The sequence below is a fragment of the Conger conger genome, chromosome 2 (assembly GCF_963514075.1).
Source record: "Conger conger chromosome 2, fConCon1.1, whole genome shotgun sequence".
Lineage (NCBI taxonomy): Eukaryota > Metazoa > Chordata > Actinopteri > Anguilliformes > Congridae > Conger > Conger conger.
This window is the reverse complement of record NC_083761.1, coordinates 60,498,164-60,642,342: the sequence shown is the minus strand read 5'-3', so window position 1 is coordinate 60,642,342 and position 144,179 is coordinate 60,498,164. Positions and strand designations below refer to the sequence as shown.

At 42.2% G+C, this 144,179-nt stretch overlaps 6 protein-coding genes across 6 annotated transcripts; 2 read left to right on the top strand and 4 right to left on the bottom strand.

The window, feature by feature from the left end:
* Positions 1–59,327: 59,327 nt before the first annotated feature.
* On the bottom strand, positions 59,328–75,936 carry nomo (nodal modulator). The gene is made up of 31 exons (XM_061229843.1): positions 75,697–75,936; positions 74,907–74,996; positions 74,708–74,753; positions 74,519–74,619; positions 74,092–74,198; positions 73,711–73,783; positions 73,084–73,236; positions 72,738–72,875; positions 72,410–72,499; positions 71,585–71,690; positions 71,278–71,428; positions 71,007–71,184; positions 70,346–70,487; positions 70,105–70,236; positions 69,850–69,986; positions 69,622–69,709; positions 69,482–69,545; positions 69,238–69,333; positions 67,657–67,866; positions 67,179–67,261; positions 66,930–67,089; positions 66,452–66,578; positions 65,611–65,724; positions 65,344–65,471; positions 63,895–64,036; positions 63,362–63,445; positions 63,153–63,263; positions 62,448–62,549; positions 61,694–61,813; positions 60,932–61,024; positions 59,328–60,399 (listed from the first exon to the last, which is right to left on the bottom strand). The coding sequence occupies exons 1-31, from the start codon at positions 75,823–75,825 to the stop codon at positions 60,268–60,270; spliced, it is 3,627 nt and encodes a 1,208-aa protein (XP_061085827.1). The 5' UTR covers positions 75,826–75,936; the 3' UTR covers positions 59,328–60,267.
* A 4,669-nt stretch (positions 75,937–80,605) lies between these two features.
* Positions 80,606–92,907, bottom strand: LOC133119317 (transmembrane channel-like protein 7). Its single transcript, XM_061229854.1, has 16 exons — positions 92,757–92,907; positions 90,552–90,816; positions 89,592–89,740; positions 88,559–88,714; positions 87,572–87,657; positions 86,934–87,079; positions 85,922–86,069; positions 85,669–85,836; positions 85,329–85,486; positions 84,825–84,939; positions 84,590–84,687; positions 84,275–84,458; positions 84,049–84,179; positions 83,154–83,309; positions 82,578–82,656; positions 80,606–82,338 (listed from the first exon to the last, which is right to left on the bottom strand). Exons 1-16 carry the CDS (start codon positions 92,773–92,775, stop codon positions 82,201–82,203), a joined length of 2,196 nt encoding a protein of 731 aa, XP_061085838.1. The 5' UTR covers positions 92,776–92,907; the 3' UTR covers positions 80,606–82,200.
* Positions 92,908–95,579: 2,672 nt separating this feature from the next.
* Positions 95,580–107,752, top strand: tmc5 (transmembrane channel like 5). Its single transcript, XM_061230479.1, has 20 exons — positions 95,580–95,653; positions 96,693–96,796; positions 99,207–99,320; positions 99,804–99,906; positions 100,288–100,369; positions 100,710–100,964; positions 102,038–102,180; positions 102,330–102,468; positions 102,590–102,754; positions 103,235–103,383; positions 103,934–104,009; positions 104,181–104,278; positions 104,393–104,488; positions 104,610–104,685; positions 104,972–105,105; positions 105,575–105,754; positions 106,082–106,160; positions 106,329–106,430; positions 107,074–107,116; positions 107,363–107,752. The coding sequence occupies exons 1-20, from the start codon at positions 95,580–95,582 to the stop codon at positions 107,494–107,496; spliced, it is 2,346 nt and encodes a 781-aa protein (XP_061086463.1). The 3' UTR covers positions 107,497–107,752.
* Positions 107,753–113,492: 5,740 nt separating this feature from the next.
* On the top strand, positions 113,493–116,923 carry mettl26 (methyltransferase like 26). Its single transcript, XM_061231708.1, has 6 exons — positions 113,493–113,880; positions 114,220–114,382; positions 114,490–114,549; positions 114,840–114,907; positions 115,246–115,324; positions 115,482–116,923. Exons 1-6 carry the CDS (start codon positions 113,687–113,689, stop codon positions 115,536–115,538), a joined length of 621 nt encoding a protein of 206 aa, XP_061087692.1. The 5' UTR covers positions 113,493–113,686; the 3' UTR covers positions 115,539–116,923.
* Positions 116,924–117,439: 516 nt separating this feature from the next.
* Positions 117,440–119,999, bottom strand: wfikkn1 (WAP, follistatin/kazal, immunoglobulin, kunitz and netrin domain containing 1). Its single transcript, XM_061232619.1, has 2 exons — positions 119,507–119,999; positions 117,440–119,130 (listed from the first exon to the last, which is right to left on the bottom strand). The coding sequence occupies exons 1-2, from the start codon at positions 119,780–119,782 to the stop codon at positions 117,595–117,597; spliced, it is 1,812 nt and encodes a 603-aa protein (XP_061088603.1). The 5' UTR covers positions 119,783–119,999; the 3' UTR covers positions 117,440–117,594.
* Positions 120,000–121,351: 1,352 nt separating this feature from the next.
* Positions 121,352–141,021, bottom strand: LOC133122502 (ras-related protein Rab-40C-like). The gene is made up of 6 exons (XM_061232496.1): positions 139,197–141,021; positions 132,141–132,201; positions 128,574–128,634; positions 128,159–128,236; positions 127,233–127,455; positions 121,352–124,509 (listed from the first exon to the last, which is right to left on the bottom strand). The coding sequence occupies exons 1-6, from the start codon at positions 139,348–139,350 to the stop codon at positions 124,235–124,237; spliced, it is 852 nt and encodes a 283-aa protein (XP_061088480.1). The 5' UTR covers positions 139,351–141,021; the 3' UTR covers positions 121,352–124,234.
* Positions 141,022–144,179: the final 3,158 nt, after the last annotated feature.

Below are 144,179 nucleotides of genomic sequence, written 5' to 3'. Positions count from 1 at the left end.
GCTGGTGGATTTCCCAGCAGGACAATCACCCCAAACATACATCAAAATTCACACAGGAATGGTTAAATAAAAACAACATCCATGTTATGCAATGGCCATCTCAGCCTCCAGACTTAAATCCCATCACAAATCTGTGGTCTGAATCGAAGAGGGTAGTCCGTAAGTGCAAACCCAAGGATATCAATGATCTTGAAAACTTCAGGACCTGATTGTACCTCCACACCTTGCATCAACTGTATTTTCTTTTAATAACAAAACCAATAACAATTCATTTTATCACACAATTCTTTTTTTCATGCTGACAAGAACAATGACATGAGTTGTGTGCATAAATGAAGATGCTGAATGTTTGTTACATCCTCATTGTAAGGTAATGCATTTTGAAATGCATAGCTTTCATGAAGACACTAAACTGAAGCATCTATAAGCCAGATGGCAACACAAGTGATTTGGTTGGACATGCAACTCTCAGAGAGGAAAGCTCATTAATACATTGATATTGTCCCTTTCTACTGAATCAAAGCATTTAAACACCCAGTGGATCACTGATATTCAATAATTAAGTGTGCCCACAGGCTAAATGACCACTCATCAAAGCTAAAGCCACATACATGTAGATGCAAATTGGGGGATGTTCCAAGTCACTGCAGTATTCATTTCTTGTCAAATATCGTATCAGTGAGCTGGGTTACTGTGGAACAGCAATGGGATCCCTGAAAGCTCATATACTTTTAGTGTGACAGGTGCGTTACATATTGACATTGACATACAGGAGTCTACACAGTAAAATGTTCAGTGATAAATCAACTCTTAAAGAGAACATACGGTCCCTACTGGAGTCATATAAACTATGTTTGAGTTGAAGTAACACTGGGAATATTACTGCATGGCATTGCATCAGAGCTTGCAATAGAGGCGGCTGAAACTTCACCATTAAGCTGATCATTTCTCTCATCCTGATTTTGTTTGCTTTGTGATCAACAATGAAGCGAGTAATTAGTTGATTTATCTGCACCAGTGGACAGTAATTCCCTTTCTCTTGGTGCATCTTACAGCAGCATTCGCTTTCTGTATCCCAATGAATTGTGGCCCAATTTGCTTCTCAGTTTCCATGCCCACAACTAGGCCAGATTGACACTGTAGAGAGAAGTTAATCTCTGATTACTCTGTGGTTTAAATGGCATTTAAAATTCAGTGACTGTCTGAATGGAGTTGATTTGCTAGCATTTGCCTTTGCTCTCAAATCGTGTGGGATTTGCAGTTTCAAAAAAATTTATCATGTGAAGTGTTGTCTTTGAAATGTCCTTGTATTTATTCTATAAACCGCTTTGCTTATGGCTAAAATGAACTTTACTAGAATTGAATAATGTCTTCTTGTTTAAATTGTATTATTTTACATGAAACACAACCATGCGAGATACTATTTTGGAAAAGGGAATTACCTATGAGTGGGTAGAGATTTCTCAGCATGACTATAATTCAAACAGAACAAAAACAGGCCGAGAGCAATGATTGGTTAAATGGTACAATTTCCTCTTCTATTTCAAGCTCCGTTGCTACTGGATTCATATTATAGCATACTTAATAGCAGAAAGAAAACTAAAACCATTGGTCCACAGATATTCAGCTATAGTAGCTGTCTGAGCGAATACCATTTGTCAGATTCTTCTGTTGTCAATTTTCTATTTACTTGTTGTAAATTTTCATGGTAGGATACCATCACTCTTGGTATCAACCAGAACATCAATTTAATTTACATTAATTATTCATTATTATTATTAGATCATAAAGTTGAGTGTTTGTAAAAAGTACACTTGCCACCAAAACACAAAACCTTTTTTCTGTATTACACAACCAACAGTAAACTATTGTGCTCGTGAAAAGAAAAATTATTCATAATCCAAATGCAGTCGCATAAACTGAAAGTTTGTAAGCATCTGATGCCAAGGAAAGCGGGAATGTGACTCGCTTGATGAATCTGTTAAAAAAGGAGGGAGGGCAAAAAAAGCCCAGGAGATGAAAGTTGAGAAGTTTGAAAGCAAGCGCTGACACCTACACAATGAAGATATCACAGAGAAGAGAAAGTGGATGGAAGCATAATTAGACAGAGCAAGTCGTCTTTCACAGCTGACTGCATCCTGATCAAACAGCTGCCTTGACAAGAAAGTGGCCTACTTTGTGAACTCTGTATGAGGGAGCTGCTAAACTCCTCAATCGATGGTGACTGAGCTGGACGTGGTACACAAACATGATGATCTAACGCACTCTCTAGGTGTGCCATGGGAACGTAAGCGTAGCAGCAGGCGGGTTTTTGTAGAAAGTCATTATAATGATGGGGCAGCATGGTTGTTCTTGAAAAGCGGTTCTACTCTGGTTAAGGCATATGCCTCCACCACATCCTACTCAATGACGAGCCAAACCTAGCTGTACAACAACAAACTGTTCTTTTTTTAGAACAGAAGCCTGTCAGTAGCTGTAGGAGTTCTGGTTTGACAGGAATACTTCAGCATCTTATGCCAGGTGGTGTGACACTGCTGCGGCTCCAGCCGGCTTCCATTTCCTGGACGCACGGCGAGAGAAAGGGTCTGTAATCTCACCTCATTTCCAGCACCTCTGGCTGAGCTCCAACTCAAAGTGGCTGAAAGCCAACACAGGGGTGAGATCCTAAAAAACCCAACCCTAAGGGTTATCATGCTGTCTCACAATGCTAGAATAAAACCACGGCAATTACAGGAACCACAGACATACTGTGCATCACAAAGAGACAAAGAGGTGGTGTGGGTGGAATACATGTCTCCTGCAGACAGACCATGTTCACTTGAAAGCAGAGCCTTCGTTCAGCCAGTTGTGCATGACCAAAGCAGGGGGCGCACTGTGATGGCTCCTTTACAGTAATTATACCTTAGCAATAATTACCGGTTCAACTGCCTTTTCACTCATGTCAGCGAAAGCCGCCATCCAACATGCAAAGCTCCAGGCAGACATTCAGGTTAAAAATACCATGAAACAACTGGATAAATTATGGCATTCCAATAAAAGTGATATTGTTTCCCACACATTTTCTTTAAAACTTTTTGAAGGAAAGAACAACAATGGCATCCAACACAGACAGAAACAAAATAATTGGCAGGAATCAGAGATTAAATCAAACAAAATTCATAAAGGAAACTCAAACAAAACTTAAATTGGAAACTACAACCACAGGACAAAGGTTCACTGAACCATGCACATATTAATGAACACCCCATGCATTGTAACAGCAGACCACACTTAAAAGCACCGCAAAAGGCCAAGCGTAGTTGACCACAAATCGTTCAGAAATGCATTCACACAAATAATGTGGGGTTTATCAAAGTTTTCGGATGTCAGTTTTTTAGTATGATCCGGATGGAGTTCTCTTAGCTGTTCGTACTGTGTGCGGAAATTACAAGGTTGTAAAGCTCGTTTTCTGCTTTCATTATTCCATTCATTCATATTCTATTTTCATAAGCCAATTAAATTCTGATTCAAGCTAATTGAGAGTTGTCATTTACAAACAACATACAAATAACTGTTAACTCCACCACAAGCTTTAATATACATCTTAATGTTCACAAAGACAACATGTTACAAAGTAGCTGTACAGTCATATAATGCTCAAATCTGATCATGTGTAGGCTACAAAGCATTTTAAAGCGAAGCTCTTTCATCTTTTCCTGGTCATCTCTTCAAGGTATTGTAGTGGCGTAAAATTCTGAAAATCATTCTGTGCACACGTTTTTTTGTTTATGATTGATGGGTATTTGTCAACATACACGTGAATATGAACGCCGAGTTGACGCGCGTTTGATAAATGCAACAGAATTTGTTAGTTCGGTTCCGATCACACATACATTTACACAGGGATTTATCAAAAGATTAATAAATGAGGCCCATTAAGTGGATAAATTTGTCAGCTGATCACGATACATCTGGGAACAGGAAATACTATATCAATAACCAAGTAGTGGTGTACAAGCAAACAAGCAGAAAATGATCAAAAACTATGGAAAACAGCAGCCACCATTTTCCTACAACAGATCAGATGTTTAGTACTGCTGTCAAAGCGACAGGAAACAGATTCACATTTGACGTGTAAAACGAGAACCCAAAGTTGGCACCTGCAACGCAGGATGACAGGCGAGCTACAGGGCAACACACAATGAGGAACAGCACTACTAAACACACACAGGAGGAACAGCACTACTAAACCAACACAGGAGGAACAGCACTACTAAACCAACACAGGAGGAACAGCACTAATAAACCAACACAGGAGGAACAGCACTACTAAACCAACACAGGAGGAACAGAGCTGGCTTACCCAGTCATGAGGCAGCTGACTATATATAAACTACCTACTAATTGACTGAACACGCCCCCCTCAAATTTAATAGATGGAGGGTAATTATTCAATAATGGAGGCGAGCTGGGTCAACTAGGAGGAAGGGAGTCTACGAACCAAAAGATAATGGTGGTCTTAAGAGATCCGGAGACCAAGGGATATAAAGACTGTAATAACATTTACAGTTGTAAGAAATATTGATACAAATTTACAGGAAACAGATCTGTAATTCCGTGTGCTCATTCCATTTCAGCCCATTGTTTTGTTCTAATTAGTATTTTGAAATGTAATCTAAATGAGACACAGTTAAAGGTACAATAGGTACTTTCGGACTTCTGACGGTCAAGAGAGGAATTGCAACAATAAATACGCTCAAACTACAACACTGTTTATCCCACCCCTTCTCTGTGAATGCGCTGAAGTTGAAACGCCATCGGCTGTGGCAATTGGAACCAATTTTCAACCAATGAGCTTTAATTATTATACAGCTGTATGATGTTTTGGTATAGAGTCAACTGGCCTGTCAACTGCATATTTTGAAACCCAAATTTAACGACTAGAAACACAGGTAGAGGGTGAGTGAACATGTCAGTGAGCCTTTTTCAATGATACGAAGGGATTTACAAAGGTCTTGTAACAATATTTTAACACAATGGGTGTGGTCCAAATTGGCAGCATGCCGTGCCACTATGGGCTCAGGCCAATCACTTTTCTCCACTTTTTTCTCTTCCTTGCTCTCGACCCAGTAATCATTCAAGGTCCGCCATCTTTAAGGACATTCCTACCCCTTAAATGTTCTAGGAGCTCGAAGTATGAGTTAAGAAGTAAAAGATTTTTCGGAAAGCCTGACATATCAACAATCAACCTATGAATCCACCTCTCCCCATCTGCCATGCCTCTGCCACGTCTGTAACTGATGTGGCTTTGAACTCAAGTTCGAAGGAGCAAGGGCATTCCATTTTCCCGATTCACGTTTTCTCAACTTCCCCGCCTTTACTTCTTTTTCTTTCATCTTTCCCTAGCCTCTCCCGACGGGCGGAGCTAGGGGCAAGAAAAGGAGAAAAGAAAAACAAGTGATTGGAATGAGCCCCGTGTCTTGTCGATGTTGCTTCCATACATTGCTCTGAACTGTAGCCCCTACTAATGGACATGTAGCAGATATCTGGCGCTTAAGAGCTCCTCTCCGGGTCTGTTATTTTTCAGCTTGAGGAGGCATTAGCTTGAGTGTCAGAGGACCAGCTCTCTCCTGAGAGTCTACAAGCAAGTCAATGCAAAAAACATGCAGACTGATTGGTTTCACAATTACAAAAGCAAGCAAAGCAAGAAAAGTTTTTGTTTTTTTAACAGTTCAATGTGGAACATGCAGAATTCCAGAGCAGTATTCCAACGGAAAGAAAGGAGGGGCTGTGAGCAGTCACAGGGGACGGAGTTGGTGAGTTTCACCGGACATTTTTTTAAATGTGACAAATAGTTGGTTCCACTCTCAGATCAACGACTTGTAAATCGTTGCAGCACACAAAATGTAATATTATTGCATTTTCAAATATGTAAAAAAAAATTAAATAAACAAAACGAAACAAGTCCAGTAAATGGAAAAGCAATTGTAAAATAATCAAAAAGCAGAGAAAAAACCTGATAGGACATGTGGCAATTAACTTCTAAAAATGGAACAAGAAATAAAGTAGGGAGGCATAATAGAAAAAAAACACATTGAATTCATTTACAGCTGTTTCCATGGCAGCCAAAAAAATGATTCCAATAAAACGAGTGATGAGACAAAATCATAGAGGAGAAGAAAAACAAAAGTTAACATTCAATCGTTAAAAAACAGAGTAATATTTAAAGCGATGACAGGGAAGGGTGAAGGAGTACAGTAAATTCAGGGAGATGGTAACATTTTACACTTTCATTTCAAAATAAATTGTATGTGGGGGTCACTTTTGCTTATAGATGGACATATTCAGACAGCAGACTTCAGACAGAGAATAGGAGGACTCCATTGCACCAGTAGAAATAAATCAATGTAAAGAGTTTACATTCTCTCTTAAACAGCATATTTTTCAGCTAATGAGTGCAACTACGCACTGCTAACATGACCTCCAAGAACTGACCAGACTCGAAACATACTCATCTGCCCAGCACTGAAATAAGAAATTTTCCACAGCAGCGAACTCTTTGACATCTGCTCTCCTCACTCTTCTGAACCAAAATCCAATTTAAGCCTTAGAGCCACTGATGGGTGCAGGTCTCTGAAATATCCTAGCAACGGCAGAGCCCTGATATTTGAAGTTAATTTCATATCTCCATCCCCGTTTCTGCCTCCTCTATAATCGCCGTCGAGCAGTGGCACACCGTGGCTCTCGTACTGTACATCTCCCGACGTGCGTGCCGGCACATCCTCCCGCCATAAATCTCTGCAGTCCTGGGCCGTCGGCCTGTGCTCCAGACGCTAGGAGGCTGTAGCTCATGGTGCCCCCACCCATCACCGCTGACAACAGGAGTCTGTGACTGTCTGCGAATGGGGTTCCTCATAATAGAGTTGTGCAGTGAATCGTAGCGAGGGTGACCCATTGCTCGACACAACAGCCACCAAGCACCTTCACTGCGGGGTTTGTGTTGGTGTGCCAGTGACAGCCTTCTCAAACACTTCTCACCTCTTCATCTCTCATCAGTGCATGCGGTAAATCTGATCGGCAAATATGAAAAAAATCCCCCCTTCTTCTTCATTTGTCATCAAGACCCCACGTGCACGTGCACTCAATGAAGCACAATGGGACTCATGCAAGAACCACTCGTGCAGATTTGTTCTTAAATCACTTAAATCTCTTAAAATGAGCGATTTAAGAGAACTTGGCACATTCACCAATTTTCTCTTAAGTAGGAACAACATTTACGAGTGGTCCCAACCTGTCTTCTGAGTCATGTAAACAAGACTTGCCCAGCACACCAAACTCAGATCAATCTTTGAAACTAAGAGCTGCAAATCAAATATGAATCAAGATTCAGGATTATGAAAAGCACTCAATTCACAAGATCTTTCAACAATATGTTGTATGAGACAAAGGGAACCTACGTAAACGCAACACATTTTTTTAATCACTATTTTGTTTCATGAAAAAATGTATCAAACACCCAAACCCCTGTGAAAATGTAATTACCGCCTTAAACTTCTTAACTGGTTGCACCACCTTTAACACCAATAAAGGCAACCAAATGCTTCCTACAATATCAATATTTCACTTCGCTGTGGAGGAATTTTAGCCCACAGAAACTCTATCGAGCTTCAGCATGCTGTATTTGCTGTATTTACTTCATGCAAGACATGATGGGACTTGTGTCATCCAAAAAGTTCCACTTTTGACTCATCTGTCCATAGAACATGATCCCAAAAGGCATGGTGTATCCATCCAGGTGTATGCAAAAACACTGACGTAAGTAGTGGTTTCTGTCTTGCTACTCTCCCATGAACCCTATCTTTGCCCACTCTTTCTAATTTTAGAATCATGTACTCTGACCTTAGCTGAGATTAGCGAGGCTTGCCGGTCTTTGGATGGTCTTCAAGGATCTTCTGCGACTTCCAAGTTTTTGCTGTGCCCTTGGAGAAATTTTGGCAGGCTGAATACTCCAGTGCAGACTCACTACTGGTCCAAGTGTTCTCTATTTGGAAATAATGGTTGCCACTGCAGTTCGATGGAGTCCCAGAGTCTTAGAGCCTTAAAGGCTTCGGAGTGGCCTAGTTAGCCTTTCCTTGAACCCAACAGAGATGCTGCATCAGGACCTGAAAGTGCTTGAAAACCTGTCAATTTGTCTGAATTAAAGCAGTCCTGCTAAGAAGGGTGGGCTAAACTCTCTCCACAGTGATGTGTGTATGACTGATATCAAGGGTTTGATAGCAATGATTGCAGCTAAAGGTGTAACCAATTATTACGTTTAAGGGGGGAATTACACTTTCACAGAGGTGATTTGGGTGTTTGATTATTCTTTTCAATGAAATAACTAAAATATGGATTTTTAAGAATGTGTTTTTTGTTTATCCAGGTTCACAAGATCTGAAACCATTCAGGGTAACAAATACAGTACGCAATAATAGAGTAAATCTAAACAGTGCCTAAAATATAAACAGGCACTGTTCATAAAGGAAGTTATGTTGCTTATATTTCCCATATTGATTTAGTTTGAGGTAGACTGACCCTGTGATGCTGCAAGGAGAAAGATATACTGTTTAGGTATTTATTTGATGTGCTACAAGCTCTTATTTCTGTCTACACAGCTGCCAGTGGTGGCCTCTGTTTGCACAACATTTGTAATTTGTGTTGGGGCAGGATGACCCCTGACCTTCCTCGGCCTCTCGGTGATTGAACAGCAGCTATACCGGGCACCTTGGCTTTGCCCTCGGCCTCACCATCCCATCCACCTGGGCTGGTTCCTTTAATCACATAACCACACACCAGTACATGAACACACACACATCCATGTACACGCACGCAGGCACACACGTGCATAAACACACATGTACAGGAATACACGTGCATAAACACACATGTACAGGCACACACGTGCATAAACACACATGCACAGGCATACACATGCATGCATGCACATACTGTACAGACACACTGCTGGATCCCTCCAGTCGTAAAATTCAAAACTAAAACCCAAAAGTCTTCCTGTCCTTATTTCATTCTATAGGGTCTGTTGAACAGAAGAGAGCATTTGACTGCAGGTATTATAAGGGCCAGATGTACATCCATAGAACTTGTTGCACAAAATGCAGTCTGACTAGGGCTTATTGATGCATACACAGTCTGAGTGAAATTAATGTCTTATTTACTAAGGCTACAGCTAATTACACAATTAGCAAATGGGACTGCCTACGAATCACATTTTGGATGATAACTTGGATCTATTTTTTGGACAGTTTTTAGTGCTTTCTAGGGGTGTGAATCTTTAGCTTCACAGCAATTTGATTAATGATTCAGTAGTCGCTGATTCGATTAGATTTTTTTTGGAACAATTGGATTTGATTATGCAAACCACGATTCCATTCAGTAACTTTTAACCAAAATTCCATATGCATGAAATAAACGCGCTGTAATGCAAGTGAGACTATCTGTATTCTTCTGAAAGGTGAAAAAATAATAAAACAGACAACATAATTACTTATTAAACATATTTATTTTATAAAAAAGTAGGCCTGCATAATATTTAATGCTGAATACAAAAATGTAATTAAACATTGCTGAGCCCTATAACAAAGTTATTTCGGAAAATGTTCAATTGACTACATGCTGGCAGGGAAGAGAGTGGGTAGGTGAGTGAGGCGGTGAGTGAAGCATATATATCTACTGTTTTTCTTCAGTAATATGAACCGATCAGCATGTCCAGCTTCACTTCCTTGCAAGCTGACTAGCTGATGTCTTAAAACATGAATAATGAAGAATAGTGAATCATTCGATTTAAAGCATCTATCTTGATTATTGGTGAAAGCAAAGCGATTCATACTATTTCTTTATTTTAGGAGATCGATTCAGTTCAATCGGTAGGATTTACGATCGATTCATCGATGCATCGCATGAATCATTACATTACAGTGCTTTCCATGATTTTTGGGAAGTTTTGTATGTAACTTTTAAAGCCTGCAGTCAGTTGTAATGACATATTTGATGGCTCCTTTCAACTGTGTCCTCCTCCTCCTGTAGCTCCTGTCAGTGACAATATCAAACTCTCAAACTCCCCAATGAAGGCTGCAATATGTGCCAAATCTAATATCAAATAAATAAAAACAAACATTACAAAATTTGAATTTTGAACATGACATGCTGTTTCTAACTGTCCTGTTCAAGGCAATAAGCATACTTTTTACATAATGGACAAAAGCAATTCAATACAACAGCCTACATCTTACATGAGACTTGCCATGAAAACTCAGCAACTGTCCGAGCTTCTCAAAAATAATGTAGAATACAATGAAATATGTGGCATTTTGTCTTCAGTGCTCTCGCAACAGCAGAAATTATGTGCCAACTTCCTTGAAAAAATAGATTGTTAATTCTAAAGATGAGCTGCTATAACTAGAAATAACCTGCTATTCCAGCACACATGTCACAGATACAGCAGTGCTGCTTGGAGATTTAGAAAAATATATTCAAGACAGAGGTGTGAAAGGACAAAACGTCAAATAAATCCTGTAGTTCCTGTAAGTGTTGGGAGGCCAGCATCAAAAGCGAATTTATTGATTCCTTGGTTATGCTATTTATGTATTTATTTACATACACAATAAGGTTTATGTTTAAATTTCTATGTGAAGAGCATTGCAATAGATCTTGTTTATGTTAGAACCCCAATCCTCTAAAGGCCTGCAGTTCTTGCTTTTTGACTGAGGTCCATGCTGTAGTCTCCGTTAAAAAAACATTCAGTGCTCATAGCATAGCAACAGAAGGAATGCCATGAAAGTGGTAGTTACATGACTAACATGATGCACACAAGTGATGAGTTTGGGCATTCACGAGGGCCTTCCCAGGATTCATTAGCATTACAGCCAATTTAAGTCTCACAAAATAAATCAAGCAAAATAAAATGGCCAACAGTATGGAATGAACATCTAGTCTGGTAATCATAAATAAACCATCTGTTACTTTGACTAGGACAGTTTTAGTTCTGCGTCCAGAATTAGAATTTGAATTCCAAGATTTAAAGGATTGTTGAATTTAAGTGGGACTAGAGCTATGTAGCCATATTGTTTGTAAAAAACGTTTTAATGAAGGTAGAGATGAGAAATATCCCTGTGGGCAGCATAAGCTACATGAACTGGGTTGTGATGACAACTGTTCTGCATGTTGGTTTCACGATTGCAAGAAAGGAGGAGGGGGGACGTTTTGAAATGTGTAAAGGCCAGTTTATAGTTAGGCAATGTGTGATCAGTCGATGGCTATCACTACATTGTCACTAACATTATATTGTCGCTCAAGCTCTTAAATAGTATAAAAACCTAAACAATAAGAATGCATCTCCGAAGTGAAGTAAGTTACAAGCTCAAGACATTGAAACGAGTACACTGTGCAAAGAATAATTACAGGAGATGAGAACATTGGATAAATAATCTCATGACAATTGAGCCAGCAATGGGGTCAGTTCAATCTAAGTCTCAAGGATGGGCACGATGATGATAGCAATGATGACAAACCATCCAACGCTCTAATAAAAACCAAAAGTCTTTACAGCCAACCATCAAATGCGGTAATCCCCGGTGGCAAAGATCATCCATCACTGATCAATAGACTGGCCTTAATGGAAGACGTAAGGTAGGTGGATAATTTCCATTTGTTTCAGCAAGTGCACACAGAGATTATATAAAGTTTGTAGCAAAGGGTGCAAAGAGTAGCAAAGGTCAAAGGTTCAGAAAGAAATAGCTACTGAAGCAAATGTGTGGGATGATTACCTTAAAATATCTTCTATTGTGTGGCAGCTGCTGTAGGAGACAATGAGGTTACTGCTTTACAAAATGGCTGAAGGCTGTGAATGTGTTCCTGAAATAAAAAATTCACTTTAAGAAACGGAAGCATGAAAGTTGGACAATATATTGGCTGAACGCCATCCAGGCCTACTTTATACATCAAAGCACAACATAGCGTTTCATATTTAAAATTCAAAAGGAGGTGCTTGAAAATAGAAGAGTGAAAAAAGAAACAGTGTTAATGGGGTGTATATACACTCGGTGACCATTTTATTAGGTAGACCTGTATACCAGCTTGATAATGCAAATATTTAATCAGCAAATCATGTGGCAGCAATTAAAATGCATAAAAGCATGCAACCATGGTCAAGAGGTTCAGCTGTCTTTCAGACCAAATGTCAGAATGTTGAAGAAATGTGATCCAAGTCACTGTGGAATGATTGTTGGTGCCAGACAGGGTGGTTTGAGTATCTCAGAAGCTGTTGACCCCCTGGGATTTTCACACACAACAAGTCTAGAGTTTGCAGAGAATGGTGCGAAAAAAATCCAGTGAGCAGCGGTTCTGCGGACAAAAATGCCAATTAAACGTTAATGAGAGGTCAGAGAAGGGCCAGACTAGTCAAAGCTGACAGGAAGGTGACAGTAACACAAATAACCGCACCTTACAACAGTGGTATTCAGAAGAGCAGCTCTGAACACACAACGCGTCAAAACTTTAAGCGGATAGGCTACAGCAAGACCAATATGTCTAAAAAAAATCAGTCGAATACATACCTAATGAAGTTCTCAGAATATATGTATATATGTATTTGTGGCGGCTGGGCTTGGTGTGAGGAAAGGAAGCAGGGCAATCCGAGGACCACACCTACTGTTTAAGTAGCACACACACCTGGGCGGCCTTACGAATCAGTCCAGTATTCATGTGTGCTGCTGTCCACAGCAGGGGGCCGGGGGACACGCAGGAGAATTTAATTATTTTTAGCCCGGAGCATCTTTAATAAATACCTAGTATTTGTCCTCACAGCATGTATATACCACAGGATTTAGCGAAATGACATAAAGGAAAACAAATTAACAGATGCACTGCATGAAAACCTCAGAGTCGATGTACTGTGATAACAATTTCACAGGGAGAATTTCTAAAAGTAAACTGCTTGAGTATTATTTTGATCATTAATTTCTATATAAACATTTGTATGCAGTCACCCACCGCACCATTGGTCGCTGTAAAAAATGAAGAGAGCAAAGAGAGATTCAATGCTGTCTTTTACAGTGAAAATAAATAGTTAAATAAACAGTCACTCAAAATTAGATGAGGTATGTTCCTCAATTCAACCAGTTAATTAAAGTACAGATTTTAACATTTTTAATTGATCGGCATAAACTGAGAGCAAGCAAGACTTCAGCCAATTTATTAATGCAATTTATTTCTTCTTTTTCATAATTCTCATTCAACATGCATTCAGCTAGACATATTTTAGTAAATTCTACTGTATGCCAATTAGGGCTACATTGTGGGAACGATGGGAGGGTACTGAGAACATGTACATGAGACTGCAAATCATAGTACACTTGAGTAATCTTCAAATTCGAATTACTTAGGGCAGCGATTGAGTGCACACCAGCTTTGGGGGTGAGTTCTATATGGAAGTTTATATAATAAACGACTGCCTTTTGAATAGAGCAAAAACAGAACAATCACTACAGTAAAAAATCTATAGTGAGAGTACCCAATTATAGTCATGTCAAAATCAACCATAAAATGCCAAATCGATACCGACACTCCTTTGAAGCGTTTCACAAAGAAGGCCCATACTGTCTGGCCATGTACTTGTCATCATGTTTGGCGTCAATACAGCGAGGCATACAAGAAAAAGCACCTCATATGTACCATCAAATGTAGTGGCAGATGATTGATACTTTGGGGCCATTTTGTTGCCAATGGTCCAGGGGTTCTTTTTAAGATCAACACAGAATTAAAAACAAATCGATGTTTTGCGATAGCCATCTCCCTATCAAAACCTGTAGTCTGAATTGAAGAGGAAAGTCCATACTCCATACTGTAAGTGCAAACCTATGGATGCCAAAGCTCTTGAGATCCCTTCATCCATGATTGATTCAAGATCCCTCCAAATGTGCTGGCCAATAAGGAGGGCACATTTGGAGGGACCTTGATTAATAAAGTAATCATTAATTAAGTCCCATTATTCTTGCCAAAGAATCATTGATCAATTCCAATGTATTATTAATAAAGTGCTGTTTTCCACAAGAGAGAAAATGACTATTTATCTCAGTTTTAAAGAGTTATTTGGTTTTGTGCATCTTTCTCAAGGGTCCCAATAAATACTGAATCTATGACCATTTACAGTGTATGGAAATGACTGCTCACATGTGCAATGCACTTCACAGAACTCTGCGCTACACTCTTTACCAAGGAATAGACATCAATACTCAGCTTCTGCACTCTTCAACTGTGACATTGTTTCAAATTGCAGCTTTTAAAATAAATGTACTGGACCTATTTGTAGTAACAGACTGTAACAGTCGGTGGATACACATTTCATTTTATCATTATTAAACAGTTAATATAATTACTTCACAGATTAACCAAGTCTTTGTGTCTGTATGTTTATTTTTAGCAGGGATTCAATGGCAGGCATCTTTTGTTGGCTCTACAATTAATTATTACCATCTGGAATTGTAGATTGTTTCCGGTGATTTTGTCATGACATAAATATGTTAGAAAAAGAGGTTTACCTACACTTAGCAGAATATAATCAGAACATTGCATCAATATCATGCTAAGAACTAACAACATCAATTTTCTGTATTTTACCCACTTCGTTCTTCATAATTAACCTAATTATTTAACTCATGATTTATGAAAGGATAAATGTCAGTGAATAACTTTGTTTCATGCTAATACATATTTTTAAATGTGTGTATTATTTTTATGATCTAGGAAAACCAAAATTATTTTCTATGTACAAAGGGAATAGGGAACCATTTATCCAGCGTTTTTGTTATGTGATGAATAAGTATGGTAATCTAGAGAACTGGCAACAATGATGGTAGCAATTTAAATGTACCAGAGAGGGGTAAAGTCATCAGCAAATGAACAGGTAAGAAATGAAATCTCAAGAAGGTTGAAAACATCACATGAGAGTCTCTGTATCTGGGGAGAGAGAGAGGGTATTTTTCAATTTGCAATGTTATTTCATTCATGCATCTGTCAATATGTCATTAAACTGCATTAAAATTCCTGTTCTGTTGAGCACAACAAATAAGCACTGTTTCATTTAATTCTCACTTCATCATTAATATCATTAATCTTCAGGAGAAAAATAAAACATCTGCACATAATCATTTATGAATAGGGTGTTCAAGTTCAGATACACCCCTAGACTAACATATTGTTCACTCTGTGTATAGCTATAAGCTGACAGGCAGACAGTGCATCAGCAAAGGAAACAATATTGATTTTTACACCACTATTAAATAATAATTTAAGTATACAGAGTGCATCACAACAAAGGACAGTCTTGCACTTGGTGACACAAGACTTCAAAGGTAATTTCTGTGTATTTTCAGTGACAAATTCCACTGCAGAGTGCTTGGGCATCTTCTGTACAGGTGGTGAACTCTGTGCTGTCCGGTGTCAGCACTGAATAGATCAGACATTACACCGAAATTAAAACCAGGGCAAAAACCAGGTCATTTCAAGTAACCGGTATGGTTACTTGAAATGACAAAAGAGTATACAAAAGTCAGCTCTGTAACAGGGAGTTAAGACTTCAGTTTTGATATGAACTATGTAAATGCACATACGGCAGCAGGAAATGGAGAAACAGCTATTCTCATTTCTCTCAGGACCCCTACCAATCTCCTTCAGCTGGGTGGAAGTTCAGACACAAAGTGCGGGGAGAAAAGGAAAATGCTGGTGTGCAGAATGGCTGCTTCCAGAGGCAGCACTGTTGATGAAAGCTGCTTTTAGGGTTTAAGTTGCTTTTAGGGTTCTCACTAAATCTTCCTTTCAGCATTTTCCCATCCCCAGATGACCCCCCAGAACGGAGAGCCAATTAAACAAAACAACCAAACAAATAGTACGTCAGATCCTTTTGTCCTTTTGACAAACGTTATTCATTTCCAACCAATTAGCTGCAGTTGAGGGAAAAAAAGGAAAGGCAAAATGATCTGGTTGTCCGCTGCGCTTTGTGTTGCTGAGGTTTGGTTGCCCAAGACTAAAATCTAGTTGTCCCTGGGCCCAGACAACCAATGTGTCTTCATTCAGGGTGGGGCTGATCCACATCTCTGGACCTCTACTCCTGGCATGATGCATTGTCAATATTACCATTATTTTTAATCTACACTCATCAGCAAAAGCACAGTGGCCATTACGAGAGGTATTGTAGTAGAACCTCACAGGTGTAAACTCCAGAGATACTGACTGACTTGTCAACCAAAAAGGGTATTCATTTGAAAGTGTTTCAGTGGTCACAGCCAAGAGAGACAGCACAGAAGCAGTACAGCCACAGCCCTCTCTTATAAGCCAATCTAAACTTTTCTGAACAGTTATCAGCGTTCATTTTTCTTGTTTTTTTTTTTGTTTTTTTTTTGTTTTTTTTTATCAAGCCACTCGGCTAGGGTTTTTAACCTAAATTATGCCCAATACACTTGAAAATCAATTTAACTTCATTTAAGCTTATTGTACCACTACAAATGTATGCACACACTGTTGACCAAGCTTTGAGAATAATCCTGTATAAAATAAATCATACAGTCAATGACCTATGTTGTATGCTCAAAAATGGAGTGAAATATATTATTATATACAAATAAAATTGCTCAGAGAAAAAAAGCAACAGTAAGTGGATGTCTGTTTTTGTGTAATCATTATTAAGCAATACACATACAATATTACAACATATAATAAACAGCACAACATACTGTATAAGAAATATTTAAGCAATATAAGTAATATTTCCAAAAATATGTTTTTCATACCCCTGTGTTCAGTACTATGTGCACTCTCCCTTTGTAAGGATGAGTCATCTTGGACTTGGTTTTGTGAAATTGTTGAACATTACAGAGGTCTTTGATCATTCCACCATACAGAATATTTCAGATCCTTAGGTCTGTGCTTGTGGACTGCCCTCTTCAATTCAAACCACTAATTTTTGAACAGTTGGAAGTCCAGGGAGTGAGGTGCCCATTGCAAAACAGTAATTTTGTGGTTAACCATTTCTAGGTTGAGTTTAAAGCACAGTACGCTTGGTATCATTGGGTCTCATGCAAGAACCACTCGTACGAACAGATTTGTTGTTAAATCGCTAAATCTCTTAAAACGACAGGCTTGCAATTTTTTTTTTTGTTTAGAATAGTTTTTTAGGTAGGAACCACATTTACAAGTGGTCCCAACCTGTTGTATGGGTCATGTAAACAAGAGCCAAACAGCGCACGGGACTCAGGACTTTCAAAAAAGGCATTGCAGAATATGAATCAAGATTCAGCAACTGCATTGCTTATTTCTCACCTATAATGTTTTCAGAAACGTATTTTAGTGGACAGTTTAGGAGATTATGTTTCAAGGATATTCCATTTGCCCAATTTATTTTCTCAATTTCCCTGTCCTTACGTCTTTTTCGTTCATCATTCCCTAGCCTCTCCCGATGAGTGGAGGTAGGGGTAAGAAACGGAGAAAGAAAGAAAAAGAGGAGAAAAATAAGGCCAACGGTCCACCATATTATGCCATATTATGCTTACCCAATCAGGTATCAGTCGTTCTTTGTTCTTGTTAATCCCATCTATCCAACAGAACCCACCTACAGTTTCATTTGCCTTTCTGCCTCTGCAGCAAGAATGCCGTCGGTCAGGAAAATAATTACCCAGTTGAAAATTCCAGCTTCCAATCTCCAAGCATTCCAGGTGAACGACACAAAAAACAAACAACGTGGCAAGTGCATAACCACTTGAACTGTTCGCATTCTGCACTCACCCAACAACAGAAATATACCAGTAACATTACTTAACAGTGCTCCTGTCCAGTTCTTAAGTATAATATAGATCTAGCCAAATCAGTAGCTAATCTCAAAAGCCAGTGGTCAGCTATATTTCAGAATGATTTCACATGTTTTTTAGTATATTTAATAATCCCAAATAAAATTGTTTAAACATCCATTGAAATGCAGAACACATTTTACTATAAAATAGGTCCCTGTATCATTAGTTCATTTGTTATTTCTGTTGCGCCGGTAAAAAAAACAAAAAACAGGCCCATCACTGCATTTCTCAAAAGCTGGTACATTTTTCCCGTTGCAGTAGATAGTCTGGTAACCAGAAAAACACAGGCGATCCACATTTCATTTTAATGTATACCTTGATCACCTAGAAGAAGGGCCACGCTACTTTAATAACTTTTCCTAAATACAGTAGGGGAGACCAGACACTTTTAAGATTTCGCTTTAAAATATTAAAAAATATATGCACTAGTGCAACTATTTTTAATCCAAAAAAATGATACATGTCTTCGTACTTGCTATAATTCATGATTCTATTAACCTTAACAAGCAACCCCGGAAACAACCCCATAGCACAAGAGATTCAGCAGTATGTTTTAGCGTAGGAATGACTTCCTTTTCAACATACAGCAAGCATCCTTCTTCCACTGCAGCACCCAGTTCCAGTCAAAGCTAAGCAAATTAACTTTGATTACCCAGTGCAGTTATTCATCCAACTAAGTGATCCTGCTTTGTGGAACAGGCTTCAGGACAGAAAATACTTTGAGTATATGAGTATACAAATAGTCGGGTGGCCTGTAGCGTAGTGGTTAACGTGCATGACTAGGACACGCAAGGTCAGCGGTTCGATCCCTGGTGTAGCCACAATAAGATCCGCACAGCCGTTGGGCCCTTGAGCAAGGCCCTTAATCCTGCATTGCTCCAGGGGAGGATTGTCTATCAACTGTACATCGCTCTGGATAAGAGCATCTGCCAAAATACCATTAACATAATGTAATGTAATGTATACATGTACAAATGAAAATGCAGTTTCCATAAAACATGCAGCATTTACAGTATGCAACCACACATAGATACAGTATGTTACTATTTATTTTCAGAAGACCCAAGGTTCTTTAAAATGTTTCCGTTTTGTGTTTGGCAGGCACGTTTGCTATCATAAGCTAACAGTTTAAGAATATTTTGTTCTCCGGACAAAACTGTGCCATGATTGATCACTCTAGCTATGTGTCTAGATTGGAGATGGGGATCATGTCAGTTTAAATTATGTATACTGTATGTCTTTGTGTTGCAATCAAATGTATGCATATAGAAATAACAGTCTTGTTGTGGAACAAATTTTTTTTCGAAAGAGTAATAAAGTGAAAGAATTGTTGAACCGACTCAGGGCCTGATTCAAACAAATTGCGAAATAGCTGAAAAACAAATTTCAGCATATGTGATATTGTTTTCATTATTCATGCAATATTCTATGGCTGACCATCTTAGAATATGAAACCAAATATGTCTGAAAATTCCACTACACAATATCCATACTCGCCAGCCTAGGCCCACGCTAATTTCTTACATAAGAAACATGTTTGTCTTTTTCTGTATGGTAATTGCATGTTATTCCAGAGGAGCTGCGAGTGTACGTGTCAGAAGATGGGATCAGCCAGGCTGATAGTGTGATTTATAGCCCCACTGCGCATTTACTTCAAAACGAGGCAGAAAGGAAAAGCGATTAAGTCAAACCATTGCTTTTCCATCAGTGCACATCTTTTACACACCACATATACTGTACCAATTCCACCTCCAGCCATTCACTCAGACATGAGCCCAGCATTTTCAATTTCGCTTGTAACTTGAAACAAAAACACAGATTAAAAAAGAAGTGTTGTGTCAATTGTAGCGCCCAGGGAAAGGAAACACGCCGGCCTGGGGAAGGAGGGATGGAGTGAGGGAGTGTGGGGGTGGTGGGGGGGGGGGAGCAGAGAGAGGCAATCCAGCGAGAGCCCTTGAACGCGGCCGTGCCGCTGATGGAGCCTCACGCCGGCTGCGATGCAGTATGTGTTGCCGTGGCAGCCGGCTGAGTGCTATGATTTATTATCCCATTGCTGCCTTATCTGCATATCCCTGACATTCGTCCAGCCTACTCTAACGACCTCGCATCTACTAATTAGCAGCCTGGGCATACTGTGTCTGCTCCAGGGCCAGTCTCCGGGGAGGCTGCCACCATAGTCCCCATAAATCCGCAGGGCACAGGGCCTGGCAGCTAATGGCGAGGTAATTAGGGAACACGTGGCACTGACCTACCCGGGAACACCTCAGAAATACACAAAATGGAGGCAGTGAAGGATTCTTCTGCAGCATGTTGCCTTGGCCACAACCTGACGATACTGCATCAAGCGGCCAAATAGTGTCCCCTGTTATTACTCCTATCCTGATATCATATTGTATGGGAATAGGAATGATTTGGTCGAGAGCAGAGCACAATCACTGTGTATAGTATTGTATGTGAACAGGTGCCAGTGGAAAAGCGGAATAGATCATTAAAAGCTACATTTTCCACCTCAAACCACATTTGAACTAAATATGATTTCGAGAAAAAGCACTCTAACACATCTAACACCTGGGCACTTGTTAAAGTTTGGACAAAAATAAAGAGCTGGTCAATAGCTGATGTGTAATGGCAGCTTCATGGACGCTCAATCCTTGAATGCGAGATAACGATCTGAGAAACTGTTGACTTCAGCGCTGGAAAACCTTGGGGCAGTACCTTGAGGAGTGACAGAAATTAAGAGCCCATCGAACTGAACCCAGGAGTCAAGAGCAGCTGAGAAAAGCAGTGGCCACAAGCACGCTTTAAGGAAGAGCCAAGGAGCAGCAGCACCAGAGACCCTGGCTGTATGTACTAGAGCAAGATATGAGGGCAGGCTGTGAGGATGTTATGGTACAGTGGTACAGAGTAGGTATGTGTGAGGAAAAAGAGAGATCCAACCTGCAGGGCTGAGATGAACAGACTCATGTATAATAGTGCATTAATCAGTTTTTATATGAATATATGAATTACAGAAAGATGAATATGTATTTCCCCACAAAATAATATATTTTTTTGTTTTTTGTTTTTTGTTTACCTAGTTTCACAGTTTCTTATTCTCCAAGGTTTTAAATGTACATTTTAGAGGACCACTGTTCTCTGTACACACTTGGGAGTGTGAGAATTGCTCTTTTTGGTTGTGCTGTGTGACTTCTTGCCGCCCTGTCACATTTCCCACGATCACGAAATGGATGCAAACAACAGATGGTCGCGCCCTTTCTCATTCCCACCTCCCCGATCTCCCTTCATCAGCTTTCCTTAATTCCTCCACACCTACATGTCGGTCAGCTCGCTAACCTCTGTTCCTTTCTCTTTCTGCCACCCGGTCAGCCATCTCGCACCGACGCCGTAAAGCGCACCGCGGTTACATCATGATGTATGCCGTTCTGAAAGCGTGCGGGTGCGGAGGGGGCCGGGCCGTCTCTCTCTCCCTCCCTCCACCTGCAGTCGCTAATGGCTCGTCTAATCCTCGCCGCACCCCGCCCGCCGCGTCCCGGCTGCTCCGAGCAGACGCGATTACAGCGGCCAACACGGCGGGTCAATACCGTCACGGCCTGCGGCCCCTCCAGCGGGAAGCCCCCCCCCCCTCGGGCCCACGCCTCCGTGCCGCGCGCGTCTTTATCGATGCCAATTAAGGTACGGCGTCGGCCCATTGTCTGTGTGTCTCCTGCCATTATTCAAGCCTCATTTGCGCAAACTCGCACCGATGGGCCGTATTGACTCGAGATGGCTGTCAGTCAAAGGAGTCTTTGCTTTGTTTTACATGAGCAACACAAACTTAAAAACAAAGACAAACTTAAAAACAAAGGCTTTTCAGTCATTTTACTTTATGGGGAGAATTACACACAGGGACTTATTACACGTCTCCTCTCTCATACGCTTGCATTTTGTTCACCGAATACCACCACAGCATAAATATTACCCTTTATACAACTCCCTCTTTATTAGTCTTCACTGGCCTATATATAGACATAATGAACACTCATGCATTGATAATGGTTACACAAGTGTCAGTGAAATGTCGGTTTCTGCCACGAGATCTGCTCGATTGTCAGACTCGGTGACAGGTGGCGCTGTTCCCACCGCGATTCGGGGTGCTCAGAGGGACGCGGTGACATCACAGGAGGCCATCTGTCCGTCCCAGTTAAAGCCCGCTACAGGCGGAGGGGAGGAGGAACACACCCAGTGTGAAGGGATCCCTTCTGTCCCCAGGCATTAGGGCAGAGTGAAAGCAGCGTGCTAAATCAAAGATTTAATTTTGTCTCTTCCCACACCGCACAGCTCGTGTCTGACAAATCCAATTAGTGCGCGCTCCCACCAGCCCGCCCCGTGCCAGGCATCTGTCAGCAGCCCCCGAATCTGGAGCCGCTCCTGAGGAAGGAGCCCGCCGCGGTCTGGACGAGCCAGGTCGCCCCCCCCCTGTCCGGCCCACTCCCGGACCGCGCGGCGATGCGCGCCGTGGGCGTCAGTGCGATCTCAGGGTGCGAAAGGAGTGGGACACGTTCCCGTGGAGCGGCGCCCAGCCTGCGTAACCATCCTGCTGCTCGGTGATTCAGACCAGAAACTTCCACCGTCTGGTGGAAGGAGAGGCGCGCTTCGCACTCCGATGTAGGGCAGTGTTAAAGGAACGAGCAGCCCGGGGGCCCAGAGGGAAGGCGCGGTGGCTCGCTCCGGGGCGACGAGCCCGGCGCTTCTCATTAGGGGTGACCTCTGAATCAGGAGCCGGCGCTGTCACCGGCCGACGCCCCGGAGGAGCGGGAAGGCACAGCTTCCTGCCCGTGGAGTGGGACCTTCGGCTCACTACACCCACGATGTATTGTTTGAAAAAACGAACAAATCACTTTCTACAGCGCTGAAATTCGCCCAATTTATTTCCAGCCTAACAGGCTTCACTTAATGAGCTGGAGCTAAGCATCTTCTCCGTTCCGCCAGTAACCACCGACCACACCAATTACCCCCCTCCCCCTTTTTTCCCTCTCTCTCTCTCTTTATCTAACTGGCTTACAACGGACACCAGGCGGCATTGCTAATAATGAAAAGTTTGGTTCTGACAAGTCAGAACGAAAGGCAATTAAATCCAGTCCAGATGTTATTGCCCTAAAAGTTAACTCCCTGGCTAACTTCCTGTGACACGAGGCCACTACCTGTTCTCTAGGCCTCTCCTCTGATATGTTCCAGAATGTTCTCTGGCAATTTCGACACACAGTTTTCAATAATGTTTTGCATTTGTGCATCTCTGGCACCTACATGAACAGGTGTAACAACAGTTTTTTGCCTAACAGTGACACACAACCCTGCGCATTCTTGAGATATTTTCCAATAGTCTTTCACAAGAACTGAAAAGACTTGAACTGCATGTTCTTCAAAGCAGAACTGATGAAAAATGAATGTCCTGGCCCATTCTTACATAATCATATGACTGGACTGTCTCACAATAAGGAGCCAGCCTCAGGAAAACGGGCTTGTTGTGGCTTTAAGTCAGGAGATTGAGTGATAAGCGTTACAGAGTCTCTGACCCCTCAATAATTGCCTTTGTGACCTCTCCCACGTCAGAAACGCTTTGGCTACATTTTGTAATTCCGAGTGTGTTTGCACTTGGAAAGGTGCTTCGACCTGATCTGTGGAGAAGTGTAGCCAACAGCCTATGGAGATTGAAGACGAAGCGTCAAGTGACACGTAATGAACCATTTTTGGTCTTCTGGCAGGCAACACTTCAGTTTATGGAAACTGTTCAGTCAACATTGTAAAATAATACAACTAATAATACAACTTTAAGAATAGAAGTCTCTTTCTCTGTCCCTCACTCACATGTGTGTGTGTGTGTGTGTGCTGTATGTACTTTATTCAGGCTAGTCTAGATTGACTCAACACTGAGCACCTACTTTTAGAGCACCTACTTAGCACTTCACTTCTCTCTTGTCATTTTTCATGAATATGTTTGTCAGTTAGTGAAACATACTATCAACAGTACAGATTTAATTAACATTAAATTAAATCAACATTTTCTTATATTCATACCCCAAACTAGCACTATACATGAACATTCACATAAGGGAATAAAAAAAAATTCAAAGGACACCTTAAAAGGTGTTTGCTGTGGACAAGATACAGGAACAGTGCCAACCTAATTAAAACACGTACACTGGGCTCTAGAATGATTGGCACCGTTACGAATCAGAAAGTGTGCTTCTTTCCACAGTAGGTGGCTGAGATCAAGGAACCCCTGTCCAAGAGACTGGTGTTCACGGAGAAACAGAGCATGCTACAGAGCTGAAAAGCTACAGTTTAGTTTGATGCATCTTGTCTTTGTTATTTTGCCTTTATTATTTTTACCTGGAAAGCTCCCGTTCTCCCCTGTCCTCCCAGGGGTATGTCACGGCATGTTCCACAATTGTTGCCAATTGTTTGTGCCATTGATCTTAAAACCCTGGTCCACTGGCAACAAAACATCTCCAAAACATCAATGAGCCACCACCATATTTGACAGTGATTCTCCTTGTATGCATTCCATTTTGCCACTAAAATTGTCGATGGTGTGTATGGCCAAAATGTTCAATTTTGGTCTCACCTGACCAGGGCGCTCTTTTCCAGGCATAATTCCAAAGACTTTGCTGGTATGGAGATATGCTTAGCCCTATTATGCTTTTTGTTTCGACTTAGGTGACCCCAAGACACAACCAATCACTGAAATTCTTAAACTGTGATCCTTGGGTTACTTGTGGTCTCCCTCACTATCTTCCTTACAGTCCGTGGGGATAATATACGCTTGTGTCCTCTTCCCGCCAAGTTTACATCCATTCCATGTCACAATATAGTTAGTTTAGACTGGGATTAAGTAAATTAAAGTCGAATTGTATTGCCAATTTCACTTTCTTTGATTTTATTTACAATAAGCCTAATTGTAAGGGGTGGCAGTCATTTTGACACTAGTGGTTTTCAGAACAAATGAGATTACTAAATAAAAAATATTGAAATGTATAAATGTATTGAAATAAAAGTATATAGTTGTCCTGTATGTTTTAACATAACATATAGATCATTATCCATGTTCTTTATTATATGCAGCCTTTTTTCTCAAGTCTTTTTTCTCAAATATTAAGGGTCAATCATTCCGGAGCCCACTGTATCCCTTGATCTTCCCATCTTCAGCACCAGGCAGACTCTAATAGTCCTGAGTGGCACAAAGCTTCCCCCACAACCCCAGGGAGTACGACCTTACTAAACGCAAGTTCTGTCCCCTCTCCCCAAAGCTCACTTTTTCAGTGCATCAGCACATCAAAAATAATTAGTCCAGCAGGCAGGAACAATATTCCATATAACGTGCAAGATCACTCACATGCTGATTACATTGTCCATTACAAATGTAACCTATGAGAACTTCCAAGTAAATTCTTGACAATATTTAATGATTGGACATGGACAGAGAGTATCATGTTGACTTGTTATGAACTCATTCTCAGACAAACATTTCAGCAAGCAGCACTAGGACTTGGAAAATGAATCAGAACTATAAATACACTTCTTCTTCTACACTTCTATTTACACCTTAAGTCACACCAGCCTATATTTCAGGCAGGAGTGGGTTTATTTGCATGAACTCCTTTTTTTATTGAGAGTTTGGTCACAGGTAACGCTAATGGTTCTGTCATTATAACTATTTTACGATGCACACACAGGAATAGAGACCTGTATGAATTATGCCAAATGCAAATCATAATTAAGTAGTTACATCTTTGTTGTGTGCAAACAAAGTCCTTTGTATACGTCCATAACCGGATATGCCTTTGGTCTTTTGCAACTAAACACACAGTGAAAATGATGTAGTGGGCACTGGGTACCCAGAATTGCCTACACTGTACTCTCTTCCTTTACTGGTAGAGCTTATTTGACTTACAGTCATTTCTGTTGAGCTTCTAGGCCTGGGAAAAATGCACCCATGACAGATGAGGGAAGTATTATGGCTGTGTGTAATGGATTTGCACTTGAATGAAAGAGTGAAAAGAGAAAGAGGTGGCAGAAGGTTGGAGGTGGCAGTCCCCAGGTGCTGGCAGCAGCTGGATTTGCTGAGCGGTGACAGGAGCGGGGCGCTCGCTGTGTGACACCCCGCTGGCCCCGTGCATTCACGCGCATCACCGGTGGCAGGGGGGCCCGCTACTGGAGCCACGCGAACAGCAAAGGGATCTGATGAGTTTCTCTGACCTGGCAGGTTAGCAGGCCACCGCACACATTTCACACGAGCGCTAACTAGCATCTGAGCTCCCGCAGGGCACAGGCTTTTAAGGCCTAACCACAGCCCTGCCATCGCAGCTGGTGGGCCCAAGAGTGTCGGTAACTAAACACCAACTAGGTTGGTGCCTTGCACGGCAGCCAACCGCCATTGGTGTGTGAGTGTCTGTATGAATGGGTGAATGAGAAGCATCAATTGTACAGCGCTTTGGATAAAGGCCCTATATAAATGCCAATACCATTTACCATAGACATAATCAATGGATTGTTACAGTGTATTATTACATCTGTATAAGACTAATTTTGATGTTGTTTGCGCCGTTTCCATTAACTTATTTAGACAGCTCTGAAAAGTAATCAAGTCTCAATAGGGCGGCCTGTAGCGTAGTGGTTAAGGTACATAACTGGGACCCGCAAGGTCGGTGGTTCGATCCCCAGTGTAGCCACAATCCGCACAGCCCTTAACCCTGCATTGCTTCAGGGGAGGTTTTGTCTCCTGCTTAGTCTCATCAACTGTATGTCGCTGTGGATAAGAGCGTCTGTTAAATGCCATTAATGTCAATATTGGCAAATTCCTGGTAAAAACAAACTACTGGATGCAGTTATTCATAATTCAGTTATAAAGATGCAAGCAAACAAACAACAAACTGTAGCATATTTTGGCTTTAAGCATTTGTTTGTGACAACACTGACTCTAACCAGTAAAGTAAGCAGTACCTAGGATGTGCTTGCTTATACATTATGTCCGATGTGAAACCAGGGTACAATTTTCAGTAGTATTTAACAGGATCCTGAGTTCCCAGCAGTTGTTGCTGAGTTGTGTTGGACTTCCTGTCTACCAATAGTGAATAGTAAATGAGTAAATAGTGTGATGCTTCCACTGAGGAAATACTACACTAAATGTATTTCCACAGAATGAACTACAGTTATCCCTACTTTCAGCATTATGTTAACCATAACCAAATAAAATATGCAGGGCAACAATGTGTGTAGACTTAAACAAAATACACATATGTCTAATGCACCCAGTATGCTAACTTGACACTTAATAATTCATGCTTTCTTTATAATCTTCTCACTCCAATTAGGATGGACAATATAAGGCTCAATAATACTGATTTGTTGTATGCAACACCAATATTTTTACATAAATGATTTGACCCCTATAGTATTCCACAAGCATCTACAATATCCAAACAATTGTTTGACCTATAAATCCCATCAATATTTGGCTATGGAATTTAATTTATGTTGAATAAACACTCAACTTCATTAATGCTCCTGCATTATTAGAATTCTTACTATACCCAACACGATTTAGAATTGCTGCAGGCAGATACCTAGCTTGAGAATATAATTGTGTATTTACAAGCCGTGTATTTACTAGCTCAATTTGTCATGGTGGGAGGTAATTCTCACTGGTGCCACTAGTTGGCCGAGGATATTGTTTCCACCTGTTCCTCGTTTACGCCAGGGGAATTACCTCCCGGGAGAGTATTTAAGACCAGCAGGGACTAGTTTCTGTGCTTTTGTGTTCAACCGTTCGCCCTTGGCACAAAGCCGGTAAAGCGCCCGGTAGACTCTAACCCTATACGAGTCAGGTACGGTGCTGGTGGATAATTCTCTCATTGCTAAAAAGGAGAAATATCTAAAAGGTAAGGAAGGCGTACAGCTGGAAGTGTTGTGTGTGCTGGCGCCTTCCTCAAGGGTTTTGTTTTTCTTTTTGACTCGTGTGAGTCGATGGTAGAGGGACGTTGTCCCCGGTGTGTATTTTGGTTTGCATTTTTGTCCCGAGCTGCGCCTCGAGGTTTTTATTTTCGTGCCTAGCTTTTCTCGCTAGGTTGTATTTTCTTTTGGTTTTCACTCAGTGCCCAGCTATTTGGCACGGTACCAAAGTATTGGTTCGCCCTAGTTACTTAAGGGTTGTTTTACGTTCTCTAGCCGTTTTTGAGCTACTTCTCTGTTTACCATTTCTAAGTTTGGTTTGTTTAATTTCCTTTCCTCCCATTGTTCCGGGAGAAGTCCTGTTCCTAGCTGGGTATCCCTATTTCGGTTCTCCCTGGGATTTAGTGACTGACACGTTCGCGTGTCGGTTAAAAAAGGTTCTACCTTTGGTCGCCCCTGGCTCTCCGCTTAGCTTCCAACGCTACACAATTTCTCCAAGCAGGTAGTCCTCTAGCCAGCTAAGAGAGGTGCACTTGTAAGAAACAAAACCGTTTCGTTAGTTATTCCAAAATAGATAGATTAGCAACATAAATATAACTCGGGTTTCCCTTTACACAGTCTCAATGGTCCTAATGCAAGAACATTTTCATATTATCATTAATTGCTCACATTTCTAGTATGAAGGGCTCGTACAAGCGTGCCACGTCGGATTAAAAAACGCCAGAAAACTGCCTTAAATGAAGACGCCCCCTGTTTAACAAAAACAAGGGACACCTCACATAGTAGGTACCTTATTGTGTAGACTGCGATTGTTTTTTTTAAATTATTTTTTTAAACATAATATGGCGGACCGTTGATCAACTTCATCTTATTCTTTGTAACCGTCCACTAAAATAGGTTTCTGAAAACAAGCTATGACAACATATGTTATTTAACTGACGCTTTTATCCAACGCGACTTACAGTTGATTAGAAAAAAAATCTAAATACGAAAACTGGTGAATGTGCCAAGTTCTCTTAAATCAGTCGTTTTAAAACGGGGTCGGCTTGTGCAGGAGTGATGATTTGCCGAGCAGCGGTCCAGGCGTGCAGAATGGGTTGTGTGCACCAAGCAGCAGACGGTGTTGTTACCTAGCTGGCTAAGGAAAACCGCGAACGTGTTAATCAGCCTGTTTGACTGAAAAGACGGAGAAAATTAACAAACAAAGCAGCTAAATATAAAGTGGAATTAAAGTTGCCAAGCAGCTGTATATATAAAAAGTATATTCAATTTTCAAACATATTAAATATATACTATATACAGTGATGTGTTTTTTGCATGTTTGTCACACTTAAATGTTTCAAATTTTTAACAAATTTAAATATTAGTCAAAGACAACACAAGTAAACACAAAATGCAGTTTTTAAATGAAGGTTTTTATTATTAAGGGAGAAAAAAAATCCAAACCTACATGGCCCTGTGTGAAAAAGTGATTGCCCCCTAAACCTAATAACTGGTTGGGCCACCCTTAGCAGCAACAACTGCAATCAAGCATTTGCGATAGCTTGCAATGAGTCTCTTACAGCGCTGTGGAGGAATTTTGTCACACTCATCTTTGCAGAATTGTTGTAATTCAGCCCCATTGGAGGGTTTTCGAGCATGAACCGCCTTTTTAAGGTCATGCCACAGCATCTCAATAGGATTCAGGTCAGGACTTTGACTAGGCCACTCCTAAGTCTTCATTTTGTTTTTCTTCAGCCATTCAGAGGTGGACTTGCTGGTGTGTTTTGGATCATTGTCCTGCTGCAGAACCCAAGTTCGTTTCAGCTTGAGGTCACGAACAGATGGCTGGACATTCTCCTTCAGGATTTTTTGGTAGACAGCAGAATTCATGGTTCCATTTATCAGAGCAGGTCTTCCAGGTCCCGAAGCAACAAAACAGCCCCAGACCATCACACTACCACCACCATATTTTACTGTTGGTATGATGTTCTTTTTCTGAAATGCGGTGTTACTTTTACGCCAGATGTAACGGGACACACACCTTCCAAAAAGTTCAACTTTTGTCTCTTTTGGATCATCAAGATGTTTTCTGGCAAAATTGAGACAAGCCTTAATGTTATTTTTGCTCAGCAGTGGTTTTCGTCTTGGAACTCTGCCATGCAGGCCATTTTTGCCCAGTCTCTTTCTTATGATGGAGTCATGAACACTGACCTTAACTGAGGCAAGTGAGGCCTGCAGTTCTTTGGATGTTGTTGTGGGGTCTTTTGTGACCTCTTGGATGAGTCGTCGCTGCGCTCTTGGGGTAATTTTGGTCGGCCGGCCACTCCTGGGAAGGTTCACCACTGTTCCAAGTTTTCACCATTTGTGGATAATGGCTCTCACTGTGGTTCGCTGGAGTCCCAAAGCTTTAGAAATGGCTTTATAACCTTTTCCAGACTGATAGATCTCAATTACTTTCTTTCTCATTTGTTCCTAAATTTCTTTAGATCTCAGCATTATGTCTAGCTTTTGAGGATCATTTGGTCTACTTCACTTTGTCAGGCAGGTCCTATTTAAGTGATTTCTTGATTGAGAACAGGTATGGCAGTAATCAGGCCTGGGTGTGGCCTGAGAAATTGAACTCAGGTTTGATAAACCACAGTTAAGTTATGTTTTAACGGGGGGCAATCACTTTTTCACACAGGGCCATGTAGGTTTGGATTTTTTTTCTCCCTTAATAATAAAAACCTTCATTTCAAACTGCATTTTGTGTTTACTTGTGTTTTCTTTGACTAATATTTAAGTTAGTTTGATGATCTGAAACATTTAAGTGTGACAAACATGCAAAAAAATAAGAAATCAGGAAGGGGGCAAACACTTTTTCACACCACTGTATAGTCTATAGCTATATATACTCTATATCAAAGTTCATTGTACATACAGTACATACGTACTATATACACAACACACACAGAAATACTGTATGTAGAGCCCTGTAAAAAATATTTATACGTATGTACTGTATATACAATGAACTTTGATATAAAGTATATATAGCTACAGTATACACTCAGCAATCACTTAAGCTGTACACCAGCTTGTTAATGCACATATTTAATTTAAATTCAACAATCAGCAGCAACTAAATGCATTAAAGCATGAAGACGTGGTGAAGAGGTTCAGCTGTTTTTCAGACCAAATGTCAGAATGGGGAAGAAATGTGAACTAAGTGATTTTGACTGTGGAATGATTGTTGATGCCAGACAGGGTGGATTGAGTATGCCAGAAACTGATCTCCTGGGATTCACGCACAACTGTTTGCAGAGAATGGTGCAAAAAACAAAAAACATCCAGTGAGCAGCAGTTCTGAGGGCAAAATGCATTGTTAAAAAGAAAAGACAGAGGAGAAGGGCCAGACTGGTCGAAGCTGACAGGAAGGTGACAGTAACACAAATAACCATGCATTACGACAGTGGTAAGCAGCAGAGCATCTGAACACACAACGTGTCAAACCAAAGTGGATAGGTTACAGCAGCAGAAGACTTAAAAAGAATAAAAGTCTAATAAATGCCTAATAAAGTGCTCGCTGAGTGTATCCAACTAAGTTCAATATACGGTGCACTTTGACATACTATATACTGTATATTTGCACATACAGTATGTGTGCGCACTGTGCAGAATAATTATATTAAATGCTATCAGAGTTTGTTCCTGCTAAAACCACTTAATAAAAAAGACATAATGAATCAGGTATTTATTTTAAATGAGGCTGTTGGAAATCCACATATTTCTCAGACCCATTTTGCAATTAGCATGGACATTTACATTTTAATGAGCAAAGCATTAAGCCAAGTGTAAATCCATTACAATATACAGGAGGGCAACAATCCTGCCATTTTGGGTTTCCTCACACTAGCTGAACACAAGAAACAGAAGCATTTTAAACCCTATGCAGTTGTCGAAAGATCAATCTACATTGTGACATATTTCAGCAGCAAAGAATTAAGCTTGTACAACATCCCCTCATCGTTTTTGAAAATAAGCGCTCACTGAATTGAGCATTCTTAGTGCCTCTGCAAATTGACTCAAATCAGGAGCAGCCAATAAATCCAGTGAACTTGATTTTTTTAACCGGAGGGCCAAAGCTTCTTCAAGCATACTCTAAAAACGATAGACAGAAGAATCGTGTTCCTCAAGGGAAAGACAAACAGTAGACAGAGAGACAGAGAGAGAGCTGGGGGGAGTGAGAGTGAGAAAGAGAGAGAGAGAGAGAGTCATGTGCAGCAGCCCTATATGCTAGCCACCACCACTCCTCTTCACCAATCAGGCTGTCGGCTCAGATACACAGCACAGGCCAGGTGGCATGTAATCACCACAGTGCATATTGTACAGAATGCAGTAAAGGGTAGTAAAGGTTTTAATGTTCCATCAACAATAACGTTGACGGGACACTGAAGCATGTGCTAGGATACGACGGTTGTTAGAAGACATAAAGTATGGATGCTCAAATTCAGGGTGTGGACGTGCTCCTGGAGTTAAAAAATGAGTCATTGTTCCTGCTATGATGTAAGAGGCAAGTAAGAACAGCCAAGGAGGATGCAGGGTTGTGAGGTCCGGGGTCAGATAGAAGTCGTCCGTAGCACCTGCCCCTCTGCCAGCTGAGAGAGAGAACGGAGAGCTCCCTGCACAGCATTACACAGCCCACTACTTCCCTCCAATTCACCTCATTATTTGGAGCTAATTAAGCGACACTATGAGCAGGGACACAGAGAGACAACCCCTCAACTGAAAAGCCTCATTCTTACCCTTCATTAATGGAATGCTTAAAACAATGTCAAATAAATGAGTGGATAAATGGTATGCTCCTATTAAATGGTGTCATGGGATCATTGGAGACAGATTCCACTTTAAAAACGATAATAGAAGTTAAAATGTGCCTACAAGTGGCACAGTCTCCAGGTTATCTAACTATCCAGAGGACATATTCTTAGTAATTCTGTAGGAGGATCAAGTTTGTCCTGAAGCCTTGCTAAATATAAAATGGTGATTATTTTCAAGACTATTTTTGTCCTAACATATGGCTCTTGGATGACTTATTTTTCCTTGTGTGAGAATCAAAGCTAAACAGAATGCACATTACTGTAGAGCTATTGGCAACTACTTTGTTCTATGGCACTAGGTACTATGTATAACGCATATGTTGTCAGATCATATTAAAAAGAGTGGCAATAATGCAGATTAATGATGGATCGTAAACTGCAGTACTCACAAATAGGTTCAGTGCAATGTGGTTTTTTACATTGTACGCAAAACAATTTAAAATGTATCCGTATTCACTAAGTATTGGAGGCACAGTAACAAATTATTTGGCTGAAGGCAGACATATTTGGTTATATAGCAACAAAGGGATGCAATGCTCCTGAGTAATACATGTCTGGAGCCTGGCTGTGCAGTACACTGCTTGGATGTAGAAGGTGTGTACAGAAGGTGTTGGGGGTGATGAGGATATTCAGGACAGGGTGTCACTTCTGGCAACTGGAACAGTGAGTCTTTCTGGCAGTCCGATATATCTACACATTTTATTCATGTCACAGTTAATTAAAGGGCATTGGCATTTCAGATGTATTGACTGTAAAGCCTACTGCTGCTGGCTGGATTAAATCTCTTGATTGATTTTGCTGCCCACAGCAAAGCAGGGACAGTGTGAGCCCATTACATGTTGAAGGGAAAAGCTAGCAGTTACCACACACACACACACACACACACACACACACACACACGAACACAGTACATACACACACACACACACACTGAATATTTCTCATTTTCTCTTTCTCTCCCTCCCTCCCTGACACATCTGTCAGCCACTGAAATAAAATGCATTAAAATATAACCATCAGTCAGCGCACCTGTCATTTGTGTTCGGTCCTATCATTAAAGGCAGAAATTTCCAGACTTTTAAACATTCTTCTCGTGTCATAATCACCGTTAGCGGTTCCTTCCAATTTGCAGTACAATACATCAGGATCTCCACCAATGAGCTGTGAGACACGTGAGGAGAGCTGTGGGTGAGGCAGAGCCGGCCGCCCGCCGGTTCCTCTGCAGCATTTGTCCAGGTTTGCCGTGTCACGGCTCCTGCCTGCGCGTTTCAGTCTTTTCCAGTCAGCACACAACAGGCGCGTGAAAAAGCGAGGGCCATCTCACTCCGCTGGACCAGCTTAATCCGGCGCTGGATCACCCCTACATCACAGTCAACGGCCCCTTTTTCAGGGGAGACGGGGGAATCAGAGAGCGGAGGAAATCGATACGGAACCCATTTATATGGCACCGCACTGCAGCAGTGGCCCTTCAGTACAGATCAGACCCCGTTTCCCACTTCCCCGGGGCACCCTAGCCTAACCTGACCTGCCCGTGCCACCCTCAGCACCGCGCAGTGCCAGGGCCCGGTTCATACAGCAAACCGTTAGCGGCACCACACATTGAAATACATGCTGTGAAAAGAGGTCACAGTGTCTGACATAATCAGTGATGTACAGCATAGCAGCGCTCTACAGCTATTTCCAGGAGCTAAAAGTGATAATGAATCATAGCAGATGTAAATGTTATGCTTTTTTTTATGTTCTTATTTTATGTTCTTATGAAAAGGCGCCCAGCTGAAAAAAAACATTTTCCAGCAGGTAAGCGCAGTAGTTTACTGATGTTAACCAGTCAAGTGTTTGCAGACGACGCGCCATAATAACCCCACTGCTCACCAGAGATGAATGCATTTCATCAATATCCGCCGCCTTAAGGACCCTTCTTGATGAGGTACATGCACATTATAATGATCACAATTAGACAAAGTTTCATCGTAACCACAGTAACTGGCGCCTGCTGTGGCAGAATGTCTGGGCTCCCGGGCCCTTTGTCTGTCTGCACAGTGATTGAAAGTCACAGTAAAAAGGGCAACAGTTCAGGGCTAGAGCCACTACATCTCACTCCTGAGAGCCAGACAGCTGGGCTTCATGTTCCCATGACAACACTCACTTCCATCTCCATAGAAACCAGACTTTCCTTCTGGAACAAGAGAAGGAAGAAGCAAGTATCCTTTTATTGAAGCTCAATGATAACTATTTTTACCTCAGTATTGTGCAGTTAATCTATAGATTAGTTTTGCGTTACAATATAAACAAAACACATCTAAGGCCACTTTTTATTATTTAAGTAGCCTAGGGTATTAAGAAAGGGATAAATACATATGTATATTATTCATGTGAAATTATGTGACAAAAACTGAGATCTGAACTGAAAGTATTGACATAAAATACCATATTTAAACTCTATTGCGGTTCATATTTTATCAAGTACACATCAACTATTTTTATATACACATCAATTATTTAATATTATATCACATATAGGTTAAAAATGAATAACTTGTGTGGATTTGCTACAAGAGAATGAGTAAGATTCTGTGAGTATTGACTTGGTCCTGAGAAGGACTATTGCACAAGGCTCTGCCTTGCTGGGGAACGAATGCCTATAATTAAATGGCAAATGGCTTTAATGAATCTCCCGCATTGCACAGCATCGTAATGAACTCCTCTAGTCAATCATTGCTGCGAATGCACGGCAGAGTTCAATCAGGGAAATAACTTTATTGACCAGATTAAAACAAGAGAAATCACCTGTTTTCTGCTGTAGCAAAACTGCCAGCAGTCACTCACAAATCACTCCTTCAGCACTCAATTAAATGCCATTGTGCGATCATTTATTTTGTGTGTGCTCATTTTAACAAGTTCTTGTGAGTTTCATGAGTTGGCCAAGAAACTTGTTGATGTAAGAATTATTCATTCTTTCTTACTGAAAAAAATCATACTTTTCCAGACCTAACATAGGCAATTGCAAACCAGTGCATTGTAAAATCAATCAATACATTCTCTTGGACCCAATATAAAATAAGGACAGCAGCAATTGAGATAGCAGTGATGTGCACAGGGAAATGTATTGTCATTTTGAAATGAAGACTGCAGAAAAAAGCAGGAGAGGAAAATAGCAGAAAGAGAATTGTTATTCACACAATTCGAAACTACTGATCTTGAAACAGAAACAAACGCAGAGAAAAATGTAATAAAATTCTGATATATGATTCAAATTAAAGGTGAGACTAGAACTAACATATTACTGGGCTATAACGAAACTAAAAGGTTACATATGCTGCCCACAGACAGACCCGTAAGCTTAAACACCAGCCTTTCCCACAGTCATGGAGAAATCCATTTGTTTTAAGGCTGGAGGAAATCATTCGGAACAAATCATTTGTTTCAAATCAAGACTTCTCTGCAACTGACAGTGCTACACACTTTTTCTCCACAAATGCACCAAAACAAGATTACAAATGCAAACTGCATGGTGTTGCTGAAGTAAATTATTTTTCCTGTTTCTTGTGCAAGTATGTTAAGGTGGCCAGAACAGCCTTAAATGTGCTGTCTATCTAACAATGGGAAGTTAACTGCTGGACAGGATGTACTGTAGGAAACATCCTTAGCCACATTAGTCTGCTTCAGTTTCATCTTCATACGCTTTCAGGTTTTCTCATTTCAAGGAAATATGATGCCAGCTGGCTTTGAGGGGAGACTATACAGACCTGTTTATTACCCCTGGAGTTGTGGAGCGGAGGGGAATCAATAGGAACCTCCATGTAGCTTCATCTATCTTTAATAGTGTGAACTCTCTTTAAACCCTCTCGCAAAAACTGCTGTGGAGCTTGCAGTCGAAATACAAGCGCACAACACAGAGACTGTCGCGCGGAGCAATGCAATGCAAAACAGACGTGTCTACCAGAGAGAGAAACAGGTGTTTCCGAGCGCACTTATTACGGCGTTCTGGCATTAACCTTGATGGCCAAGCAGTGGCGTTCCCTTCCTGCGGAGGGCGGGAGCGAGGGGAAGAGCCGGGGAGAGAGGCGAAGGCGGGGAGACTGAGCCCCAGCAGCTGTGAGGTCCGCGTGAAGGAGAGGAGCGTCTGCGCCATCGGACATGAGTGAAGACTGAGCGCTGAACTCCAGCGGGCAGCGGGGGCTCGCCACCTTGCAGGCCGCCTCTCGCCTCATCCCTCATCGCCGAGTCGCGCCCCCGAACGCAGCTTCCCTGCGCCTCCGCTCCTGGCACCCTGCGCTGAAAACATGGCTCTCACTCACCGGGGCGGGGCCTCCGTCATTTAGAACCAATCAAATCTGCCGTGAGCTCACATCCTCCAATAGGCGCACGGCATGGAAGGGCTCCGGCTAAGCAGGTAAGCGTCGAGAGGAGAGCAAGGCCCACACGCTTCCACCGAGGAACAAAAGAAACCTGCACAGGGACACAGCTTTCATTGGCATTCAAGGGAAGGGCAGAGGTCACAGGGTTAGTGGCTCTTTGGCCGGCCTCCTCCCTGTAGTAACTCCGCTTTGTTTCTGTCAGCTGACAGGGTCACTGTGTCAGACAGTCTCAGGGTGCCAGCAGGCGGCACCGAGCCTGAATAACGCCAGTCTCTAGTGGTGCGAACAGGCACCAGGCTGGTGCAGAGCTGCCAGCCTCCCAACCTGTCACCTAATGGCCTTATTAACGGGGCGGGAGACGGGGCCCCACACAGCGGAGCAGGAGGTCAGCCCGCTCATCGCTCTCGCGCCCTGACGGATTGAACCGGCGCTATCTGCCAAACTGTCACTCAAGCTAAGAGCCCCAGCTTTGATTGTGCAGCCAGAACGCTTTGTAAGCATCACATCGATTTGGGTTTATTTGTGTACTTCCACAATCCCCAGTCCTACTTAAAAGTGCATCGCTGTAGTTCATGTTTTGTTTTCATTAATCAGCGAGCCCTGGATAATTCGATGCGCAAACATCCCCGGCACAAAGACGGGCGGCAATAAAAAGTATTGCTTAATGACCTTCTTCGAATTCACTGATTTGGTTAGCACGGTATTTTTGGAAACTGTCTAAAAGTCACATTTGTCAACGACGAACCCCGCCCCCAAACAGCAGGAAATGGTGTCACCGCAGAGTGTAAAAGGAAAGGTCCGGGTATCATTATTTCTGCACACTAGGGATCTGATTGGAGACTTGCTGCCTTTCTGTGGCATGCCCATTAGTGGAAAAACCCCCTTTGGAAGCTACAGTAGCTGTTATTGCAAACCCAGTGGTACTTTTCCATGGGCTTTATGGTTCAATAGGGAGGGTGGCTTTTGAGGTAAATAACTATTTTGCGGTATTTCCTTCAGTTGCAACATCATCAAAGCAGAACTTTTTAATTCCTTCCCCTGTTTCTCCTTATACACTGCAGGTAGTGTAATTGGCTTGCTAATTAAGACAACAAGACAAGAACCCAACAGTAGTGGAAAAGTTTGCACGAGGTTGGCAAACTTCAAAAACCGAAAACCCGTTGTTCGTAGCATTCACTAAAATATTTGAATATTTAGGCCCTGTTTTTTTGTTTTTTTAGCTTTTTCAAAGGATTTAAGCTTTATGATTGCAGCTACAGCAAGATAATCTGTCACTGAAACTTTTTCAAGGACAGATGGTAACAAGGATGCAGTTAATGGGCTCAGTTCAGTAATTATGGTACTCTTAAGTATGGAATAAGTGCACAATATAAAAGCGAATATATTATTTTTACCATTTTCATTCATGTCGAGTATCACACTTTGATAATCTCTGCTGCAGTCCATGCCATGAGCAAATTCAAAGAGACAACCGTGTGCCAGTCGCAGCGAGCTAGGTAACGAGCAGGTCCTGTTGAAAAACGTTGTGTTTTTTCGTTTTTATTTTACCTCAGAACCGAACGTGAGAGGCTCAGGAGAGCACTGCACTGCAGCTTTAGATTTAGCTGTGATAGCGCAGCCAATTAAAAAAGCCGACCCGGCTGCAGTTTGCTAAAACAAACGGCCGTAAAGCTGGGCCAGAGTCTCAGAGGTGTAACGGTTTATAGAGGGCAGCAGTAACTACAACTGTGGGCACAGGCACTGATGACACTGATGAATGCCCCAGAGTTGCCTGCTGCCACGCTGCTGTGATAAGATCCCAGTGGGAGATAAATCATCCGTCAGCAACCTGCAGATCAGGCCCTGCGTGACAGCTGTCAGAACGCACTGACAGAAGGACCTGCGGCAAGACCCCACTGTGCCCCCTAAGACACATCCCCGCCCCTCTGCCCACATATTGTATCTCACCTTGTGCCATGCAGATATCTCACACACGCCTACATACTGTATCTCACCTTGTGCCATGCAGATATCTCACACACGCCCACATACTGTATCTCACCTTGTGCCATGCAGATATCTCACACACGCACACACACACACACACACACACACACACACACACACATACACACACACAAACCCACACGCACACACAAACCCACACACACACACACGCATGCACAAACACAGCCTTTCCCACCCAGTCCTCACCACTCACCAACGCAATCATACAGACAGGCACCCTTTCTACACACGTCTTTTCTCAGCACTCACACAGGCACCACAGCACACAAACACACATACACACACACACACAGCCTTTCCCACCCAGACCTCACCACTAACCACACACCAGACACAGCCTGACATGCACACCCTTTCCACACACTCAAACACACTTCTGTAGTCAGCACTCACACAGGCACCACAGCACACACAACACACAACACACACACACACAAACACAGAGATGACATACCCCATAAGGCATGTTTGTGTTTTGTGAGCTGTTGACAATAAAGCAGCTTCACAGACTACTTTCCTGTTTAATGGTCAAAAGTAAAATAAATACGCAAAAAAATCACTCTGGTGTAAAATCTAGCTATGACCAGCTTGAAATACCAGCTAACAGCGGTTTCAAACCATTGCTTGAGCTTGTCAAACCATGTTGAGCATAGAGCTGTTCTAACTGGTCAACCAGGTACCAGCTACCAGCTGTTTCAAAACCGAGCTTGAGTTGTTTTTTTTCAGCAGGGCAGGGAACACCAGTACAATAACAGAAATATTCTGCATCTTCTGTATTTTAAAAATGATATACTGTACGTCTGAAGTGGCTACCCTCATGGAATCGGCACCATAAATTTACTGAAACTGCAAGGTCCTCACAAGCGACACAAGATCCCATAGCCATCGCTAACCTCCCCCCCGATAGAGAAACGTCTGTGTACAAGTGTAAGGTCTGTGTAGCCTCACTATAACTGCTAGGGGCCTGGAAGTGGATGATGGCATTAAGCACCATTTACCAGGAAAACGGCACCAAGGAGGACGAGATCCAGGCCGTAATTCCTGAGGTGGGAGCCCGAGAGACGGCCCCGCGGCTGAGCCGCTGCGGCGCTGATTCAGAGCCCCGCCTGCATCTCCGCGCGGATCGCTGGCGGTCCCCCGAGGCTGCTCATCAATTCACACCGAGTGCCTCTGCGGCAAAGAGCATCCTAATGACGAGGGAAGGGCCGCTTGTTTCGGGGCGACGGCTGGATCCTGTCAGCATCCGGAAAATGTGCCATTTCTTCTCTTCCGTTTCGCAAAGAACCCCGTTGACTAACCGCGGTCTTTTGTGAGGCTGGGCTCAGTCAATCCCCAGGCTGTAGAGCCACGTACGGCCACAATGAAACAAATCAACTAAAATGTTGTACACAACAAACACCCTGAAAATGTTGACAATGCAGAGAGGTTCACCAGACTCCGGGTGCATTATTCTATCGACACGCCAGGCACACGTGATAGCAGGCTACGCAAAGCGAGAGCGTACAGGATGTGTCACCTCTGTTGATTTAAATCAGAAACTGCGCTATTATAAAATCGTCTCTGCCCATATCGTTCAAGAACAGCTGCTGTGAGAAGACAAATCCCCTGGTGAAAAATGGCTGTCTGACGATTTTAACAGCAATCCTGGCATAACACAGTGAGGTCTGGCTGCTTTCTCTGCCTGCTTGTAACCAATTTAATGCTCTTTTGCTCTCATATGGGAATACAGGCAGTCACCCATTGACTTGGGGAAATTTGCAGATTAATGTTTTGGTTCTGATCATCATTAATGGTTTAGTGGAGACAGGTAATGAAGTCATTAATTAAAAGGGGGTTTTGTCTCATTTGTTATGATTATGATGTCATTTTTTAAAGCTGACAGAGAGAACTGCATTTGAATGTTTGAACAGAAAATGAACTTGCATATTGTGAGCACACCTGTGTGTACAGTTTAACTGAGAATGCATTTGTACCTGCCTGGTTGAGCAATATTATTATGCTGAATGCGTGCAGCCCACACACTCCATATTCGTATAGAGTTACTGTGGATTACACTGTTGCTGATAGTGGGGGTAATGAAGATGCTGATAATGAATTTGAATGGTATCATCATCATCACCACAATACCATAATAGGGAGAAGGTGCCAAAATGACAGACAAGGTACTACCTAACTGCTCAAATTTAGATCTGTATCAAAGGAAAGAAAGCTGCACTCTTTTCCTCCATTTCCCACACTTAAGGAAAAATGTCCATTTTAGATACAGCTGTATTACAGGTTGTGGCTTTGTTCCGTCAGTGAGATGCTGCAAAATACAATTCTACTGTAAATAAAAACAGCAAGGGACTGACATTTGACTATATGCAAATGTACAGAGCAGTGGATGATATTGTGTAAATGTTATCTGTGCTTGTCTCTTTAATAAGTCAACAAATAAATAACATGTGAAACAAAGGATAGAAAAATGCAACAGAACCCACAGGATACAACAACCGCAGACAACAGAGAGGCGTCTTATCTTTTCAGCACACAAATCCCTGAGTGTAACAACTCCAATAATAAATGTAATTACTAGTTTCTGGCATCAGTACAACTATAAACAGTAGTCAGGTGGGCTTCATGTCTTAGTCCACTAGCAAAAATGTATCTCATAATCTCTGATCTCATGATTTGTGTAGTCTGTGGATTTCCAAAATTTGTTTTGCCACCCACACGGTATATACAAAATAAGGAACTGTTTTTTAAAATATGTTAAACAAACCATGATTTTTAACGCTTTCAAATGGTATATCCTGTTACCATAGTGATTGAAAATTGCACCATGAATAAAGGAATGAATGCAAACAAAACAAAATAAAAAAACACACTGGCTGGGCTGGTGAGACTGGTGTCAAAGAATGAAGTCTGACTGAGATCTGATTGGATTGCTTTAGTTGTACACCATTATTGGCACCCTCTTCACAAGAAGTGCTGTAAACGAAAGAATAATACAGTTATTGACATAAGATTTATTTTCCAACATGCGTAAAGCAGTGCATGTTATTAATGATTCAATGGAATCAACCAAAGTCTTACATTTTTCAAATAAAACATTTATTTCCCCAAAAAACAGGTTCCACAATTATAGGCACCCCTGGTTTAATAATTTGTGCAAACACCCCTGGCAAAAATAACAGCCACAAGTCGTTTCCGATAATTTCTGATAAGGTTACAGAACACATTTGGAGGGATTTTTTACCATTCCTTTTCACAATCATTGATATCCTTGGGATACAACCTTCTTCTGTTCAGAGCACAGGTTCTTCATGTGAGACTGAGCTGGCCATTGCAGAACACGGTTGTTCTTTTTACTTGATGGATTGATGCTTGGAGTCATTGTCTTGCTGGACAATCTACCTATCTATGACTCAGCTTCCTAGCAGAGGCAACCAGATTTTCTGCCAAGATTTCCAAGTACTGTGTTCAATTAATTGTGCCATTTATCTAAAATGAGTGCCCCTGGACTATTTCCAAACATTAATGACCCACCACCATATTTAACATTAGCTATGAGGTACTTGTATGCATGGCACCATGTTGATGGTGTGTCTGGCAAAGACATTCATTTTTGTCTCATCTGACCACAGCACTCTTGCTGTAATAATTCCAATTAGGTTTGGCAAACTCAAGATGCTTTTGTTTATTGTGCTCAGTAAGTGCTTCGTGCCGCCCTTCCAAAAGGTTTGCTGGTATGGGGGTGCCATTTTATGTTTTCTTTTATAAATTTTTTTTAGAGTTGGTGACCCCAATCTTGGCAATTCTTAAATTGCGATCTTCCTTACCGTCCATAGGGAAAATATGCACTTGCTTCCTGGCAAGTTTGCAACCATTCCATGTTTTACGGTGGTATGTTTTTGTACCCATTACCCAACTTGTGAAGGTCAGTTACCATCTGGGTCTTCTGAATTGGCAGTTCTTTGACTTGTCCTATGCTGATGGTTGACAAAGGTATTTTGCCTGCTTGTTACCTCATTTTCTATACTCTAGTGAAACAGGACATGATGGAATGAGACAATATAATTCCTTTAGACTGGGAGTAACTAAATTAAAGTAAAATTGTACTGCCAATTTCACTTTGTTTGATTTGTGTTAGGGGTGCCAATAATTTTGGCATCTCTAGTTTTCAGAGAAAAACTAGAAATAAAAAAAACATTGAAACATGACAATAAATGTATTGAAAAAAAATATTGTTTTCCTGTCTGTTTGCACAAAATATGACTCATTATCCATGTTGTATATTACATAACCCTTTTTTCTCCATTTTTATGAAGGGCGTCACTAATTATGAAGCCTATTGTAGTACGGAATTATCTAATCTGAGCAGAGAGGTTTCAGAACCTGAGGAAACAGGATTGGACTTTCACAAGTAAGGTATTCCTTATTTAACTTCATTATAAAAGTAATTCATACCAACATTGTTTTGTTACTGTTAAGACAAGGTGATGAGAACTATTTATCTGGTTTCATAATAGCCTTGGTTACTATGGGATTGCATGGATCCTCTTATTTGTATCAATGGTATTCTAATTGGGCTTTCTATTTTCTTGTTGCCTTGTGTTGAGGTTTGATTTAACAGAACATCTCATGTGTTTTGTGACAGGTTCAGGGGCACGCTATTTAACAGACCTCAGACTCTGACAGCAACAATTACAGCACCCAACAACCCCCACCCCCCCCCCCCCCCAACACACACACACTTTATTTTTTTTCTCATTTAATTGGTTGATTATCCAGGAGAAATTTGTTTTGGTAGGCTGCATACCTGCCAGATAGAAAGTGACCCACACAGCTGTAGGACTGGCATAGTGAATACACTTCACACAGACATCAGCAAAGTGGATGGTGTCTGAACACGCTCAGTATTCCGCACACAAGCAGCCAGGCTACTGTCTGCCTGTGGGCCTCTGAAAGGGACAGCCAGATAGCCTCCTCTGTGCCATGTTTTATTCAAACCCATCAGGTGCGCCAGGGTTTTGGGGAGCTGCTGTAAGAAAACAGCATTTTTTTTTTTTTTTGGGAGAACAAAGCAAAAATATGAGAAAGTTACAAAAACAGGCAACCAGAGAAAACTAGTGAAAGAGATAAGCTTTGGAAAGGAAGATATGACAAACTTCAGAGTACCCCAGGGGTGTATGGGTGGAGTGTTGGGAATCTGGGTGGCTCTTCAGAGAACATCTGTCTGATTCAACACACAACTCTCTCACCGGTGGACTCTGTCTGTTCTACAACCATCCCAGGGGGCCTTTCAAAAAAAAAAGAGAAAGCAAAAAGAATAGCTCAAACCAAGGATATTTTACTCTGATTCACCGAATCTAAAAAGACCAGAGAAAAGGGAAGAAAAAACAAATCATTGCCACTACACGCAGAAACACAGTAAAATGTGCTCGCCCTTTCATACACCTTGCGTTCCTGGTGTCTCCTCATCACATTAAAGATGATGTGATGTCTGAAAGAGGGGCGACCATGGAGGCCGTGGAGTGGGGAGGAGATGTTTAAAGATGACAACCAACAAACATTAGGGAGCTGTGCAGGGCTGTCAAAAACCATACAACAGAAAGGATCAGATATGCATATCTGAATAATTAGCCAATTATGTATTATTCATAAAAAACAGTCAATAACTTACAAGCAAAAAACATCCATTATTCATGTCCAGAGCTGACCCTGAGTGAAAATATGAGGCCTGAGGGACTATCATTTCAATAGAGCCCATCCCTGTGTTTAACAAATGAGGTGTAAATCAGATGCAGCTCAATGCCAGGACGGTTATAGTTAACCAGTATTTGAATTTGAGGAGAAATGAGATTAATGGCCTGAAAGAAGCTGATTACCCTCAACAAATGTGCTCCGTTTCCTCCAGCAATACACAGAGGAGCCCCTATTGTGTGAGCTACGCTAACAATTTTGCCTTTGGTTTAGATTTTTCCCAAATGCCTCAAACTTTCTGCCCCTGCCCCACACCCTGCCCCGACCAAGGAGAACCCCTGCCTGTGAAGATGATCAATTCTGCCGGCTAAATGGGGCCGCAATCCCACAGCACATTTACACAACCTTATTTGTTGTGGAGAGCAATGTAAATACAAATTAGTCATAAAATTGCTTTGCACTTCAGGGTATGGTGCAGCGAATCACCATCTGCAGGATATAAATTAGTGGGATTCAATTACGGCAGAATTTCCCATTCAAAACTGCTGAAGTCAACACAATAGGGAAGCGAGAGAAACTCATTAGGCCATTTTATTTGGCCCACTTTATTTTTACACTGGGAGAGACTTGAGCCCTTCTGTCTGGCAACTGCTCCCGCTGCCCATCTCTGGAGAGCCAGTCCTGCAGGGTTACAGTTTAACCACTTAATGGGATTTGGGATCAGGTCCGTTTAGATCATCTGACAAGCAGAGCCGCTGAACTAATCAAGAGCCCCTACTGTCTCTCCATCTGCCTAGAGCCACGTGTCTGCCTTTCTTAAGCTATACCCACTGGGCCTCTGACTGAGCCAGCTCCCAGTCATTTATCTGTGCATCTTTATCTCTCTGCCAGTCTGCCTGTACAATCAATCCAGTGCTCTCAGGTTAGACTTATTAAGACAGGTTAAACAATTATCATGTTGATTGCGCGAAGGTAATTGCATTCAGTGTTGTTTCTTGCAAAGGCAGTTTTAAAACGTCAATGAGATGAATATGAATATTTTAAATATATACATATTTCAGATTGGAGTCAATATAAATAGATAACAGATTTGTTATGTATTTCTTATTTAGATAAGATTCTTATTTATTTGTTTGTTTGTTTGTTTGCTTGGCAGGTACAATGCACAAGAAGTATATAGCACCACATATAGCTAAAAGCTCATTTCCAGTAGTCGGTGACATACGATCTGGAGCAGTACATAAAGTTTTGAAATTGAAGAAAAGGCTTAGGGAAGTGTATGTTGAATCTACGTCCGTGTTTTCCGGTTCCGGTACCAGATAGGCTAAATAACCTAGTGAAAAGCAATCCTTACCACAGGATTATACATGCCCAACACCATTAAACCTAGTGAATATACTGTAAAGCCTAATAAACAGGTACAATCACCTTTTGAAATTGGCCAAAAATGATTACAATAATTATTACACTGAACAATTCAAAAGTCAACTTTTTCTGATGGGACAAAATCTCTTTCAAATCTGCATGACATTGCCTGCAAATTTAATTTCTTTGTTAATGTTGGAGTGACCTCACACGCAGAAGGCAATCCAATGGAATATATTCATGGTAAATTTCCAATAATGTCAGATCTTATCAAACCTGACCCTGAAGAAATTAAAGAAATTATTGTAGAAAGAACACTGCTGTGGGACATGATGAGATTAGCGCTTCTCTTATGAAAGAAGTAAGGAAATGTCTAGCTGAACCATTAACACATATCTTTTCTGACTCCATGGGTAGTGGCAAGGGCCCTGGTGATCTTAAGCCGGCTAAGGTCATTCCTCTGTTCCCCTTTATAGGACTGATGACCCCAGTCTATTCACAAATTATAGACCCATATCAATAATCGCTCTTTTTTGAAAATCTTAGTAAAGCTTGTCTACAAAAGAATCATTTAGCATCTGGATCTGAATAATGTAATATACAAGCATTATTAGCCTATTGCCTGAAAAAAATAGCTCCTCCAACATACCCCTATTGCCGTTTGTAGACAACACACAATGAATAAGTTATGCACTGGGTATATTTTGGACCTGTCAAAAGGGTTTGACAAAGTGAATCACAGTATGCTATATTATGGTCTTGTGCTTCCATATTTTACTTACAGTACCTATCACACTAGTCTGGAGAGTCTCAATTCATTACAGGAAAGAAAAATCAGAATTGAAACTTTTTCCAGTCCATTTGCTCAGGCTTTACTAGCTATTCAAAAACATAAAGTGTTGACACTACTTGTAAAATCTTTACAAATCGACATTTTTGTTTATAACATCAGATGTGGGAGAGAATTGAGAATTGTTTTGAAAATGACTCCACAGCTTCTGAGGTCCACCACCCTACAACCAAATCATCTACATCTGCCTAAGAATGTCTCCACAAGGGGTAATTCTTTACTCAAGTAGGTTTTGGAGATTTGGAATGCACATCAACACCTGGATAAATATTTCTCCCGCTCTATATTTATGACAATTTATACTCTCTACCTTCAAACTATTTCTGATTTCTTTATATTCAATGTCAATTTGACTCTTTCAGACTATTGTATTGATATACTTGATGTTGATGTTTATCACAGCCTATATTTTGTATGTTCCTGCAGTCTATGGTCAAGACAGACAGACAAGCTGTGGTGCGACTAAATCAGAGCATTTAGCGATATAACTTTAAATATGAGAACACGTGACGAATCTTTGACAGGGTTGGCATATAAAAATATCAGTTGGGATTTATTTTCAAATGTCATGAGCACAGTTCACGCATCAATTTCGATTTCAGCATTGTTGTGAGCAGACAAGGAACCAAACAAAAGAACTGTACTTCAATCAACATTGAGAAACATAAGGCAAAAAGAAGTCAAACACATTTTTAATTCATGCAAATGTCTTCAGCAATGTCCTTAGAATAGCTAAGAAAGGTAGCGTTTGGTAGCGATCGCGGACCGGTGGAGAGGGGACCATGATTTTAAGTAGATACTATTGGATTGTAGAACTTAGTGGAAACATATTTCAAGTTAAACAGATGTAACCAGGTGGTCACCGAAGCAAACAACATCCCAACTAGCTAGTACTGTAGCTTGGAAAGGCCTACACAACACATCTGACAAGAAAGCCCTGAAAAGGGGAACAGTTCGTCACAGCTCACATAGCTTATGCTATTATATTAATTTAACGTTACAGATTTCCCAACGTGGTCTAGGAGCTCGCTAGCCAGCCAAAAGCAACACAACTGCACCACACTAGTAAGCGAACTAATCACCTAATAACAACCTTAACAACCTAATAACAGCCTTGTCATCAATATGCAAGACTCACTGTGTTCCGTTGTCAGACATTTTGAGTGACATCAGCCACCCATTCATCAGTTTTCTCTGTAATCCACATTTGTGTTTATAAGGCATTTAAACTAACTTATTTGTCTCACCCTCACTACCTAGTAGCTAACATACCTTAATTTCACTGCCAAAACTAGCAACCAGTTACGTTGTTTTGCACAGACTGTAGAAAGTCTTAATAAGTGCCACAAATAATTGAATTAACAATGTTGCCAATAACATTGTCTACATACGTTTGACATGATGGGAGGCTATATAGTTCAAAAACTGACTAACCACGAAGCTGATATGTTTCTTGTACTGAAATAAATCTGGTTATAAAGCTTATATGTCACTCACGATGTATCTATCCAATAAGCAGTATATTTTGCTCAATATGCGTTGAGGAGAATCTCTGAAGAAAATAACTAGTTATTGGTAGTGCGCTCTCATCGCGATGTTCTTTTTCTGATTGAGTGGGCAATTTAAGGTGCCAGCTGGGTCTGATTTTGATCATAGGAGCGGATCGTTCCAGCCCAATTTAATGATGTTGATGGTCATCACAGCCTTTATTTTGTATATAAATGATCTTTGCTGGATGAAATGAAAAAACATCTATGTTATATTAACTTTTGAGGCTTGAGTTTATAGAAGTCCAGCATGGGGTTCTACCTCATCTAAAAATGTGTTATTATTGGGGGCCAAGTTGCGAAGCTGCATGAGCACACAGTGTTTCTACCTCTTCTTATTCATCATCATCATCATATTTTTCTTCTGGCTAGGGTGTCTATGGCAACCCCTAATATGATAAAATGTTTTTAAATATGGCACATTGGAGATAGTCCCATGACTCTTTTCACTAAGACTCATGTCTCCACCTGAGCGGTCTAGTGCCACCAACGGGTCAAAGATGGAGGTACATTTATGCATATTTTTAGTTTTGAGCCATATTTCCGATTTTGATAAATGAGGTACTGTTGGATTCCTTGGATCAAGCTGAGTTCAACCCACCCATTGACCTCAATTTCCGCTATATAGAATTTTCTGAAAGAGATTTTTTTCATTCACAGGCCGCTTTTTCTTTTTTCTTTTTTTCTGCATCTGTAATTTTGGATACATTTAGAATGAGCTATATTTGACAGTTTTTAAAATGAGTTTACTATCACTAATGGCACCTAAATACTGTATGTTGAAATGTTGAAAAACTTCCATTCATTATAATCTCTGGTGGAGTGGTGTCATTTCTGATCAAGAAAAACATGCAATTATGAGCTACAAATCTACAGGTGCCGAGGAAACCAACCACCAAGCTACCAAGCTACGTATAACAGCTAGACCTACAATTAAAATTAGAATCTATGGATTAAGATTTGTACCATAACCTAGTGTATGTTGTGTGTGTATAAACCAAGCAAAAGAAAACAGAAAGGTGGTTTGATCATCTCAGAAACAACTGATCTCCAGCAGTCCCTACAGAGAATGGTGCGAAAAAGAAAAAAAAACATCTAGTGAGAGGAAGTTCTGTGAGCAAAAATGCCTTGTTAATGAGAGAGGTCTGAGGAGAATGGCCAGACTGATTCAAGCCGATAGGAATGCGACAGTAGCTCAACTAACCATGCGTTATAAGTGGTATGCAGAAGAGCATCTCTGAACACACAATATGTCAATACTGTTGTTGACTTATTTTGCACAATGTTGTTCAGTATTTTTAATACTGTAGCTAGTAAGCAACTGTATCTCAAAAAGAGAGAGTTTAGAAGAGGATTTGTTCCATATATTTTATACAAAGACTTCTCCAACATGCAGTCAAATCAGTAGATACTATTACAGGGTACATCAAGCAATAACATTTCAGTTAATTAAGACTTTCAATATTCAGACATTTTAATAGCATAATGTGTAAAAATGTTGTGCTGAAGTAAAGTGTTAATTAAACTAGAAGATAAAGATGACTCTTTAAGCTTTTGTAAGATACTTTGGACAAGTATCTGCTAGATGAATGCAATGTCAATTAATGTAATGCACTTTCTGTATTTACATACTACCACGTTTTACAAAATCATAAACATGAATATGCTGTTATTCAGTAATAGCCACCAGTGATCCCCGTTTGCCCCAAACATCAGAATTTAGAGAAACACATCTATTACAGATCATAACTGCCTTATATTATGGCATATGATTTTTGTGATGAGGCGGCACGGATGGTGCAGTGGGTAGCACTGCCGCCTCACAGCAAAGAGGTCCTGGGTTCGAATCCCCGTCGGCCGGGGCCTCTCTGTGCGGAGTTCGCATGTTCTCCCCGTGTCTGCGTGGGTTTCCTCCGGGTACTCCGGTTTCCTCCCACAGTCCAAAGACATGCAGGTGAGGCTGATTGGAGAGTCTAAATTGCCCGTAGGTATGAGTGTGTGAGTGAATGGTGTGTGTGCCCTGCGATGGACTGGCGACCTGTCCAGGGTGTATTCCTGCCTTTCGCCCAATGTATGCTGGGATAGGCTCCAGCCCCCCTGCGACCCTGTTCAGGATAAGCGGGTTAAGATAATGGATGGATGGATGGATGGATTTTGTGTTTACTTGTGTTGTCTTTGACTAATATTTAAATTTGTTTGATGAGCTGAAACATTTAAGTGTGACAAACATGCAAAAAAAAATCAGGAAGGGGGCAAACACTTTTTCACACCACTGTATATTGGCTGGTGCATTTAATTGCAAAAATAAAGAGCATGCTGTAGAACATGTTTAGCTACAGAGCATGCTGAAATTGCATCTGATTGCAACAACTGACAAGGATAGGAATCTTAATACTAATGCATTCCAAAATCTGTATACATTGTTACACTTGTTTCTCCCAGCATTTGTTAAAATGCATATGCCTATACAAATAACATTGTAGTCTACATTATGGCTGACTGATATCATAAAAACTGCCTAAGAAATATTGAAAGCACAACATTTAAAACAGAATAAATCATGGAAAATCAAGGAATATGTGACTTCCATGTCAAACTTGATGTAGGAGCATGGTCTGTTTTGCAGGGAATGCAAATCACTCATTTTTTGAGATGCAAGCGATTTAAGAACAAATATGTTCCTGTGAGTGGTTCTTGCATGAGGGCCATTGTCACAAAATCAAAAAATAAACCATGTGTGATTCTCTAATTCAAATATTCAGGTATTAAAAGATTGCAGCTCTGTTTTCAGTAATTATTATTTAATAGTAACAAAGCACAAATTACATGGCAAACAAAGCCACTATATTCTGTTTAGTATGGCAGTGATAATGGCAGAATCGTTGCGAGGAGGACAATTATATAATCAGAAAAATAACTTTAAAATGGCTGATTTTTTACAGACTTGTTCTGTTGAACTTTTGGTTTCTCTACATGTCTTCCACAATGTCTAATTTAATTGAAACTTTCAAAATACACTAAAACAGCAACCTTTTAAAAAAGTGACTTGATTTATTCATACAGTTGTATGCTTAAGAAATTGGGCACCCCTGGTCAAAAAGCCTTTTAGAATGAATATCTTGGTGAACTGTAAATGTTACACTGTTAAACATTTTTATTTTTACGGTTTTTGTACATGATAAAAAAGGAAAAGGGCCCTGTGCAAAAGTTTGTTAACCCTTTTGGATTATTCCTTGTTACTTTTTTAAAAGATGATTACTAAACCCCAGACCCAGGTGATTTATTTGTTAGGGCTTCAATGAGTCATGTGAATATAATTCCAGGGCTGAACCTTTTATTATAACTCCATGACTTCTAAAGTATCCAACTGCAGTGACTGTTCTGGCTGGTGGGTTCCAATAAACTGTTGTCCAAGGATGTCAGAATAAAGTTGGTTAATTTCCACCAAGAAGGAGAAGATTACTTCTTCCACTAAAATGGAAGATAAATGGAACAGTTGAAGTCAAGGCAAGGTCTGGAAGACTAAGAAAATGTTCAGATAGAATGGCCCAAGACCAGGTGAGAAATGCTCGGAAGAACCCACACATTACTGCAAAAGACATGTAACAAAGACATACATGGCAGAGTTGCCAGAAAGAAGCCTTTCCTATGATCTCAACACAAAATTAAGCGTCTGAAGTATGCAAAAGAAAACATTGAGAAGCCTGAAGCCTTTGTACCAAAGTTACAGTTTAAGTACGGAGTACATCTGTTTACCAAGATATTAATTGTAAAAGGCTTTTTGATCAGGAGTGCCCACATTTCTGGATATGACTGTATGTACTTGTGGTCAGGGCTTGACAAAGTTAGCTACAAAAGATCTTCTTTCATATGAAAGTCTTTGACAATCAATACACAAAATGAAATGACTTGACTTGACTTGACTTGACTTGAAATGAGTTAATGTGGAAAGAAATGTAAAAGTATTATTACACATGAAGCACTGCATGTTATAACATTTTCTCTTCCATTTACAGTACACAATACAACACAATAACATCCTGTTTATCCCTTGAATAGAACGAAACCACATAGTATTTGTAACGATGATTGAAACTACAATGACATGGTAAATGGTTGCCATCAATATAGCGCCTTTACCCAAAGCGCTGTTCAATTGATGCTTCTAATTCACCCATTCACACACACACACTCACACACCAACGGCGAATGGCTGCCATGCAAGGCACCAACCAGCTCACAAGGCTTCTGTCTTTATCCGTAGAGCTACTGTATCTACAGGTACAGGTCTGTAGCGGATCGTGAAGGTGAAATCAATGTTTCACTTGTTTATACATATTGTGAGATCTCTTTCAGCAGTTGCTACTACATTAACCTGCTCAATTAAATGCAGCCATAGTCTTCCAAGTCCGCTCTCTAACTACTGCAGCAAAACCAAGTGTTGCACCAGAACACTGTACTCATTTTAGCCAGCAGATAGCGAATGACCTCCTGATGAATGGTGTTAGCCTATTAGCCAGGCAATGACAGCATTGGCAATGCCATACAGCCAAAGTGGACGCCCTGTACTTAGTTCCGTGGTTGCTTGCTCACATCTCACTCACCAAACCCAAAGTGACAGACACACCAATGCACTGACTGTTCCATTTATTATTGAACACTTCCAATAAATATTTGCCTGACCTGACACAGTGAGTAATAACCCGGGACATCCAGCTTGACAAATTATACAGCTCAGGAATTTGAAATCATGCACTCACTGAATCGTTACCCCCCTGCCCACCCCCACCCCCACACTCATGCTCACACTCACGCTCATATGATATGTGCACTTGCATGTATCCCACACAGTGGAATTCCCCGTTACCTACACAATTAGGCAATAAAACCACCGACTAGGTTCAGGGGTCAGTGTACAGGGCAGGACACACTGGGCAGGAAAGCATACTATATTTACAGGGCAGTGATGCTTCACCTGTACCGATTCCTATCCCCAAGGACCTCCAACTGACATTGGGCTCCACGCCGCAGCACTCATGCAGAACCTCAACAAAACGACCACGTGGCCCGTTTGTTAGACAGCCTCTCCCTGCCTGCCCAACCCAGCCTGGGTCTCCAGCCATCCGCTTACTGCTGCCCCCATTGCCCCCACACCGCCAACTGTGTCATCATTAGCTCTCTGACTATCTGGCAACGGAGGGCATTCGGGAGCATGTGCTATATCCAGTGCTCGCAGCAACATCCTGCACACACCCGCTTTAATAACACACACACAGCCAATTGCTCCCTGTATTCATCATTTTGCCAATTACTCATCTCTTCTCGCTAATTAATTCAATTAATCAAGAAAGGTAAACACTTTGACTAACAAGAACCGTATGTGGTGTTTTTCCACAATATCATTATTATCTCATGCTTGCTGTACAGTGAAGGGCAAGTCAAAGTTACAATTAACTGCATTAACGGTGAAAGTCACGTCCTTCTCTTCAAGCGGTTAACCGCACTCACTGAAACGGTGCAACATTAGTGTAATCACCGCCATGTTCTGTCAGTGCAATGGCATTAGATTAATGAACTTCCACTTTAAGCAACAAGAAAATGTAATATATCTGTTAATGGTGAGGCACACAGTTGCTAAAAATATAATGAATCAATTGCCATTTACTTACATTTGCACTGTGGGGAACATGCAATGGTATTTCTGCAATGAAAACGGTTCTTATTGGCTGCACGTACACACGACTGACTTTGGGTGCTGCTGCGTAGCAATTATGTTCAGTTTAAAAATAAGACTGATAATAAAATAGGCACATAAATGCAGATTACATAGATTAAATATGATGCTGAAGATGGAACATGGAAGCAAACAATCAACAACAACAAAAAAACTATATAGATATTTGGGCTTTATGAAGTAGAGGTCTGGAAAAGTTTTTTTGCCCTGACTTTGCCCAAGGACTCTGATCTGATGGACTCTCCACAGAGAAAGGCTTGTCAGGTGCTGCCAAGCATACAGGCAGCAATGTTCCTGAGAGGGGGACTGAGCACCATCAGGGGCAGAATCATCCGGAAGCCTGACAGGCCTTTTATTATCATTATTCCTTTTCTTTTGTCATGGAGTTAGGCACCGAAAATCTTTTAAAACCTGGGGAAGGCAGTCACTGAGACCTTGTCGAATTACTCTGTGGCTAAGCCTTTATCTGATTCGCTAGGCTAGTCTTAGCCAGTGGTGCGTGGGCAGGGCTCGCTTACCTGCACGGCTTAAGCACTGTGACAGAAATAATGCTGATATCATGAAGCAGGCGGCGGGCCCGTGTCGCTGGGCCTAGGAGTCAGGATCAGTCATGCTGGAACACAGATAATGAGCACAAGGTGTGGGATGAGCTCACTGGAGGCCATTTTACCTGATGCAGCAAGCCAAACGGGGCGGTCGGTCTCACACTGACCGACTCTCCAGCGCTGATGCCCCTGGATCCACAAAATTGGGTTTGAGTGCAAGACTCAGGGGGCCGAGCCTTAATGGGGGAACCACATGTCAGTCCTCAGTGGGCATTATTAAGGCATGGTGCTTCTAGTATTGTCAATTACAGTATTACATGTAGCAGTACTGGGCTTGTTATATTATGGGTTGCAGGTTTGGTGGACCTTTGCTCCCTTGAGTGAGGAACTCACTAGGAGTTGCCTTGGTGAAAATATCCAGCTGTTTAAATGGATAGCATGATGTTGCCCAACTTAGATATTAGGTCTTTTAAGCTCGGTGACCTTGCCTTTTCACATATTATACATTTCACAAATACACTCACGGAGCACTATACTAATACTGTGTAGGGCCTCCCTTTGCTCAAATACTCAAATAGGCTGTGGCATTCAAGTGATGATTGATTGGTATTAACACGCCCCAAAGTGTGCCAAGAAAACATTCCCCACACCATTACACCACCGCCACCAACCATTACGTCACAAGGTGTTTCTGCCTGCAGAACTGCCACTCACTGGAGGTTTTTTGTTTTTCACACCATTCTGAGTAAAGTCTAGAGACTGTTGTGTGTAAAAGTCCCAGTAGATCAGCAGTTAGAGAAATACTCAAACCAGCCCATCTGGCACCAACAATCATGCAACAGTAAAAGTCCCCATTCTGATGGTTGATGTAAACATTAAATGAAGCTCCTGACCTGTATCTGCGTGTTTTTATGCATCGCACTGCTGCCCCACGATTGGCTGATTAAATAATAATAATCGCATGAATAAGTAGGTGTAATAAAGTGCTCAGTGAGCGTACATAGCCGTGTAATAAATGAGTGGATTCAGACCTAGTGCCTAACGGCATTACAGTACCTAGCCTAAGCAGGTTACCCACAGCATCGTTTCCATAACTCTCAGTTTCTTTGACGTCTGACGTTATTGGCAGTCATGGGGCTTTTCTTTAATGCTGTCTGTTTAGAATTGTGAGTCTAATGTGGGGGAAAAGGGGCAGATGTGGCAAAGGAAGGGAAACGTGCAGGACAAGAGGAGCACACTTGAGCGTGTACAGCGGTGGAGGGAGATTGCCATGTAATTTAATTACATCACGGCATCATTCATCCCTGACTTGGTATTTCATTGCAGAGACAGAATATGTTTCTGGCCGTCCGCTAGACTGGCACTCAGAGCTGTCACAGTCTGCGGCTGTGGCTCTCTCTCTCTCTCTCTCTCCCTTCCTTCCTTCCTTTCTTTCCCCCACCGTCTCAGACACAGCGAGGCAGTAGATACAATTACCCATTCGGATCAGGTTTCGCCACACTAAAATAATCCTCCTCATTATTTTTATGAATATTTCATGAATCCATCTTTCACAGCATTCTCAGAGAATGGCTTTTTATTAATATCTCAATGTTTTCTGCCCCCTTCTCTTGGGTGATTTGTGTCTTCATTGACGTGTCATGACGGACGCAATGATTCACCCACAGTGCTGAGAACCCAGTGACTCTGCCTGCAATGGGAACTGTGCTATTAACAACTCCAATACTTTCACCCCCTGCACACAACTCCAATACTCTCACCCCCTGCACACAATCTCAATACTCTCACCCCCTGTACACAACCTCAATACTCTCAATACTCTCACCCCCTGCACACAACCTCAGTACTCTCACCCCCTGCACACAACTCCAATACTCTCACCCCCTGCACACAACCTCAATACTCTCACCCCCTGTATACAACTCCAATACTCTCACCCCCTGCACACAACTCCAATGCACACAGGAATCAAGCAAGCCCCCAAAGTAAACTTTGCACTCCCTAAAACTCAATACTCAAAAGGCAAATTGAATAGAGTGAATTGAATTTTCAAGGCACATTGCTTTAAAATAAAATGATAATAAGCTGATCCAATTATTCAGAACATTGAATTGCAGCGCTGAACACAAAAACTTCCATCTGGCTCTCCTAAATCAAATTCGATGTGCTGAGCATTTCATTCATATTTTTATTTCCAATGTACCCCTGATATGAATATAAGAATATGAAAAAAGTAAGAGAAATATTAAATAAGCAAAACTTGAAACTGAAGAAGGACCATTGTTTGGAGACTAAAGGAGACTTTGCCAAGAATTGTGGCAGACAGTAAGGAATATGTGAGTCTGCAAGTTTTCGATCACCTTGAAACCACCCGCATTTATCAGTGAAGTAACATTATAGATCTCTAAAACAAAACAAATGTGCTTTCTAGTGTATCTGTGTTTCTTCAGACAGCTTTTAGTTCCGTGTTTATCTCCCACGAATTCAGTTAATGCAGTCTCCGTATCCATTTTGATTTGGGTCCTCCCCTTCTTAAATAGGCCGCTGAAAGGCTCGGAGTGGCTAACTGGCTCTCTTTCAGGACAACATTTGACAAGTCCAGTCCAGCCAGGCCAGCCCCATTAAATCCCTGCAGGCTCAAACAGAGCAGAAAAAGCTCAGCGCCTGCTCTGACAGGTTGGAGTGTACTGGCATCGCCTCGGTAGGGAGGACTGAGGCTAAGAAGCCGCTAACACACTGCTGCCCACTGTAGCACCGACTAAGCGCAGAGCTGCAGAACTGGCTCCAGCGATAAGGAGTGTTTGAAGGGAAAATAACCCCAATGCACTTCAAAGGCAGCCAGCAATCTTCTTTAACTACCTTTCCCCTCAGAGTTCTACCTTAATGGCAGCACAGAAGAACTAGGCTGCTTGTTTCATTAAATTTGCCTTTCACAGTTCTAAGAGAACAGACCTTACAGCCAATAGCCTTCTAGTAAGGCATGTTAGGTCTGTGAAGTCGCGATTATGAAATCTGATACCATGTGTATTTCCATATATATAACCACAAGAAACACTCAATTATACAAACTGCACCAATGATGCAACATGATATGAAGCAAAGCAGCCCATATGGCACATTAATAATGCTATGACTCCATGTACAGTAAGCCTGTTTAGCCCAGACCTCAGAACAGAAGGGTTTGACTGACTGTACTGTAAGTAGAGCTGGCCTGCTTAGAATTCATATTACATGGACACTGCAAACTATCTTTTCTGAATTGGCAAGTCCGGCCAGTGTCCATTTTTATTCCCGTGCCTTTCAGTTAGCACTGAATGTTTTGCTCACTTTTGATTTGAAAGATTGAAAGAATTAATTGAAAAGTATGATATACAGATAGCTTGAAGAGAAATATGGGATTTACAAAACAATGAAAGCTTGAGCACTAAATTGAGCAGCCATTCTTTTTTTGCTTTTTAAATTTGACTTTAACTGACAGGAGTATTGAGTAGCTTATACTATGATCAAATATTTAGTCTGTAGTCATAATAACTCAATGATATACCCATGTATAACAAATGTACGACATATGTTTTTGTCGTTTCAACATTAACCATTCCTACCAGAAATGGTTTTGGCACATCCGAAAACGCTTGACAAAAGTGAAACATTTTCTGCGACACTGCATTTGTAGAGTTGTACACAAAAGGTTAACTAAAATTGAATTTGTTGCAGTTTTTCTATTCTGAACCCGATCCTTCATTCCATTTAGTCCTGAAAATGCGTCAAGCTTAAGTGCTGCAGGTTAGCAGGTAAAAGTTTTCATTATAATTTTGAATATTTGAACTATACAACAGAATTATGTTCCCGAGCAGTAGGCTGAAAACACTACTGAAGCAAAGATATTATAAGGTGCATTCTTCACAAAAATTCATTATAAGAGTTAGGTTGTATGTAATTTTCAGGTCACATACTAGATAATACTCTAAAACCAATTATCATTTTCAAGTTTTTATACAAAAAAAAAAAACTTGAATTGTTTTACCCAAGGAAAAGAAAAGGTATGCATTATTATCCATGAGATGGCAGTATTAATACCACTTCAAACATTAAATTATCTGCCACTTGTGCAATTTGCATTAATTACCATTTGTGATAATGTTGAATAATGTGAAAATGTGATTGCTTCTCATTAATCAAATTCTGTAACTTGAAACTAGAAAGAGAAAGGCTGTCTGGATTTTAATATCCAGCTAAATGCCATGCTGAATTCTACTCCTTACAAGTCAATCAAAACATGGCTCTGTCATCCCTTATAGTACCCTTTGTCTTGTCCAAGAGATATGAGATTCTTGTTCTCCACAACAGCAAAGGCGCCTTGCTGGAACAGTGATTTATGGTCTCCGTGTCAGATCCTAGGTTCAATGGCCCTAAGATCAGTCATTCTTCATCCGTGGCACAACACCGCCCCCCATTGGCAAGGCCGTGGGACAACACGACATTTTCTCAATTAAGGGTTTTAGCATTTTTATTATCTCAACATAATCAAATCTTGACATAATTTAAGATTTACCCAGGCCCCACCACTCCCCTCCCCTCCCCTCCCTCCCGCTAGTCCCATTAGCTCAGACCGTCACTCAATCATTCCAGTAGAGGAAGTGCCACTGGCTACTCTAATTCTCACCACCTTCATGAGCAACTGCAAAAGCAAAATCATTTTTTACAGCTGCACGACAGACACGTTAATCACGTAAAATAAAATACCCCATTAATTTTGCGAGGGGGAAAAAAAGGTAAAGGTAGGTGTGGGCTCCGTCCACAAACATTGTGACATGCAGGGTTCTGCAAGGTGAGTGAACTGAACCGCGGAGCTCCAGGACACAGGCGAATTCGCACGCACAAACTCCCCCTGCTGGTGGGAGTGTAGAGCGACATCAACACGCAAGGAAACAGTCTCCTCACTCTAGATAGGTCACAATCGCATCTAAAGACTCAATGTCAATAAATAAGTCTCTCGAATTTGCATCATACCACATCTGTAATGCAAAATTAATAACTTCCATGATTGTTTGTGATCATTTCCATTCCTGTCGTTTACTTTAAATGCTCCATTTCATCTAACCAAATCCACATATAGACACACACACATAGACACACAGCCACCCCACTATCCCACAGTGCCCACCCCATAACCTAGAGACAATGCCATACACAGGAACAGAAACTCCAGTCCTCGTTGTCTCTCTGCACCACTTGACGCTTTTTAAAAAGGGCTCAGATATCAAGTAATAAAAAAAGCATTAGAAAAGCCTCATATTGGCAGTATGGATTCTTCAGAGAGCGTAGGGGGCGCTCTTCTGAAATGAGAGGCACAGCGTACAGGAGCGAGCGTGTTGCAGAGCGTGTTGCCACAGTCCCGCCCGGGCACCATTCCTGCCCCGGCGTCGAATCCAAGCTGACAATATCAGTCCCATCAGTCCGCCTGCCTGTGAGGTAATGAGAGAGCGTCTGCCGGGCGGGACCCAGGGGCCCCCGTGCGGTCCCCGGGCCCGCTCAGATGCGCCGGGTCTTCTGCCTCTTGGCCTGCCGCTTGGCGTCGTCCAGGGCGGCGGGGTCCCCACCCGCCTGCGCCAGCCCCCGGACTCCCTGCACGCGGTTCACCAGCTGCAGCAGGAGGGGGATGACCTGCAACACAGCAGCAGCACCACGCCCATGACGCTCACTGAGTGACAACCAAGAGCCAAGACCAAACAAAACCAGCATTTCAACACAGGGACAAGGCACAGCAGCAAACGTGGTTAAACCGCAACCCTTAAAGGCCTACACGCAACATGTTTTTCAGCTTTTCATATCATCCTGGAGCTTTCGATTTGTTTTGCCCACGGATCCAAGTAAAACAATCGCTGTTTTGGTATAAGTATGCATGTTTTAGGGTTATTTCTTAGGGTTATTATTCCGAGCTGTTTGTAAAATTATTTCCACACATGACATGATGTATGTTTTTGCATGATTATCAGACAACGTTGCTAAATGTTAACAGAGCGCTGACCACAGGAGGCGAAGGGGGGCAGGGTTAAAAACATATATCAGTGTTCTGTTTTGTGAGCGTTTTAGATACTAAAACCAGGCATCTAAAACAAGAATGCTGATAACCGTGGGCATGTAAGACAAAGGAAAGGTAAACCCAGGATGTGAAGGAGCGCAGGACTCACTGTACCTTCTCGTGGTTGTAAGCAGCCAGCAGCAGGAGCAGAGTGAGGGGCAGAGCGATGTATGAGCCCTGAGCCACGTCCTGGTCAGGCACTTTGCGCTGAGAAACACAAAAAACATCCAGTGAGCAGCAGTTCTGGGGGCAGAAACACACTGAGGACAGAGGAGAAGAGCCAGACTGGTCGAAACTAACAGGAAGGTGACCATAACGCAAATAACCATGCATTACAAAAGTGGTATACAGAAGAGCATCTCTGAACACACAACATGTCAAACCTCTAAGTGGATAGGCTACAGCAGCAGAAGACTTAATAAGTCTATAAAAGAAGTCTAATGAATACCCAAAAAAGTGCTCACTGAGTGTATACTTAAACAAAACAAAAAAGCAGGTGTAGTTTGCTTTGTATGTGGCATAGATACAACAACAGAGGCAAGAAACTGGTGTTGCATGGGAAATGCATAGATTGTATTTGAAATATGTTTTGCATCTAAATGGGGTCAACATCAACTATGATCCATTATTTCCATTATGAATATCAGTTACAACATAGATCCATTTTTTGTTTGACAGTTCATCACATACACTATATAAATTACTAAAGTCTGCCCCATCACCATTAAATTCTGAAATTAAAAAGTTTTTTATGGGCACAGTAAAAGCATTTGTTAATTACATTTCCATTTCTGCCCTGGAGCCAATCATAAAAAGTGAAACTGAATTTGGTTTTATCCACCCGAATCGGCGAGCGCAGTGATATCGAGTACTCACGGCGGGGTTAAAGGTGAGGGTGACGTGTTTGTGGTACCCCGTGGCGGTGAAGGAGACCTGGGGCAGAGAGAAGTCATACTGCGTGCGGGACAGGGTGGAATCCAGCATCAGCACGTAGCTCTGCAGAGAGGGGAGAGGAGTCACAGGAGTCACAGCCACGCAGAGTCAAAGCCCAGAGGGGCTCTCACTGCAGAGGAGCGCATCATCGATCCTCTGACCACAGCATTTACAGGCACATTTGTGACATTTGTTTTAGAAACTACTCTAAAGTAAGCTTGCGTTTTGACTGATGACCGGGGACAAGCCAGCTAACCTCCAAACAATGCTCGTTACTTTTAAAAGCTTAAAAACTACATTTTTACTTGGCATTGTAGATTGACATGTAGATTATGAAAGCCATGATGTTGTTCTACAAAAATAAGATGAAATCCTAAAACAGCCAAAAACGTGAGAAACTGGCCATCACAACTTCCGACTGATTATGATCGAGCGAGTCTACAGACTGCCTTTTATTCTGCAGCACACTAAAATAAAATCACACTCAACATTCAAAAGGGAGCCAAACAGCCTCACGTTTCCTGTCACAAAAAGTGAACAAAAAAAATGCTTCTTATGTACCCGTGGGCCACAAAATCTCCGGTAGTTCAAACTGTCACCTCCCAAAGAGAGAACAGCATTTCATTCCCCAAATTCTGCCCAGTCTAGCCCCTAAATGAGCGAGACGCCCCCTTTCTGGAGCGAAGAGAGAACGTACCAGGCCGTCACGCAGCAGAGGGGTGAAGTGGAAGAAGAGGGACTGGCCCAGGGACACCGTGTTGATGGGGTTGTCCAGGTTATCGCTCTTATACAGCTTCACCTGCGCTCCAAGGAGTACCAGAGTTCACGTCATTTCCCCACAGATGTGATTATACCAGGTCAAAACAGATGGCCATTCCTCAACGCAATGTATTCAATATACCGCATCAGGAAATGCAGTAGCGCTCAGTGTAACTTAGGAGCTGTTGTGTCCTCCAACATGGCGCCTGTACATTACCCATAAGTCAGCAGTCGGTGGTCAGATGTGATGAGTTTGTGGTCAACAGCACAGACTGATTTTAGGGTTCAGTTCTTTACAAACAATCAGGCTATACATTAATCGAGCGGAGCTCAATACACAATCGTTCTAAACCTTGTGCATCTCTGAGATGGCAATCTAGGACTAAGGCGCTATATATATATATATATATATATATATATATATATACTGTTTTATTTGCATGGATATAAATGAATTGACTCAATATGTGCTTAGTACAGTGTGTGCTCCTACATGAAGAGGTCTAATGAAAGCTAGTGTGCAGCTTGTGGCCAGTCGGTTCACTTAGTGGGTGGAAGTGGGTTACGGGAGCCACTGGATTATTTTTCAGCGGTTCTGCGTGACTGACAGGCAGAGCTAGCATATGAAATAAGAGAGTCCTACCCAGAGAGTGGGAAGGTGCTCTGGGGAGGTAATGACGTTTCCGCTCAGGTCGAACTGATTGATCTGCCTGAAGGCGATAATGTTCACGCCTTCGATGTCACTGTTCCGCACCTGCGAAACCAGAACCAAAGCCACAGTTCAGCACCGTAGCAGTCCGCAGTGAACACAGCCGAATGGAAAGCAGCCAGAAATTTAACAGAAGCGCTTACCTCTACAGATCGGTGCTGGGGCAGGGCCCGCTCTATGTGGTCGTTACCTTCTGCTCTCAGCTGGACCAGATATAAACACCCAGGCTATGAAAGATACAGAGGGTGGCTATAAACGTAACACCAGGGTGAAACGGAAAACCCTACACCACAAGCTTTTTTTTTTTCCATAATGTTGCGGCCTTGTCATGGCACGGTTACAACATTGACAAAACATTCAATTAAAATTGTGAGAACATTTTGTGCTGGCTAGTCGAGGCAAAGTTGAACACATGCCTAAACTATTATTCCAGTAATTAAAGTTTACAGTGCTATGAAATAACAATCCAATTATTTTTTATCTTGCTCAATTTGAGTGAGACGTTTAACCGAGCTGTGAGGATGTCCTCGAAAACATCCCCTGGCCCTGCGGTTCCTTCTCTTCATTTATGAGATCAGCCGCCCATGCAGCGTGTCTGTGACCCGGTGCACTCCAGGTTAAAGGTCGTGTGGTGTTGACCTGTGGAAAATGTGCTGTTTTTGGTGGTGGGGCTCACCAGCAGCCCACGCAGTCTGAAGCGGCCCTCCTCGTCAGTCACAGTGTCCTCACTGTACAGGCTGCACTCCCCCTGCCCCACCGCCTCCACCGACACGCCCTGCTCCGCATCGCCGCTCAGAGACAGCACCGCACCGTAGCAACTGCAGGGAGAGGGGCCGCACTGAGAGGCCTGCAATACGCTGCTCTCATTCACCTACACCACACCACACCTCTCATACACCTACACCACACCACACCACCCTCATTCACCTACACCACATCCCTCTCATTCACCTACACCACACCTCTCTCATTCACCTACACCACACCGCTCTCATTCACCTACACCACACCTCTCTCACTCACCTACACCACACCTCTCTCTCACTCACCTACACCACACCTCTCATACACCTACACCACACCACACCACCCTCATTCACCTACACCACATCCCTCTCATTCACCTACACCACACCTCTCTCATTCACCTACACCACACCGCTCTCATTCACCTACACCACACCTCTCTCACTCACCTACACCACACCTCTCTCTCACTCACCTACACCACACCTCTCTCATTCACCTACACCACACCGCACTCTCATTCACCTACACCACACCGCTCTCATTCACCTACACCACACCGCTCTCATTCACCTACACCACACCTCTCTCTCACTCACCTACACCACACCTCTCTCACTCACCTACACCACACCTCTCTCTCACTCACCTACACCACACCTCTCTCATTCACCTACACCACACCTCTCTCTCATTCACCTACACCACACCACTCTCATTCACCTACACCACACCTCTCTCTCACTCACCTACACCACACCTCTCTCTCATTCACCTACACCACACCGCTCTCATTCACCTACACCACACCGCACTCTCATTCACCTACACCACACCGCTCTCATTCACCTACACCACACCTCTCTCTCACTCACCTACAACACCTCTCTCTCATTCACCTACACCACTCTCTCATTCACCTACACCACACCGATCTCATTCACCTACAAGACAGAATTTTTAGAGTTATTTAGCTGACTTTTATCCCCCTGGAGGAAGGAGGGTTAAGGGCTTTGTTCAAAACCCCAACAGCTACATGAGGCTAAGAACATTAAAGAGGTGCAAGAATCCAACGGTTCTTCACGAGAGCAAGTCTCTGTGGTCCTGACTGTACCTATATGCGGTCCTGACCGTACATGCATGTGGTCCTGACCGTACCTGTAAGCGGCCATGACCGTACCTGTATGCGGTCTTGGCCGTACCGGTATGTGGTCCTGACCGTACCTGAATTCGGTCCTGACCGTACCTGTATGCGGTCTTGACCGTACCTGTATGCGGTCCTGACCGTACTGGTATGCGGCCCTGACCGAACCTGAATTCGGTCCTGACCGTACCTGCATGCGGTCGTGACCATACCTGTATGCAGTCTTGACCATACCTGTATGCGGTCTTGTAGCCGGTGATGGCGATGCTGAGGGTCTGGCCTTCTTCAACCTCAATCATCTGAGACGCGGGCTCAAAGCGGAACTCCTTCATCATGGGCTTGAAGTAGTACTGACCAGGACTCTGAACAACAAGATGTTACAGCTCAGATGAGGAGACCTAAAGCGTGCTAAATGTACATAAGAGTCTGTATGAACTCGGCCAGGGCACAGAAGGGCCAGAGAGATTTGGAGACTGCAGATGAGTGCTGAACGGGATGTACCAGGTTGTTGAATGTGAGCAGGCCGGTCTCCTGGGTGAGCAGGTTAGAGCGGAACTGTCCCCCGCTGAGAGAGAGCAGGACCCCAGAGAGAGCCTGACCATCTTCTGCCTTTATCTAACAGAAACCAACAGAACAGAGCCATTACTGCACCGTAACTCAATCAAAACAAGACGCTTCTACACATACTCCAACAGACAAGGGACACTTTTGGAAGGGATCATCTAAGGCAGTAGTTTCACTGAGGGCTGTGCATATCTAAGTTTGTTTTGTTATTTGTCAGATTTTTCCATTTTTCTCCCAATTTGGTAGCCAATTGTACTCCATCTAATCTAATTAGTGTTAGCTGGGGGGGACACCCTATCAAATGACTCATTCAGTCATAGGTATTTAACTGCATTAAAGTGCAGAATATAAGCAACAGTTGTCATTAAGACAACACAAATAACACATTTTACTTTATATACATTATGTGAAAACCTACAGCCCTAATTCAGCAAATATTCAAAATAATTATATGATCAAGAGGCTGGAATAAAATCGAGCATACACACAGCCCTCCATGGCACTGAGTTTGAGACCACTGGTCCACAGCCTATAAGGACGCCATCATCCCCCAAAGTAACCACACTGTAAGAATATGTGAACACATTTTCTCCTATGAATTATTAAGGCCTTTGTGAGTCCTTTTGTACTTTCTGCAGTGATACTCGTACTTAAAGAAACTTGAAGCAGATCCAGAAAACCTCAGCGACTGCAGACGCACCACTTCTGTTCCAAAGCCCTTTGACACGTCTGAAAAGCCATGGCAGTATATTGTGACAGTTTTCTCCTCCCAGTGTACCTCAAAGGTGACTCCTGCCAAAGCGAAGGCCTTGAAATCTCCCTGAGTGCCCTCCACCGGCGTCAGCACGAAGCCCTCTTTACTGGCACTGATGTCATACTGCAGGTCACTGTGCAGCGGTCCCACGCTGGGAGAGGAGAGCAAAAGGACAGTTATTCTTTTTATTATTTCTTCTCTCCTCAATGATGTTCTATACAACCATCTTTGTTTTATTCTTTATCCTATGTGTCTTCTCCTGATTTCCCTGTAAAGTCACCATGGGTGTCTTAAAAGGCGCTGTGTAAATAAAATGTATTTGTGTAATTATTATTACTACTACATGTTGGCATTTACACACATCGGGATTGTGCAACTCTAGGATCTACAATTATCAGCTTTCACTTTCAAGAATGTATGAATTATGATAAATCGTTGATCTAATTTGGCTCACAGAGAAAGGACAACACCGTAGTCCATTTAAAGGCAGAGGCTGTGGTACCTGTATGCTCCGTTCTCATTGGTGGCCACAGTAATGAGGGGCGTGGCTGCTCCTCTCTCACTGATGGATATCTCCACACCCTCCAGTTCAGGGGACACCTGCCCTTCCAGGAAGAGCCCCGCCCGCCCAGCGATGTCCACCAGCCGCCCCGGGCATCCGTCTGTCAAGAGGGGCCACAACAGAGATGAGCAAAGCACATCTCAACCAATCAGACCCCCAGATCCAGTCACATGACACAGGAGCTCCTACCTCCAGTGATGGTGGCCTCCACTTCAGGGGGGTAGAAGAGGAGCTCCTTGGAAGAGGGAGTCACAGTGACCTTCTCCCCAGCCCTGAGGACAGAGAGACAGGAAGACAGGAAAGCAATGCAATGAAATTAAGCACTGTATCAAACATTTTCTCATTGAAAATACAGAATAACCAAAGCACTCGTGCTGCCTGCCAAAACCCTGTTTTAATAACAGTAAGAAAAAAAAGTGGCAACACTACAATAACATTACAGGAAATGTGGCATGAACTAACAAGAGTTAGTTACCAAGTAGTTAATTTGTCCAGCTTTGTTAATGTATTCATACACCAATAATTAATGTTAACAACAACATTAGTTAACGCCAATTCATGCACCTTTTGTAAAGTGTGACCAACTAGCCCCTGCAGTGTGGTCCTAATGAGTTTTTGTGGCATCACTGGAGGTGGCTGATTTACTGAGGGGGCAGGGGTGCAGTACCTGGCCCAGTAGGAGAACTCGTAGTGGAAGGGCCCCAGCAGCTCTTCTGCTCTCTCCAGCACCGGGGGGCTCTCCCTGCCCTCCTCCTCCCCCCGCCGCTCCCTCTCCTGCCTGCGCAGCTCGATCTCCTGCAGCTGCTGCTCCTGCCGCTGCTCCTCCTGCGACCGGAGCGGCCCCAGGACCAGGGCCGGTTCGCTCTCGATGGAGGACCTGAAGGAGACCGTGAATCAACCTTTAACCACAGCTCTCCCAAAGTTACAAAGTTTTATCGTGTTCACAGCATGATGAATCTGATTACACAGCCGGAGTATATAGGCTCCAACTCTTCAGTCGTCTAGTATCTTCAAGCATCTAGCATCTAGGATTTGCATTTCAAATTTCACTTCTACTGAAGCCTAGCAAATATACAAGTAAATATAGATTCATAACAGCTTTCATATTTGATAGCAGAGGACATAGATAGGACAACACATACCTGAGCATGGATTTAAAAAATGCATATCTACTTTATGTGATCACGTACTCCCCACTGGTCATGCCTGATTTACAGTAATGAAGCAATACGACATTTGAAAAGGAGCTGCTGGCAGAGCGGCACTGAAAGTGTTTTTGCTTCTTCCTCCAAGTGCTGCTGATACAACTGATAGCTTGTTATCTAGTTTGCCAATCAATGCTGCCATCTTGACTGCAGTGATTCACTTACTCTTGGCATTTACCGCTGATATAGAAAATGAAAGCTCCAACAGAATATTTAAGGTTGTGGAGCTTTTGGCTGTCTTCAGTAATATCTATAAATAGGCGTCCACTGGTGAGAAATGGAAAAATGTTAACGTATTACCTGTACTGACTGCTACACAGTCAGTCGGATGATACTGTAATGAAGTGCACAGCAAGACCAGCAGTCTCAGATTAGGCTGGTTATTTATTAATGTGTATTCACGTTCAGTTGTGCTTGGTACAGATGAGCGAGCGGTAGTCTTTGCACCATGCACTCAAATGCACCGCGTCCATTGGAAATAAAACAAAATGCTTCCCCAATTTCCCTAATTCTCAGAGAAAAATGCCCGACATTTCACTCTCTCCTGCAGGGTATGCAAATGTGGAAAACTTTTATGAAAGAAGTGAAAGCCAAACGTCTTTCACATTGTTTATTTTGGGTATAAACGCTAAGAATCTTTTGTCATCCTCGGCTGTTGAGAGAATCTTTTTGTCCGGAAATAAAATGTGAAATGTATGTGAATTATGTCAAAAGTAGTTTCTTACCGATTTATTCTCTGTAATTGGGTGAACACCCCAAAGCAACTTCACACTAAATACATTTTTACTCACCTCACAACCTGCGAAACCTCTGTTGAAATTACACTGCACGTTATTGTTAGCGTGTTTGCTTTGTCAGTATTCTAAATTTAAAAACAGCTTGTTTAACTTCGAATACGTACTTACTTTCTTCTCCACTATGAAAGTTAACCAGTCGATAAAGCTGTTGAAAACCTCTCTCTCTCTCTCTCACTGAAGTCACATGACAGAGCATCCATGTTCTGACAGGATATTTCAATCTCCCCTGCGTGATTGGCCACTCACTTGATGGTGACAGTGACATCCAGGATCTTGTCAGTGGTGATGAGTCCGGTCATGTGATGCCTGACTGCAGTCAGGGTGAGGATGCTTGGGGCGGAGCTAAAAGAGACACACTGAGTTCTCAGAGGTCCTCACAGTCTGCACTACGACACCGACAAGTCACACTGCTTCAACCAGTATTCTCATTAAACACAAAAGAGACATGCCAACGAGACAGTTCAATGCATAGATTACAAATAATACTTACGTGTCATAGGTGTAGTAGTCTTGCTCAAATTGGTGGCAGGATCGTGGAGTCACTTTGTACACACCTACCGAGATGTAGAGCCATTAGTCAAACGGTCATATTCAAGCTGTGAAACGGAGTGCAGGGGAGGGGGTTCGTACCAGGTTTTGAGAGGCAGAAGCGGTTCACACCCTTGGAGAGGTTGTAAATTCCCACATTCTCAGGCATGCTGTCGTCTTGGAAGAATTCCTGTCAGGGACGAGGAGCCAAACCGTTCACTCCGAGCTCCCACACGCGCCAGCGAATACAGAGTTTGGGGGAGCAGGGCATTGTGGGTGCTGACCAGAGTGATGGCATGGGAGAGGGAGCAGGGCATTGTGGGTACTGACCAGAGTGATGGCGTGGGAGAGGGAGCAGCGCAGCATGTAGCCCGTCTGTCTGAACTCCACAGTAAGCACGTCTGCGTCCAACACCTCCACTTCCACTGACTTGTTCTTCCAGCACCATTCCTCATGAGAGATGCTCACTGGCAGAGACAGACCCAGACAGCTCAAACACAAAAGTGCAATTTACCTACGTTCAGTTCCGCAACCTAAATTGTTAAGGTTAAAATTATGCGTATATTTTAAGAACCCGCATCTCACCTTTGTACTTTCCAGGAAGGACGTTGTCGAAAGAGAAGGTGAGAGACTCGGCCTTCTCCAGGAGCTGCGCGCTGCGCCTCTCTCCCTGTCGATTGACGGACTGCAGGGTCACGGTCAGGTCACCACAGGCCACTGGAGGATGTAAAGGGGTCAGGCGGTTAAGATGGGGCTTAAGCAGAACGCACTCGCCCATCTCCTCGGGCGTCACCAGTACAGAACGTCAGCGTGCCCTGAAACGTACCCAAGCAGGTGACCTTTCCCGACACGGAGGCCATGAACTGCGTGAAGTGCACGTCGGACAGAGGCCGATCGACCAGAGACACGTCCAGAGACTGAGGCTGCAGAGCCAGACCGGCCTTCACTTCTGCTTCTGGGATAGAGACCTGCGCAAAGGCCGAGCCGTGAGAAGAGCCAGACGTGTTTACAAGATGGCGAATGTTAGATAACGTTCCCTAACATATTCAGACTTATTTATGTTCGCAATGAACAATAGCAAACAATAGCTAACATTCTTTTTTTTAAAGTAGTGCACGTTAGGTAATGTTCAACATATTCAAACTTTTGTTCGCCATGAACGATAGTTAACGATAGCTAACAGTCTGAACAGGAAGTGCACGGCAAACAATAGTAGCTTCCGATGAAGACAAAGAGAGAACAAGTCAGTTGACAATCATTTGGCTGTCATAATTCACTGCAGTTCATGAGTACTGGGTACACTCATAAAATATCTATCATGTCAGGACCACTATCAGTGAAGACCTCCAATATCATGGAAGCCCAAGCAAAAATGACCCTCTGTTTAGTTCATTCTTGGTGACAAGTGGTGAACGTTTGCCTTGTTGAACGCACGTCAGGCCTTCAACATTAACAAGGAACAAAGTAAAGGAGGATTTAAGCAATACCTGGATGCTGTAGTCTCCAGGCCTGGCCTGGAAGCAGAAGGCCCCCTGGGGGTCGGAGTCAGTAGTGCGGCCGACGGCCTTGTCCAGCCCGTGAGGCGTGAGGGTGACCCGGTACCGGCCCTGCTGCTTCATGCCCTCAGGCAGCCGCGTGATGGAGATCTGACCGCACACGCTGAACCTGGACCACAGCAAGCATACCTCTCATACCTTTACCCCCCCCAATGTAAACGCGCTGAAGAGACGTGCACTTTATAGCTTTAGCTGTGCTCACCCGGCTGTGATGATGTCAGGCAGCTGAGGCGTGTTGGGGGCGATCTTCACAGTGATGGGCTCAAAGAACATGAGCTCCTTCTGCGTGCGGATGGTGTAGGTGCCAGCGGTCATGTTCTCCAGACGGAAAGAGCCATCCTCTTTAGTCAGGACTGAAAAAACAGATGCAGCACTTTTAGCAGAACGTAACCTAGGACCTTGTCACAAAGGTAGTATCTGAATGACGCCTGGCTCAGACTAGGGAGTCACCCAAGCGTACGGACAGTAGGTTGGAGTGGACGCGTAGAATAAGGCGTTTTGCCGCTCACCCTTGATCTGGTTGTTGAGGGTTACCGTGGCGTCGGGCACGCCGTCCCCCTCAGGACTGTTGAGTACCCGGCCGGTCACGGAGAAGCCCATCACACGAAAGATAGGCTGGGAGAGAGGAACAGAGAGTACAGGACACACTCAAGCCAACTTTGTTTACAGAGGAAAAGAACAGCATCTTCACCACACTGTAAAAAAAAAAAAAAAGTCTTAACAAGCATTTTAACCTTGCAATAAGACTTCTCTTCTCACAAGTAGAAAATATTAGCTTGTTTTAAGTTAATGTTTCTTTGACAAGTGAAATTTCTTTATTCCATTGTCAAATCTTGAAGAGTCAAACAGTCTTAACCTATTGGCAATATTTTTGTCTTTAGTGAAAAGGTAAAAGAAATATGATTCTTAAATCTCAATATAAGACTGAAATCCTTTTTTTTTTCTTTTTGCTGTGAAAAGTTGTATGCTGTTAAAATGAGACGCATAAAAAATTTTTTATGACCCATTACACACAATTGTACATCATCAGACATAATACATTCTAACTTTACATGGTCTTAAGACAAGATAAAGGTATCAATGGAGAGGGAAAAACTAATACTGCACAACCTCTGGGCAGCAATGGAGAAGGCGGAATCAGCCTTAGTTTTTAAACATGATCTTGGGATGCACAGAAACAATGTGTCATCCAGAGCTGACACACCACCTCAGAGTCTGTACCGTTTCACCATTATAACCACACACTGTAACAAACAGAAAGGGTTCAACTTCATTCACAAATAATACCAAACCCACACAGCGCTTACCACAAACCATAAGCTAGCAAAACTTACTTCCAGTTTTAAGCTGTTGTGCTCCACCTTGAACTCCATCCGTGATGGAGCAACATCGAAGGTGATTCTCTCTCCCCGGTAGAAAGGTATCTGGAAGTGAGGTCAAATGAAGTGAAATTGAGACAATAATACAACACTGCAGACACATATACACAATAACTGGAGAATACACATCATTATTAAGAATAGCTTGACAAATCAATTATTAAATTAAGACTGGTACAGTGAATAGCCTTCTCAGAATTGGAACAGCTGGACCACAGCACAGGTTGGTGAAGATCACTGGAGCATGTGTGGTACAGGGTGCTAATGGAAACGGCCATCTCACCACTGTGTACTCCCCACTGGCCAGAGAAGGGAAGGTGAAGGTGCCATCTTCCCGGGACAGCACGCTGCACAGGTAGGCCAGGGAGTCTTCTACCGACAGAGAGCCCTCCACAGGGGCCGTGCTGCAACCGGTGATGTCCTGGAACAGGTGGAGATCAAACGCAGGTCACAACACTGCCACAGGAAACCATTCACATGCACCCCACTGTACCCACACCTGGTTTCTCAGTAGCGTTGCATATCATGAAATACATAGCCGTCTGTGAAACGCCTTACACAGATAAAGCGTAGCAGTCGTTTCCGAGATGCAAGACCTCCTGCCCACCCCCATCAGAAAGAACCCGTACCTCTTGGTTGACGGTGGCAGAGAACAGCAGAAAAGTGACCTCCTTCATCGGATCTCCATCGCTGCGCACCTCCCCGGACACATCGTAGCCTCCCACCACCAGGGGCACTGCAGCAGGGGCGTTGGAGTTGAACACATGCACGGTCGTGGAGCTCTGTATTGAGACGGAACAAACGTCTTCTGTCAACTCTCATCAACATAAAAAAGCCATGTGTGCCATGATGAGTGTAACCTTCAAGCTCTTAAATAATAAAGAAATAATCATTTCCTATTTAGCCATTTTACCCAAAGCGGCTTACAGTTGATCACACTGAGCAGCGTACAACCCGCCCAGGAGCAATTGGGGGTTAAAGGCCTTACTGTGGATCTTACTGTGGTCACATCAGGGCTTGAACCCTACCGGGTCCCAGTCCTGTACCTTAGCCACCCTTATGATGCTTGCCAGGCAGCCTTTTAAGATCTTTACAGCAGCACAAAAAAACTGTAAATCAAGTGACCGCCATACTCATCATACATGCATAATAGTATCTGTGAAATATTAAGAATGAAGACCCTTGCTTTGTGACAATGTAACAAGTAATATTTAGACTGAACAGCAGCTAGGAGACTTAAGTGTAGAAACACTCACCTTCTCCAGAGTCCAGGATGCATGGGCTGCAGTGATATCATAATTTCCAGGCAGCACTTTAAAGAAGGTGTACCTGTCAGAAGACGTGGAATATGCAAACAATCAATGATACATTAATCACAACATACATTATGCAAACACAAAATACTAAGTACATTATGCAAACACAAAGTACAAAATACATTATGCAAACAATTCCCTTAATCCAAGTGAAAATGGCATGGAAAGCCACTCAAAATGTAAATACTAGGAGTAGGACATATGGATATTTTATAACAGGGACACGTCATTTAGCACATATAGGCTCATCATTAAATATGATCCATTTCTAGCTGGAGTGACTGGAAGCATGTATGTGGGTGTGCTCTGTGAGGCACTCACTTTCCCCCGGGCTGAGTGAGCACCGTCTGCAGGCTGGCTTCAGCTCCAGCTCTGCGCAGGTTCACCTCCACCCCGGCCGGGCCCAGCAGCTGGCCCTTACTCAGCACCTGAACCCAGAGCAACAATGAGCCCAGAGCAACAATGAGCCCAGAGCAACAATGAGCCCAGAGCAACGATGAGCCCAGAGCAACAATGAGCCCAGAGCAACAATGAGCCCAGAGCAACAATGAGCCCAGAGCAACAATGAGCCCAGAGCAACAATGAGCCCAGAGCAACAATGAGCCCAGAGCAACGATGAGCCCAGAGCAACGATGAGCCCAGAGCAACGATGAGCCCAGAGCAACGATGAGCCCAGAGCAACAATGAGCCCAGCGGAAAATAACTCCCCTCAGGTCCAGTCATCTCAACGACATTTTGTTCCTCTCACCTGTCCTAACACAGAGAAGCCTGTGAATACGAAGTTAATGTCCTCTCCTTTGGTGCAGATGTCAGTCTGTCCATCCACACGGAGATCTACGCTGGTTGGCTCTGAAAACAGGCAGATGGTGTGCGTGTTATATAGCGAGTAGGGCAATAAAGGAAAACAAAACATTTACGAACAGACGGAGCGACCTACCAAAACTCCATCCCAGTGGTGGCTCAATCTTCAGGATAAAATCTCCCTATAAATACAGACATGACAAAATTAGTACATGAGAGTTGGGAATAGTTATTGTTACGGATCGAACCTCAATCCACAACATCAGGGGATGCGTAACAGTTATGGTGCAATTAACACATATTTTCCCATTACATATAACCCTGCATGCCCTTACCTTGTCATAGAGAGGGATCATAAAATAGCCATTGATTGGAGCGCAGTCTGTCTGGTACTTCAGGGAGCCTTGTTTTGTATATAATTTGATCTGTTGGGAAACCAAAATAAAGACAATCAATTCACCAGCAGTTTATTTGTCGAACAAGTACTGGTGCCAACATAAACTCGTTAAAAAAAAGACAAATCTTGTAACAACGCATCTCTCAGACCAGCTGTCAAGGCTAGCAACTTAAAGCAGCCCCTCAATAATCCTATTATAGCTATGCGTGGTCCCTGCTACTGTGTCAGCACACAGAGGTTTAAGGTAGGAAAAGTAGCTAGGAAAAACTCAATCAACAACCCTATGTGTCGCTTACGTAAATATATTTTAAATATCCTCCATCACCATGGATTTGGCCGGGTTAGTTTGCCAGCAAGTTGAGGCAAGCTAAGCTAGCTATGATAAGTCAGCAATTTCGTTTCTTCTTTATGGTGATTATATCATGCAGGATTCGATTATGTACAAGTTCACTAACGCTAGCCAGCTTGAAGCCAATGAGACAATTAGTTAGCTAACGTTATTTCACGTTAACTTCATACATTTCGCAAGCGGGCGAATTCGAAATTAGAATCTCGATGTAGGTTTTATTCCAGAGATTTTGTTTGACACGTTTAATGCAACGCGTTTAAGCAACGCATTTGATAAACAAGCAAATTAAACAGCTGCTTCATTCAAACTGTTTAGCCGTAGCCAGAGGATCAGGAATTCTATCAGCAAATCCACTCCCAACCCCGGGCCAACTTCTCACCTCGATTAGAGAGTAATTGATTTCGACCTCCGACTTCACGAATCCCCCGCAGCCCACAACGATATCATCTGCTCTAACGGCGGTAAAATGGGAAGTTACTAAGCCAAGAAAAATCCACAATACGTACATGTCGGCTAATTTATTATGAAATACACTAGCCCCGACTTAGTAATATTCCCGTTTCTCCTCCTTGCTGTCAAACCGTAAAGGCACGCTGCTGCCGGTTCCGGTCGTGAACGTCTCGAGATTCATGGGAGTTTCCTTTGGGCAAGAACCAATCTAGCAGTTTCATTGGACGCGACATCTGCTGGTGAGGCGGTAACATCGCACACTTTTCATTGCATGTACATTTATTTTTTAGATAGCTGCTGTAGCCTATCCATTTAGAGGTTTGACGCTGTGTGTGTTCAGAGATGCTCTGCTGCATACCACTGTTGTGCGCTTATTATGTGTGCTTATTTGCGTTACTGCCACCTTCCTGTCAGCTTCGACCTCTCTCATTAACAACACGTTTTTTGCAGAACTGCTGCTCACTGGATGTTTTTTGTTTTTCACACCATTCTATGCATACTCTAGAGACTCTTGTGCATGAAATTCCAGGAGATCAGCAGTTTCTGAGATACTCAAACCACCCTGTCTGGCACCAATAATCATTCAACTGTCAAAGTCACTTAGATCACAATTCTTCCCCATTCTGACATTTGGTCTGAACAGCTGAATCTCTTGACCACAACTGTATGCTTTTATGCATTTAGTTTGATTGACTGATTAAATATGTGCATTAAAAAACTGGTGTCCAGGTCTACCTAATAAATTGCTCATTGAGTGTATGTCTACATCTGAAATTAACAGCCTACATTTACAAGCAAAAACAACAATTATAAAGCATACACCATTTGTAAATACATCCTTCCTAAAATAAGTGTTTCAAATAGTCTCCATGACAGCAAGTTCTGCCTGGAGAAGGTGGGACTTTCATTGTGCACTGCCTGGATACCAAATGCACACTAAAGAGCTTGCCTACATACAATGTTTACCAGAGTCAGAGCAGGAAAGACTACAAATGTCTTCGAATGATGTCATCTGTTTAGTTGCCAAAAAACTGTGAGTATAAAAGCTAAATACTATACAGAAACTAAATAAAATGATATGCAGTAGAGATCTAAAATAACAAATACCAGTAGCCACCTTCATTTTTTTTATTATGTTTTTTTTTTTTTTTTTGCTGAGGTTGGCTACATATATTATTTGTTAAATGGATTTCAAAGCTGGAGTGACAAAAAAATGATTTTATGTTGAAAATGCATCAACAGTGTAGTGGAGACACACCAAAGAACTACTGACTATGGAACAAGATAAATACTGTATAAATTAATAAAGAACTCCTATATCAAATATGTATGACTTTTCCTCTGTTGTCTTTTACTATGCAACAGCACAGATCTTTTTGATGACAATCATTTTTTTTCCAAAACAACAAAAAGACAAAAGAGGGAAGTTGTATGCATTTGCAGTGGGAATTGGTTATTCATTAGAAATGCATGAGTAATCACTGCTATGAAACAAAGGTTCAGAATTTAAGAATTACACCTGTTGCTTATTATTTAGAAATGTATTTACAACTTAGTGATATAACGCAGGACCGTCTCTCATTTGCCACAGCTTTACTATCAACTGTTGTGCGTTTCAACAGAAATCATTATGTGGAAATGGGAAGGAAGGAAGATGGCTTTGACCCATCACCTAAGGTGGGTCATTACCCCCTCAGTATTATGCTAGTGTGTGAGAGGATTATTGATATGTGAATTGTCTGCTGTGATGCTTTCACAATAATGTAATGTGTTCTACAGCACTATAGCTTTCCCTTTGAAGTGCTGGGAAAGTGTATGAGTATGAAATGTAACTTTAGTGAAGAGGAGCTTAGAAGGGTTGTGCAATGGGAAAGGCATGGGGTTAAATCTGAGAACAGGTTGAACACAAGAGCCAAGTTAAAAAAAGCGTGGCAACAGTAAATATTGTGTGTTGCACTGAAAATCATTTAACACATGTATCACTGCATGTTGCACTTTTTTTATTCTCCAGAAGTATACCATTTCAGGCAACAACAATGCAAACTACTTCAGCACATCTTGCAAGTACAGGTAATGTTGGTCAGTACCTTAAAGCAAAGAAATAACATGTAATACAGTATACAATGCCTATTCCACACCTCTAATTCCAGAGCTGCTGATCATTTGTCAGAATCCTTGGAAAGACGGCGTAGAGTACCTGCTCCTTATATCACTAATGGAGAACTCATGCGACTAGTGTCATCAGCCTCAAGGCTTGTAGAGGCTGCGGTAAGAAATTGTATTCCTAATAGTAATAGTTATAAGGTTAATATAATAGTTGAAGTTTTTATGTGAAATATTGTGCTGTTGTGAATGTGCTATGGACATTATTGCGGTCCCAACGACCAACTAAGTTTACACAATATTAATAGAAATGCATAGGAGAAAATAGCAAACAAGAGTACTGTTAAAGAGTGTGACTGTTAGGCTACAGTGTGCTGTTTTCATGAAACATCAGTCAATTGGCAATTTCTCAAGGTTTTTCTGGCTGGGAAAAAAAGTTCCTCCCAGTATCTATTTTGTAAAAGTTAATGATTTATGAACACAATAAAACAGCAATGTGTACTGCATCATGACTGAATGATATTTGATATCTTTAATGATCACAGTTCTCTCCCTTTTCATAAAAGGCCGTTAATTCTTTGGCTGGTAGACTGGCTGCACTTCCCAGAGCAAATACCAGACAGGACAATGTTTGTGGGAGGGTAAGTATCTTTTTCCAGTCATCTCTGCTCCATTATGCTATAATGGAATGCCTACTTGGGCTTGCCCATTTTGTTTTGAATATATACAGGGGATATTGTGCAAGTCACGCAACCTATTCTGTTAGTCAGCATTCTTCTCATTACTCTTGTACTGTTTGAGCTATTTGCTCATGTATACCCACAACTAAGTCCATGGCAACATGGCACCAATAGGATTGTAGCCAACAACTTACGGAATGGTGTTAAGCATTTCTGTCTGTCCCACTTTGCAGCATGAATAATTTATTCATGAGAACATTAAAAACATTATTGTACCTCTGCAGTCAATCTATGCAGTGCCAAGGATTCAGTCTGTGACATCATTAACACATTATTGGCTTCTTTTCCAGAGAGAGAGAGATATGTTCTTACCACCAATCCAGGTCCAAGGAGGTGAGACCTATACATCTGATTCTTTTAAATAAAACATAAAATAAAAACATCAAGAAGATATCCTTTTGCTCTTGTGGGCACTGGCTATCTGCTCATAATGAAAAATTACAAAACCAAACCTTCTGTGCTGCAGGTTACATTTATCCATAACTCAAGGGACAATTAATAGACCAGTCACTTACTGTTAGGCTAAATGTAAAACGTTTTGCAAATCCAAATCTTGCGCATTGGCCACAGGAAACGCCTATGCAATTATTCTCATTATTTATCACCCGTTGCTGACAGAGCAAGGACATGGACAAAGGCTGATTCATGATAACACTAGATTATTCATCTGCTGCCCAAAAACCTCTAGCTTTACATTGCACAACCTGCAAAAGCCTTTTGAAAATAATATAACACATATACCCTATAGCTTCACAGTTTGCAATTTGCTCTGCTTGCTTTCCAGATACAAAGAGAAAGTCCCAATGTCGGAGACGGGTAGAGGGCAGGGGCGGAGGAACCAGGAAGAGAAGCAAGCAGCTCCTTAGGTGCAACAGCCCTGATGTCAGAGCCGGCAGAGCGGACCGACCCTGTGTCACAGCCGTCAGGAAAGGGAGAGAAAAGTCAGGAGGGACAGGGAGCAGAGGGAGGGAAGGAGGAGAAGAAGAGGGCAGTCATGTGAGAACAGACACACCGACCCACGCAGAGTCCTGCAGGATATGTCGAGAACCATGCACAGAGAAGCTCAGCCACACAGACGGCTACGTGGCTAATAGCAAAGACTTGGGCGGCGAAGATGACAGGGCTTGCATTCCAGAGGAAGAGGGGGCTGCAGCAGACACAGCTGAAAGCAGCGCTGCCCTTAGTCTGCAGAGCCAGGCGAACGGGGCGGGGACACCCTGCCTTCTGAGGACATGCCTGGCCTTGTCTGGAGACACAGGCAGCCTCAGCGACCGCTCTGACCCCGGGGGGGAACAGAAGGATGGAGAGAGCACCTCACCTGGGGATGCTGAAGAGCAGACGGCTGAGTCAAGGGTGCCCACGCTGGAAACTGTGTAAAATGTCAAAATCCTCAGTGGAGGCTTGAAAGCTGCCAGCCCGTGAGGTGGGAAATCACCGTCTGAATCTCACCAATGACCTTGGCCATCGTTCACAGCCAGACAGGGTGTTTGGTGAGATTGATCTTGGCTGGCCTGACCTCAAACCTGGTTACCTTTCACACTTTATCTTACAGACGACATCTGCCGGTCTGGTCGGGTATATCAATCAGGGACCAGAGACAGGAGAAAGGTTTTTCTACAGCAAAGCACAGCTTGTCAGAAAGATCCTCCATCCATCCATCCATTATCTTAACCCGGTTATCCTGAACAGGGTCGCAGGGGGGCTGGAGCCTATCCCAGCATACATTGGGCGAAAGACAAGAATACACCCTGGACAGGTCGCCAGTCCATTCACTCACACACTCATACCAGAAAGATCCTCCTCAATGTAAATTAAAAATTATGACTGAACTTCCCGCAACATAACTTACGGTTTTATTATTTTGTGCTGTTGGGCTACATTTCAATCATAATTATATTATAATATATATTTTCTCCAATATTTTAAGATAAATCAACTGAAAGCATTGCAATACAACTGCATTTACAAATACAAATGAACATGGCAAGCCAGATATAATATTTTCTTGAAAATGTAAATATTTATTTTTAATTTACATTTCAAATTTAAATTGACTTTTCAAATGAAAAGAAACATTTGGTAGACAAATCCCAAATATTTTGTTAGTGGATATGTGACCTGCTCTAGCAAAATAAGTTGAAACCCAAAACATATTTTGAGTTTTATAAACTAATTAAGCTTTCTAAGGAGACCAAAGTTATCTCTCTACTCCAGATATCAAGGGAGTTGTGTTCCGTTAGATTTTGAGAGCCAAAAAAAAACATGACGAAAACGGCTTCAAAGTTTCGTAGCGAGAGTTACATGAGCTAACAAAACTCTGGGGCTATAACTTGCCATCTTATGTATCAACCCTTTAAAACTATATATTTACTCTGAACATTAACTCTTGACATTAAGTCCTACAGACCTTGAATGTAAATACACTAACATACTGTAGCCACAAACGCTGTTGACGTGGTTGCTTGTGACTGGTGAACAGTGAAATGCTGGCTAGCCTCCAAACAATTTCACTTCAACATTTTGAGTTTAAAAGCTTAAAAACTGTATTTTTACTCTGAATGCATACTATGAAAGCCAATATACTGTTCTACAAAATGATGAAATACTGAAACACCCAAAAATGATCATTTATACATAAACATATTTATGAGTAAAGCCATTGATTTACAACTGATTACGATAGAACGGGTCACATATGATAAAAAATGTAACAGTATAAAAAATATCGCATTGTGCAAATACAGGAGAAACAACTCAAAGAAGCAAGGAGCCTCCATCCACCGTGTTCTTCAGAAAGGTGGAAAAGAGGTAGTGGTTGAAATCCATATTTGGTTTAAAAGTATATGCCGGGGGACACATTCCCAATTAATGCAGCTTTAGACCCCAAACAGTCCGAAAGCACAATAAAAGGCTCAGATATACAGCTACAATGAAAAGGGAAGTGAGAGAACATATAATGTGCGTCAGTGTAAATTCTCTCAAAAGTAGTACCATGTCTTTTTGATTTAAAAGATAGCCTGTTTTCTTCTGTGTTTTTCATTCTGTGACTAGACAATAAAATGCATTTGTTTTTATATCCTTTAGACTTTAGTGTTACATAATAAAAAATCTTATTATTATATACTTTTAGAAGTTAGTGTTTTTTTACAGATAAAAAGTCCTTCCCGGAAGGAAAACATTAGAATATCCCCAGCATACATATGAACAGAAACAAAAAGATAAAGAAAACATTCAAGACATGTATTTAAAAATACAAAACATGGACTAAATAAGATCATGATGACCAAAGCAGTTAGTGACATAATGGTTAAAAAAAGAGGATAAACATATTGGTCCTCGTTTACCACCGGTCGATGCTTCCTGGGAGACCGGGTTAAGCTGAAATACTTCGGAGTCAGGGACACTCCTTAGAAAGACCAGTAGACCGAGCACAAGTTTGACTGACGTTCGTTCACTTTGGGCCAGACTGATGTGCAGTTAATGCAGTAGCTCTGTGGCTGGTTCTCCAGGGGGCTGGTCAACCGGCTGTCTGAGGGGCTGTGTGCATACCAGGTCTAGCTGCCGGAGGCACACGTGCTGCCTGCCCAACCTCACACGTGTGTGGCAGAGACCGCAGGAGGCTGAACCAGAAACACCCCTCCGGGTTCTTCGAGATTTTGGGTGGATCTCACAGGCGTCTTCTGTGCCTGGTACAGCTTCTGGATCAGGAAGCGCTTGTCCCTCCCTTCCTGCAGAACAGAACATTACATTACATTTTATTTAGCAGATGCTTTTATCCAAAGTAACGTAGAAAAACGTACACACCCAGGTCATAGAACAAACTACAGCATACGTTGGATAAGGTACAATTCACATAGAATCTGTTGTACAGCCATGGACATAAGTCTAGTACACAAGGTAAATAGGCCAAGTCTGTAAGTAATAAGGAAGTGGCGTTTTCTCGCCCTCCTGACACCTGTGCACTCACCATGGCGAGCTGCTCCCTCAGCTGATTCACCACGCGCTTGTGGGCTCCGGCAAGCGCAATCACATAAAACATGGCCAGGCTGCAGACAAAGCACAACACAGGGCGTCAGGGTCAGTGCTGCAGTGTGTGACAATACTGTGGGATTTCCAATTAAAAATCCACTGCGCAAACAAAATAAATCCCCTGGCACCCGTTCAACAAGTAGTTTGGCTCAATTGACTTTTAACGTTAATGGTAAATCTGTAGGCCTCTCAACACAAGTTCTCTTCTCAGATGGACAACTGCCTGCATTCTGTATTACAAGCCACCACTATGATTCTTTAACATTCACATATAATTTTTATTTCATACCAAAGCTACAATACTACTATGTCCAAAGTTTAAAGTTTTTTTATATCAAAGAAGTTATCCACAAGGTTTGTGCTGTCATTTCTTTTTGTTGGTGCTACAAAGTTTTTGACCTTACTAGCAGCAGTGCTCCAGGCAGGTTAATGGACAGCCCTGTATTTGTAGAGGAAAGGCTGCAGCACTGTGAACATAAAGCAGTGCTCACACTCTCGCTGCCTCAGGACTCACCCTGTCACCACAAAGAAGGTGACGGCGAAGGCCTCTGAGGAAATGGCCTTCAGGAAGGTATTCAGGCCCCCGGGCAGCTGGGACACCGCCTGCGGCACCACCTCCCACGACGTGTTGTAGTTCATGAAGGGGCCGCACGCGTGGGACGAGTTTATTCTGTCACAATAAGAGCGTGTTTAAACGCTGCTGCACAAGCACATCACTGTGCATACAGGGAACTCACTTTACAATGCTGACAGTCACACGCACATGTATGTATGTACACACACACACACACACACACACACAACACAAACACAACCACACACACAGGGAACTCACTGTACAATGCTGACAGTCACACGCACATGTACACACACACACAACACAAACACAACCACACACACAGGGAACTCACTGTACAATGCTGACAGTCACACGCACATGTACACACACACACAACACAAACACAACCACACACACAGGGAACTCACTGTACTATGCTGACAGTCACACGCACATGTACACACACACACACACACACACACACACACACACACACACACACAACACAAACACAACCACACACACAGGGAACTCACTGTACAATGCTGACAGTCACACGCACATGTACACACACACACAACACAAACACAACCACACACAGGGAACTCACTGTACAATGCTGACAGTCACACGCACATGTATGAACACAAACACAAAGACAGACAGACAGACACACACACACACACTACACAAACACACACACACTGGGTGCACACTGTGTGATGTTGACAATCACATGCACACACACAAACACACAGACAGACAGACAGACAGACACACACAGAGGGGACTCACTGTACAATACTAACAGTCGCACGCACATGTACAAACACACACACCGGGTACTCACTGAGCGATGCTGACAATCACGGGCACACAGGCCAGTGCCAAGCCAATCAGCAGCACCACCAGAAAGAAGAAGTTGGAGCTAGAGGCCCGGAAGGGACGAGTGGCTGGGCGGCAGTTCTTCACCAGCGTCATCTGCAGAACAGACACTGTTACACTACAGCAACAACCTTCACACTGACAATCACTCCAGACCAAACAAGACCGCATTAGTGACAAAGGCACTGAACCTTCTTGATGTAGAAGACAATGAAGTACTTGATGGTGCTAATGGCTGGGAGCAGGGGGCAGTAGAATGCACCAATCCAGCAGATGGTCTGGCCGTACACAATCTCCAGCACGTTCTGGGGAATAGCAAACTCCTGTTGACCCCACCATTTGGCCAAACTGCAGTCACAGTACGTGACAAACAGCCTGAGGGAGGAAACCATGGTCGAGTTAGGTTACTCAGAGATGCAGGCAAATCACACCGATGCACATCTTCGTCCTGAACACCCTTTGACCTTTGACCGCTGAATGTCATTTGAGGCGACGAGGGAACTTACTTCCGTGGAAACTCTACAAAGATGGTGACGGCGCCGATGATGATAAAATCGAAGATCATGAGTTTGTACATCTCCTGACCGACACGGGACTCCCAGCACTGGAAGAAAGATGGAGGACAGGGGGGAGAGGTCAGATATGCTCACCATCTCCCACAATGCCCTATCCCAGCTAAGTCACTCATCCATCCCATCCCAGCCTTCTCCCTTGATCCCATTCGCTCTGTGCCTCACTCACCGGATAGAGCTTGTGATTGTATCCACAGAGGCAGCTGGAACTCCCACAGGAGGTGATCTGAGACCAGAGGGAGAAGAGCAGCACCCCAATGCTGGCCAAACGCATGAACACACACCTGGACAGATACGTAGGATAGGAATAACATCAGCCAACTGCCACACTTTCATTTACAGTGTAATTCAGGGGACATCGACTGAATCCCACATATCCCAGGTCGACTATTGACAGTTCTATTTGGTCTAATACTGTCTATTTGGACAGTTCTTAGTCTTGGTCAGGCTGTCTGTCCAAACAACTTTCAAGCACTGCCCATAGTCACAGCTGGTCGCAGCTTATCACAAAATTCCGAGTTTGTTTTTTTAATCACATAATCTTATTTCTTATTTCTTCTCATTCAAGGCTCATTCAAGGCCAACACACAAGAATTTCTATGCATATGATAATGAAGCTGAACTAAAAAAACTGCACTCATTATCGTGTGAGCGGGGAGCACACAGGCATCACCTCATCAGTGTGAAGCGGATCTCAAAGGCAGGAGAGTAGTCCTCGAACTGGATGATGAAGGAGAACAAGAGCGGGGTGATGAAGTTGGCCAGCGTGATGACCATGGAGGGGAGGTACTCATAGATGAGTTGCAGGATGAAGTTGCGTGGTGGGTACATCTGGGAAAAAGAGAACAAGCGCCTTTACATGTTGCTTCAGGGACGACACCATGTCTGAAGAAATCAACAGCATCCTCACATCTAATGGATAATGGTCTTCGGTATAACTGAAAAGGGTCAGTCTGAAGGGATAATAAAGATATCTACAAAAAGTAAGGTAAAAGTGCATTGGCACCCCTCACCTGGGCCTCCTGTGAGAAGATGGTGGCCCTGTAGATACTGTAGAAGCAGGCAGCCAGCACGGCCACCACAAACAAGTTGAGGACCAGCCGCAGCACGTATATCCGGCACTTCTCCCTGACCGTGCGGCCGGCGACCTTCTGCCTGCTCCGCTCCTCCTCCAGGTCCGTCTGCGGAGAAAGAGCAGGGTCAGGGCGGGTGGAACCGTGCCTGTTTTCCCCATCCCCATCCCCGGTTCCGGGCCCCGGGCCTCACCTTCAGCTCGTACTGCAGGCTCCTCTTCTTCAGCCGAGCCGCCATCTCGTTGGTGATGCAGAAGTCCCAGCCGGCGAAGATCTTGTTGCAGAAGCTCTGGAAGCGGTCCTGGTCCTGCACAAGTTTCCTTTTGAATCCGGTTGCTGATCTGTGGGACAGAGAAGACCCATTACAGTGTAATTGGTTTTTATCCAAAGCCACTTACAGTTAATTCGACAAAGCAGGGAGCAATGTGGGGCTAAGGGCCTTGCTCAAGGGCCCAACAGCTGCACTGATCTTATTGTGGCTGGGGCTTGAACCACTGACTTTCCAGGTCCCAGTCACTTAGCCACTAGGCTATAGACTGCCCCATGACCCATGATACACTCAGACCAAACCAGCAGCTGGCTCTGCGCTGGCCCCATTGACCTTCTCCAATCACTCAGTGCTCATTCAAGGCACCTTCCATTTTACTAAGCTTTATTGCTGGACCATGAAGGCACAGGCTAGCAGGACTTTCACCTCATGCCAAACGTTTGCTCAAACAACAGGGAAGTGTTGATAGCACTGCATATCTAAAATACACTTAGTGAGCACTTTATTAGGTATTTATTACTTATCTTTAGGTCTGAAAAACAGCTGAACCTCTTGACAATATCTGCATGCTTTTATCCACTTAGTCGCTGCCACATGATTGGCTGATAAGGCGCGGCCCGTAGCGTAGTGGTTAAGGTAAATGACTGGGACACGCAAGGTCGGTGGTTCTAATCCCGGTGTAGCCACAATAAGATCTACACAGCCGTTTGGCCCTTGAGCAAGGCCCTTAACCCTGCATTGCTCCTGGGGAGGATTGTCTCCTGCTTAGTCTAATCAACTGTATGTCGCTCTGGATAAGAGCGTCTGCCAAATGCCAATAATGTAATGTAATGATTAAATATTTACATTAACAAGCTGGTGTATCAATTGCCCACTGAGTGTATATTGTTGAAAACAGCACCCTACAGATCTGGGCAGCAATCATTCCGGGTAGTACCTCTTAACAATCCAAATGAGACTCAGGAAGAGGTAGGCAACGGTGATGAGCACGTAGGCCAAGGGGAGATTATATCTGAAACTGGGGAAATCTATGGTTTCCACCTTATAGTAGCCATAGAACAGGTAGGTTTCTTCCAGAAAGCCCTGAATAACATGAAATAAGAAGTAGTTGAAAAATACTGTACACATTCCTGTGCTGCACACATTCAATTCTGAATCAGCAAATGAAGGAATATACATTTATGCTATATTGGCATGAAATTAGTTTTTTCTAGAATATATTCTATAGCCTATGTACACAGCTTTTTCCAGCAAGTGAAATGCAGCTTAAAGGCCTGTACTCAATTATTAGCTAAGCTCTTGATCAAAAAACCTCTACCCTCGTATTTCTTCTGATAGACTTACAAATATAAAAATGTATCAATTTTACTCAAACTGTTTGGAGCCTTAACTACCGATCTATATGTGGTGTAAAGACCTGTCATTATGTCTGAAAATACAAGCAGTTTCACAGCAACAGCATACCTCAGATAAAAAAATCACAACAAAGTCATTCCTGTACATTTGCAGAGACAAATTCTAATCCCACAGCATAAATAGACAATGAGTCTATTATCTGAAACCAGCGGCACATACCGTCCCTGAGAGAAGGTCTGTGATATAATGATGGAATACGACCAGCCCACGACGAGATGTGCTGGGGTATATGGTACATTCACCTTCTGAAAAATCATACAATACCGCAATGATACAGCACAATAAACCATACCGCACATACAGGGATAACATTCAGTTTTGAGGGCCATGCATTCCTGTGAAGGCCATACACTTGGTGAATGATTGGTATGTAACATGACACTATCCGTGGGGGAATGTTTATAGACAATTACAATTAAGAATCCATCCATCCATCCATTATCTGAACCCGCTTATCCTGATCAGGGTCGCAGGGGGGCTGGAGCCTATCCCAGCATACATTGGGCGAAAGGCAGGAATACACCCTGGACAGGTCGCCAGTCTATCTCAGGGCACACACACCATTCACTCACACACTCATACCTATGGGCAATTTAGACTCTCCAATCAGCCTAACGTGCATGTCTTTGGACTGTGGGAGGAAACCGGAGTACCCGGAGGAAACCCACGCAGACATGGGGAGAACATGCAAACTCCGCACAGATTCGGGGATTCGAACCCAGGACTTCCTTGCTGTGAGGCGGCAGTGCTACCCACTGCACCATCCGTGCCGCCTCAATTAAGAATCCCTTAATCATTTAAAATTAAAATTATTAAAAAAAATATTATTTTTTTTGTCCAGAGAACCTACCATGAGTCCATAAGAGTCCATAAAAGCCCAGCACCATTTCATCACATAGCCTTCACAAAAACAGTGAACTACAGACAAGATTTTAAACCCAGCCTAGATGAATGCGAGAGATCATTTTTAAGAGATCAAAAAGAGTACTTGCAATTTAATTCCAGGATTTATGTATGAGTTATATTTGCTTTGCTCTGTAATTCGAGAAACGGGTTTAACTGGTTATCTTCCACATTAAAGGGACAACTATGCTAAGCCGGACTTGGACAGATGCCTGCCTGCCTGGACTTCTGCCCAGTCCTTACCATGTTTGGGGTTGAAGGTGGCATTTCCAGACGCACGGTGTGTGATGATGATGGGCAGCATGACGAAGCCAAACATCAGGAGGAAGATGACAAAGTTGAGCAGCACCAGGAAGCGTAGGAAGGAGAAGTAAGACAGGATCCCAGTGCCAAACATCCCTGGGGAGCACGGAGAGCAGGAGGATAAGAGCCCCGGGTTTCTCTCCAGTTCAGCACTGGAATCAACAACTGAATCATCTTTGTATGAAATGCACTGTAGTTGTTTATTCTGACCAACAGGTCTTTATTAACCCTTTCAGTCCCAAGTGCCATATGGCACTGAAGTGTACAGGTAACTACCGTAAAATCCAAAGAGTGCACTCACAACTTTATACCATTTTAACCAATCAAAATAACTGCTATACTATTGTTTTGAGGCCCTATTAAAATCCTACTATTTATTTTACCTGGGCCAGTCTTCATCTTTAAAAACCCTTTAAATGATCCTACGTTGCAAAATTGCAGTAATGATTTTCATGATAGTTCAGCACTTAGCTAATTGATCAATAAAAGGAGTTAATCACCCAATTTACTTTCTTTACCTGGTTTCTTGGTTCTAAATTGGTTTCGGAGTTACCCCATAGTCCCAGGATAAATGTTGTGGAGCCCTGCTCTGGTTGACTAGGTTTAGCAATACAGCACAGCTCAGTTGGTGGACTGTGAATAGGAATGGTGGAAAGCTGTAAAAGCAGCCTGAAATTAATGTGCTTATCTGTATTCTTTAGGGACCAGTTTAAAAAAAAAATAATAATAATAAAATTCTATATCAAAGTGATCCTAATTCTGCACTCCCCATTTTGCAACGCAGAATCATTTCAACCAGAATGATTTTATCTTCTGTCAAAATGCAAAAGAAAATGAATTGATAATGATACATACGATGAATAATGTTGCACTAATTTACATTTATTTTGCTGAAATTTAAGGTCAAAGCTCACTAAAGTTAGACAACAACAGGCCCAAAAGAACAGAGGATAAGGGCCTTTGTCCAGCTTACCCTCTATGACGTGGATGTCTTGCCTCCACAGCTCCAGCCAGCTCAGGGCCTGCCCACAGTCTTCCTTCAGCCTCTTGAGGGAGTGCCGTGCGCTCTGTCCCCACTGCTTCCAGGCGCTCAGGTCCCGGGCCTGCTCTATGCGCTCCACGCTAACACAAAACAACCCATGGGGCGTCAGGGGTTGAGGTTTCCTTTAAATCAGCAACCAATAAACCCCTTGGAAACAAGGTGATCGGGCTCTTTAGCCAGTCAGTGACTTCACTCGTCACTGGTGATGAAATAATGAAAAGCAGCAGATAGTGCAGCCCTCCAGAACTGGGGTCTAGCATCCCTGCAATAACCTCATTAAGCAGGCCCAGGAAATCCAAGCTTAGCCTCTTCACACAGCACCCTTCACACCATACAAACGTCAACAAGGACAAGGCAGCGATTTTATGCAGTGACAATTCAGAAAAAAGACAAATTTTGTTTGTCTTGCAACCTCATTCCAGTTATCTTATTCAGATGGTGTTCATTACGAAGTAGTAGGCAGTGCTAAACAGTAATGCTGTGGAATTACTGTATAATAGCCAGTCATCGAGACTCTGTGGAAAGGTAATTCAATAACACTGGCCTCCCCCTTTGAAGGAAGAAAACTTGATCTCTATAGCTAGCAATTCAATACAGCCTCAGTGGACTGTTGTCGCAGCAAGCAAATTATAACTGTCAAACACAAAATTACATGATACACAGGGTGCAATCTCAGAGTCTTATAAAATTATTGCATGACTGAAATGTTTTTGTGATATAGAGAAAAAAAACTTCTCTGTCAACTCACATTTCAGGGACCGTGAGGATCGAAAACCCAGCCCTTTCAAACCTTACTTTAACACAATTTGCGAACTTGTACCTGAAAAGTGCGGAATTACTTCTAAATGCACACATTAAGACAGACAGGGAGCAGGTAAAACAGTTTCTCACTTGTTTCTGCGTTTCTGCTCCATGCACTTGGGCAGCTCCCGGACTGTCCTTTCGAGAGAGAGTGTCGTCGGCCTCTCCTCCACCCTGTCCCCTTTCCATTTCCAGCTGGAGCTTGAGCTAACGCGCGTGCGAGAGTTTAAGCGTGTGCGAGAGCTGCCTCTTCTTTTCGTGCCCCCTGCACCTGAGGACTTCCTTCGGTACAGCAGGGACTGGTAACTGGGTAGCTGGTCCAATAACGGGTTATTCGAAGGACCTGGGTAGAACACTAACGGACAGAGAGCAAAAACCAGACAGCAGATATGAAGAAAAATGCAAAGGTAGTTTAATGGCATTAGTTATACAACAAGAAATACTCATGGCATCAACAAATCTTCAACGTTAATGTGTTGCAATTCACACACATTGTTCCATATTTAGCCTATAATCTGACCAATAACTTATCAGGGTTTTTTTTGCTACTTATTAACATGATGATATTTCTGCAAAATTCATATTTAAATAGCAACGGTTTTCACATTTTGACCCAAGGGGATTTTAGCCCCAGACTAATTAATCTCTAGGCATAATGAAATGTCTGTGCTTCCAAAACATTGCATCTGGGGAGACAAAACTCCCAAAGTCAAGTTGTTTGTCAAAAACCATATAGGCTATTCCTGGAATATCCCTCTGGAGTTTGCTTTATTGTCACATCTAGGCATTATCTATGTTAGCTAGGCACGCATAAGTTCAATAAATAGGACTTTAATATACACTCAATGAGAACTTCATTAGGAACACCTACTCATTCATGCAATTATCTAATCAGCCAATTGTGTGGCAGCAGAGTAATGCACAATATCCCGTAGATACGGGTCAGGAGCTTCAGTTAATGTTCACATCAACTAAAAGAAGGAGGAAAAATTGTGATCTCAGTGATTTCGACCGTGGCATGATTGTTGGTGCCAAATAGCCTGGTTTTAGTATTTCTGTAACTGCTGATCTCCTGGGATTTTCATGCACAACAGTCTCTAGAGATTGCTCAGAATGGCGTGAATAACAATAAAATCCAGTGAGCGGCAATTCTGCAGATGGAAATGCCCTGTTCATGTGACAAGTCAACGAATAATGGCCAGAGCTGACAAAAAAGCCACAGGAACTCAGATAACTCACCACTCTGTACAATTGTGGCGAGCAGAAAAGCATCTCAGAATGCACAACACGTTTAACTTTGAGGCGGATGGGCTATAACAGCAGAAGACCAAGTCGGATTCCACTTACTGTGGAATGGTAGGGTCAGAATTTGGCACCAACAGCATGAATCCATAGACTCAACCTGCCTTGTGTCAAGAGTCGAGGCTGGTGGCGGTGGTGTGGTGTGGGGAATGTTTTCTTGGCACATTTTGGCCCCTTAATACCAAGCAATTATCGCCTGAATGCCACAGCCTATTTGAGTATTGTTGCATCCCTTCATGGCCACAATGTACCCGTCTTCTAATGGCTACTTCCAGCATGATAATGCACCATGTCACAAAGCAAAAGTCATCTTAAACTGGTTTCAAGAACATGAAAATGAGTTCAATGTGGCCTTCCCAGTCACCTGATCTGAATGCAATAGAACACATTTGGGATGTGGTAGAACGTGAGATTTGCAGCATGAATGTGTAGCTGACAGATCTACAGAAATTGTGTGATGCAATCACGTCAATATGGAACAGAATCTCAAACAATGTTTTCAACACCTTGCCACAAAGAATTGAGGCTATTTCGAGAGCAAAGGGTGGCCCTACCCAGTATGAGTAGTGTTCCTAATAAAGTGCTTAGTGAGGGTAGCACTAGTCCTACTTCCTATTGCATTCTAAACTAAAGTTCCTGAAAAATACAAATAATTATATTCTATTGTATTCTAAAACATTTCACACGAATTATTCAGTGAAGTTATTCAGGCTTCCATCTAGTTAGCTAGCTAGCTACATAGCATAACGGCTAGCTAGATAACACTTGGTTAAGTTTCTTCAGGCAGACATCTTCAGACATTTTAATTTGTTCATGTATACATAGCTATTATGACTAATCTAATCTTGCGAAACTGACTGGCGAAATTATTTCAACACATTTTCTCTCCGTTCTAGCATCTTAGCTAACATGCTAACGAAACTATGTGAACAGCTACAAAGACCGCCTGGGACAAACTCGATCCACATTACAGAACTTGATAAAGTCACTTACCTGAGTCCACGGTGTCCATTAAGTTGGATTAATTGCGACTGTGAACCAGGTGAATATGAAACTTCTGCTTTTCTTACTCGCACCAGTTGAGCAAAGCCCACTTGTTGAGTCGAAGCGCCAGCTATTTTCCCTTCCTGTATCCCAAACGACGTCACGATACTACTCCCACAGACCTAGAGACATAGAAGTGCTACTCCAGGTTCCCACGATGTAGTATGATGGTAATGATTTACGTGAACCTGATAGACGTTCAGATAGCATTGCTAAAAATATACCGATGGCTTAAGTGTTGGTCCGTAGACATTCCTCCACCCTCACCTTGGATATATTGTAACCATTCTACGCTTTTTATTTCCAGTCGATATAACAATTTGGCCCACCTACACATACAAATTGACACTATAACAGAATTTAATAGGTTTGACAAAAACCTTCTAATTTATTTTGCTTGTTTGCATGAGGAACCATCACTCTACTTGGTACATTAACACACAATTTGTGTTGAAAGTGAAGCAGGATAACAGCTTCAATTGCAAGTATTTTAAACAACTCCTGTTGTGTTTAGTTTGTCCTATATAGCTATATAGTCTATATATTCACATAGAAAATTCGAGGCTATATACCCGGCAATTATCTAAGGCTATTTTTTCCCCTGTACATGAGCCTCTGGTCCAAGAACTATAAATTCTACAATGCTGAAATGATACAATAAAAATAGTTTTTGTCATCATCCAAGACATGTGTATATGTTAAAATATTTTAAATATGCCTACTTAAACTTTATTTTTCTGCTGGTTCTCAGGACGGGCTAAAATAAAGATAAAAAGTATGAGAAAAATGGAAGTCTTATATTTAAATACTTATATTCCAGACAACCAAATATAATATTCCTGAAGGAGAGCTAGAAATCTTATTTGATATCGTAGGATATTGTCAACTGTAAAATGAGATTCCAGGTTGTTTGTAAAGTTAGTGGTCCACTTTTTTAAACTTATTAGTTATAAAGATTTCTTGTTGTATAACTGAAAATGTCCAACCATTTTTTCCATGTATATTCCTCCCAACATTATTACAATAGGATATGGTAGAGGGGACAGAGATAATATTATCCAGAAAATGGACAGCAAGCTTTTGCGCTCTTCTGCTCTGAAGAATGCGCAGTGAGTGGAAGCTAGTTTCCAGTTACTTCCTACGCTTTACCGCCAGGCCCCTCCTACCCTCTCCGGTTCCTATGTAGTCTACGCTCTATGGAGCCAGCATGCATAATGTAGGCAATTCAAACCGGACTTTTACCTGGGTTTTACGACATTGTCAAAGCACCCACAATTCCAGGAAGGTAGGTAGATTTTCTATCACCTACGTGTGACGTTCATCTTTTGGTACCACCGTCCGTGGGTATTAGCTTACTGAGGTGGCATTGCGATACATAATTTTTTTTACCAGCTAGGTGTAGCGGGAATGTTAACGTTACACCTATTTTAAGTAACGTTATTTGAAATGTTAACGATTCTATTGGATAAGGCAGATTAGTAAACTGTTTGCGGTCGGAGAAGGCATTTCCCACGGAAGAAACAACCGCAAGGTCTGTCTCAGTTGTAGCTGACTGTTAATTTGGTAATCGTCTAATTATAAATGACTTAATACGTGCATTAATTGTCCATTAATATGAACATGTGGCAAAACTACTTAACGAATCAGTCTATTTTGCCTGCTGTATAAATTGTGCTTGTTTCATAGCTCAATGACATTAATATTTACAGTATGATGTTAATTAATATGCTGAAAAAAATAACACGGTTTGTCCAGTGTGATCGAGAGGAATGAGAACCCATATTATGTAAGACATAGCTATGTATGCCTTGAATAATAAGAATCAGAGGTTGGATATAGTGAAGAATTAAAAGACAGAGCAACAAGCCAAACCTCCATTGGGTTAAAGTTATGAAAGAATTTAACACGTGTTTGACAACCAAATTAGGAACCTATTGTTTCCCCTTCGTCCTGAATTTTTTGTCCTTACCTCTTTTTATGCAGTTTTTTGCAATATAGCACTATAATGCAGTTTCAGTCATTCTTTTAGGCCAGGGGTCTGCAATGTCAGTCTCTGGGGACTGCTGTGTACACTGATTGGACATTCCTAACTGTTCATAATTCCTTTAAATTCTAATTCTAATTTTCTAATTTTGTTATTTAGCTGACGCTTTTATCCAAAGCGACTGACAGTTGATTGGAATAAGTAGGGGACAATCCCCGCTTGAGCAATGTGGGGTTAGGGGCCTTGCTGAATATCTTATTGTGCCTACACCGGGGCTTGAACCACCAACCTTCCGGGTCCTAGTTATGTACCTTAGCCACTAATAGAATATAAAAAGTATAAACAAAAGCTGTCTCAGTATTCAATTGTTTTAATTACTACTACTGAAACTCAGAGGTTATTATGAAAGAAATTATATCTTGCTGATTAAACTGTAATGAGAGTTCCCTGGGATAGGAGGGGTATTGAGTTACCCAGAAGGGCAAGCATGCTGATAGCATTTAGCAGACATGCTGTTTTTTCCCTTCGTATTCTGTCTGTCTTAATATGTAATGGATTTGAATTAAGCGTCTGGATGCCTCAATTTCCATGTAATAATAGTTTTTTTTCACATTTCAAATTCTGATCAATAATTGTCATGAAGAGCCACCTGGGGTGACTGTGATCTCTACCAACTAGATATCACCTATAATAAATCCCAGATCGCATGAACATTGAGAAGGGAGAAGATCAGAAGGATTGACAAAAGAAGGAACGGTGTACTGGGAAAGGAAAACAACAAGGACTTGATGTCACATTACAACAGAGAAGGACTCTTCAACCCTGCGTACCATGATAGTGAAACTCTGGAAATCGACAGGAGGTTTGTCTCCAAATTGACTCGACTTTTAAAGTAGACAAGAACATATAATTGAAAAGTAATTTCACTATCACGTATTCAAAAAGCTTGTGTACTTCAACAGAGAATGGTATGTAAGGCATTGTGAAGTGACAGAGCGGAGATAGCTGTGTGCTCTCATACTATTTAAGGACACCAAGGTAGGCAGACATGGGTTTAAAAAGTGTGGTGGTTTTGTTTATCAAACAAGAAATTGTGGAATTTTTTAATGAATTTGCAAAATAAGAAAACAGACATACAAACAATGTATGGATGGTAGATGGACGGATGGTAAAATGTCAGACTGAATTGTGGACCTCTCTCGCTTTTGTATGTAAATAAAGCAACAGTAGAGGTATATCCCCTACAGTACATGAATGTAGGAGATATGGTTATACCATCTTTCTACACAGCATAGCAAACCTGAGCAAAAGGATTATTAATACTGAGTGTTCATCTTGAGTTCTAAAATTAGTCTGTTCCTTTATCAAGTTAATCTCAGTAGATAGCCTACAATGCTATTCACAGCATTGATAAAGATGAACAAAAATACTGAATCGAACAAACATTACAACTCCTGAGTTATAGATTAATTTAAAAATGTGGAAACTATTTTACTTTACTAATGATTTTTTGGAATCAAGCATTGAACCCCTTAAAAAATTGAACAGAAAATCTGTGTGATAGCAACTAATCTAATCAATTACATTTGGAATTGTTTTATAAATGTTTTCAGGGCAAAAATACTGAAGATTTTAGCAGAAGATTTAAATGCTTTACAATTTAATTACTGACAGAAACATTTGAACTCTTCCTACTGTTTTTGGTATTCTGTCATTTGTTGTTTAAACAAAGAACATATTATTTCCATTGCTAAGTGAGAATTAAATAACATTGTTTATTATAGCCCCTCCAGAACGTTTCATCATTACAATCCGTATGAACGGGACGTAGAGCCCTGGCAGCGGGGTATGGCAGAATGGACTCCTCCTGAGGCACTGCCCCCCTACAATGAACCGGGCAGGTACCCCTGGGACCACGGGGAAGAGAACTGGAGGGCCACAGACAACATGGCGATGGGCTTCCTTCCCCACCCGAATGGAGGCCTAAGCTGGCAGCATGACCAGGGTGAGTGAATGAGACTTGTATGGATGAAGTGTGAGCGGACCATGACAAACACAGTGGGCATTTGGGAATCTGGTGAGGATGAAGAGACTGCTGTGTCCAGTGGGATTGCTGATGGTGTAAAAGTAAAGCATATTGTGTATGTCATGTCATGACCACTGCAGTAAATACCCCATATAAATATCTATATTTTATATTCAGGCTCAGTTAACAATGGGTACCAAGCTGATTCTGCAGTGGACTACTTTACAGCCCCTCTGGAAGAGCAGCTACCCTGGACTCCACACATGGGTGAGAAACCATGACATTTCATTTTCACAAACAAATGATTCTGAATTTGATAACAGTGACCAGTAAGCAAATGTTGTAACAAAGGCATTGCAATGAATAGATATGAATTAAGTACACGTGGTATAGAAGACAGAAATCACAAACAGGAGTCCACTCATTGCTTGCCAGAAAGAAAATAGCACCAAACTGACTTCAGCATTCTTTATGGAACTGATCTCAGAAACTGTAACATTTATTTCCATTTGCTTTTGGAAGAGAGCATCTGGAATTGAGCCTATTCATGATGAAAACTCAATACTCAAGTTGTAATACTAACTGAAAAGTTGTTAATGGATGGCTAGTTTTGTACCATAGTAATATCCACAAACAAAAACTGAGCAATCACTTTAAATTATAAAGATAATCATTGAAAGGGGATTTCCCCTTTCCCTCAAGGAAGGTCACTGGAAGGTTTTTCCTGCAAATACAGCCAGGACTGTTCATGATGTGAGCATGATTAGCAATGCAGAATAGCTTTATTAGATTGTGGACTTTTACCCTGTATGTTTTATAATAAAATGAAATGAGTGAATCACTGAGTAAAGTGAGGAAATAAATAAATAAATGTAAAAAACTGGATGTTCTGGTCAAAAACCGGATGTCTGGCAACCTTATAAGTGAAAAATATATTCTTAATTGAAAATACAGAAAATAAATTCTAAATGGATTTCTGTGTTTTTATCCATCCAGAAAAAGGGTCGATTTAGGAATAAACTGAGGAAAGTTATGTAAGACATTAGATTCAGATCTTACTTGTATAGACTGCAATAAAACACATTACTCTTTTTCACATAAAGGAGACAAAATATGCAAAGGAACTATTATCTTAATGCTGAAAGCTGCCAATAAAACATGTGGATAAAAAAAGACTATTAATAAGTGACCAAGAATAATGACATGAATAATGTGAATAAATACATAAGTACTGCATTAAGTACAGTATCCTGCTCAAGGTCTGTATGACTACATTTGATACTTTTGTGCTCTGTAGTCTTAGCGACAGGGTACACACACAGACCTGAATCAACAAGAGTGGTGCCGTCCTTCTCAACCATTTAAAAACATTTCCTTATACTGTTTACATCCATGAGACAGAGTACAGACATATTCACAGTATGGTAAGGCAATAAACCCGTGAGTAGGATTTCTTATCATGCAGCAGATTATAAAGAGTAATTTCATGTACATTGATTCAAAATGACATGACATTTAAACTCTGGGACATGCTCAGAGACATAGTGTTTTACTGCAGAATGTTTTCTTTTTTGGCATAATGCTACAGTATAAATGCTTTCACTTCCAGTGTACCCTAGTCCTGTTTGAGGGATTTGACAGGATGGTGAATGTCTTTATTGGAGTATGTGTTAAAACGTGTATGGCGCAATGTTTTTTTTATCATAATAATATATGACTCTCTCACTGAGGAATTCACATTTAAGCATATTTAATCCTTTGCTGTACATTATCAGTCTGGTTATGTTGAAGTAAAAGCAAGTAGACTGTATATTTCACAGATACAATAATGTAATTAAAAATAAAAGGATAAGCCTCATGTGGTTTGAAGTTTAAATTTGTTGTTTGATGTTCAATGATGTCTCAAACAGTAGCATTGTCTTTGTTGAAATCATTCATCAATTAGTTCTATAAATAATATACAACAGTTGAATCAAACTATAAACTATAAATTCCAAATAGTCAAATTAATTAAATTAATGCTTATTATAATGTAAAATTATACATTATTGGTCAAGTTTATGTTTGACAGCCATCCACAACTCTATCCAATATGGTGCCATAAATACATTTACCATGATGGAGTAACTACTGTGTCATATGTTCTGGAAGAATAACAGTTCCTACAATGTAATGAGTTATCATAGATTCACAATTCAATTTTAACAAATATTACCAGTCAAATCACGGTCACAATGCGAGTTATACTATACTCTCAACCTTTTCTTTGTTGGATTGATATGAATTCCATATAATTATTATAATTATAATGAATTATAATTACAAAAGTGCATTATTGGTTTGTAATGTAATTGGTTACATCGTGCCAATAGCTGCCCTGTGTTGTCAGATGAGTCACTGCGACAGAGAGGAACAAGGAGAATGAGCCTGTTTCCGGGTGGTGGCGTAGCCCTGGGCAGACTGGGCTTGACCGAGGAAGATATCAGGGATGAGATTGAAAGCGGTGAGCATTGAGAAAGAGATGTATAGATTGTGTTGATTTTATCGCAGTTGAGATAGGGGATAATGCCACAGGACACGTGTTGCATTCTAACTTGTCATACACTGTTTTCACCTGGCTCCTTCACATTTATCATTTCCCATTCCTGTCATATCTTCCGAAAATATATCCGAAAAATAGGGAGTATATTTAAGTTTTGTCAAGGAAATATAACTCCTTAGGAAAGGGTAGAATATTAAGCTATACATTTGGGTCAAGAAGACGACCCTTTCATTTTGGAGGCCATTTACCTTTAAAAAAGGGAAAAACATATTGGTACTGGTAATATGTCTTCCCCTTTTTAAATATGTTGGCTCAAGCTTGGAACACCGACTTTCATTTGAACTACATAAGTGTATTATATTCCTATTGAACCATCTATTAATAGCTATTTCAAAGCAGGGACACGCAAAATTCACATAGATGCTATAATGTTATGTTCAACAGAGGAGCAAGACTTGGTGAAAGAATTAGTTGCCATGTCATCCAGGGACCAAATCCAAGCCATACGAGTGCTTCAAATGAACCTTCAAGACAAAAGAGACATTAGGTAAGCCAAGTTGCAGTATGTCAAAGCTCAAATATCCTTTTCCTTAGGGTTAGTTAAATATTAAGCCCATTAACCCCTGGCCAAATTCCCACTGCATCCCGGATGTAAAAATATTGTTTGCACAATGATAGCTGGCTAAATAATACTGTCATTAACTGGTATCATACCTGTAGTGTGAGCCCACCTGTAGTATTCGTCTCCACCCTGCTCCATCATGTATACTGTTACCAAATATGCAGGTTCTGAGGTAATCACAACACATGGAAAAATACACATTACTATGACACAAAATGACACGTCTGAACTGCAGGAAGACAGGATAAATGATGTACACATTTTAGATGTTGTTTAGTAATCCAACACATGTTCTGTTTTCACCAGGAGTCAAGTACTTGCTTGTAAATCCTCCAAGGGGGGCGTCAAGCTGACCTGCCTTACAGACTGCAATGAGCAAGTCTCTCGGGTGAGAAACTGTTGCACAGGACTTTCTTTTAAAATGAACACCTCATATCTGCTCTGTCTGATGGAGAGTGTGGTGTTCACAGCACTCCTACGAGGTGGAAAATGTGTGGAATTAACAGAAAGTGATAGAGTCATGTCTCAGATACTCAAGCAATGTGAGATACCAAAGAAGTTGGCTGATGGCCATCGCAAATTTACAACAGATGCACTCCACTACAGCAACACGCACTTCATAAACCCATGCATATGTGTAATGTGTGCTATGCCACACTGCCCATTTCCCCCACCACTCCAAGTTATTTTACCTACTGACAGTTATTGTTCTGAACTGTCCCTTTCAGTCCTTCCGTAGGTTTGGAGCCGGCATGGTGTCAGCCAGACAGGCGATGAAGTTGTGGGGGGGCACCATGAAGGAAATTGGGGGCAAGTTCGGCACCAGCGTCCTGTCCTATTTCCTTTTCCTCAAGTGGCTTCTCATGTTCAACGTTTTCTCCTTCCTGGTCAATTTTGGCTTCATCACTGTACCCCAGCTTGTGCAGCTGCCTAACATAACAGGTCAAATGGATTTCATGGGGCTGGAACTCCTCACTGGAGCTGTGAGTTGTGCCACATTTGCATTTTACGTCCTGTAACTAATAGCTTCATGTATACATAGGCCAAGAACATACACCAATGAGCCAAAACATTATGACCACTCACAGATGAAGCGAATAATGTTGATTATCTCATAACAACAGCACATGCCATGGTCTGGGATATATTATAAGGTAAATAAACCATTGGTTCTTGTAGTCAATTGGATGCGGGAGAAATAGGCAAGTGTAAAGGCCTGAGCAACTTTGATAAGGGCCAAATCGTTATGTCCAGACGACTGGGTCAGTGCATCTCCGAAATGGCAAGGCTTGTAGGGTGCTCCCGGTCAGCTGTGGTGAGTACCTATGAGGAGGGAAAAACCAGGACTCGGTGACAGAGGGTTGGGCGACTCAGGCTCACCAATGCACAAGGGCAATGAAGGCTATCACATCTGGTCTGAACCAACAGAAGGGCTACTGTGGAGTCTAGGGCCGCGGTGGCGCAACAGGCTAAGATGCAGCGGACTTGCGGTTGCAGTTTGCTGCAGTTGCACACTGGGGATCGGGGTTCGATTCTCGGTCCTTCCAAAAGCCAAGTTTGGCCGGCTCACGTGGAGCAGCAAAATTGGCTCGCTGCTCCAGGGGGAGGGACTTAGTAGATCGCCGCACAAAAAGCACCTCGGGCGCCTCGGAATCACGGTTAACGGCATGTGGCGAGATGGCTTGAAGAAGGCGTGTCACTCTCGATAGGGCCGCTGAGGGACGGGGTGTGGGCGGTGTATCTAATACTAGCTCTAATTGAATTAGACGGGGTACAATTGGCTACCAAATTTGGAGAAAAAAGGAAAAAAATCAACAAAAAAAAAGGCTGCTAATGTGCCAGATACCACAGGGCACCTTCTCAGGTCTTGTAGAGTCCATGCCTCAGTGGGTCAGTGCTGCTTTGGCAGCACGTAGAGGACCAACAGCATATTAAGCAGGTGGTCATAATGTTTTGCCTCATCAGTGTATTCATATATTCAAGTATTCATTAGAAATAATAAACACTATGCATATACTCTGTAAATGTGAGCAGTTGTGTAAATGTGTTTTTACAGGGATATTTCAACCAGACAGTTCTGTACTATGGTGGCTACAGTAATGAAACAATTGGAAATCAACCTTCGTATGACATGCAGCTGGCATACTTCTTCACTATTGCAGCTTACCTGGTTCTGTGTGGAGTTTCTTTGATCTACAGGTCAGTGAGTGCCGCACCACGGATGCAGAGAGCTTTGGCACATGGGTGGCAACCAAGCCATAACTTAAGATAAATTGTAGTGTTTGACATTATCATTGGAGCTGTCGTCAGTTAAGATGTCTCCACTACCTCTTTGACTTTTTCTGCAGTATGGCTCGATCTTTCCAGAAGAACTATGTGTTGTCAGCTTCTGGCAATGCCTGGTGTCTTCTGTGCAGCTGGGACTTTAGTATCATCAATGAGAAAGCCATACGTCAGCGCCAGAACAACTTTCGCATTCAGCTCAAGGTGGTCTTACGTACTTACTCAGTTTTCTAGTTCAGAGTCTGTGAGACATTTGAAAAACTTTAATTCAACACCATTGTTATATTCCATCTTGTGACCATCTTGTGACCTGCTCTGATCTCAGGAGTCGCTTTCGGAAAAGGGCCAGGAGATCCACATGACCATGGCAGAAAAATTGAAACAGTTTGGCATCCACCTGGGTGCCTGGCTAATCTCCACAGGGTTGGCAGTGGCTTCCTGTGCTGCTATCCTCTTCCTGTCTCTGGACTATCTTGATGTAAGTGGCATAGTGTCATAGTGGTTAGCACTGTTGCCTAGAAGGTCCTGGGTGGGATTCCTGGCCTGCATGGAGCTTGCATGTTCTCCTTGTGTTTGTGTCTTTACTGCATTTATTCCAGTTTCCTCCAACATTCAAAGACATGCATGTCAGGTTTGGTGTGCTCCTGCCATTGCCCACAACCAAGGCACTGGTCCCTGAGAGAAACTAGAATGCGTCAAATGCAGTGGAAAACTTACCTCACGGGATTCAACAAAGTATCTTTATCAGCTTATCTCTCTCAAAGCTGTTGGAGTATAGCTAAAGTATGGACTTCAGATGCATTACCCAGAATGATGCATGGATTTTGTTGTGCTGATTTGTTGTCAATTCTGTTGTTGAGTCATTTTACATCGTAGTGCTTAACTCTGAACGTTATAGTAAAAAAACATTTAATAGAAAAAAATTGACATGTTCTGTTGTTTTCAGACGATCAACAATTCAAAGTCTCAGGACTTCTCTAGCCTGCAAAAACAAGCTTCCACTCTTCTCCTGCCCGTTGTGGTCTCCCTCATAAACCTCGTCATTCCCCTGCTGTACTCCCTACTCAAGTTTGAGAAATACTCCAACCCCCGCACAAAGATTTATGTCATCATCCTCAGGTGTGGACTGTCTTTCCAACTCTTAAAGCCCTGTTAGGCTTCTCCCTTACATATGATACAAAAACATATTGAAAATAGCTATGTTTATCTGGGTAACTAACAGAATCAAATACAATAACCTAATCCATTCGTTTGGGATATGGCATTGGTAAGGTACATCATTTCTCTGAAAACCAATTATTGAATTTTATTGAAAGAAGATGTTTTACTGAAACTTGAAAGAACTCTTGTCATACTGATTAATCTAGTGACCTAATGACAAATCATTTATTATAAGTAATAATACAAATAACATATAAATCTGCATGTAATTACTGTCAGACAGGTAGAAAGAATGGTTGATTGTGGTGATTTAGCTAGGTGGCCATCATGTGTGGCTGTGTCATTGCCACTAATAAACACAGTTTGTCCAGAAACTATTACTTGACCCATCTCTACCACTGACATTTGAGACATTGCAGTTTAGATGGATAGACACAAGCAATTTTGAAAAGTGTGTTATTACTAAAATATGGCATTCCTTGCATTTTATTTTCCTTTTTTTCTTTAGGAATGTTTTCCTGAAGATGGGAATACTGGGAATTCTCTGCTACTATTGGATGAAAATTGTTCCCAGTAAAATTTCGGTAATTCCTTTGGTATAAATAATTAATGATAAAGAGTACAAAGAGCTCATGAAGTAGTTTATGATTACAGATGTGATGCTTTTTCTCTCTCTTTTCTCTATTTTTCACTTGTATATTGTAAATATGTAACATGTATTCTGAGACAACATCCCTAATAATTAACTTTCTCAGTGCTGGGAATCCTTTGTTGGACAAGATTTATACCGGCTGGTGATCATTGATTTTATCTTCTCAATGTTTGAAACCTTCTTTGGAGAGTTTTTACGCAAGTGAGTTGGCAAGACTTTCATATTTTATTACATAATTTCAACTGTAAAAAACATTCAGCTAATTTAACCCACTAATAATTCATCCCTCACTTGGTATTGTTTTTCCTGACTCAGTATCATTGGGACCAAGTGTCTGCCACATCTGGGGGTTCCAGAGTTTGACGTCGCTCGGAATGTCCTCAACCTGATCTATGCCCAGACACTGGCATGGTGAAGCTTTTCTTCTTTCTCTCTGTTCACTGTAAAACCATGAGAGCATTTTATCACTTCTCCAAACCTTGTGTAAGCCAAACTTCCTGACCAAATCTCTCAATGTTTACCTTGTCTGCAGGATTGGGATTTACTTCTCTCCACTACTGCCAGTCTTACAGATGATCAAGTTGTTCATCATGTTTTATGTGAAGAAGGTAGGCTCTGAGTGGAACTTTAACTCACGTGACAGTAATACGAACCCTCCGTTGACACAAATACAGTGACAGGAATCTGTGTGTAGATATAAATGGCAGGTGCTCATATTGTCTTCCCTAAAAGCTATTTTTAAAACATTGCCACGAAAATGCTCCAACCCAGTGCCATTTTGTAACAATACCTTTAAAAGGTTAAGTACATGCACACGAGAAGTAAGCGGTGTGGTGGGCATGCTGTGGAGCGTGTGCCAGTGACAGCTTCAGCTGTGTTCTTTCATCTGCGCAGGTGAGCCTGTATCGGAATTGCCAGCCCCCTCATCGTTCTGGCAGGGCCGCACAGATGAAGACCTTCTTCATCGCCCTTCTGTTCGTGCCCTCCTTCGTGGGGGCACTGTCCATGGTGGGCTACACTGTGTGGAGGTATACAGTCCCGGGTGTGAGGTCAGACTGGGCAGTGTTTGTGAAAGAAAAACATGCACAGACTCATGTACAATCTGCCGTGGCAGACCGCTAGGTGGCACAAAGCGTAGGTTCAGTGTTATGATGTGTGGGTTGATATAGATTATCATGATAATACCAGTGACAGACCGGGACTCTGACTCTGCCTGATTGTACTTACACCGCAACTCACTTGGTTTATTGTACAATTGGCAAGGAAGTAGCCAATGAGAAAGAAGCACTTTGGAGAGGAGCATGTGCTTGTTTGTGCCTTAGAAAATTGACTAGAGACTTGGGACAGGTAAATTAATATGCTATGCTAATAATTGTGAGGGGGAAAAAAGACTCAAGCATAAAGATACTGACAGCCTAAAATACTGATAGCACACAAAACAAAACCATGCCAGTCTCACCCTTATGTGTGGCTCTGCCCTGTTGAACCTTCCTGCAGTCTGAAACCATCAGAGAACTGCGGGCCCTTCCAGGGCCTCAGCACCCCTTTTCAGGCTGTGGCCCTCTGGATGGAAAGCCTGAACATCCAAAGCTTCCCAGCATCCGTGTGGGCTGTTTGGATATACAACAAAATGATCAGAAGCGAACTCTTCTTCTACCTCAGCAGCCTGATAATCATGTGAGACACTTTCCTGATCATTTTCCTGATATCCTGTGAGCTTCATCACCCTGTACATACTTATTGTAAATGTGATTGTTAACATTTACAACTGAAATGTTCCATATTTGTTAGTCATTTTCTACAGTATGAAGACCCTGCTGAAAAGAATAGCCCAAGCTAGGTTTTGAAACAGCTGGTAGCCGGTTGCCCAGCTTAGACCAGCTCCATACTCATTTCAAGATGGTCATGGCTGGATTATAAACCAGGGTATAGTAAGAAATATCCAGTGTAATTGTACATTACCTTACTAAAACTGCCTCTTTTTCTCTGTCTGTCTCCTGCCAGGGTGTTGATATACTTCTTCTGGCAGGTAAAAGAAGGACGCAAAATGCTGATCAATCTTCTCAGGGAGCAGATAATAAATGTGAGTCCTTAAGCGTTAAATTTGGGACATTTCATAACTTTGTACCATTTGAACACTTCCAATTCCTTCTCTTGATTTTCTATTATATTTACCCATACTTCTTTAATGGTCGTCTGCCCTGTTCTCTCCTTTCTCTTTGCTCAATATACCTTCCTTTTCGATAATAAGGAGGGAAAAGACAAGGCCTTCCTGTTGGAGAAACTGCAGAAGCTTCAAAAAACGAAGCAGACAACGGCTTCCTCCCAACCATCCTACAGACAAATACCCCAGGTTAGTGAACTCCTTGTAGCAAGAAAGTATCAAGGGATGTCTCCCTTGATGTTTTGTTTGTTTTGGATCGTACAACAACTGACAGAGCCATTTGGTGCCTTGCATGGCAGCCAATCGCCGTTGGTGTGTGAGTGTGTGTATGAATGGGTGAATGAGAAGTATCAATTGTACAGCGCTTTGGATAAAGGCGCTATATAAATGCCTACCATTTACCATTTACCATTTCCAGGTCAACACATATTTTATTCACAGAACAATCTTAATTAAAGTTAAGCTGCTTTTTTCCCTTTTGGGTCAGTTTCATTATGTTAGTGAATAGTGAGGGAGGAACAGAACATTCTTAAGAGTTTCAGTATACTGCATAGCCAGGGACCTCTGACCAATGGCAGGGATTCTGTTCAGGGGCAGAAAGGGGCTGGAGAAAACTACAAACTATTGAATGCAGGGAATGAAACAAAGCTGAAACAAAGCCTTCCTTCATTGTCCCCTTGGGACCTGGAAGGGGCTAACTGGCTGACATGACAAGCAACTTTAGAATTGTCTGCTAAACAGAGGGCATACAATTACTTGATACTTTTGTTACACAAAAACTTACACCTAATCTTTCTATTTGTAAAACTTGACTATTTTCTTTCCCTTTCAGATCAATAACAGGTTACAGGAGATTGAACCAGATTATGACCATGGTGAGTTTTGCCTTACTGAAAAAATTACTGGGAATAAAAATGAGGGGATAAAGAATGCAAGCAACACATTATATACTTATGTGATAGGCATGAGTGGAGAGCCCACATTCTTTGGACTTACAATAGCATTGTATAGTTTTGATCATATTAATGTTATTTAGCAGCAAAAAAATATATAATTTGACCATACATTTTCTTTGTGATCTTATTAAAGAACTAATGGAGGCATCTGTGTCTTTACATCAGAGTATGAACGCTTACCTGCCTTGCCTCGCCCTGAAGAGGACATCGGTCCTTCTGGACCACCCGTCAGCAGTGCCCTGATCCAGGCCATGCTGGCCCGGCGGCGGGCTGAGGAAGACGAGGAGGAGGGCTACTGATGAAGATGCCGGCCAAAGTAAAACATTTCTGTCCAAAAAATACACAATTACCGGCCTGCCCCAAGACATGAATCCAGTTCTACCAAGAAAAACCATCACCAGTACAAAACAAGTGGATCCATGTTCCCTGCACTAACATCATGATTTTTATGGTACATATGGTCATGTATTTTTTCAGACGTTGCAAGTGTCTGCGGCATGAACTGCGGCATAGAGTGACATATCTGTAAGTGACCCAGTGACCCAGTGTCACCCTGTGGAGGGAGGGTTTCAGTCACCATTCCAGTTCATTGGTCCTCTCACCTTACTGAACAGTAAACACTTTATTATTCAAGGAAAAATGGACAGTGCGCAGAAAAAAGAGACGGAAATGGCCCCAAAAAAGGTTGTATGGACATTATTTTAGCGAATTTGGAGAGAAAGCTGCTTCGTGTCACCTATAAGCTTGAAGGCAAGCATCAGCATGTAATCAGCTTTTTGTTTAATGTTGCAACTCTTTATCTGGTAATTGCTCACAGTTCATTGTCCTGACTTTTATTTCAGTCTATCAAAGCATATAACATCATTAAATGGTAGATAATTGACAGTAAATTAAAACTTTGTATGAAGTTTAAAACACATGGGCCTTTTGGTTAGCCCAGGAAGGTTTTATTTAGATTTCTTTCTTTTAATATGTCATGTTCATTCCTATGGATGTAACCAAGAGTAACAGTATGCCTCTTGGCTATTGGCTACAGGCTACAATGCAACACTGGCATTTTCCACTAAACTGAGCAGGTGGTTAAATGCCATGTCATAGTTGTTGGGTGGTTCTGGATGCACTTAACCACCCCTACACCCTATAATGTAGCACGATGATGAGAAAAATAATTTCCTATATTATATACTGAATGGGGATTTCATGTTGTAACTGGAATATACTGACCAGTACTGTGTTGCAGTTTCAGGGTCTATGCATTTCAACCAATACTCAAACTAAATTTACACCCTTCTTCCCATTCATTTTCAGCATGAGGTTTACAAGGCTTTTGGATTTAACAAACTGTAATGTTGCGTGATAAACTGACAGGGGTCCCTCCAGCAGAAACCTTGCCTCCCTGCACCATGCTATGGCCAGTGATGTTGCTGGCTTGTCTGTCTTCACTGACATGTTATTGCAGACCAAATTACGGTCTGCGTCACTACTGACAAGTTTTGTTGTTTTTGTAAAAATGTGTAATTATGTATCAATCTATCATGTTTACCTTCTATTTACTTGTAAATTATAGTATAAATTATATTTTGAAGTAAAACAATGATATATGAAATGCAATTTTTATTTCATGAGATTTTGTATGTGCCTACTATGCAAATCTAATTAGGATGGGTGAAGGGAACACAAGAGCCCTGTTCTCCACGGTTAAGACTATCTTACGGCCTCCAGACACTCTTGCTCCTCATATGTACTCTACTGCTCAGTGTAATACTTTCATGACCTTTTTTGATGCCAAGATTGAAAATATCCACCAGCAATTGACGTCTTCTATTAACACGACATACAGTTCACTCTATTCCCCTTCTGATGTTTCTGTGCTTTCCTCTCTATCTAATTTTGAACTTCCAACTGTGGGTGAAATATCTGGTCTCATCCGCAAATCTAAATCATCTACCTGTCAGCTAGACCCCCTCCCTACTCACCTAGTGAAAGCCTGTCTACCTTCTCTGTCCTCTTTAATCACTGCTATCATACATTCCTCCCTTACCTCTGGTCTTGTTCCCTCATCTCTCAAAACAGCTGCAATAACTCCTATACTCAAGAAACCCGGTGCAGACCCTAACAATTTGAGTAATTTTCGCCCCATTTCAAATTTACCATTTCTTACCAAGATACTTGAAAAAATAGTTGCAGCCCAGGTACAAGCCCACATGACCAACAATAATCTGTTTGAGCAATTCCAATCTGGTTTTCGCTCCTTCCACAGTACGGAGACAGCCCTGGTGAAAATCACAAATGATCTATTAATGGCAGCTGATTCTGGGCTTTTAACCATACTTGTCCTTCTCGATCTGTCTGCAGCCTTTGATACCATCTCACATAACATCCTCCTTGAGAGACTAGCATCACTTGGAATCACTGGCACCTCTCTTGTCTGGTTTACATCATACCTCTCTGGCCGCACTCAGTTTGTCCAACTCAAAAACCTGAAATCACAGCCCACTCCAGTAACCACCGGTGTTCCCCAGGGTTCTGTTTTGGGCCCCCTCCTATTTATTATTTATCTCCTACCCCTTGGCAATATTTTCAGGAAATATGGGATTCAGTTTCATTCCTACGCGGATGACACCCAGCTCTATCTGTCCACTGAGCCCACCTCCGCTCTTCCGCCCACTTCCCTCTCCGATTGCTTGCTGGAAATCAAATAATGGTTCTCAATCAACTTTCTAAAGCTCAACAGTGAAAAAACAGAGGTTCTCCTCGTTGGCACCAAATCCATTTTGGCTAAATCTGACAGTTTCTCCCTCACCATTGACAACTCCACAGTCTCCCCTTCCCCTCAGGTTAAGAGTCTGGGTGTCATCCTTGACAGCACATTATCCTTTGAAAAACACATCAATAATGTTACTCGGTCTGCATACTTCCACTTACGCAATATTAATCGTCTTCGCCCATCACTTACACCTACCAGCACTGCCATTCTTGTCCACGCCCTGGTTACATCCCGTATTGATTATTGCAACTCCATCCTCTTTGGTCTTTCACACAAGTGTCTCCATAAAGTTCAACTGGTCCAGAACTCAGCTGCCCGTATCATCACCAGAACTCCTTCCATTGATCACATCACTCCAGTTCTCCAGCAACTCTCCCAGTTAAATCCCGTATTGATTTTAAGATCTTGCTGCTCACATTCAAAGCCCTTCATAACATGGCACCTTCATATCTCTCTGAACTCCTCCATAGCCACATTCCCTCACGTACTCTCAGATCCTCCTCTGCCTCCTTACTTGCCACACCATCTGCCCCCCGCCTGACCACCATGGGATCTAGAGCCTTTAGTCGTTCTGCCCCCCGCCTCTGGAACTCTCTGCCACAAGACATTCGCAACATTGACACTCTCCTCACTTTTAAATCTCAAGACACACCTTTTCACACTGGCATATTTAACCTGACCCTGATTGATGAGTTTTATGTTTTATGTTGATAATTTTATATGTGTTGTATATAACATGTCGGTGCTATTGACTGATTAGTTTTTGTATGATGTTTTTACTGTGTCTTGTAAGGTGTCCTTGAGTGCTCTGAAAGGCGCCCACAAATAAAATCTATTATTATTATTATTATTATGTACAGTGGTGTGAAAAAGTGTTTGCCCCCTTCCTGATTTCTTATTTTTTTGCATGTTTGTCACACTTAAATGTTTCAGATCAAACAAATTTAAATATTAGTCAAAGACAACACAAGTAAACACAAAATGCAGTTTTTAAATGAAGGTTTTTATTATTAAGGGAGAAAAAAAATCCGAACCTACATGGCCCTGTGTGAAAAAGTGATTGCCCCCTAAACCTAATAACTGGTTGGGCCACCCTTAGCAGCAACAACTGCAATCAAGCGTTTGCGATAACTTGCAATGAGTCTCTTACAGCGCTGTGGAGGAATTTTGGCCCACTCATCTTTGCAGAATTGTTGTAATTCAGCCCCATTGGAGGGTTTTCGAGCATGAACCGCCTTTTTAAGGTCATGCCACAGCATCTCAATAGGATTCAGCCTAGGACTTTGACTAGGCCACTCCAAAGTCTTCATTTTGTTTTTCTTCAGCCATTCAGAGGTTTGCTGGTGTGTTTTGGATCATTGTCCTGCTGCAGAACCCAAGCTCGTTTCAGCTTGAGGTCACAAACAGATGGCCGGACATTCTCCTTCAGGATTTTTTGGTAGACAGCAGAATTCATGGTTCCATTTATCACAGCAAGTCTTCCAGGTCCTGAAGCAGTAAAACAGTCCCAGACCATCACACTACCACCACCATATTTTACTGTTGGTATGATGTTCTTTTTCTGAAATGCGGTGTTACTTTTAAGCCAGATGTAATGGGACACACACCTTCCAAAAAGTTCAACTTTTGTCTCGTCAGACCACAGATTATTTTCCCAAAAGTCTTGGGGAACATCAAGATGTTTTCTGGCAAAATTGAGATGAGCCTTTATGTTCTTTTTGCTCAGCAGTGGTTTTCATCTTGGAACTCTGCCATGCAGGCCATTTTTGCCCAGTCTCTTTCTTATGGTGGAGTCATGAACACTGACCTTAACTGAGGCAAGTGAGGCCTGCAGTTCTTTGGATGTTGTTGTGGGGTCTTTTGTGACCTCTTGGATTAGTCGTTGCTGCGCTCTTGGGGTAATTTTGGTTGGCCAGCCACTCCTGGGAAGGTTCACCACTGTTCCATGTTTTCGCCATTTGTGGATAATGCTCTCACTGCAGTTCGCTGGAGTCCCAAAGCTTTAGAAATGGCTTTATAACCTTTTCCAGACTGATAGATCTCAATTACTTTCTTTCTCATTTGTTCCTGAATTTCTTTAGATCTCGGCATGATGTCTAGCTTTTGAGGATCATTTGGTCTACTTCACTTTGTCAGGCAGGTCCTATTTAAGTGATTTCTTGATTGAGAACAGGTGTGGCAGTAATCAGGCCTGGGTGTGGCTAGAGAAATTGAACTCAGGTTTGATAAACCACAGTTAAGTTATGTTTTAACAGGGGGGGCAATCACTTTTTCACACAGGGCCATGTAGGTTTGGATTTTTTTTTCTCCCTTAATAATAAAAACCTTCATTTAAAAACTGCATTTTGTGTTTACTTGTGTTGTCTTTGACTAATATTTAAATTTGTTTGATGATCTGAAACATTTAAGTGTGACAAACATGCAAAAAAATAAGAAATCAGGAAGGGGGCAAACACTTTTTCACACCACTGTATGTACTGAATTGTTACAATAATGTGATCATACGTATGCGGCCAGCTGCACGAAGGAAACCTGGTATTACATAAGTAATAATGTAAAAAGCTTGAAGTTCATAGAATGAACATTGCACTGTAACTCAGTCTTAATCCTCAAATGGTTATTACACCCAAAATCTAAATGAGATAATTATTTTGGTATTGTCAGCCATGTTTTATATGAATGTTCCAATCTCAAATCCACCTTACTCTTCACAATGACTTTGGTTCATACCTGACCTGAACCTGCACTTCCCGTATTATAGGACACAGTGATACACCAAATACTATGATGAGAGATTGACAATGTCCCGAAAATAACAGGAAACAAGATACATTTTAATTGGCCTTCCTCGACTACAATTGCATGCTACTATTTTCATTATTTGAAGAGAGCCTCAGCAGTGCACCTGAATATCATTTTGCAAATAAGATGCAAAATTCAGCCTCACCTGCTCATTGCTGAGTTTTCCAGATTGCAGTAAACTTCAGCACACTGGTGTTAATTTAATCTACTAGAACGAACTGTTTGATTAAATATTACATTCAGGCATTTGGCAGACATTCTTATCCAGATCTTACACAGGATTATTTTACATACATTATATATCAAGCTTTATAAATTGATTGTAACAGTTCAGGTTAAGTGACTTGCTGAATGGTACAACAGCACTGCCGAAAATTGAACAGGCAACCGAGTTGCAAAACCAGTTCCTTAGCCATTATGCTATACAACTTGTATTGTTATAACTCATATTATAATATTATAACTCATATTGTATTTTCATCCAAATATTATTGATACTAATTATTTGATACTATTATTAAGGTTGCATGATGAACGTGCACATTGTCTTTGAAAACATTATCTTTGCTGAAAAAACATACGTTGTGCAAGACTCTGCGTATTGTTTGTTTAAACAAAACATTAAACCTATCTATCTGTAGTTATTCCCGACATTCTCCTCCCTGCCATGTAAGCGGTCAAATAACAGAAACTACAAGTCCCGATAGACACCGCGAATCTGCCATTTCAACTTCCTGCATGGTGTAACAATATAGCAACCGCAAAATTAGCAACTCGTGCACATTCCGTTTCTAAAGCAAACTTTGTTAGCTGCTATATGCACAATTTTACCTCACACATTGTCCGTACGTTCGTGAGGTCGCTTCAGTGTTGCTCTGGCAACTCCCTATTTGCGAAGATTCTATCTCGGCGTGAACAGGATGCTTTGTGCTGCAGCGGCTGAGAGAAATAAGGAGCCCATTCTGACCGTACTCCGGGATTGTGTCGACTCGGACAGACCTCTCACTGCGCTGGAGGTGTCCTCGGGTTCAGGGCAACATGTCGTTCACTTCGCCCAGAGTCTGCGCAATATCACATGGCAGCCATCTGACATTGATCAACGTTCAATTGACAGGTGAGTTGTAAGTCCATGGGGAGATGGATACACCGAAGAAACATTACTGAATTTGACGTAGGCTATTTTTGTTTTTGTTGTGATTACTGGTGCTAAGATTTGTGTTTATGAAGCTGACCGTCTGACCGTATTGGTATTCATAATCAGGCTGACAACCAGACCGTTATTCGGCATTGGTCAGCAAACAGCAAAGGCCTGATCGTATGTCAACGATGGTCTTCACAGCAAAAGTGATGGCGGACGTAAATTAATTATTAACAGTTAATTGTAAATTAACTAGCTGACAGAACTGCTTATTGAAAACTAACCGCAATGAAATATGCTTTGTCATTCTACTAGTATAGAGACGTACAGAGACCTTATGAAACTGGAAAATGTGAAGCCTGGCATTCTCCTGGATGCCTCCCAGTCCTGGGAAAACTGGTGTGGAATACAGCCGGAGTCTCACCACCTCATTGTCAACATCAATATGATACACATCTCCCCACTGGTGTGCACAGAGGTGATCCTTCCATTACATGTAATCAAATGTAAAATGTAACGAGGCAACTTCTATGAAATCATTATTTATGATATGTGTGTATTAAATACATTATATTTCTTTGGAAGGGCCTATTCAAAGCTGCTGGAATAATCCTGAAACCACACGGATTGCTTTTGACATACGGGGTAAAGTACACAATTTATGCAAGTGTATTACAATGTCCTTTCTCTGAAGTTGAATATATATATATATATATATATATATATATATATATATATATATATATATATTATTATATATATATTTTTATGTATATGGTTCATGTGTTCCTCTTTAAAAAGTTAATTTACTATCCATTTTCTGGTGCATTAACTATGCATGACTAAAAATCGGTAATCATTTCTAATTGGCTTTCATTAAGAAAAATTAAGAAATAATTAATCCAAGCATTCTCATACGATCTTTTATAACACAGCCCTACTCTGTGAATGGACTGATCACCCCAAACAGTAATGTTGATTTTCATCACAGTCTGAAACAGAGGTAAGTGTAATTCCAGACATTTGGTATATACTCATCATGAGGATTATTCTCATTAAAGGCTATGTGCAAATCCAGATATTGGAATCATGTAACAGCAGGCAGCTGTGTACAGAGAGGAAGATTCTGGGTTAAGTAAGAAGGGGAAGCATATCAATTCATTACAAAACTCCCCCCCCACCTTTTTTTATACTGTATTGTAGATGTATTTGAAAGCAGGCAGAATAATCTGTATAACGTGGTGGCTTATCGCTTGTTCAGAGAATATGAAAACCCAAACAAATTATGTCAATGTCATGAAACCTATTGAAGACTATGTCCAACATACTTTGTGTCTATAGGAACCCTGAGTGGGGACTGAGGGACATCTCCCTGCTAAGCTCTCTGGCTGAGAAGAATGGCATGTTTCTGGAGAAAATGGTGAGCAGGACCCAGAACATCCCTGGCTGCTCAGCAAAAGGGCAATTACAAAACAATACACAAAATGCAAAGAAATAGGCCAGCAGGGGCAACCTCATATAAGGGAATATGTGCAACCAGAGCACATTGTTTAACATATTGATATTTTCTTCTTTAGGTCGACATGCCAGCAAACAACAAGTGCCTGCTGTTCCGTAAGGAAAGCCTGGTGTAGAGTCTGAGATGCCAGATGTTTCTACTCGCTGAAGCCCCATCCCTTTATTTAGGAAGTGGCTGTCATATCATATGTTGTGTACATTTGTCATCCAACCAGAAACAGGTTTATTAAAATATATTTATTACACTAGCAGTCAAACAATGAACCATAAAACAAAACAAAAAAATTACAACACCATATATGATACGATAAGTACATAAGAACTCATTACTTTTAATTCCTTTTAGATCACCTTTTGTTTAAATTATGACACGGCTCCTTGGCTTGCCTTTAAAAAAGTTGAGGCATTCCTGCTATAATCTTCCTTGCAGTGTTTACATGAGTCCTGGGGCTCATTCCAATCCTTATTTTTCTCCTCTTTTTTTTTGTTGTCCTTGCTCGGTCTGACCGGGAAACTGATCGAGATCCACCATCTTTAAGGACATTGCAACCCATCTAATGCTTCTCCTAGGAGCTAGAAGTAGATCAATCTTTCCTTCGAGCAAGAAAACATCAGCACGTCCTTTGCAAAGTATTTTCTTTGGAAAGCCTCACGTATAAATGATCGATCTGTGGATCCACGTCTCCCCATATGCCACGTCTGTAACTGATGGGGCTTCGAACTGATGTTTGAAGGAGCAAGGACATTCTTTTTGGCTAATTCACGTTTGCTTGATTTCCCCATCTTCGTGTCTTATTCTAGCCTCTCCCGGTTTATGGAGCTAGGAGTAGAAAAAGGAGCAAGGAAAAGAAAAAAAGGAGAAAAATAAAGGATTGGAATGAGCCCCTGAACACATTTGGAGGGCAAGCATTCTGCTTATGTCTGCTAATTGCAGACTGGCCTCAAATATTCTTGATGGGACTTGAGTCAGGTGACTCAAATTGCTAGCACAGAACCTCAGTATTTCTTTCTCCTCAAAATGCACAAATATAAAGTCAACACAGTGAGATGTGGCAGTATCCTGTTGCCTTGTACCTCCAGAATTATCTTCCCAGACTAATCTCAGGAATCTAGCATCAGACCAATTTTACAACACAAATCCAAATAACAAAACATAGATATACTGTACATATTCTTTTTTTGGCTGCTAATGTAGAATGACCAGTTGTGTTACCATATAAACCTCATGGGTTCTCCCTGTCATCCTTTGGTGGAACCCCACCATCTTAAGTTTGAATACCATTGCATTGGCACTTGCACCGCACTCTTACATATTCGTGAATAAATTGCACTTTGCTGTGATAAAGACTGAATAGCTACAATTTCTAGAATGATTTAAGACTACTTGAGGTCAATGTAAGCTCACACAACCTCGCACAATCCCACAAATGTCATTCCATTTTTCACCATGCAATGTTTGGCTATGTAACTGGGATCGAATAAAACGAAATCTGATCATGCAGTTATGTAGAATTGTCGTTATTTATCCAGTCTGTATGCCGGTTTGCTCCTAAGATATTGCTAGACTGATTCAGCCAAACAAATATTATGTGGGTTCCAAGGATGATGTAATACTCCTAAAACCTACAATTATACTCATACTGATAAGTCATTTAAATTGGGTAAGGTGCAAATGAACTGCACCAATTTGTAAAATGAAGAAAGAAATGGACAATACGGACATGAAAAGGAGTACAATGTATACAAGTATTTTGTCTTGGAGGTAGACAATACGTACATAAACCAGCTACAGTATATACACAACAGTACCACTACAAGAGTCTTTCGTACCCTATGTATTCTATAATGTTTTACTATAAATTGTGTCTTCACACCACTTTAAATGTCAAGTGTATCATAGCTGGATTTACACAAAATGTAAACTACAAATGGTATTGTGGCACATGGTTAAAAAGAGATGGGGCCTATTCAATGCAACAATACCACTGATAGATATGGGAACCTCTCTTAATGATCGTGTTGATTCTGAAATATTATGTGATTACATTTGCATAAATTAATTTCAAATAAAAAAATACAGAAGTAATTTCAGCTTGAGCAGTCAGTACCAGGCTGTGAGTGGTGGGTACCTATAGTTCCAGCAGACGGCAGTGTTGCCTGGCAGGAGGATTCTCAATCCTGGAAGCGCTGGAGCAGCTCACACGTCTTCTTCTCCAGCACCTCGTGGATCTTCTTGAGCCGGCGGTCAGTAATGGGGCGCACGTAGCTGTCCGGCTGGATCACGGCCATGCCGTCCTGAACCTCGCCCATGACCAGGAGGGGGCCCTCCTCCATGGTGATGTTGGGGCAGGGGCAGCTCCAGTCCATCTTGGCCAGCGTGACCTCCAGGTGGCGTGTGTTGAAGAAGGACAGGCCCATCTTCTCGTCGCGTAGAACCTCTTCCAGGCTGAAGCGAGCGATGCCGGAGTCCAGGTCCTCAATCAGCTCGGTCAGCCGCCCCACGATGGCGAAGTCGCTCCGGCACAGGTTGGGCACGATTTTACCCTTGGCTCTGCAGGTCTTACAGGGCCGGCTCTTGGGCTGCGGGCAGTTGGCCTCGCACTCTACCCGGGTGCGGAAGCTGTTGGAGTTGCCCTGGCAGCCACCGTAGGCGAAGGGTTGGCACTGCTTGATGAGGGAGTTGTAGGCCCAGCGAGCCTCCCAGGCCTTGCAGGGCCCTTGCACCGCCGGCAGGGAGCAGATGCCCATGCCCTCCCGCTGGCACGAGGCGCGGCACTCCTCGTAGGTCTCGAAGCGGTTCCTGCTGCCCTCGCACCCGCCGTTGGAGAACGCCAGGCAGGAGCCCTGCTTGCTGTCGTAGTGCCAGTCCACGTGCCGCTCCCCGCACTCTCGCCGGTCTACCTCCGCCAGGCAGTCGGCGGGGGAGAAGGGCCGCCCCATGGGCATGCTCATCTCCGCATCCTCCGAGAGGTCGTCCTCAGACCGGCGGATGACGGAGAGCGGGTAGTCCGCGCGCAGGATCCCGGCCGCGTTGCGGGCGGTGCAGGTGTAGATGCCGGTGTCCCGGGCCTGCGCGTTGTAGATGACCAGCTGGCCGATGTTCGTTATGACCAGGTTGCCGTACATTTGATCGGGCCTCATGATGAGGCTCTCCCGGCGCTCGGTCTGCTTCTCCCAGGTGACGTCCGGCTTCGGGACTCCGATGACGTCGCAGTGAAAGCTGACCGTGCCCCCGAGGTAGACCGACTGGTGGCTGGGGTTGCTGTAGAGTGTGGGCGGGAGCGGATCCTCCAGTGACGAGGTAGGCGTTGGATGTGCGGTCGTGTCCATGGGCAGAGGGCTGGTGTTTGGCCAGGCCAGGTGATAGCGGCAGGTGACCACAGTCAGAGTGACTCCTCGGATGCAGGCCTCGGCGTCCATGTAGCAGCGGTTGAAGTAGGTGAGCCCGTCGGAGGCGCATGTAAAGCTGGGCTCCTTCTCGCAGCGGTCCTGGCACTTGCAGACCGGCTGGCCCTCCCACACATCACACGTGGACCCTTGCTGGCTACACACAAAGCCCTGGCAGCTGGCAGGACTGCCTCTCCCTCCTGCGCCCTCCCCTCCACCCTGGCCGTCTGTCTGTTCAGAAGAGCCGTCAGAGAAGCGAGCGGCCACACAGCTGCGCAGTCCACATACATTGGTGCAACACTTCTCAAATCCTGCACAATCCTATCCGGAATGACAGAGATACAGGGAATACTTATTATTACTATGTTATTAAACTACATTCCATTTGCAAACTGCTAATACATGAAATAAAAAATAAAACAATTATTTTAAATAAATATAATAGTAAACTGCACCGTTTACCCCAAGTTTGTTACAAAATATGAATAATATGAAGATGTCTAAAATAATCGCCTACACGCCAATAAATCATTCTATACATTACTCTATAGCCTAATATAAGGTAAATCGTTATACTGCACATAGCAGTTTATTTGGCAGGGTTAAAGCTTAGCTATAGCAACCCATGTTTCTTTCATACAAATATGTGACTCAACATAAACGTACACACATTGACGTTATATAAACACGGTCTCACCTGGTCTATAAGACATTCCCGTTCGCAGGTGCTCTGCGCATCAACCCACAAGTTAGCATTCAACTTGTTCGGACAAACACCCGGGTGATCAGCTTTAGATCCAGACACGCTTGCACCAAAAGTTTGTGAGGGCAAAGAGCAGATGGAAATCCAAAACAAAAGAGCAGGCAAACCAAGTATCCCAAACGTTATTCCTCCAGAATTCACAGTGTGTATCCAGCGTGCATCAGCATAAAGGTCAGCCTTTTTCTCCCGATGACCGAAGACTCTGCTCATTTTAAACCTGTTGCAAAATGTTTACTTCGCCACCAAGCGCTAACTAATTGCATAACTCCTGCTGCTACAACAAATAAAGCATTTGTTCACGAGCATGTATGTGATTATACCGTAACAGATATACAATGGCCAATTTGTTGCACGCTGAGACGAACAGTTTTCCAAAGAGGCTTCACATTGAAAGTATTTTGACTATTGTCCCGCATTAAAATTTCTTCCGTTGGAAAATGTGAAATATTTGTCCGGACGAGAAACCTCCAAACCTTCCGTGTACGATGCGAGGAATTGCTTCCAATGACAAATTATTTTAAACAATGTACGATAAATGCGAATTGTAAAACGTTTCCTGTTGCCTTTGAGAGTACGAGGACGAAGCTGTGCTCGAGTATGGCGCAAATGTGAAAAGAGCGAATCTGGTCCTTATGTTCCAGAAGTCGGAAAGGGCAGCCCTTTGACCGCCCCCATACACATCCAGCGTCTTAGAGTTTTATTAAGGAACACCCTGCGCTAAGCAACTGGACAAACATTGTAAATACATCAAAGGAACGATGAGGCCCACAGTCGTCCTGTCCGAACAGCTTAACACGGGGCCAAACATCTCTGTGGGAAATCAATTACTTCCCGAGTTCGGACATCAAGATCCTGAAAAATATGCGACGGGTAGCCATTATTTGGCAAGCACTGATTGAGCGTGTCTGTGGCGGGATGTTAGCGTTGCTTATTCACATAGACTATATCTCCGCAGTAACTTAGCGTGACCATGGCCAGCATCACCTCGTTTCGAATAATTTATTTATAGAATAAATAGGCACATACAATTCAATAGAGGCATATAAATGTGAACGTGGGTTTGAAAAAAGAATAGGCCTACAATAATTTTGCTTGAACACTTCCTAGTCCACTAATCCAGTTCGTTTTGTCGCACAAACAGCAAAAAAAAATTGTTTGACCGGAACCTGAAAACTTTGGGAGTGTGGTTTAAATAGGCTATATAAACAAACATGCCTCTTTATCGTTCGTCCAAGTCTAGACTTTCGGAGGTGAGGCACCATCACTCATTCACACAAAGCTTTGAGATGCCACGGTCAGGTGGGAAGGCGTAAAGAGTGAGATTTTCAATGGTCTTCCACACGGCTTTGTATTCACGTCCCTCACAGACCCTGAGAAGTTACTCCCCTTCTTTTGATCGCAGGTGACCCTTCAACCTTCGCGTGACTCCTGACCTCCATATTCAAGCGCCGGAGAGATGTCCTTGGTTAGTCAGGGCAAGGCGGAGAACGTCCAACAACACTAGGGAGACTAATCAATTCAGCGCCCCATGGTTTTATTGCACTTGAGCATGGTCCTGACAGAGCCGGTTTACGAGAGGACAAAAACCGCACATGGGACAAAGGGAACAAGAAATTCCCACAGTTTGTGCACTGACCGCATTACGATAAAGCTTTCAATAGCACCAAGTAAACCTCCCCCAACCCTGTCACAGACATTTGAAAAGATCACAAGCATTAAAATGTTGCATTTCGTTCTTTCATAACCATAATGTTAGGAATGACCAGCCGGAAACGAAAGTTGAATCATATTGTCAACAACTTTATTTTGGGAAATGTTTTGCTTTTCATCAACAAGCAACTGTACAGTCAAAAAATAATTTAAAAAAACAAGGTTTTTTTTTCTTTTTTGAATACTTAAGTATTCTTAAAGTTACCCAGCAGCTTAAACCACAAGAAAATAGTGTTTACAAGTGAATAATAAGCAAAATATTACATTTCCCTTTACCCTACCCATAGAAGAGAAAAAAAAGAAATACATTTTCAGCAGTTTTGAGCAAACAGTTGCAGGTTCCCATTCAAACATCCGTAGGAATGTTACTATACAATTGGAATTTTAAGCACTCGTTAAACTGATCCTGCCAAACATTCCCTTTAAAATAATTACAATTTATCTGGACACACTATCAGAGAACCTCCATCTGCATTCACGGACCAACGTTTGTTATTAAAATAAAAAACGCCAGGACTAACTATACAAAAGAAACTGTTGACACAACCTTTCTCATCTGAGTCCTTGTTTACCATATCAGTGAGTGTGTTATACTGGGGGGGGGGGGGGGGGGGTAGCCTTCAGGACAAAGACCAACAGGTTTCCAATCCATATGGAATAGTCCTATAAGGCCTCCGAACAGCTTGGAATACAGGTGCAGTGGAAGGTCATAGTTGATGTGTTGTAGAGGTCAGACACAGAACAAAAAGACGGCGCGTTAAAGTTGCTCTCCTGCTATGAACGGGAGAGGACTACACGCAGGCCGCCCTTTCCTTCCTATGCCACTTTTCAAAATACGCGACCTTTATAAAAAAAAGAATTAAAAAAACACAAATAAAACAGCAGGAGCAGCTTGTATGCCTTTATGTGAAAGCGTAAAAATAATAATGCAACGTCCTCGTTAAACAGTCCAACTCTCAGTCACTCAACTTCATTGGCTGGCTCTGTCAGAAGAAGCTGTACTGGTCCCTGAGTCTTCTTTGTTAATTGGGGAAGAGGAAAGCAATAACTAAAGATTTTATATAAACTATAGTCGCGCTCTTAAAAGCACTAATTATGAATAGATGAATTATGAATGAATGAATGAATTAAAAAGTAAGCAGGCCTGGTTCAGCTGCAATAACCCTGCAATCCAGCCCAAAGATACACTGATGCCACACAAAACAAACACGGGATCCTACTGTGGGTGAGAAGGTGCTGTGCATAACAAGAAGAAATGCTTCAGGTTACTCACGGGCTGACGTAACCGGACACCATATTGCGATGTGTGCAAAGCAAACACGTCCGTTAATCTAGTCATATTTACCATGTGCTTTATAGTGCGAGCCACTCTTCAATATCTACAATTCACATTTGGCAAAACTTTTAAATACTGCCCTCATTTAAACCTTAGTTTGTTCCATGGGCATTTAACAATGTTTGAAGGAGGAAAACAAATTTGGAGGACATGCAATAATACTGATTTCTGCTCAAAATCATTTCTACCGAGTAAAAAACTTTGACATGCTGTAAACAAAAAGTCCAAAAATCCAAAATTAGAATTAAAAATGTGACAATTTACAATTTCCAGATGACCGTACAAACTCATCAGAACTACTGAATGTGGATATGAATGGGGATTGCACTCTTTTTCAAGTGAGTTATTTTGTAATCTGAGGGTTTGGCACAAGGGGGCGCTGTGGAAAAGGGAAAATGCATCAGAAGACGAGCATAAGATCACCGGTGGGTTCATGAAATGACTTGAGATATGCTGTCACCGCAGGGAACAAACGACCTGTTGGTAACAAAAGTGGTTTCATTTGATCAGACGTGCCTGGACGTGTTAAGGCATGTGAAGAGGAAACTTCAGATGGAACCGTCAAAGTACAAATACCCAAAGGCAGCACTGGATTCCCTCCCAAAACATCACCCCCTGCCTTGACATTTACACACTGTGAAGCGCAGTCTGGATCCCCAATCAGAGGATCAGAGGACACAGGGTCACATTCCCAAACAATCCAGTGCAGTTTGCAACAAGAAAATAAGGTACAGCTACAACCAAAGAGAATGCATCTAAATGATGTGCTAACAGAGATGCACTGAAAAAACAGTTCAGATAAGTTTTGATCCTGCAGCACTGAGAAATTCGCAACAAAATAAAAGTACATTGCAGAGCTTCAGACTGCCAAGCAGACACTCCAAAAGGAGGCCTTCAGGAGAACTGACACTGTCATTTTATGGTGAATCTTGCTTGCACTAAATCAGCACACCATCTCAGACCACACTATGCATGTCCTTCAAGTGAAGCATAAACAGGAACAGGAGGGTGTCATAAGAAACACTGAAAACTGAAGATATTGGCTTCAGTCATGCGGAAAATGGGTAACCGTATAGGAAACCACAGAGGATACATGCCAGGGGGTTAAGAGAGTGCAGAATCTAAATTGTGGGCAAACAAGAAGTAGGGAGGGAAAATGTAAACTTTCTGTTGCTCATTTGAGGATTCTTCAAACCAAGACCGAGCAAAAGAGGAACTTCAGTGCAAAAAAAAAAAAGGAGAAATACGAAACTAAATGACACAAAATCATTCGCAAATTTTGTCTGTTAAATATCAAGTACATATGCAATATATATTAAAAGACGATGCAGGTAAAATAGTCCCGGCCCTGACTATAGTGTTGAATGACTCCAGCATGCTGAAGGAGCGGATTGGAGAAGAGGTGGGCGGGCGGGTGACCTCAGAGGCCAGGCTGGGGCCCGATTGGCTGCTCTCTGTCCCGTCAGCTCCAGCGCGCACCTCGGTGGGCGGAGCTCTGTCGGCTCTCCCAGGAGAGCGTAATCTCTGTAGCGGGAAGGTGCGGGACCTTCTGGTCTCGGGCCGGCGCGCGGTCCGGACGGGTTAGCCCTGAGAGGAGGCGCAGGGGGGGCGCGGGGCTAAGAGATTTTGCAGTTGTTCCTGGCGCAGTTCTGGGGGGGGCTCTGGGGCGGCCGGATGGACTTGGAGCGCTTCAGGCTGTTGCCCTTGCTGCCCCCCGCGGCGCTGGCCAGCGAGTACGAGCGGCCGTGCATCATCACGGCGTTCATGCCGTTGGCCATGGAGAAGGACTTGAGGTGGCTCTTGATGGCCACGGGCAGGGGGAGCTTGTCGATCAGGTGGACCGGTGTGCAGGAGACGATGGCCCGACAGCACAGGTCCTGGAGGCTGAACACTGAGGAGAGGAAACACACACAGCTGTGAGAAAGGAAGGCTGAACACTGAGGAGAGGAAACACACAGCTGTGAGAAACGCAGGCTGAACACTGAGGACAGGACACACACACAGCTGTGAGAAACGAAGGCTGAACACTGAGGAGAGGAAACACACAGCTGTGAGAAACGCAGGCTGAACACTGAGGACAGGACACACACACAGCTGTGAGAAACGAAGGCTGAACACTGAGGAGAGGAAACACACACAGCTGTGAGAAACGAAGGCTGAACACTGAGGAGAGGACACACACACAGCTGTGAGAAACGAAGGCTGAACACTGAGGAGAGGAAACACACACAGCTGTGAGAAACGAAGGCTGAACACTGAGGACAGGACACACACAGCTGTGAGAAACGAAGGCTGAACACTGAGGACAGGAAATACACAGCTGTGTGAAACACAGGCTGAACACTGAGGACAGGAAATACACAGCTGTGTGAAACACAGGCTGAACACTGAGGACAGGAAATACACAGCTGAGTGAAACGCAGGCTGAACACTGAGGACAGGAAATACACAGCTGTGTGAAACGCAGGCTGAACACTGAGGACAGGAAATACACAGCTGTGTGAAACACAGGCTGAACACTGAGGACAGGAAATACACAGCTGAGTGAAACGCAGGCTGAACACTGAGGACAGGAAATACACAGCTGTGTGAAACGCAGGCTGAACACTGAGGACAGGAAATACACAGCTGTGTGAAACGCATCACTTCATGTGTACAAAAAGGCTCAATGGCTACATAACAGTAACATTCCTTTGAATGGCAAATGAGAACTCTGCACACTACGCTTTATTTTTCAGTAATACGCTCCCACTGCCACTACATCGAGTAAGAAATTCTGCTCACACTTCATAATAAGGCACATGAAATGGCAATAATCTAGTTTTAACATGAACTAATTGATTAATTATTAACATCATGTATTTGTTAACTACTAAAACATGAATATGTATACATTAGCAAACTTTAGGATACCTTATAATTATAATTATAATTAATTGACCATTAACAAATACATAGTTTTTTTCATTCCAATGTCAAATGCCATTAACTAATGTAGAAATACATAAGCAGCTGTACAGATTAACTTCTCAGTAGTTTGGTTACATGGATCCACATCAATGTAGTTGTTAACTTAAATGAAAAATGTTACCAAAATAGTAATTCTGTAGTCATTTTTATTTGCCCAATTACCTGATCAGAGCAATCCTGTGGTTAATTCCATACAACTTGGAATTCTACATCATCCCAGCAGAGGGCGATCTTGTACAACTTTAAATGCCAGCCTTAACATTATTACATTGAAAAGATAATGCCTTCACAGTGTTCTGCCAAGACATCACTTTTTGAACTAGCATTACTGAAAGTTGATTAAAATCTACTGCAATGAGGTTATAAATACAATACTCGGATGTAGCAGGCATTTGTCAATATCGTAAGGACATCAACAAGGCAAGTGAAAACCAGCCTCCAGCCATACCACCCTGCACCTTCTCAAGGGTTGGTCCTAGTATCTGGTTTGGAGATCTCCAGGGAAAGCAAAGCTGCTGACCTAGGTGTTACTAGCTCAGTAGTGGGGCAGTCTTCCTTCTGGAACTTCTTGGATGCAAAAGCCCAGCCCGGAGATTGAATCAGGCCATCCCTCAGCTGACATGCTGAACAGAGTCTTTTTGAAGAACAGTCTTTTTGAAGGAGTATGTGTGCCAATCTCTACATCTGCCTAGCGACTCATCACCCAGCTCTGATTGGCTACACAACAGCTGGACTCACATTGGTCATTGCTACCTATGAGTATCGAGTCCTCAGCTGACCCTCCTAGCTAAATAAAGGTAAACAAACAACTGGTTAACCATTGCCTGGATTTTAACATCATTGGCAGTCACCCCCCAGGGAAACACGACATATCAGTATGAAAGTACACTACTGATAGAAAGACAAAAGCTTTGATAATGCTTTAGGCAATGACCCAATGTGTCCTTTAAAGCAATCGCTATTCTGTCTGAGCTTTTATGGTGATGCACTGTTGAAAAACTTAAGCAGTGAAAGTAAGCATGTATGAAAATTAAACTCAAAGCGGCAGGATCCAAGAAGTGCATTAACAGCACTCAACCCGAAAGTTGGCCTTTGTTAGAATGTTACGAATGCCTAATGCATCCTAATGGGTAATATGCTGGCTTAAAGAGAGAGAGAGTGCACAGGCTGTACTGAAGGCCTTCCGTCTCTAATTAAATACTGCTGCTCTGAGTGTGGCTGAAGGTGGATACTGGAAGTGATGGGGAGCTGTGCTGAGTTAGGACATTTCTCTGCGTCTTGCAGCAGCAGTGTCCTCAGAATGCAGTCTGCTTTCACTCCCAGCCAGCTGAAAAACCTAGTCATGGCAGCAGACTGCGGCAGCGCGCTGCACCTGTGCCAATACTGTCTGAGGAGTCATTTTACTCCCTTTACTACTTTTTTTTTTAGTGTGTGTGTGCGTGTGCGTGTGAGTGTGTGTGTGTGTGTGTCTATACGTGTGCGTGGGTGTGTGTGTGTGTGAGAGTGTCTATACATGTGTGTGTGTGTGTGTGTGTGTGTGTGTGTGAGAGAGTGGCTATACATGTGCGTGTGTGTGTGTGTGTGTATGTGTGTATGAGAGAGTTTCTACACGTGTGTGTGAGATTGACATTAAACGACGCTCACCTCTGTTGGGTTTCCAGAACTTCTCCATGCCGTGTCTCATGAGCACAATGCGGGACAGCTCGGTGAAGGACTCGATCACGTTGAAGTTGCACAGGGGGCTCACTTCGAAGAACGTCATGCCGTTCTTCTCGGCGTACGCCCGCGCCTGCTCCGTGGGAACCTGCCGCTTGAACGCCAGGTGTAGCCGGTTTCCAACCAGGATGCGTGGCACACCTGGTGCATGCTGGACGAGAATACCAGGGATGTGTCAATCAACACTCGATAGGCTGGCTGGGATGAGCCATTGTCCTGGATATTAAATGTTATAGAATGTGATGAGATGTCCTAAATGACATGAACCAGTTCATTGTACATGTAAAGGACACATTACAATTGCTGTGAAAAGGCCACCCTGCTTTCTTGCTCAGCTGTATAGTAGTGTAAAGCTGGAAAGTCCTCCCTAGTCCTGAACCAGTCAGGTACTGCAGCCCTGAAGAACTGTACACTGGCGCTTTTAAACATGTCCATGAGAGATGAGAGATGCCTCACATACTGTATGTGGGAAGTCTAAAATAACACGCACACCCCAGCCCCCACAGGACGTCCTCCCAGGGAACTGGACGGGCTTCTTCCGCAGACTGGGCCGGAAAGGAAAGGCAGGAAGTGGACAGAGGCGAGGGAGAAGCCGTGCCCTGCATTCCTGCTCTCTCTCTGCTGTTTTAGCCCTACCCGCAGAACCTGGACAAGGGCTGATCTATCATGCACTTTAGGAGGCTAGGGCCCTCCAACAGAGGCACCTCTGCTGAATTCCCTCTCACTCCGGGTCAAAAAAACCTGAGTTGCAACTGCCTGAGCACCATGTTAAAAACTGTTCGCAACTCTCTACATAGAGAAGAAAGAATAATGGAAAAACAAAATGTCCCCCCCCCCCCCCAAAGAAGAATTACCTCATCAATCTCCCGGATCCAGCGATCAATTCCATCGAAAGACCAGCGGTTGGTGATGTCATACACCAGCAGGATTCCCTTGGGAGAGCACATCAGGAGATCATTTACTCCATGTTTGTAGTTCCAGACAGACTGACAGCATTTGTTACACTAAAGTCTGCTGACAGATATCACTTCAGCTGAGCTCTTAACATTTGTTTTTCATCTATTAAAGTAAACGTAACTGCAGATACGCAGACTGAAATTTGAAATTGGACAATAAAAAAACCTATATAATGAAATGCAGCACTCCCTGAATACTTACCACAGAGGGTTAGAAATTCACAAATTAATATAAGTAAATGCTACATGACACATATTACACTGGCCCTCAGACTAAAAGGAAAGCATGACTCTCTCCTCCTGAGCTCCTCACCTGTGCCCCTCTGGAGTAGGACCTGAAGATGGTGCAGAACCGGCCCTGTCCTGAGGTGTCCCTGACAGACAGAGATTAGACACAGTCAGAACCCTTGCAGTGCGGGCAGTGCGGGCAGTGAGAGCAGTGAGAGCAGGGTGAGCAGTGTGAGCAGTGTGAGCAGCAGTGTGAACAGCAGTGAGAGCAGTGTGAACAGCAGTGAGAGCAGGGTGAGCAGTGTGAGCAGCAGTGTGAACAGCAGTGAGAGCAGTGTGAGCAGCAGTGTGAGCAGCAGTGTGAACAGCAGTGTGAACAGCAGTGAGAGCAGTGTGAGCAGCAGTGTGAGCAGTGAGAGCAGTGAGAGCAGTGAGCAGCAGTGTGAGCAGCAGTGTGAGCAGTGAGAGCAGTGTGAGCAGTGAGAGCAGTGTGAGCAGCAGTGTGAGCAGCGAGAGCAGTGTGAGCAGCAGTGTGAGCAGTGAGAGCAGCAGTGTGAGCAGCAGCGTGAGCAGTGAGAGCAGTGAGAGCAGCAGTGTGAGCACGGTGAGCAGTGAGAGCAGTGTGAGCAGCAGTGTGAGCAGCAGTGTGAGCAGTGTGATCAGTGAGAGCAGTGAGAGCAGTAAGCGCAGCAGTGTGAGCAGTGAGAGCAGTGAGAGCAGTGAGCGCAGCAGTGTGAGCAGTGAGAGCAGCAGTGTGAGCAGCAGGGTGAGCAGTGTGAGCAGCAGTGTGAGCAGTGAGAGCAGTGGAGCAGGGTGAGCAGTGTGAGCAGTGTGAGCAGCAGTGAGAGCAGTGTGAGCAGTGAGCAACAGTGTGAGCAGCAGTGTGAGCAGTGAGAGCAGGGTGAGCAGCAGGGTGAGCAGTGAGCAGCAGTGTGAGCAGTGAGAGCAGGGTGAGCAGCAGTGTGAGCAGTGAGAGCAGGGTGAGCAGTGAGCAGCAGTGTGAGCAGTGAGAGCAGGGTGAGCAGGGTGAGCAACAGTGTGTGCAGCAGTGTAAGCAGTGTGAGCCACCTCAGTCAGCTGCCTCAAGGGATTCAAACTCATCCACACAGGGGAACTGCATGAAGCCAAGCCCAATAACCAATAATTTAACACTGTACTGATTTCACTCATCAATTTGCCATTTCAAGCCCACTAAAATGTGACAGTTAAATGGTTTGCTGTCTCATACACAGGTTTGCTGGCAATAACTCGCTCCTGGATTTTTGTTCCACAGGAGAATATTATGCAGTTGAGCATTCTGTCACCCTCAGTACAACCCGCGATACAGACCAACAGCCAGACTACCAACTGCATGCAACACGGGGGAATGTTAAGAAGTTTATGTTTTAAATTGAGTTTAAATGTCACTTGAAGGTAGAGATGCAAAGGTTCCTGTAAAAAAAAAAAAAAAACCCATTTGTTTTACAGCCCGTTTCGACTGACATTCAGTTCGTTTTTCTTGCTTCAATGTTATATTATGATGTTTTTTTTCGCAATAGGCACTCAACAACAACTTCAACAAGATCCTCAAGTCTGTGGTTTAGGAGCATTGTGTGATTTAGTGTTAACAATGGTATTGATGGGGAAAAGGTGGTGGATAAAACAACTTCAGTGTGCAAGCATTGCCAACATTGCAAGACTGCCGAATGAACACAATGGCCCATTTACACACAAGCAGAAATTATTTTATTTTTTTTATAGATATTTTTTAGGCCTTTTTCAGCTTTATTGGACAGTATATAGTATAGAGAGACAGGAAGAATGGGAGCGAGAGAGAGGGGAAGACATGCGACAAATGTCAGACGGTCGGATTCGAACCGCTGACGTCGTGGCTCGCAATGAGCATGCGGTCAGTGCTCTACAGGCTGCGCCACCGAGACACCCATACACAAGCAGAAATTTAACGTAGCGCTTTACCTTTTGATAGAAAACTTTTTATTTTTATTTTGATAGAGTAAAATAATGCATTCGAGTGGAAAAACCAGATTTAAAATCTTTAATCTGATATTAATCAATGAATGCACTCTCATCTTGTTACCACACAAAGAACCTTATTTTGATCCCAAGTCTCACCAGAACTAGAACAGCTTTTCTCATCACCCCTTGATATGTCCTAAAATAAGAAATATTTTGGTGCAAAGCAGACCGATCAATAGATCTCAGACCATACACCATGTGACTGATTACACAGTGAACATTAGAAAAGAGACCTTATCATTTGTGAAGATAAAGTTGATTGAATATTCTTGTAATAAATCTAGGTTTTCCCTACAGGGACTGCATTGTTTATTCAGCACTATAAAGAGCGATTGTAAATCTTCATTCTAGTGCGAGATAAAGCACTTTGTTTCCAGTAGGAATGTCAATAGAGAGAGAGACCAGGTCTCATTGAGCTAATCAGTTCAAATAAACAGGCTGTTGGGCTGGGGCAATTCAATTCTATAACAGAAAGGTCATTCAAGAATGATAAATTATGCTACAATTTTACTACATGCATGAATAGAAACCATACGAGCTTATAGTAACAGTAGCTGTCTGCTGTCAATCACCGACACTCTAGACCACAGGCAGTAGAATGAAGTAAGACTCAGCACTTCATAGGGTCAATACAGTCGGTGCCAATCATGACTCACCAGTTATAGGCAAGCTATCTCTCAATTAAAAACTGATTCCAATACTAGACCCAGTTATCAAGGAGAAATCAAGGATATCAAGAGAAAAATCAATCTTAGCAAACAATCGTAAAATCTGACAAGCAAAAGTCTTGCACTTTTTATTTTTAGCCCCATTAAATGCCAGGATTCCAGTCCACTGGCTGTTTTGTGATAGTACATCTACAGATGGATGTCCTACATTAAGCCCCATATAATTTTAATATTCTCAATTTAACAAAGTCAAAGACACGCAGACTAGAATGGGGACAGTCATCCCTGAAGCGAAATAGAAAAATGATCGTAAAAAGACCTTGGATGTTCTTTCCTTTCCTCTTGCCAAGAAGCAACAAAAAACTCAACATTTAAAAAACATTTAGAGATAAATCACAGATCCTCCAACAGAATCTGCCAGTTGGCCAATTCATCCTTCATTTGTGATACTGTGGGAGCCTGCAATTATGGTTAAACATGCTAATGCTAATCTTCTTAAAAAAGCAAAGGCACTGACATTCATAATCCTGTGCGTTAGCCAATGCCATTTGCAGGGCTTGTGTCTTCTGTCGCACTCAGCCAGCTTTGTTCTGGCAAAGCTCATTGATTTTATTAATCTACCGCTACACAAAGGGAAGAATCTGGAGCCCACCAACTGCAGCGTTCAAATCCGGGCAGGATATTCCAGCCAATGCCAGACTCTTTCCACTGGCAGCTATAATGAATGAGGGCATTTTTCATTAGCGGGCTGATTCAGGTAAAATGTCAAATTTAGGCCTGCTTTGAGGACACAACAAACAGGCAAAGAGGAAAGCATCACAGAGCAGCACCTGGTGCCAGTTCTCGTGGTTATCAACAACACACCTGACTGAAACAGACTGCAGCTGCATGTCACGGGTAAAGGGCAGCTTTCATAGGCCTGCAGTACTGCAGCCTAGCACAGTGCTCAGGCCATAGTCCATACATACCATAGCTCCAGCTTGACTCTTCTCCCATCCAGGAGGATCGTGGTGGTTTTGTAGTCGATCCCTGAAAAAGGTGCATATGATTAGCAGACAGTAGGACCTCCACAAAGAGGTGGCTATAACTCTTTGTGGAGTTATAGCCAGCAGCAATCAGATGGTTCAATTGCTCAACAAAATAAGAGTTTTTTTTTTTCCCCAAACTTGTCATATTTATGGTGTTCTTGGAACATTACCAACTGATATACTATTGCAGTGCACAGACTGCTCACTCAGACTTACTTCTGTCCCTATATCAATCACCACATTGCTAAAGAGAAAAATGTTTATGTACATGGGGTTATTAGTGAAGCATACCATCGATTTCTGAGCTGACCGTGCTTCAATTATATTTTGATTTATAAATACCAGGGTTTATTTTTGTTTGTTTTGTTTTACTGTTACCTTACAATTATATTTTTATGCACTTTACAGAATGAAACTTATATAGTAAAAATATGGTCTTCTCTTCTTACCTCATCGATCGCATCACATTTTTACTCAAAGTACCTTTTTTGGAGTGTCCAATTACATCTTTAGACCTTTTAGCTTAATTGGTGAAGTCAGTACATCATACAATATGTATCCTCCCCCATACAAGCAGTGTAGAAAACACCAGCAGCTGTTACTACAACAGCACTACCAAGCTGTAGCAGTGCAAGTCTACTGTACACCATCTCCATTTTCCCTTTACCCAAAGGGTAGTAAATAATATTTGATAGAGTTGGTCGACTAAAGTACAAATTCCAAAGCAGCTGGCACAGTGACATTATGCTTCCGGAGGCTGTAGGTGTGTGTATGCCACAGGGTGCAGGGTGACTTGCACTTTCTGCCACCCATGTGAATGGTTCTCGCTGGTCCTGACCACAGAGCTTCTCTACCCTAGATCCCCAGTAGTGGAACAACCTCGCCATTCCTCCAATAACTGCTTATTCTCAGCCCATTTTCCACCACACTCAGAACACACACCTCTTCAAACAGAACCTTGACTAGCTCTTACACTACTCCTGTACAGTACCCTAATCTATTACCACTCGCATATCGCCTGTGCCTTAATCTTCCAGTCCTCTCTTGTTGTACTTTGTGTTTTCACCTAGCGCTGTCACGTTGTATCGTGTTGTTGAAGTTGTTTACCATACCTATTCTATCACGCCGTGCGTCTAGCTTCACATGCCATGCTTACTGACTTACTGGCCTATATAAAACACACTGGGGGGCAGATGTGGGTGAAAAACAAGTTCAGTGAGCTCTTTCAAAAAGCTATTAAATGTAGTTGACTGAAAATACCTATTTTTGACAATGCATCCTGCACTTTAATGGTAATAACATGCCGCTTCATTAATGCAATGGCCAGATTAAGTCTTGTAATCCAAAATATACACCCTAAGGGTAAATGTGAAAGAAGGTTCATTGGGAATTTGGGTTTTTTTTTTCAGGTGTTGGCTCACTTGTGTTCATTGATGACGTCCCTGCAGAAGCAGCAGGATGAATGCCAAAGCATACAGAAACATCTGGTCTGCTCATACGCAGAGTATTTTCAGAGCAAAAAGTAGAATGTTCTTGACTGGCCAAGTCAATCACCTGACCTCAATCCAAATGAGCATGCATTTCACTTGCTGAAGACCAGACTGAAGGCAAATAGCCCCCAAAACAAGCTGGAACTGAAGCAGTACAGGCCAGGCAGCTTCACCAGGGCAGATACCCAGCATCTGGTGATGTCTATGTGTGGTAGACTTCAGACAGTCATTGATTGCAAAGGATTTGCAACAATATATTGAAAATGATGACTTACTTTCAGTTTGTTTTAATTTGTCCAATTACTTTTAGTCCCCTAAAATTGGGGGGACTATGTATAATAAGGTAGATCCTACATAGTTCACCCCATATGGATGTAAAAGCCCTCTAATTAAAGCTGAAAGTCAGTACTTTCTGTACAGGGGCAGAACCAACATCATACGCACTGCGTAAGCCTTCTTGTGCATGCATGCTTCCACAAGGTGAGTGAGTGAGTGAGTGAGTGAGTGAGTGAGTGAGTGAGTGAGTGAGTGAGTGAGTGAGTGAGTGAGTGAGTGAGTGAGTGAGTGAGTGAGTGAGTGAGTGAGTGAGTGAGTGAGTGAGTGAGTGAGTGAGTGAGTGAGTGAGTGAGTGAGTGAGTGAGTGAGTGAGTCAGTCAGTCAGTCAGTAAGTAAGGGATGAAGCCGATGTGTGCCAGTATTCAGTTAAATAAAAAGATTTGGCCCCTAGCGCCCATAAGCAGTATTAGTTACATGGTTAAATGTTTACAAAATGGGATTGTAAATGTTTACAAAAGCTGAGGATTTATCCCTAATGCAAAACATTTACGGTATGGGCTTTTAAAATGCATTTTAATAGCATTTCATAGAAGAGTAAGAGCGCATTGGGACTGTCTTTATGTTTTATCTGCTCGTTGGATGCCTGGATTACATAAATGGCAGCACAGTAAAATAAGTTCACTGCCAAACAGGACAATGTCCAAGAGCACATTCGAAAAACAAAGTTTGCTCAGTCTCTGTTTCACCCACAGATGGCAAAACCAAATGAATTACCTAATTTTTATAATGGTTGATTACTATCGACTACACATGCATAAGTTCCCCTTGTTGCTCTATTGGTCATTCTGCATAACACATAAATTCCCATAAGTCGGAACCATTTTGGAATTAAGCTACAATTTAGTGTTTTTAAAAACCATAAACTGTGCTTTCCTTTCAATCTCGATAGGTTACATTGCAGTTCAGGTGCCTGAGAGTGCGAGGGTTTGTATGACTGGGTAAGAATACGGAATTAGCGGCAGTTATTTTATGAATTCAGACGTGTGAGAAGAGGAGGAGCTGTGGAAACAGGGCACAGCTGTGTGTTCTTTAGAACTCGCTGTGTTATTATGCCTAGTGTAAACACCACATCCTTTGCTTACATTGACAGCACTACATCAGCCAACACAACCAACAAAAAGAAGAAAAAAACAATCACACCCTGCACAATAATAGTCCACAGTGCTTATTTACATGTCCTAAAAAGCATTTCCCAAGTGGCTAAAACTAACTTTAGACTAAATCTGCCTCCCCAACAGAACAGAGACTATGAGGGCAGACAAGGGCCCGCAAGCTATGAGGATTCTGCGACAACACATCCGTGGGTAAGAGCAGTTGTCACAACTTCACTGCAGTGAATTAAACTGTTGCGTGGGGATCAGTAGCCACAATAAGATCCGCACAGCTGTTGGGCCCTTGAGCTAGGCCCTTGAGCAAGGCCCTTAACTGTAACTGTAAATCACTTTGGATGACGCTTTGCATCAGCTAAATTACATATAATGTAATGTAATGTAATGTAATGTAATGTAATGAATCAGCAGACAGAAACTAACAGACACTACTAAGATTTTTTCCATGAATAGCCCATATATGTGGGCCTACTAGAGAAAGCACCATCCTGAAGCATTCAGTAAAGCCAGTTCGTGGGGCACATAGCACTGGCACTGGACCTAACCAGGACCTAACTGTGCAAAATGCAGGTAATGGATTCACTTTATACGAAAATGTTGTTCCATCACAGGAAAAATTCAAAGAAAGCTAATTAGAGTACTGTACTTTTCCTCACTCACCCCTCAGTCATGAACAGAGTTGATTTTCAAACAATATCTATGAAATCTTCTGCGCCTATTGTTTTTCTAAGGCAGTGTGCTGTACACCTTGGCACTATTAAATAGACTACATCTTTTGCAGCTTATCCTTTTATTCAACAAACAGTCCACATCAAAAAAATAAGTAAAAAAAGGTTGTATTTTAAATTTGACATTTAGGATCAAGAGCTAGCCTAATTACTAATCTATGACCACCATCTAGATTTATGACTAGAGCTGAAAACCCTAGCCAGATATAATGAACTGTGATGAATGTCACTTATTGCTAGCCAGATGAGTTAACTTTCCATACAGCTATAAGGCAAGTCACTGCCACTTTCCAATTCCGGTTCAAAAAATACAACCAACGCAAACGGCGTATTATTTATTTTAACGTTACCACTACATTTCCGGGACGTGTTTATGGAAATTCACAGAAGTTACATTTCTAAAGAAAAATTGAAAAAAATAATAAAAAGTTCAAAAACATTCAACAACATAATTATCTTCAGGACATTACATTCATTTTGTATTCAGATACAATGCAGTCATTTTTTTCATCCTTGATAATGCCTTTCCATTTGCATAGTGTGTACTAGCCGCATAGTCCTACATCAGATTCAGCATTCTGGATACTGCGTGCAACTTTAGATCTCCAGTCTGTCAGAGCAGTACTGAGCCCGTGTTCTCCTCCATGCTGAGCAGTTTAATATGAGCGGGAGCAGGTGGCTCAGAGAGGAGGCAGGCCTCTTGATCACTGGCCTCAAAGGGAATTCAATGAACACCATCTGAGCTTAAGGTAGTAATTCACTCCAAACCCATTATACTGGGCTAGTTATACCGCGTACCTCTTTAAGAACAGTGTGTTGAGGCTATTCAAAGCATTAGGCCCATCACATGTACAAAAAGATATCTAAAGAAACAAGTCTTGACATTGAGGATATCTGATCATAGTAACATAAAAAGCACAGCATTGCACTGGAGATCCAAAATGTGGGTTGAGGGGAGATTACTGGCTATAAAGCCAGTACACCACCTGATGAAATGAATATAATGTCCTTTCTGTAGCAATACTAACTTCTGAATGGAGAAATAAAATATGCATGCCTTAGCATGCGACAGGCACAAGTCCAGTCTGAAGCTGCACTCTGACCTTCCTGAACTCTGTGGCTTTGCCTCGGGCCAGAGGCTGTTTAACAGGTAACTGCTAAAACAGAGATGATTAACTGACCCTTACAGCAGTGGCGCTACGCCTCTCACGGGCATGACAATAACAACACTCTTGGCTTGCAGACACACAACCGTGGAGGATTACAGCCCCAACGAAACCAGACCCAGAAAATGGACCTCGGGGCCAAGCCCTCTATTAATCTTGGGAGGCGGGTGAAAACGGTTGACAGTGTGCCGTTACTTTCCTTGAGAAACAAGGAAACAGTGGCAGCCATGTAATAGCCCTTCAACAAACAGTTTTATTTCCATATCGAGCTTAAATGGCTGTCGCGCGGTGCCTGGAGGTTAAAATGGGGGCTGTTGAATCAGAATCTTCACTTCTCTAAAGATATTTCTTTTAAACTTTAAACAACAAAAATCAATTGCCTAGTTGCAGTATATCCACAAATGGCTTCTTTTAGATCTCCATCACACAAACTGAATGGTGTCCTCTTTAAGAATAATCCCCCAGGGAAAAGGGCTTTACCTATCTACAAAGGTGCAGCTAGGCTTTACTTCACATGCTCCTGATGAGAAGATTTCTATAAAGATTTTAATGATTCATACTCCTACTCTTTTAAGAACGACACAGTACTGGTGGTAATGAATTATATATTTGAAGTATGAAATATTTATCTCAACAGCCAGGCCAAATTCGCCTCCAGGGATAATGGGGGAAAAAAGCTGCATATTTTGACAATCTCCTTGAGCTCAGCAGGGAATCTATGACACGTGCTGTTGGATCCTGACAACCACTCAGACTTAGTGTTGATGCAGCAAAATGCCTTGAGGGGCATTTCAGACTTAAACAACAATAACATAAACCTAACCCTGTGTCCACATAACTTAAGACCATTTCTTAAGAGTGGGACAAGGAGCCCATGGACTGATGCATTTCAGTACATCCCAATAGGGGAGGGGCATTTTAATGAAATGACACAGGGATTCTATGATGGTGTCCAAAGCAGATGAAACCTTCTAAAATGCAGAGTAAATTGGTACGGTAGATGTTTTTGGTCACATAATACTCTGGTAGGGCCAGGGTATATGCTTACATAAAAAGTAGGTTCTGCACACTCTACATAACTCATGACTTAACCTCTGCAGCGTCTCCAAGGCAATGTGCGGCGGGTACACGGATACCAAGCCTACTGCTTTGCGCCTCACTCTGTTCCCTCCTGGGGAACCTTGCTCTGCTAACAGGGCGTGGGAAGCCAGCCCTGTGTGCCACAATGTACTCCTCCTATGTAATGTCTCCTATGTTACAGGTAGCCCTAAAAGCTACCAGAAATACCTAAATTGCTAAATATCATCACATAGATTTTCCATACCCATGCTGTTTTCACCGTCTAAAAAATGTGCAAGAGCGCACTTTGTTCTGCTATACTTGTTGCATTCATAAACAAGCCTCGACATGTTTTAGTGCTTGGGGAGACAACTGGACAGGCATACCAGATAACATTTCAGCTTTGGGGTGGTCAAGATATGGCATGCCCCCCCCCCCCCCTCACACCTGCATTAAAAAAGCACCTAATGGCAGTTACTCATATGAAAATATACTCTGAAAAAAATGAAATGGACACATTTCAGTATTTACAACAGGTTCCTATGGTTACAGGAAAGGGCTGCAAATCTCAGATTTCAAGAGTATTTTGTGAAGCCCAACCACTACACCAAATAGGCCACTCTTACAGACAGGCAGGGATATTTTGAGTGCACCATTTGGCTGACAATGACAGTTATCTGTTAAGCTGATCACAGTCATAGTAAATACAAAACCTTTTTCCCCTTAGTCTTTTTCATGAAGCTCATAACATGCGTGTAAATCCTACAGATAGCATGCTATAGATCACTGCAATAATCCCACAATTTCCTCATATCTCTTTAAACCATGACTGATGGGCTGCTGTCAATGTACACAGTCAATGTACAAATATGAAGCACATTTCTCACCAAAGAATCGAGACGCAGAATCCACTATTATTGTTTACATATCCCTGGTACTGAAGTAAACATTTAACCATCGCAACAGAAACAGGAGCAGGCTGCGTTGTCTGTGGTTCATGACTAATTCCGAAAATTCAGATCTTGATTTTTGTCTGTGGTCTGCTGAGTGACCAGATGCTGACATCCAGATTAGTTCTTCATAACAATAAGACCTAAGAAAAACTTACCGCTGCTGTATGCGTATGGAGACTCCGCTGACCCATCCTGTAGACTGTCCAGGATCTCCCCCTTCCCAACGTCACTGTCTCCCACAAGCAGGAACTTGAGGAGATAGTCATAACTCTTGACAGGGCTGCCCGGGGTGCCCATTTTTCCTCGCATCTGAACCAAGGTGAGATGAGAACTGGATCGCCCGTGAACTTCTCTCCCGAGAGCAGTTCTCCGTTCTGTTCCTTTCCAGATCCGTTGCACCTCCGCTTGAAATGTGTCGGCCCAGTCAGTATTCTACAGTTAGGTAGTGGCCAAGACTGTGTCCTCTCAAGAAACGCCCTCGAAAACTAATATTCGAAAAGTATGCAAAATCGTTGCTCGTGTCTGACATACGAGCCACATTCAGTTTTTATATTTTCGAATTCATGCGCTACAAATAAAAACTGAAATAGTTGTTAAAACGCAAACTGAGACCGCCGGGAATTAGCTACGTGTATAACGTTAGCTCTTCTGCCTGCATATCATCGAAGTTAAGTCTATCCGTGTTAAAAAACGGTCTATCTTCTGACAGGGTGTACATCTGTCCAACAGATACAATTGAGAGCAAACTAGACAGTTGATTTACAAAATGTTTTTTAACATGTGCCAACAAAATCCCCTGCTAACTTGTACATCCAGTACTTTCCACAAAAAGGTGTCGTTGAAAAAAAAAAAAAGAGGTACGAAATGGAAAACGCAATTCACCCGGATCAGCCTCTCGTGCTTTGCCTTGAGAAGAAAATCACATCTTTGTTTATGGTATGATGAGCTCTGGTTAGGTCAAATACTATTGTTCTTATTGGTGAGGTCAAGTAGCAAAGGAAATTATCTTAAACGAAATGTCCCCAAAAGTTAACTTTACAATAGCTACATAATAATAATCGTAAACAATAACATGGTTCTATTATTTAACTAGCTAATGTCAAACCTTAACGGTATTAAAGAAACTAGCTACCGTTGACATTTTAATGAAAAAGCCATCTCCATTTTAGCCACAAAACAGCACGTTAGCCAAAAATTTGATTTAAGTAAAAAAGGTTTTTCGGGCATTGCGTGAGTTTTTGCCCAAATAATGTTAGCTGCCAGGCTAGCTAGCCTAGCTGGTGCGTCTTGTTCCCCGACAATGAAGGCAACAAATAGCAGCACACCTTCGTCGTTACTTGGTAGCTAGGTGGGTTCCTGCAGATTATTTTACGAAGTCTAAACTTGAGCTAGGCTGGCGGCAAAACGGCAACTACCCTGTATTTTCGATATACGGAGGAATCTGTCAGATAGGTTAGCCAGGATGTGTAGGCAATTTACCACGACAAACCTAGCCTAGCCAGCTAATGTTAGCTAGTGGGTTGGATGTTTCGCTAGATAGAAAGAGATCGCTAAAATCAAGAAAAACGTCACAAGAGAATAGCAACCACTTGCTTAGAATAAATTAACGTTACCGTTTCCAGATTCAAATTCGTACTCCATTCATCAGCTAACTAGTACTGAATGGACATAATCGTGTGCGCGACCGTGGTTTCCGCTTCAAAGCGACAGAAACACGGCATGTATTTCTACTTCCATTCCGAGGTTTGGATCCAGGCCCTAGCTAACTAGCTCAGCAACAAAGCTTACACTCCACAGCGATTGCTTTTACGAAAATGCCACAGGAACGCTTTTCCACAAGTACCATACGCAGTACATTCACATTACATTTTAACACGACTGGAAACAATATTATCTCACATTTCTTGCCTCTTCATGTTCAGACTAATTATCGTATTCAGGCAGTAAACAGGCCACCTTGCTTCTGTGCTGTCACTGCCCGGTGACACCACACGCTGTAACTCTGCCCACCCCCAACAATTACAAAGCCCACCCTCTTCCGCTTTGAAATTGACCCGGCAGCCCTGGAAGATTTCCAGCCATAGGTTATATAATCCGTAGATATAGTTAGATAAATAGATAGATACAATACTAAATGAATAAACGAATTAATAAAAATAAATGGTCAATTTGTGAAATTGACTGTAAGTTAATATATCGGAACCGAAGCTATAGCAGGTGGCCTCATAGCAATGCCACCAATTATGTATAAATAGGCCTAATTCTAACGAATGAGGGCATTCATTTTTGGTAAGCGGTAAATAGATATGAGTACACTGAACATGCCCGCATCACATTTGTCATAAGTATATTTATTAATTTTTTAATTACTTAAACCCCTCAGATATTTATTTATTTTTGCATGTAATGTTCCAACACTTTGTTACCATTTTTAGCGCGCACACCTTTGTGAAAAGTGTAAGGCCGAAAATGCACAGATTGTTGACAAACATGTGTATGGTCAGGATCCTCTCATCCCAGACTTCACAATGTGGTGTAAGTTGAAAGGCCTGTTCTCTGGAACTCTCCCGGGAGACCGCCTCCTGTCCTCGGGCTTTGCCGACTCAGCACGTGCTCTCCCTGGACCCTTCCGCGAAGAGAGCCGCTCTCAGATTCTCTTTGTGAATTATGTATGAGCTGCTAAAAAGACTGGGCTCCACCGCTCTTCAAACAATTCAGCACAAAGGGGTGCAGGTATCAGTTCAAATAACAGTCAGGTTAGTGTCATTGCAGAAGGGTTTTTGGTGTCGTGTGGGGGACATGAAGGTTTAGATGTTAGCACACTTCGAGGAGGTGAATAGTAATTGCTGGACTAGTTATTTCTTTGGTGGTGGTCTTCATTTAAAAGAAAGAAATATTAGCATTAGAAGAGAGCGAGTCTGTGTCTCTCATCACCAACATTGATGCTGATACTACAGATTGGAACTGACCTGATTAGGCACAGTATGTTTGCTCACCCAAATTGATTGGGTGATGTTAACCATACTCTTTTTTTTGATCTTGGATTCAGAATTGTATTCTGTGCTAGATTAGAAGAAAGAGAATTTCAGAAGTAGAGTTGTAATCTAAAATGAGAGCGGAAAAACAGAACTTGGCAGCACACATGAACACATCTGAGTTTTATTCATGCCAACACCCCTACTACTTTTGAAGCCATTAAATATAAAGTACTACTTCAGTTAGATAACAAATGTTATCATTCCATTCATATTTAAATACAAAAAGTAGGCATGTAATAAATTCTAGATTTTTGTACGCGTTTACCAAATGCCATTTCCTGAAAATCTACTCTGGAGAGAGATTAAATAAGATTGCTTGACACCTCTAGCAGGACTGTTGCATTAACACATCTGACAAATAACAGGTTAATGATTGTAGTAGCACAGCACTAGTCAAGACACAATTCCTCAGAGATGTTATTATGGTTGTGAGTATTTAAGCATTTAAGAATAATGCAGCATGGTCAAGTAGGGCTACTCTTTCCCCTTGCATTTTCTGTTTTAGCACACGCAAGACTGTTTAAAATGCATCTAAAAGCACAGTATTATTAATCCCCCCCCCCCCCCCGCCAACAAAGTAATTCTTAACTCCATATTAACAGCAGTGCTTAGACTCCTTTCCAAGCTGCAGAGAACATTCTTAATCTGAACACCTCATTTATGTAAAGTGCTGTTCTTTCAGAGTGGCTGGCCTTCTGCATTGATGCTTTGAATGTATTTTTCTCTCCGAGTATTGATTCCACTCAGGCACTCAATCACCCGTCTCCACTGCCTGTCATGGCTTTGCAGCTCTACTGGCGTGATTTTTATTTGTATTTTTTTACTTCTAAAATCATGTGTTCCCAGTAGTTTACTCCCAATCCATAATTTCTAATTTACCTTTCGAAATAAAGATTAAGTGACTAGATTACTAGTTGAATGTTGTCTCTGTATGGTCTGTAGGGTGTAGGGCGGCCTGTAGCGTAGTGGTTATCATTATTTTAAAAACACTGGTAATCACTGGAATGACTGCCACAGTTGTGGAGAAAGATTACCCACCGTTTACCTACAAACCTAAAAGAAGTTTGTACAAATTGGGAAAATCCATTTTAGCATTTCTATTAAAGGAGAAACCATAAAATAATCCATATCGAGAATATGTCATAAGGTAATGGTAATATGTTACTGCTTTATTTGAGCTTTGCATTTAACTATCCTTTAGCACTGAACATATCTGGCTGACAGTATTTTGACCTTGTTATTAGATGGCATTACTGCTGTCAAAGTTCTATGTAATAATTAAAATGAAGGGCAAAAACATGACATAGTTGGGTGTGTATTCATCTTAAACCTGTTTTACCAGTTTGGTAATATGTTTCATAAACATCACCTTCCCTCGTTTAAAGCCACAACATCTAAAAACTATCCTTTAACAGGAGAGCAAACTTTGTATTGAAACTATTTAATGAAACACCGCTCACATTTCTAATTAATCAATACACTCAGTGAGCACTTTATTAGGTATTTATTAGACTTTTGTTTTAGATTTATTAAGTCCTCTGCTGCTGTAGCCTATCCACTTAGAGGTTTGACGTGTTGTGTGTTCAGAGATGCTCTTTTACATACCGCTGTTGTAATGCGTGGTTATTTGCATTACGGTCATCTTCCTGTCAGCTTCGCCCAGTTTGGCCCTTTTCTTATGACCTCTCTCATTAACAATGCATTTTTGCCTGCATAACTTCTGCTCACTGGATGTTTTTTTGTTTTTCACACCATTCGTCTGCAAACTCAGGTTTAACTTCGAAAGATCAGCGGTATCTGAGATACTCAAACCACCTTGTCTGGCATCCACAAACATTCATTCTGGTCAAAGTCACTTAGATCACATTTCTTCCCCATTCTGACATTTGGTCTGAAAAACAGCTGAACCTCTTGACCACATCGGCATGCTTTTATGCATTTAGTTGCTGCCACATGATTGGCTGATTAAATATTTGCATTAACAAGCTGGTGTACAGGTCTGACTAATAAAGTGGTCACCGAGTGTATATTACATAAAACAGGATAAAATATTACAGACAACAGTAAGTGTCTAACTGGACGATGGTAAGGAAAATGTAT

What these genes read in the sequence shown, in the direction of transcription:
- nomo (XM_061229843.1), bottom strand. Translation starts at nt 75,825, where the DNA reads ATGTACGTATTGTGGATTTTTCTTGGCTTAGTAACTTCCCATTTTACC. An exon ending in GCTTCTCTGTGTTAGGACAG is followed by an intron (nt 74,199 to 74,518) that starts GTGAGAGGAACA and finishes CTCTGGGTTCAG; the next exon opens with GTGCTGAGTAAGGGCCAGCT. An exon ending in AGCACCTTCCCACTCTCTGG is followed by an intron (nt 62,550 to 63,152) that starts GTAGGACTCTCT and finishes CTTGGAGCGCAG; the next exon opens with GTGAAGCTGTATAAGAGCGA.
- LOC133119317 (XM_061229854.1), bottom strand. An exon ending in TCTTCTCACAGGAGGCCCAG is followed by an intron (nt 85,487 to 85,668) that starts GTGAGGGGTGCC and finishes TCTTTTTCCCAG; the next exon opens with ATGTACCCACCACGCAACTT. An exon ending in TGAGGGAGCAGCTCGCCATG is followed by an intron (nt 82,339 to 82,577) that starts GTGAGTGCACAG and finishes TCTGTTCTGCAG; the next exon opens with GAAGGGAGGGACAAGCGCTT.
- tmc5 (XM_061230479.1), top strand. Translation starts at nt 95,580, where the DNA reads ATGTCACATTACAACAGAGAAGGACTCTTCAACCCTGCGTACCATGAT. An exon ending in ACTCTGGAAATCGACAGGAG is followed by an intron (nt 95,654 to 96,692) that starts GTTTGTCTCCAA and finishes TGAACCGGGCAG; the next exon opens with GTACCCCTGGGACCACGGGG. An exon ending in CAAGACAAAAGAGACATTAG is followed by an intron (nt 99,907 to 100,287) that starts GTAAGCCAAGTT and finishes TGTTTTCACCAG; the next exon opens with GAGTCAAGTACTTGCTTGTA.
- mettl26 (XM_061231708.1), top strand. Translation starts at nt 113,687, where the DNA reads ATGCTTTGTGCTGCAGCGGCTGAGAGAAATAAGGAGCCCATTCTGACC. An exon ending in GATCAACGTTCAATTGACAG is followed by an intron (nt 113,881 to 114,219) that starts GTGAGTTGTAAG and finishes TCATTCTACTAG; the next exon opens with TATAGAGACGTACAGAGACC. An exon ending in CATCACAGTCTGAAACAGAG is followed by an intron (nt 114,908 to 115,245) that starts GTAAGTGTAATT and finishes TTGTGTCTATAG; the next exon opens with GAACCCTGAGTGGGGACTGA.
- wfikkn1 (XM_061232619.1), bottom strand. Translation starts at nt 119,782, where the DNA reads ATGAGCAGAGTCTTCGGTCATCGGGAGAAAAAGGCTGACCTTTATGCT. An exon ending in GGGAATGTCTTATAGACCAG is followed by an intron (nt 119,131 to 119,506) that starts GTGAGACCGTGT and finishes CATTCCGGATAG; the next exon opens with GATTGTGCAGGATTTGAGAA.
- LOC133122502 (XM_061232496.1), bottom strand. Translation starts at nt 139,350, where the DNA reads ATGCGAGGAAAAATGGGCACCCCGGGCAGCCCTGTCAAGAGTTATGAC. An exon ending in AGAGTCAAGCTGGAGCTATG is followed by an intron (nt 128,635 to 132,140) that starts GTATGTATGGAC and finishes TCTGTCTGTCAG; the next exon opens with GGACACCTCAGGACAGGGCC. An exon ending in GTTCTGGAAACCCAACAGAG is followed by an intron (nt 124,510 to 127,232) that starts GTGAGCGTCGTT and finishes TCCTCTCCTCAG; the next exon opens with TGTTCAGCCTCCAGGACCTG.